A 130536-nucleotide genomic window follows, 5' to 3' on the forward strand; every position below is an offset into this window, starting at 1 on the left:
CACCAAAAAGTTTAGAAAACTTTCCTCCAAATTCTTCGCATAGGCTAAAACCTCCTGCCTGACTGCTAGATCAGTTTACAGCACAAAGACAGTCCTAGCGAGACAGTCTCCAGAAAAGCCGCTAAGCACCAGAAGAAAAGGGACAGTGGTCAGCTGAAACCTGGGAGGAGATAGAGCTGGCTTGATAAGATCCCAGTGAGGAAGGTAAATCACAAGGAGGCAGAAAGCTGGGACAGTAGATGAGAATGTTTTCCCTTGTGTCATTAACCGAGGGAGATATAAATTTATCTGTGGCCAAATAGTTTCCAGGTCTGCTTTAGCTTATAATCTTAGGTTTTGCCTCAGGCTACTGGGATTTTGGCCACATCCACAAGCCAAATCTCTATCCTCTGCATAGCAAAGTGGTATTTAGCATCCCGCTTTACCACAGTAACCTTGAGCTGTGTCACAAGGTCTCAATGACTCCCAAAAAGATTTAGTCTGAGTTGGTGAAAACTCCTAAAAAGAAGTTCTCCCTTTGTTGCCATCACCCCAAACTGACATCCTAATGCTAGCAGTAGCAACCATAGGAAGCAAAAATACAATTTCTACTTAGCAGTTTTTCTTTCCCATGACCTTATCCATTTTAATTATTATTTCATTATCTGATATTTAGGTTAGGTGAAAAAAAAATGATTTTGAAAATAAGCTTGTGACTTTTCCATCTCTCATTGACCAATTCACATTCACTTCAGCAGCAGCATGTTACTATCATTATCATTAGCACTGAGCTTGTTCCAAGAAGGCATTCACCATGTTACCTTCTGGGCAAACGCTGTCTTTCTTTGTATGAGTCTCTGCTGTTAGGATTAGGGTATATCCTAAGACCTGCACAGAGTTTCAGAGCACCACGTCACAGAGGAGGACTACAAGACGTCAAAGAATGCTGAACTTCTCTTACAGACACGGAAAGAATTTGGCTACCACAGCTGACTCAAAAGAGAGGAGATACAACTGTTTTCTGTAAATATATCAGCAGAATAAACATCAGGAAGGAAGAGCTACTTAATCCAAAGGACAGCACTGGAACACAAGAACAAATGTGTTAAATCTGCTAGGAATAAACATCATCTGGATATTAGAAGGAGGTTTCTGATCATCAGAGAGGTGAGGTTCAGGGACAGCCTTCCCAGGGAACAGCAAGGGTGAGAAATGCAAGGCGTCTGGGATAGGATCTGGAGAAGGAGCTTGACAAGGTTATGAAGGGTTGCTTTTGCCTCAGTTGCCTGGATACTCAGCTCATAAATCTCACCTGCAGAGCATGTATTTTCTTGGTGACCAAGGACATGGCAGCCAACAGCCTCGGGGCTCTGCAGCTGTTTTTGGAGGATTCATGAGAAGGGAATTAATAAAGGGAAAGGGGCAGGACAGATAAGAGACATAGGGCGAGAAAAGGGTTATAGGTACAGAGCAAAGCTGAAATAAAAAGGCCGTAAGAAATGGGAATAAGGGCAACCAGCATGAAGCAGAAAAAGCTCAAGACAAACTAGTTTTCTCCACAGTGGAAGGATGTTTCTGTCAGGATCGGCAGTAGATCTGGATGACTGCTGCTGCAGGCCGATTCCTCTGCTGAAGTGACCAGGTAAAAGAGAGTATCTGCTCTCGGATTGCATGGAGCCATTTCCACCGATCTTGATGAACATGGAAGGCACCAAGGAGCTCATAAGAGATCAGATCCTCTCCAAGCCATCTGCCCTCTTCATCACTGGCTGCACAAAACCCTCAGCACTGTCATACCCTTGAGCAAATTTGGCTGCTCACAGGTCAGATAGTTGTTCTTCACCTACTCCCTCCTCCACTGACACTTCTGTCATGTTTTAGTATGTTTTTCTAGCAGTCTGGCTCCTGGAAAAATTGTTTATATGGTCTCACTACCCATTCTGATAAGTGAAAGACAGATGGACCTGAACCAAGGCACCTCATCTGAATGTCCTCAGGATTTTATAGCCGCAGGGATCTGGACCCAGCAGTGTAATTAAAGTCTGGAGCATGATTTGGCTGCTCTTAAACGATGCATCTAAAGTAAGTCAAATAAGTGCTTATTTTTCCTCCTTGACTCCATAGGGAGCTGAGAGAGAGTAGCTTAGCTCCCTATAGACAGCTGGAGCAATTTACTCTAGAGATATACAAAATGAGCAGGCAAGATGAATCCCATCTAGTTAGTCTAATTTACAAAAGAGAGGAGTACATAACCTTTTTATTTTATTATTTTTACTATTATTATGCAGCAATGAGCTGTAGAGTTGCAACCCCTTAGAACTAGGCCTGTAGTTTCTCCTTGGGGCATCCTTACTTCCTCTTTCCTAAACATGCAAATATATTCTAAGGGAGGGAAGCGGGGGAATAATAATCAGTGTGATCTCTTTTAGTGCATGTGAACCAGAAACAGAAGTGTTAATAGACTTAAGTTTTCTACCCAGGAATTGTGGTTGCTTTGAAAATTTTCCATATGTCCACGCATGCAAAAAGGTTGAAAGCCACTACTTTGCTGCTGTGAAATATGAGTGCCATAGAAAAGTCAAGAAGGAAGGTAATTGTTCTGTTTTCAGATCAGGACTTGAACAGCTTTCAGAAGATTAGCTCGGGGCAACAAGCCAAAGTGTGTCAATAAAACTGAATATTGAATAGCCACTTTCTGAGAGGGACCCATTCACTTTTGGGCACTGAATAGGACAGGAGTTGTTCTGGCCTTACCCAACAGGCAAGTGCATGGTTTGGCAACATCAGTTCTAGTTTAGACATGTACTGTGGTTTGAGTAAGTGATCAATGTTACAGTAACTCCTCCAAAACACAAGGTCCTCACTCAGCAGGGTCCTCCCAACATAGACAGAGCTGGAAACCACCCTGCATCAAAGAGCTTACTTTGACGTAGACCAAGACGACAAGGCAAGTATTATCATCATCACCACAGATCAAGGCACCAGAAGATAAAAGACTTGATTCTTATGTACACAAACATCCCTTTGCACTATTTTGGCATTGTAAAGAGGCCCTAAAGCAATAGTCCAGTACAGGCAGTTACTATGTGCTACATACTAAATCTGCAATGCAGAATGTCCAGTGTCAAAAGGCAAGACAAAAGGAGCATTTTCAAAATCTTCACCCCTTCACAAATAAGGCGGTGAGGTTACATAACTTGCCCAAGTCACAGAGGAAATTTGTAGTGAAACTTAAGGAAGACCAAACAACCAAGTTCTGACTGAAGACCTTCATCATGAAACTATTTTTCAGGGGTTTTTTTAATTATTTTTTCTGTAGAAGTCACTTAAACAAATATGTATTTTATCAAAGACTAGAACTGGTTCAGCTGAAAGTGGATTTTTTAAAAGGCATTTCTATAGGGAAAATAATGGCCCAACTCTCAGCATAAGTGGAGAAAAGAAAGCAAATATCTTCGGGAAATAGTTACAGCAAATTCACCGCTGATAAAGCATTTAATAGTTCAGCTTAGAGATGCCTCATTTGTAGATCTATGTTGATTTCAACAGCTAAAGCAAGAAACAAACAAACAAAAAAATCATGTAGAGATCATGCACTGCTTTCAGCAACCTTAGCAATATCTTGCTTTTCAAAGCAAAATCCACTTCAATTCTGCGTTAGACCAAAAACGAAGCTATGCTGCATGAATTGAAATGATGTTTTGTTCCTTATTCCCTCTCCTTCTATGGTAAATGGAAAAAAGAAGGAGAACAGTTAAGAAGTACTGTTAATTAGCATAAGAATTTGACCAGATCAATCCATACGTTCATTTCAAGCCATTAAGCTTTGGGCTTCTGCACCTGGAACATTCAGGTTGCCTTCCACACTAACAAAACAGTAAACCTGGTTCAACATAAATAGTATTTCATATCACGGACAAATGACGTCCATTTAGGATTTATTTATACAAGGCAGGCTTAGATTAGAAGTTGCAGATGAGAAAGAGAAAGGACAAGGGGGAAGGAAAATAATTGAGGTCAAATCCTCCATTCAGCAAAGATAGTTCTAAGTATATGCTTAAGTCCTTTAGAAAAAAAAAATGTGTGTTAGAATTGAGTATGATCCCTAATTACAGATAAGATTTACATTTATTGCAAAAGCCCCGAAATGATGGTTGCTCTTCATTACGAAAACAATGAAGGATTTTGTTGTTGTTTTAAGTCAACTTCCACATAGTCCAGAAGTGTTTAAACATCCGGGGGAAATGATGCACGCTTACGTGGCATTAACATATGAAAGAAATAGGAACATAATCAAGGACCAGCCACATCTGACTGGCTTAAACACCCATTTCCTCCACTACCCTGCCTCCTACAGTGGTCAGCAGCTGTAGAGCTCCAGCACAGGGCAAACACAGAAAGATATGTCTCAAGAACACCCTCCCGCTCTCCAGTAATCAGTATCCCAAAAGCTTCAGGAACTCTGACACTGCCTGCCAGGATGCCTGAACTAATGGCAGTTTCCACCAAGACTCAACTGCTCCCACAGAGATACCAGCCTGAGCCTATTACAGAGTCACAGAATATTGGTGCTCTCCTCTGTTCTCACCTTGCAACCACACTACTCTTGTAACTTTTGGTCTTCACTATGTGTTCTCACGCATATCACTGCACAGCGGGAGGTGTCTTCTAGCTAGGCAGTAGAAAGGCAGCCTGCAGGGACCAGGCTAGACAGAAGCATTTTACACAGCTAAGATTAGGAGACACAAATCCAAACCAAGGTCATTAAACAGTTTCAGACCTTAGTCAGTAGCTCCCAAGCATGGCGTAAGATTTGGTTTCTACCCAGAGAAGTTACTGACTCCTCATAAATTCAACAACGAATATCAAACAGATTCTCCGGTGCCTTCCGTCACACGCTTTCAATGAGCTCAGATTTATGCCAACAGGACAACAATCTCTTTTTGGCGGAGGAGGACAAACCTCTGTCCTGAATTTCCCCCTTCCTCCATGTATGGAAAGCAGTGATATCACCACATTGATGGGAGCTCTGCATGAGTCAAGACAGCAGAATGCCAGACCATGTACTGTATTTATATGTACCACCTTTCATGCCAGGGTATTCCAATGTCCCTTATGAAGTCATTCAAGGAGGATGTGAAGACAGCATGCAAATTCCACTAAGGAGAAATTGAATTTAAGATGAGATTGGTCCAAAGCACCAGTATTGGCGTAACATATTGGAAAGTGCATCTTACAGCCTGTGTAATTTGGAGCAATAGGAGCTGATCCCTGGAGCCATACAGATGATTAGCACTAGGTTAGCTGCCTGTCAATAAACCCTAAAGATCATTGTGAGACCTCTGAATGTGTGTACCAGGCACATAGGCTGACCAGGGTATCATCTCTACTTCTGTCTCTACGGACAGGTGAAATTAGAGATCAAAAGGAGGAAAACACCATTCAGACAACCCTTCTAGTTCAAAGGCATATGATGCTTATTCGCAGGCCTGGAAAGATACAGGAATAGAAGTAATTTCAGAGGGTCACATCATCCACCCTCCCACCATACTTCCAAGACTACTTATTGAATACACCCTTACCAATTCCAGGAACATCATTTTAGCACTTTTGGCTCCTTTTGCTTCTAACACTTTTAGCATTCTTCTAACTCTTTACCCTACTTACCTAAGGAGGTGCAGCAGGACTAAATTACAAAGAAATTTCTCTTCAGGTACTGTCTGGGCAAACAAATTCAACATGATAAAATATAGAAACAAAATATAGAAACATAGAAATTACCTTATACAAGTCAAAGCAATGAACCATGTAGTGTCTTCCTCTCTAGAAGCATAGCATATGCAAAGGCAAAGCATGAGTATACAAGCACATATTTGTGTGCAGATCTCCAGATACAGCCATATATTCACAGATATACAAAGATGTCACAGCTGAGAAGATGTGAGATAGATGAAACAATATCCAAGCAGCCTGGGATTAGGTAGTGCCCATCTCTTCAACACCTATGGCTAATAAAGATATCTTTGTGCCTCTCTTCACAGGAAAGTAGCTGTGGGTTTGCTGGCCTCACTCTAAGCCCACCACTGCCAGCAGTTTCCTTCCCAGCAAAACTCATAACTAAATAGATGAGATCATTGTGAAACACAGTATTTCTCTTTGAAAGCTCAGATGGAGTGAGGTCCTACCAGGTACAGGTCTGATCTGCACATCGTGCTGGAGCATCAGGGTGTGTCCTGAGGATGATGCTGTGTATTTATGAAATAACTCTTTGACGCATTGGAACAAAATGACATTCCATGGTTAAACATTCTGAAAGAAAAACAAAGTAAAGGAAAGGCTATTAGGTGGTTAATTCCCAGTCTTTTGCCAAGAATCACCTGCAAACCCACTTCTTTCTGGCTATCCCACATGGTTGTCTAGACAACCAACACCTGCTCTTAATTAATGACTAATATCCTAAACCGGAAACAGTGCTCCCTTTTAACACAGACATGACCTCTGATCATCTCCTTCTACCAGCAAATGTTCAAAACAGCTGAAGACAGCCAAGCCCAGTTAATATTGCCCACCTGCTGCTGCAGCTACTGGAGCCTGGACTACTCTGCTGTGCTGAGTTCCTTAGGGTTTTTGTTTTGTTTTTTCTGCTGTGCAGTGTGCAGTGACCTGAATTGGCACAAATCCGGCACGCATACACACTCACGGAGTTGGAAGAAAAGAGAAAAAAAAATATCCAGGGTGTTTGCTGTATGTTTTCTTTCTAGGGAAAGGCGTGTCTCTGGCATTCCAGTAGCACAGCTGACAGCTAGCTTGTCTTCTAATCCCCTTGGATAGATGGGAGCTCCTAATATGCAAAAGTCTGCAACTGAAGAGATCAAGGTCTCCCCTCCAGGGGCAATCTCCAAAAAGCCTGTGCAGTATTTATTTTAAAGTTGACCAGACTGCACCACCAGCCCAACCATCCAGGGGAATCCTAATAGCCAAGCTCTTGGTGAATCCAGCTGTCAGACTGGGACATAAATTACCTCTAGCTTTCTGCCTGATAGCTCTGCTAGACATTGTTGTCCTCTTCTCCTAAATTAAAAGGGAAAATCTCATTTTGTATGGAACAAATGCGCAGAAAGTAGCTAAGGGTGACTTTCCTTCTTCAGAAAATGTGCCAAAAGTAAGAACCTAATGTGAGAGAGCTCCTGATGATATTTTTAACTACTGAATTGCCCATTTTTTCTCAGTCTAAAGCCTTACATCCAAGTCTGCTTAATTCACACTGAATTTTAACAATCCACAACTTTAACTAAGGCATCTACTGTTCATTCAAAGCTTTACCTTTGCTTATTGATATCTCAGACTATACCTACCAGCCAAAAAAAAAAAGAAAGTAGTAAGAACTTTTCTGGATACTGAGACCTGATTGTCCGTGCTGCTCTTCTGTTAATACTGTCCGTGGGACAGTGTTAGCCCAGAACAACTAGCGAACTCACAAATAACTCCAAGGTGCAGTTTAAGAGTTAGCATGGAAAGGGAACGTTTCCAGCAGGTTACTTCTATGTAGCCAAGCAGCTTCAAAGGGAGAGAACCTTTACCAATATTCACAAAGTTTGTTCTACCACAGCTATGCTAGAACACAAAAATAAGTGTAACCTGAAGCATCTACTGGCTCCATCTAAGACAGATTTTGTTGCTTGCTGTGAGGGATCTAAGTTCAAGACAGCAGTGAATCAGACTCACAGTCCAGCACGACCAGTCTCTGGCTGCCCATGCTGCTCCCCTGGGGCAACTAGTATACAGTTAGAATGGTCACTAGCCTCTCTCTTCCAAATTGTTCATCTTTTTTTTGATATTAGTCACCTGGGCCTATTCAAAACAGATCATACTGTGCCTCCTCTGGTGATAGGAGGAAGGAAGGGGCATATAATTATCTGAATAAATGAGAATAAACTCATCAGCTTATATGGACCTACATAACTGCTGATTTCACAGCAGGTGGGGATCTGGCCCAATATTCATTCTAGAGTCTGTCAACAGCAGAACTCTGTTTCTTACTGGAAAAAAATACATAGTGGAAGGAGGTGATCTGGGGTGGAGTTTGAAACACAAAATTAAATTAACTAAAAGCTTGCAGTTTGTTCCCATTCCCAGATAGATTTTCCCCCAAGCCACCTCTTCTACAAAAACATGCAAATCTTGATGTGAAAGAAATGTTTTCATACACACACGCACGCATGCATTTGCACACATGTGTGCACACATACAGCACCTCATTTCTAGCTGCATGCTGTGAATGAGGCTTAAGACGATCGGGCTGTCTAGGCGCCTGGGGAAATGCCATCGTTTTTACCATTGCTGTTTGACTCGGACTGGAGCGGGAGGAGGAAGGGTGCAGGGCAGAAGAGGAGAGGTGAGGTGGGAAGGCAAAAGAAGAAGAGGAATTCGCAGAATTTGTCTGAGTTCACCTACATGTGAGTAAAGGGCAAATGAGGAGTGACAGGGAGGTAACACTGAGCAGGCCTCCACCATTTCGCAAACCGTTGCCTATAATTTCAGGGAGTAGGAACTCCAGCTGACAGATTTTTGGATCCGGTTGGAGTGCTGTCACGGGGGTGGGGAGAGGGAAAAGAGCGGGGGTGACTGGGAGAGGGCAAATCTTACAGAGAGAGAGAGAAGTGAGCAACACTGAGGTCACCAGCGAGGTGTCGGTGGCAAGTCATGTTCCACCATCTCTGGGCCCGGCGGTCACAGGCACAGCGAACGCTGCTGTTCACTTTGGAAGACCTCGGAAAAGGAGCACTTCATAAACTCTGGGCTAAACCACAGCCCAGCCGAGGAAAGGCCAATCGACTCGTCTCTTCCAGGGTGGCTGCTTATACTGCGTTACCTGGCGTTTTCCCCGGCCCAGCTTCACATTACTCAAGTGCCAGAGGTTGCATTAAGGAGGTGTGAACATCATGAGTCTGGATACGAGCCAAAGCTCATGAAGGTCAAGAGAGGATTATTTCCACCACCTTCAGCTGGACTTTTTAATCAATTCCACTTTCAGCCTGAGACTTTCCCTGCATGTAACCCAGAAAATAAGGTGATGATACACAAAGGCATTACATGCCATCGTGGTGAGTTGGACCACACTGGGGTGAGGAGGTTGAGGCCCAAATGGACTTGCTTGGAGCTCCTCTCTCATTGCAAGTTTGCCAAGGTCATTTGGGAACATTTCTCTTTTGGAGTGAATGGAAAATGGATGTCCTAGCAGGTTTTTGCCAGTGTCTTAGGGGTGTAAATTCACGAAGAGAGTCTTACTGGCAGGAAGATGTTAAAAATGTGGAGACAATAGATAAAATGAGGGCTGTGAAGATGACGTGGTGGTTAGAAAAACCTGGGATCAGTTCCCTGGTTTCTCCTAAGTTTTGGGTACACCCTCAACCACTAGAGACACATTGCTTGGACAGCAGGACATCCAAACCTCTTTGAGCTGCTGCTCCTTCATGTACGAATGCAGGACCAGGGTATTTTCTTAACCTGACAAGGGGCATGGTGAGGACAAAGGCACTGAAGATAGTGAGGCAATTTAATGCTGTGACTAAGAAGGAGTTACTCTATTTGTTTGGTAGGTCCTACTCTGGTCTAACTGCCTTTGCAGATCTTGCCTAGCATGCTGAAATGCATCTTCAACTCTGCCATCAGCCTTAAAATAAATTACAACAGAGAGGTGTTTAGAGACTCCATAGTTAGTAACATGTTTTGAGAAAAGCACTAAAGAATGATGAAGAGTTGGTGAAATTTTATGTTACAAATATTTTTACAGCTTTAGCCCTATTTTTAGTTAACAAATCATCTATGGACCAATTATAATTTCCTTCACACATATTAAGTACACACAAGCATTTGCCAAATACACTGGTGCTAACCCCAAACATTCAAAAAACATGAGTCAGCCCTCTCTCTGCCTCCCCTCCCCCCCATCTGAACTATGTTATCGACTTAAAATTCATCACACTTTTACAAAAATAAATCTGGGCTCTTTTCATTTGTCTTCTAGCACTACTTTTTTTTTTTTTTTTTTTTTCATTTTGACCTCTCAAACTTTCTTCTGCACTTCTGGGAACTATTACTTTCCTTTCTTTTTTCCAAAGAAAAATGAGTTTTCCTCGGAATTATTTGTCTCTGGGAGCCGGGGATGCATAAAAAAAACCTCCAGATAAGATGGGACCAAAACTTACACAGTCCTTGGATTTCCACCTTCTGTTTGTACCTATCTGGCCTCAGGGTTTTTTTTATTCATTACATAGAATATGTAGGTTAGCATATGCTGTGATACTGATTCCTCTTGCCAGTTGGGATGGCAATTAGATGGCTGCATAATTAGATCATCAGAAATGTTGAGTTGGAGCCATCTGAAAGCTGCAGCTCTGTCAAATGTCATTCCCCTCGCCCCCTCCAAGCTAGCCTTGATGATTAGGGACCTTTATTTATTTGTCTAAATATAGGCATCAAATGCCATCTGAGATGATATTCTCACTGGTCTCCAGCACTCCAAAGGAGCATCAGTCTTCTGTAAGGGCTGTCTGGTATCTGCAGCCCCATGTGGGTGTCTCAGACTCCCAAGAGTCTCAAATAACACTAGATACTCAGGTTTAGACAACCAAATCAAGCCACCCCTGTGCTTGTTCTTCAGTGCAATCGGGTCCACATAAACCAGCTCTGAAGACGGTTTAAGCAAATTAGTGCTTTGCATTACAAGTGACTTACAGTCACCACAGTTCAGCCAACAGCATGACAACTTACCAGACCATTTGTAATCCTCTGCCCACAGTCCATAGGAAAATGTGGTTGCTGGAATGGTATTTTGGCCAGATAATTAACTCTACTTAAATTTGTGAAACTTGTGAGCAAGGGAGTCTGTGACACAACCTTCTCCCTTCCCCCAGCTATCAAAACAAGGAAGATGTGTTTCTTTTATCTGTGAAAACACTTCCAAGTCCTTTCTGAGAAGTTGAGGGCCCCTTCTTCTGTTGCCAATATAACTTCCACAGAAAATGACTTAAGCCATAAGTTTCTTGGCAGAGGGACTACAACCGGGTATTGTCACATTTTCTGTGTTGCAGGACTCAAGCTTTGATGCTTTTTGGTTTCATTAGCCCCTGGCCCATACAGACTTTTTTTTCTTCTAGGTTAGAGTATTTTCCTGTGTTGTTCGAACCAATGTCTACCAGAAGTTATAGTTTGGCACAAATTTCCCAACTATTAACCATTTTGAAAGTCAGGCTCCATCATCTGGTAAGTTAGACCATCCTTTTTTGATAAATAGAATATATCCCAACTTCTGTTCCTAGAGACCTTTGGAGTAGATGATACCTTTAGCTCACTGGCAAATTTGTTTGAGAAGACTGAAGATGTATCAGTTATTCTTAACCCATTTAGTAGGCATGTGTGTTTTAAATAGTGTAAAATGTCACTGACAATCATGTAAGAAAGCAATCTAAGCAGTAGCTTAGCGAAACATGAATAAAAATAATAGACATGCATGCTTAGATTTGCTTTACTGATGGTAATACAAAATATTAGATAAAATAGTTAAATAAAATAAAATAGAATTTAAATTAAATAAATTAAATAGCTGATCAGAAAAGATATCACTGGTGAAAATATGGAGTATTCTCCTGGCAGAGATCAGAAAGCCAGCTTGATCAAAGCAGCAGACAAATATATTTTGTCTTATATCAAATAAGAGACTGTTACATTAGCAGCAGATAAACATGCTTCCCTTATAAAAATCAGATAAGTTAATAATAGTATTATCCAGACTTTTTGTATTGGTGATGAGACAATGAGAGAAAGTCACTATTCCACCAGTGTTCTTATGGCCCTGGATCTGTTCTTAGGCTGAAATTTCATCTACAGGCTCCCCAAAGTCTTCCTTGTACCTTTCTACTGGCCTAAAATCGAGTAAAATTTTGTATCTCTAAGAAATTGATCAACTCTTACTTTTCTTTAAAGCAATCTTTAATTTTGAATGCCAACATTTACTTTATTATTCATGATTCAGCTTATTTAAAAATATCTAATAGACAAACCTGAACTCTCATGTTTTCGTCTGCTCCTCTACATTACCTCAATTCATATTTTCTCTTTGCCGTTTGAATCTGGGATAGATGCTAAAACACTTCTTATTTCTTAAGCCGAGAGCCTGGTTTCTCTTAGCGAGTATGGTTTCTCTAAGGTAAAATCCTTGGATTCTCAGAGTTTCCGTTCTTTCTCATGGTGTCAAGAAGGAACCAAAGCTCCAGGAGATCCTTGTCACCTCTGCTTGCCCTTGCTCAAGGAGACAGTAGTTTATAGCAGGCCTGTAGCAGGGGAAGAGTCACAGTCTCATCAGCCATCACCAAGAGTTGTGGAACAAGAGCTTTGCCCCCTTCTCTCCCACCAGGATCCCCACTTTCTTTACTGGTGCATCTGAAGCCTTTGACAAGATAGCCAAGAGCAGAGAAGGGGCTAAGTGCTGCTGGAAAACACGCAATAGGACCGTGCACACCTGGATAACTTCCAGACATGTCGCAGGAAGAAAATAGCCTGAGAGGCAAAGGGAGATGGGCTGGGTTTCCTGCCTCCAGATCCAGCAGGGCTGTCCATGTCCCACTGGTTAACTTTGCAAGGGATATGTTCAAGCTTGATGATGATTTTAAGGTCATGACTTAAACATATGCATAACAATCTGTATAGAGTTATGCATGAATCTGCAGTCTAGCTTTCTGCATGGCTGATGCTTCAGAAAAGCATGTTTGGTGCTCTTTGCACATCAGGACTAATTGAACAGGGCCACAGAACTGCTCAGCACATTTAACATCATCTGCAAATAGCTTCTTTTTGGACCAGTATTCATTACCATGCACTATGGCAGACACTGAAATAAATCCCTCTTGGCCTTTGTGGTTTTGTGTGAATCCAGGAAAAAAATTTAAAAAAGCAAAATGCACCAGATCAGCTTTCTAAGCGGTGACTTTCCTTGCACTTTCCTAGAAACCCTGCTCTGCTTTTCCCATCTCCTGCCAAGCTGTATAGAATTGGATGAGCATAATTTTTCTTTTTCTCCTTCTACTCAAGCTAACACCAGTGCAAGTGAGTTTATTATTGTAACTTAACCCTCTCTTGCAAAGTACATTTAAAGCACCTGGCTTTGCTTTTTGAATGAAATCGGAACTACTTCGCTGAAAACTTAGTTGATCTTTATTTAACTTGCAGAGGTTGTAAGTCAGCTGCAATAGGTTGGAGCTAAGAACTTCTCTTGTGAGGAAAACCTGTAAGAGGAGAGAGCAGCTGGAGGTAAAGTGGCCTTACAGTATCCTCGAGATGCCCAGGGATAGTGCTGTCTTGGAGACTTCAAATTCTACCTGTCCTGGTGCAAAGGAGGCTTCATTTGTGTGGATTGTTTTTATGCTGTTGTTATGTTTTCTTTTATTTTTTATTTATTTTTTTAAGGGGGAGGGATATATAGGTATTTAGTGAAATTGATCCTGGAGGCCAGGGAGTGAATGCGTAATCTCGAAGCTCCCTTCACTATAAAGGCAGAATTGAGTGACCAGCACAGACTTAAATAATTTTCAGATATTTGATATTAAGATGAGGAAAATCCCACCCTCACATGGGAACTAACTGGGACTGTGCCCTGTAGACACTTTTAGTGGCTAATGTGGCTCCATGCACCTAACCTTCTAAGAAAACTTCTTGCCAGGATAGTTATTGGTTTTCTGAATCAAATCAAAAGTAGAGGGAAGAAAGAAAAAAAAATGGGGGGGGGTGATTAGGTCAGATGGAAAACAACTGATAGCCTAGCTTTAGAGAAACTCCTAGAGGAGTCATCTGCAAAGTCATCCTGAAGATGTGGTGGCTTTGCTGATCTGGTACAGCCATGTCAGGATGTGGATTTGAGTTAAGGAAGTTAGAAAAATTGCTGAACAGGAGTCACCGCAGACACACGCCACACTAAGACAGTTACACAGTTTACGATCTGAGCTGTTCCTGTAAAGAAACTTTTAATCAAGAGCAGTGAAAAAAAATGCAGGCAACAAAATTTTTTAATTGGAAAATGGGGCTATATCAGCACCTGAAGAGTCCAGGAGTTTAGTATTTCTTTGATGCTGAAATGGGAACTCACAGCAAAACAGGCCATCCAAATCAGATGCAACATTTTGAAATAAAATATTTAGTTCGCTTTGCCTCACTCCTCTTCCACTTAATTTCTAAACCATCAGAATGGTGCTCTGATGAAATCTGGCAGTGATACAGCCCATCCTAAGACATCTTTCTGTGAAGAGTCAGATGACTGGCCCCCTAAATATGCATATCTAGCTTTAACTATTGCAGAAAGAGTAGAATTGACCAACTTACACAAGACATTTAATCTGAGACTGAACTGACTGAAATAAATTCTATTCTTTCCCTATTACCCTAATTCCCACTTGCAAAATGAAAATCCTGGAGTTGCCACATTTCACACAGTGAAGGGGACAAGTCATAAAAAGTAATGAAGTGGCAGTGGACACCTTGAAAATACTTTTTTATAGTAGCCAAGCTTAAACTCTCTGCAATGCTCACTCTTTGATCTTTATCCATTCTGCTTCCTTAAGTCCCTCTTTTTATTTCATCTCTGTAAATGGGAAATGATACCCAGTTCAGGTTAGTCCTTGAAATCAGAGAAACAAGACTGTTCTTTACAAAGCAGGGTTATTTTGAAACGAGTGTTTTTTCTCATGGTTGAAAGAGTCCACTGGCCAGAAGAAGAATGCTGTCAGATCAGTGTCATTCTTTGCCATATAGTTGGGGATGAGAAGCAAAATGTCATCTCCTTTGATTCATGAAAGGCTGTTCTTCATGTCTGCTGTTAAAGAAGGTTCATTGCCCTTTTAAAAGCATAGAGCTCAAGGTGAGAGCTCATTTCATTCAACATATCATTGGCAGCATGTTGTCCTCATTGCTGACCCTGCTTTGAGCAGGCAGTTGGACATGATGATCTGCAGTCCCCTCCAGCCTCAGTTTGCCCGTGCCCCTATCATTCCTATGATCCAGTATGGCTTTCAGAGGAAAGGTTTTCTTGGAAGTGGGAAGGAAAGGGGAGAAGGGGAACAGCACATTTTGACCACCGCAGGAGACAAAAGTCCTACACACATAGTGGTTTGGCAGGAAGCCTGGCTAACCAGGGAAGCTCCCCTGGACAACCAGGCAGAGTTCGGCGTGGTTAGACCGAACACTGAGAGGACAAACCCCGTGCTGATTCCAGCGAGGAGCAGCTGTACGTAGATGAATCACTCCACCCTCTGCACTTGAGTTGTGCTGCTGCGGCCGTCTGATCATATCACTAACTGCCATAGCCTTAGTCCAGCCTCAAAACTTTCCACCTGTGTCTGCACCGTGATTCCCGACCTTTGGGTGGTGAGCCAGATTTTTCTCCTGCTCTATCACATCATATCTGAGATGCAAACCTCAACCACAGCATGCTCACCTGCTTAAAATTTATCAAGAGAACATATGGCAGACCCGCTTTTTTTTTTTTGGCCATCAGCTTAACCTCAAAATTATACAAGCTAACATGAGGCACATCCATTTTCCAAAGACATCTTTCCTGTCCTTCTTCACAGACAGCTATATTTCACCATTTTTTTGCTTTCTTGATCAGTACTTGAGTAATCATGACATTTATGCCATCAGTCTTGTAAGACAAGCAGTCAATGCCTCACTAGTATTTCCCACTGGCTATGAAAATTTATTTGCATATTGTTAATCAAAGGTAATCTATTTACAGGCGCTGTAAAGAGTACTGGCAAGTTTTAATTATTCACGGACCCTTAAAAGCACTGGTCACTTCAGAAAGCTAGAAATGTCCTCTTTTTCCCTCTGTTCATTCATCAATATTTAGAAAGAAAGGAAAAAAATGAGTGGGAGAAGAGAAAAGCATTTGTGACACTTTTACTAGGAAGAGCTCAGCAGAGGAAAAGGCCAAATTCATTCATTTTCTATTTAAAACAATTTTCCTATTTAAAACAATAAAAATTCAAAGCAGCCTCTGTCTAGAAGCAAAATAAGCAGGTATCTATGACAGTAGATTGAAGAGGACTCACAGAAAAGATGACCCGTGGATTAATTTAGCGAAGTAAACTAGAAAACCTGAAAAACTAGGCCAACAGCTTCTGAGAAAGGGGATGAGTCTTGGTGTGCTGAACCCTGAGAAGTAAAGGAAGATTTCTGCACCCCAGGTATGATTGACCTTGCTTAAAGGAGAGATGGAGAATGGTGGCAGATAAAGAGTTTATAAGACACAGCCAAAAGGGAGCCTGGGGCATAATCCTTGGCCATGAGACTACTGCAAAGGAGCAAATATATGGCCACACTCAGAGGGAAAAGGAAGAAAGAAACTTCTCCCAGGGACCTACAGGAGGCTATGTGGAGGTGATCACAAATTAAAAACCCTCTAGAAATTGCTGGACTGAGAACAAGCCAGAGAAGATGACTATCCCTGCAAGGACACAGTGGGAAGGAGAACTCTATATGAACCCCTAAGTGTAAATGTAGAAAAGTCTGCTTTGGTAGACCTGAAAGTCTCCATTCCAGAACTCATTTTTCCAGTTTAAAGCCTAGTAAGCTCTGCAGTTCCAAACTTGTCCAAAGGTTTGTGGGGTCCTCACTGCAAGGAAAAGGGCAAAGCTACTTCTGGTCAGCTCTAAATCTCACCATAGCTAATCATTTTCTCTTCAGGGACTCAGTTCTGCTGTCCACCACCTCCCAGGTGGTGAATCCCACCTCATCAGTATCTCAGTTCTTTAGAGAGGAGACAGAAGAAAAAAAATACCTTCTTAAAACAGTGCTTCTTACTGAATATTCTCTTTATACTCCTATTTTAATTTTTCTAATTCCATTTTACTTTCCCTTATTCATGAAGGCTTCACTTAAAACAACTATTCTCCTTTATCCCCGATGTACTCCCTGCCATATTTGCACCCATTTATCAACCAGATGGGAATGACATCATTTATTTCACCTCTAAATGTCATCTTATTTTAATTTAAAAAATGCCTTAGATAGTCATGTGACTTACCTACAAAATGCAGTGTGCCCCTGCAGACAGTTTCTCTTCCTTACTGTTACGGAATTCTTCTCTGTGTTCAGCATTATGGGTGAGCAGTGAGCTTGCTACACTATGTAAGGGTCCAAAATGCAGGACAAATAGATTTACAGACAGATAGCTAGTTAGACAGATACTTTGTTCACAGAAAGGATCACAGCGATACAAATCTTCTACCAGAATTCGATGAGGCCAATGCATTGCTACGCAAAAACCTACACAATAAGAAGTAAAAATGACCACAAATATGTCCATGTTTTAGATTCTAGATGAGCTGGAGCCACCGGTGGCTGTTGCTTATGGTAGTCTGCCAGCGGGAAGGAGGCAGCCAAATCTCTAGGGTTCCAGCACGACATGCGCATGTCCTCTGCAAGCAGGTGGATTTGTCAGGCAATGCCTTGCAGAAAGCCATCTGCAAATATCTTCATTCTAAAAAGCAGCTTGGAAAAGTTGTACATCTCACATAGAACATAAACTGTTGCTTTGTTTCCCACCACCCAACAAAAGCAGCTCTCCCATGCAGGCTGCTGAACCTCCTATAGCCAATTCTTACCAGCAAAATGAGACTAGAAAGTCACTGCCAGGGGAGCAATTGAAGGAAATCATAACCTATGAAAAGTGACAAAAAGCAGCCAATAGGTTATTTACCACACGGTATTTTTCTAGACCCACTGTCTGCTCATATCTTAAGATACAGGGAGGCAGAATTTGAAATAAAATGCGTCATTTTTCATGTCCATTTAATTCCAAAACTGACAACAAAGACAGCAAACAAGGCAATCCCACACAGAATAAAGGTGTGGGGGTTTTTCGCTTTTTTTTTAATATTGACATTTGTACCTCAAGAATAAATTGTTGTATTCTAGCCCCTGGTTGAAGCACCTAAGACATAAGCATATGAATTCAGGAGAGCAGTTATCTGCTCAGTTAGTTGTCCAGCTTTCCTCAGAATTTAGAGTTGACTCCCAAAAGAAGTGTCAAAGCCCTTGATTATATCTATTCAGAGACATCATGCCTAGAGCTGCTTCTTAGCTGTTGAACGCAAGGTCTTTCTCCAAGGTCTTTAACCCTATAAGAAACACCTACCTTACCAAAATCTGGCTACGGAGCAAGAGGACCAACCGACGCTCCTGCTACAGCATTACTAATTCTAAAACTGGCACCTACAGTAGGTTTGCCAAACTTGGAGAAATACTCTTTCTGTATGGGACACCAAAGAGGTAAGACATGGTAGAACTGGTGAAGTTCAACTTTGGTCTCTATTTCCACCGATCCTGCAACACATGAAGAGACAGCAGGTCTTTGGTGAGCTCACTGGGCATTTAACGTTAGTTCATGCTCATGTACGCCCATGGTGGCTGAGAGTGAAACATCACGGGGGAAAAGGTTGTATATGCCTGTTACTCCACTTGGGAAATGGGTGTTTTTGTCATGACTAATATTTTTGCCTTCTCTGTCTTCCCTCTGCTTCCTGTCTCTTGACCTCAAGATCATCAACCTTTTTATTCACCACTTGCCTGTGAAAAGAGCTGAAAAACCATTTGTGCCAGATAACATACTTCGGATTGTTTGAAACTGCATTGCTGTGTTTCCAATTAGGTTTCCTTGCTTTTATCTTCTTTGTATAATCTATTCAGTCCCTCCCACTAATTAGAACCTTATTTCCCTTTTTTCCCCTTTAAAATAGTGTTTATCCTTCGCATTGTTTCTTGCATCTCTGCTTAACAAGATTGACTTCTGTTATCTTTGTTTTTTAAATATATATTTAGATTTTATTGGCACAGACGCTTGTTAAAGCGATCCAACAATTCATTATAATCCTTACGATTTTCCATAGTAAATTTTCTAGACAATCAACTCTGATCATCATTGTTTTTGTCTCATTCTACATTCTTTCAGAGAGTTCTGTTTTATGAAAAGCCCAATACTTCAGATTATTACCTTTCATACACAACATTCCCTCAGAATCAGTGGATATCTGATGATATTCTGATGGCTAGACCACCAGATGTTTTATTTATCGTACTTGGCTTATTTTCTAGGACCAAGTCCAGAACAATCTCTGATCTCAAGAGTTGCTCAACAAATTCTGCAAGGGGCAGGAGGAAGAAAAGTCTATCCACAAAACATAGTTCTGCAAATCCTAGTGTTGTCTTTATGCGGTTAAAACATATGCTGATCAATAAGGACCTTGCAATGAGATTAATGAGGAATTTTAAAACATATTTTTGGGAGGGTATGGAAACTCTTAAATTTTAAGGCACAAACTGTTTTCTAACTAAAGGAAACCAAGAAGTTTCCAAGTGCAACTTTACATAATTGTTGATTGTGAGGTTCCTGACGGGGGGTTCTGGAACAGACGGCACTTGCTGCTGCTCAGGATTTGGAACAGGTTCTGGATCAGCAGTTTGAGCCAGGATAGTGATCTCCGTTATCAACAAAGAGAAAAAATGGTAAGAGGAACTGAATATATATCATGTTGTAGTACCCTCCTGCTGACGTGGTACCTGGAAGGGCTCAGAACTGAAGAGCAGCTTACAGGAAGGACAGACCACTGAAATCTGAGCTCGGGGGAAATTCTTAGAGGAAAAGTAAACAAAGAGTTAAGTAAAATGAAGACTGAGGGGCCCAAAATTAGACAGAAGAATTGACCCAGTAAGTTTGTAATTAACTATTTCAATCCATTAAATAAGGATACTAAGATATCTTACTTATCGGTAAGCGTACTTCCGTTAACAGAATTGTCTCTGAAATGCAGATCCATTTAGTCCACCCAATTTTTCCCGTAATTCCAGCCTGGTTTTGGTAGCCAGCAAAGATGAGAGAGCTCATAGATTGGGATTTAAACATCTGCAGTTAGGTGGAGGGTCTCGTGTCCAGGAACAACAAGCCTTCCTCTACCAGGCAAAGCAGCCATCCCTACTAATGAACAGCACCACCTGAAGAACATCATGGTTTTATGATCCTGAGCAGACATTGCACCTACAGCATTTGGCAGCACTATCATTCTCTGTTGCTTCTGGGTTGCACCAGATCTCTGCTTTGCTTCATTTCTTATCTTCATCCTGTTCCCCAGAACTAATGCTACCTGCACCACAGAGCAAATCACCCCCAGCCAATGTCTCCTCTTCTGCTGCCCACCACAGTGCCACAAAAGAGTATTTGCAGTTAGTTCAGGGACAGGAGAGATATCTGTGATGGAGGAAGTAAGTTAGTGCTGGGTTACCAGTTATATAGCACCAAGGTAGCAGGAAAAGAAAAATAATAACTCTCATAATTCTTAGTGCCATCTCACTAAAGCCAGCCCTGTGAGAGGTAAGTTCATCTCCCAGGAGACTTCAGATGAGGTCAGAGCAAAGAGAGAGGAAGATAGACTTTTTTTTAAAAAAAAAAATCTAATTTCACACTGCGCTAAACTTCAGCTTTTATGAAATCTCTAGGTTAGCAAAGCAAATAGTTTTGCAGCAATAAGCATTAAATAGTAGAGTGGTAATAATCCTTTGTTTTCTGTTCAATCCTTTTTAACAGAAGAAACAAAGTGAGGTTTCATTTTTCCAGCTTCTAATATAGGCTTTTTATAGATTCAGTTGATTCATTATTTGTCTTATTTATCTGCTCTTATACTCTGTTTCCTTAAGTAATTGATACTTGATGCTGTATTGGAAATCATAAATTTAATGTCACAGGCAAATCTCTTGTCACCTGCGTGTGTGAATCTGCATGCTCCCTCCTTGATTTCCACAGGTCTTCAGCTGAAGTCCTGAAGCATGAAGATACACTGAGCTAAACCGATGATTAAACGTAGTCTAATCTTGTCAAGTTTTTCTGCAATTCCTCTCATCAAGCTTTGCATTTGTGATTTTCTGCAGCTGGGAGAGCCGCATACCAGCAGCGCTTTTGGAAGAGGCAGTAGCAGGACAAATGAGACAGAACCAATCAGAATATTTTAGATTTCAAGAAAAATTTGAATCTTTCTATATTTTTAAGGCTTTTCCCTCACGTATCATAGGAATTTCTTTCTTTTTTTTTGAAATGAAGTTCCAAACTGACAGGCTGAAATTCATAATAATAATAAAAAAAAAGTAGGAAATTTGAGGATTTTCCCACCCCACCCCAATTTCAACAGTTTCCAAACCTTTCTACTACGATGGTCTGCGAGGGCTCTTTATTTTTACAGCTGTTGCATACCTAGTTCTCCTTATTGGAAGACGCACATGCAGTTCCAGTGATTCTAATCTTTTCATTCCAGGAAAGGAACCAGCTGTAAATCCACTGAAGAGGGATCAGGATACAGCACCCGGCCTGTTGTTCTGGTCCCCCGCTGTTTAAGACTTCCCTTGAACTGCTCTCACACTCAGTCATTCTGTCACTGATCCAGAAGCCTCTGTTTTAAGAATCCTTTCTCATCCTAAGATCTCCTAACTCTAACCTCAGCAGTCCTCTAAAGGCAGCAACGTTACGACCTGGTGAGCCACCTCTGCAAAACTGTTGAGGCTCTTTTCTGTGCAGAGGCTCAGTTTCTCCCACCCTCAAAGCACCCAGAGAGTTGCTATTTTTGCATCCACTCCCGATTTCAACAGGAATGGTAGGGATGAGGGTCTCCCCCCAACACTATCCCTGGGTGATGTAAATTCATTCACGTGATGAGGTTGTAGCACCGAATAGCACAGATTTCCTCTCTTTTATTCCAGATAGTGCTGCCACCATCCCCGATTACATCCCAGCAGCTTTCCAAGACACAGTAGGAAGAATGGGAAAAATCTCAGCACCATTTAAAATAACAGACTGATGATTGCAAAGAGTGACGATTTCCCAGCACCAATGGAAAACTGCTCAAGGAGTCACCTAGTGGTGGTGAGAACATCATGTCTAGGACGGGTCTTTCCCAGGTCTTCATGGCAACGTGGCACGGCATGTACACAAACACAATGACTGCTTAGCAACACCTCCTGCCAACCCAGGCAGTGACAGCGGCCGAAAATGCACACCGCTCTCTCCAGCTATTCCTGCAATGAAAATATGTCATCAAGGAACAGTAAAACTCGTGCTGGGATGATGGGGATGAGGTGAAACAGGACCTCCCGTCCCTCTTTCCACAGCACTAACACAAGTCTGACTTTGTTGTCCTAGCCTCAGCAAATCCAGTTTGGGTTCCTGCAAGCCCCTCGTGTCCCCAGTGAAAGGTGGCACACATGATAGTTATACACATGTTGTGTGAAGGGATGGGGGAGGAGGAGGAGGCAGTTCTGCAGCAGGAGCCAGCAGCAATTCCTATAGCCAAAAGGTCAAAACACCTGCAGCAATTTTTCAGATATGTGCTCTCCCCTGTTATCCTGTCTAGACTAGGGATGGCCCGACAAGTAGGAATGTGGCCATTTGGCATGGAAGGTGACTACTGCTCTCTGGGCCAGTGAATGGATAGATCCTGAGACCAAAGCTGCAATACACCCACCTCCAACACAGAGCAACCCTGTGACTTTCTGCAGGATGCTCTTCAGTACTGCTCGGTTTATGCCTGGATGGACAGGTATCTCTGAAGGCAGGCCGTGACCTAGCTCAGACTCTCCCTTGTTGAGGCACTCAGCCAAGGTTTATTTTGGTGGCAATTTTGGTGAGGAGTGTGCCTATGTCACCTAAGAAGGAACAGTCTAAAAGGGCCTGATCTAGCGTGGGGATGAGCTAGTACATTCCTGCAATACAGCCCTTTGCTCCGCAACGGTATTCACACCAGTTTGGCCACTTTGCAGATTGGAGGGGTGCTACTAACCTGGGGCAACCCTGTACATTGCTTGATCTCTCATCCTCACACCATACTGCACTATAAAAAGCTGTGTGTTTCATTTTATAAAAGGCCAAACATGGATTTCCTTGTGGGAGGAGAGTTATAGGACATGTGCATGTGTGTCAATATGAGAAATAATCATAATCTGTCATACTGTGATAGTCCCTATTTTTCACAAGCTTAACTTTAAAGATGACAGCAGGCTGCATATCTGTTCTTTCCCTTGCTTTCTTGAATGCATTAAAATGAGATAAAAATCTAGGATTTTGTACGCAATACTCTACTGAGTGGGTGTAGTTAGTAATTCCTAGTCAAACCTCAAAGACAAGGCACCTCCAGTATCTTACCAAACAAAGAAAACCTTTTAAGTCAGGTTTGAAAAAATCAGATATTTAGAATTTGCAATACATTTTAAACTGCTATTAGGTAGCTCCTCCTACAGACACTTTTCTATTGCTGTTAAGTATGTCAATTTTCTTTCACAGGTAACTTCTCCATTTCCAGAGTGTGACTGTATCAAGCTTGAGAAGAACAGTAGGATCTCAGAAGTTCATCTGCTAAAAGGTGGACACCTCTTGCAAACTCTGCAAGAAGATCCTTTTGTGGGTGCGATTTCTCTCCTCCTACATGGACGCTATATGGTCAGATTTATTTTGTCATAAAAGCAACAGAAGCTACACAGGGAGCCCAGGATGATGAGATTAGATGCAGATATCTAGATTTACTCCATACTGTGTCCCCAGCAGCATTTCAGCCCTGGAATTAATACTCACCTCGTTGATATTGCGTCAAAAACCAAGGGACTTGGACTGCACTATGTGTATTTCCTGGTCTTGCATCCAGTAACCCTTCATCCATACTTCGTATTTCCTGCTCCTGTCTGCACTGTGTTTGTTTCAGTTGTACAAATGTCAGCTGAAGGTGACATCAGCTAGTATACATGTTTCAGAGGCGGTTTCCAAGCACAGCTCATAAATATTCTTTTTTTTAAAAAAAAATACTTTTGGCTATGTTTGGCCTTTCTAGTCATGATATTCTTCCCCACTCTCCACGTATGCAAACATTACAACTCTCTGAAAGCTATGGACCTCCCTACACCTTTGATCCTTTTGTCTGGACTAAAGAAATGCATTGCTGATATATAAAGCATGTGTGATACATCAGCGTGGTAGAAAGCTCCTTCGTGTATTAGCCCTCTTCTGGAGGAGTGAGATTTTTGTGGTATGATGCATAGAGCCAAACGTGCCAACATTCCCTGGAAAGCAGGAATAAGGGGGAAAAAATCTGAGTTTATTATTTGAGATCTGAGGATATTATTTATACATCTTAATTACTAAATAAAACATCCATACAGCTAACTTCCAAGGTGGCAACAGGACCCTGGGAACTGGGTATTGGAATCCAGGAATATTGATCCATTTAGGGTGGATTTGCCAGTGTCCCTGAGAAGGAACATCTGGAGAGAAAGTAGGACACATTCCAGTGCAGTGCAACAGCTGGCTGCCCTGTGTGTTTGCCCTGGCCACAGCTGGCACTGGTGCAGCCCCACAGCCCCATCATCTCAGCGTCCTTCCAGGGCACTGCTTCCACGTGGATTGCTCTCGCATTATCCCCACCCACTCCACGCAAGCGATGTCACTGAGACCATCTACATGTGGTGGTGGCACCACACTGCCATGGCCTCTGGTCCTGAACAGCACAAGGACAAGGGGTGACAGGGAAGCCAGGAGTTGTATCATTTGTATCCCAGAAGTATGAGTTTGGCCATTTCCAAATGCAAAAGTAACTTGCTGTCAAGGGCTGCAGAACCATTCATACCAGGTGTGCATGATTTGTGTGCACTGTCATATAACATTACTAATGCTGATGGGTTCCTTCCCAAGTGGAAGACCACCTCCCTTGAGGCAAAGCCTGGCCGGTATTTAAGCACGTAAAGAATCCCTATAAGCTATCCCTTGTACAAATGACTCTCCCATCCCATGCAAGTCACAGCAGGCTCATCAGCCTCTTGCTGCTGATGCCATTGTAGAAATCTTTTTCCTCCCAGTCTACTGCCGGTGATCAGAGCCAACCCACAAAACCAGCTCCTCCAGAAAAAGTGCAGATGACTTGTGTCTGGAAGAATCTACATCCCACCATCGTGCCAGGGAGCAGGAGGTCAGATATCCGACACGTGAATCAAAAGCCTCCTGTGTTTGCTGCTAAGCCACAAGGCTGATCGAAGATCCAAATATTTTCTTAATTAAAACTAGAAATCAGATCCTCAAAATAGATATGATTCTGCATTGGACCAAGTCCCAGGTTTGATTTTGACCTTCCCCATCAAGCTGTCTCCTTCTCTTCCACTGCAAATTACTGGCTGGAAGCCTTTGGCATCCAGTGCAGGCTTATGATAAAGCTACTAAAGAGCAGATCGGTAATTTTGGAAGCCTGAAATGCTGGGACAGGAGCCACTTAAACTGCTGGCATTTTATTGCTCTTACCCAACTTGCTAGATGTCTTTGTCACCATGAAATGTGGAGAGCTGGTGTACTGCTGCACTGCTAAAGCACTCGGTGTCTTCTGCTACACCATACATGCTGCTAAGGACAGTAAAGCAAAGGTTTTTCCAAACATGGACAACATTGCAAAACAGGGCTGACAGTGCATGCATTTTTTTAAAAAGTTGAGGAAATAGGCTTATCAAAAGGGAGTGGTGTCAGTTTGAGAGGCTTCAAAACCCTTCAGTGCAGAGCCATAGTCACTAAATCCTTCAGCTTCATTATAAGCCAAACAATCAAATGTATGAGAAAGGAGAGAATAGTACTAATATTTCCTTTTCTAGTTCCACCATCAGAACAGTCCCTGGGAAAGTCTGCGTCAAAGAAAGGATGCTCTCAGTCTCTGCCTTCGCAAGGCAGTAGGCTGAGGAGCGTAGAGCCCTCTAAGAGAAATGTAATGCAGACATTACATCTAAGACATTAAGAGTTAAGGCTTGTGGTTGCCCTAATAACTCAACACAAACACAGACGCATGAGCAGCCTAAGCATTTCAGCTGTTAACTGCATCACCTATCCAAAGAACCAGGGGCTAAAATCTAATCTCCGTTGCCCTAGGTGTAAATCCAGAGCAATTCTCTAAGAGAAGAGGGGGAAAGGTACCTATGCACAGATGTAGGCATAAGCATTGTCTCTCAAGCCCCCTAAAAGCCTTTCAGGAGACACACCTGAGGAGCTGCGCTCACGTAGGGATCCTAGCCGTGGCATCGCCATCCACCTTTGTGGCCTCTGAAGTCACTAGAGAATTGATTGTTCACTTTACTGAGTTTCATGTAAGACTTGAAGTACTGAACATGCGCAAGGGTACATCACACCAGCAAGCTGAGGACTAGCAGGCAAGCAGAGATTCACGTTCTTCTCCTTCTGCAGGAACTTGCTGCAGCAAAGGAGTAGTGGCTGCCTTGTCTTATCATGATCTTGATTCACTTTCTTCTTAGGGAGATTTTTTTGTCTTTTAAGTGATTTTTTTCCTTATAGAATCATAGAACCAGTAAGGTTGGAAGGGACCTCTGGAGATCATCTAGTCCAACCCCCCTGCTCAGCAGGGTCACCTACAGCATGGTAGACAGGGTGGCATCCAGGCAGGCCTCGAAGATCTCCAGAGAAGGAGACTCCACAACCTCTCTGGGCAACCTGTTCCAGTGCTCCGTCACTCTCACAGTGAAGAAATTCCCCCTCATGTTCAGGCGGAACTTCTTGTGCTCCAATTTCTGCCCATTGCCTCTTGTCCTGTCACATGGGACAACTGAAAAGAGTTTGTCCCCATCCCCTTGACACCCTCCCTTCAGGTACTTCACTTTATAGCTACTCTTCACATTGTTTTATTTTGTTTAGTTTGGTTTGGTTTTCCAAGAGGTTCAGAAATGGAGTTGGCTTTATCCACAAACCCACACTTAATCAGAGTCAGAGCATCTTGCCTCTTCCTGCTCCCCAACCACTGCATCTTCCTTTGCAAAGACCGTTGATTAGCCCCCTACACAGAGCAGGGCTGGCTTCTCTGCTGAATGCCCTGACAATTAGTGACGGTTGTTAAGGATGACACAGCCCGTCTGTCTGCTAAGAAATGGGCTGAGACCACAAATTCATTTCATATCAGTCACCACTAGCACGCTAGAGCCTTTGACCCCCCTGGCCAAAACAGGCAGCTCTCAAATCAGCCCATGGCCACCTAGAGGACAGAGGAGGGGGGTATTTTACATTACCTAGTCCATAGGACAAGTGGATCCAGCTTCTTTGGTGGTAGGGGTTGGATGTCAATTTGGGGACCTTTCCTCAGAAATGGAAAGTTGGAATAACAACAAATCCTGACTTTTACCATCTGGCCATGTACAAGCCAGGCAAATGACAGGACTTATGTGGCTGCTGGACTTCATGCATTGCCTTTATAGCCACTTACCACCACAGCAAATGCCACAAGTTAGATGGTGTCGTCCTGTAAACCAGATCCCATGAATCCTCAGCTGAGCCCAGCATGAGAAATATAGTAAAGCAGCAAAGGATAAATCAAAAAGAAAGATTCAGACTAGGCTTAGAGCTGGTTCTTGTAAATTAGCTGTTAAATTCCATGTTTTACAAGGACCATGGGACCAAACAAGATGAGGGGCAGAGGTTTCACCTCATTCTTTCTGTTAGACACAATGGCACGGCCGGGCCTGTGGTACTCTATGTAAAGTGATCAGAGATCACTGTAAATTATTGACTTTCATTTCTTCACCTTGCAAGCTGATATATTCGCCTGCTTTGGGGAACTGCAGTAATAGCAAGGATATATGGAGTTGGGAGTTGATCTCAAGGAACAGAAGAGACCCTTGACAGTGGCTGCTAAGCAATTTCTGCTCACATTTTTGATCATTTCATTTTTGTCCCTCCTTTCTCTCTCAATTCAGGATCTTTCCATGCCCTTTCTCTTCACCTACAGTCTTTTCCATGCCTAAAAGCATCTCCATCAAATATATCCATCATCACCTGGACCTGCTGCACAGAGTTTCACTGTCCTAAGCTCTCCTGGTTCTGGTAACTTCCTAACACATGCAACACACCCCCCATCTCCTGTACACTCTTTTGGAATTCCTTTATGCTCCAGTTTTATCTGAATCAGTTCCAGATTCACAAAAGACCCCCTCAAATGCATGAGCATTGTCTGAAAAGTTGAAGAAAATCACTGCAAAACCTATTTCAGAGGAGACAAAACACAACATCTTCAGTTTTCTTTCCCTTTTTTTATATAAATGTTTCCTGACTGGAAGAATAGCACCAGCAAAGAGATCACCTGCCTTATTAGACTCACGCTGAGCAAAAGAAGAGCAGAGAAGAGTGAATCAGGGCACAGGACTGTCAATACCCTACCAAGTCTCCTTATCCTGAAAAGTCACTCAAGGGCTTGCCTTGGTCCTTCACAGCTGGAAGTATTTTTATATATCTTTGGTAGGCCTTATCAAATGACCTAGTAAACTCCAAAGGAAAAAAAAAATAAAATAAAATAAATTACACATACCTGTCAAATCTAAAGCCTGGAGGGATAACATATATGGGATAAAATTCTGTTCCTCATCAGCAGCCCTGTTACTAATCCTGACAGGATTTTACTCATGCTCTTGCTAGAGAATCCCAGCAGCTGGGCACTGGCAGAAGAAAGTAAGAATGATAAAACCTTTCTTTTGCCCACAGTTGTGGCCCCTTGCAGCTGGACCAAATCACCTATAGTAAGGGAGGACGGAGAAGATGTCTTTTGCTGTTACTATGGCGTGTTAGTCCTGTGGCTAACCAGAGCATTTAAGGTCTCCAGGCCATCAGTCCAGGACTACAATCTCACATTACAAATAGCATCAAACTCACGAATGCACAGTGTACACAAAATGCATGGAAACAAGTAATTCCTCCAGCCAAGTTAACTATTCCATCATTCCTTTGGGTCTTGATATGCCATGGCCTCAGGCTCAGGCTATTTCGTGTACATTTTGCTTCTTTGTGGCCCTGTGTGAGGTCTTTCTAGAGTTTAAGCTGGAGGACAGCCAAGGTGTTAAAGGGACACCTTTCCTCTGAGCTGTTGAGTGGAATGTCCAAAGTTTATGAACACTGGAGTAATTCTAGGTATATGGCCCTCATGAGCACCATCAATCAAGGATTTTCATTTCAAACTCTCCCTACTTTTTATGGCACTTCCCACAGCTGCGTAAGAGAAATGCTGTCACTCCCACCAGCTCACTTCAGCTTACTGAAGTTGCTGAGCTGGGTGCTAAGTTCTTTTTAGTACCCTGGGGGGAGACTCTACCAGATTCCTGATAAGGATTGTGGAAATCTGAGAATGAAAAACCTCTCAAATAATTCAAGTTTATGTTAAAACTAACTGACCCAGGACCTGACGGGACAGAACATGGATAACTAAATGTGACTGTTGACCCATTTGTCAAGGAACATTTATTTATACGCTGCAAAAACTCAAGGCACTGATAGAACAGGGTCCTGGGAGTTTGTCTGACATGGCGCTAATATCTGAGGTGCTTATGGGTATATAGATTTGTCTCTCACTTATAAAGCACTATAAATCAGTTCTGAAGCTACTAATTATCTCAGGGAACATTCTCCAAGAATGTGACCACGAAAAGAGACAAACAAAAAGTCTGAAATACCTGTTAAGGGTTTTTTCAAACACCTACAAATACTCAGTCTCAAAATTCACTGGATAAATTATGATAGATGTGGATCATTTATACCCATCTTTCAGAGAATATTATAGGAATAACCAAACAGACACAACGGCTATCTGGTCCAGAGCAGGAGTAAGGACCCTTCTCATTTTATGAAGGTACTGATGAAATAATCAGAGCAGAGTGAGTTATTAATATATATTGGAGATATTATTACCATCTTCTGCATAAAAAGGGGTTTTCTCCTTAAAAATTTTCCCAATTAACATGGCAGAATCAAAACTTCCCAGTAGATCATGTAAATCCTGCTGAAACTTAGTAGCAATTAACAAGGCATGTAGACTACCCGTAAATGTTTTCTCCTCTCTGCAATTAAGGTAGGGCTGGTTGGAAATTTGATGGTGGAACATATCTTGTTACACCATCAGAGGCCTACTTGATTGTTTTTAATGGGAAAATGTCATTTCACTGAAGAAAAACTCCTTGATTTCCAAATAGCTACTGCCTAAGAGTCTCTCAGGTATGGGGCAGAATATTCCATCAAAGTCTAGAAGAGCTTTCAAGGGAGTTTACAGTATATTGGTGCTTTGGAAAACAGATTGGATGAGAAAATCAGAATCTGTGATGAATCTCTGATATTCTTCATGAAGCAGAATTGCTCTTCTACAGCCATATCTTCTTCCTGTCTTCTGGGCTGTACAGCTCTTTGGCTTCCTTCAGGGTTCAGCTGATTAGCTCCTCAGACAGATAAATATATAATTTCTTGGTTTTATAAGAAGGGCCACAAAGCACACAGGAAGAATCTAAGTCACAACTATGGGCTTTGAGGAAAAGTCTCAACTCAGACCTGTATTTCCTATAGTTCAGATGGACATGCTAAGTTCAAAATCAATCTTACATGATTTTAACTTTCGGATCAGATAGGTGTGTGAGGAATGCTGCTTTCCAAAGAGCATGTGCAACTCTAGCCTCTAGCCCTAAGAGAGAGTGCCTTTACTGAGATACCTCTCCTGTGTGCTCTGGAGGGCCTAACCATTCCCAAACCCCCCATAAAGAAAGAAAAAAAAATATGTCTCACCAGCTTAGACTCACATTCACATGCCAAGATCCAGCCCGGCCTATCCAGAGCCTTCCAGCACAAAGTCCCCAAGGTCTCCCAGGCATGTAAAGTGGCTTGAATAGCTTTGCACTTTGGGCTTTTCCACCTTCCTCTTCTCCCCAAAGATGACCTCCTTTCTCCTCTGCCTTCTGCTTAAGCCTGCCTTGAACTGTGGCCAATGCGTTGTTGTTTGGGTAACATGTAAAAGCTTAGTGTCCCCCAACGTGGAGGAGGCCAGTGAAGGGCTGAGGAGTGGATAGAAATTTTCCCCAGGCAGAGTCACTTCTCCTCCAGCCTTTCCTGGCAGCCGAAGGCCAAGAGGCCTCCACCTCTCAAAGTTCCCAAAGCCCAGGGAGCCAACAACGTTGTCAGGTTCCTCTGCCGCCTTGAGGGAAACAAGGAGGGTATTTTCTTTGCTTGTCCCTTAATGCAGTCAGCAAACACTCCCCACACAAAAAGCCCAGGCTGGGAAGAATTGATCTATGCACCATCTTGCATTTGCCAAATGGATAATTGCTAGTCTCTCAAATGCCTCAGATGCCCTCAAATGACTCCTGTGTATGGCAAGACAGGGCTTGGTTTTCATTTAATGTATTTATCATTATTATTTCCCTCCCCTTTTCTCACCCTTGACAAGACCCTGACCTGTTTCCTAAATCCTTATTTGGGGGCGAAGGGGAGGTAAGAGGGGGAGTCTTTCATTAGCGAAACTGTGAGCCTAAAAGTGACTTTGAGAGGCAGGATATTAACCTTTAAGTCTCCTAATGCCACATTACAACGTCTAATCCTGCATTCCAGGGCAGGCTGAAAAATGAGAAAAGGATGGGTAGGAGGGAAAAGATTACCCATTGTGCAAAACGCACTCACGCTAAAGGAAACAGAGGTCACCGCAAGGGAGCTAAAGAAACAGAGGCCCCAAAAAATAAAAAAGAATAGAAAATTAAATAAAAAGAGAGAGAGAACAGGTTTGAGTAAATTTCTCTTGGGAAGTATGCACATTTCCAAGGAGCGGAGGGGCTCTGAAATGGTTTATTGAAATGATAATTTCATCCAGTTGCTTTGAAAGGGCTCTCAGCAGCCCTCCCCTCTGCACCATGTTTAGCGTGACGAAGATTATTTCTGCCTATCATCTGGGGGATAGCTGACAGTGCTGCAAGCCAGGTAAAGCTCTCCTTCTGCCCCTGCTGCCTTGCCAGCGGCCTCTACCCACCCCGTCCATCTCAAAGGGTGACAGTGGTTATTGCAGCCCTAGGACGAGCCAACTCGGTCCCTGAAATCTCACTACTCAAAAATTTCACTCCTTGCCTATTGGTATGGACGTCAGTGTCTGACTTCATGTGACAAGGCACGTTTGCATCACAAGGTCATCAGAAAACACAATCTCACTTCCAGGCATTGCTGTGCGTGGGCACAATGAACAGCGAAGGTGAGGGATTTAGGCAGAAGAGAGAAACAGAGATCCCTGAGCAATCAATAAACCATTTGCAGCTAAGGAAAGAAGGAAGAGAAGAAGGAAAAATACTTAAAAAGGAACAGTGCTCAAACGTTGATAAGATCTAGACAATGACTTACCTTCTGAGAAATATTATGCTGGAATAATCTTTCTTTTATGAAAATAAGGCTGAAACAGCACAAAGAATAAATTTATTTTGATGTCATCTTGCTTGGGAAAAAAAATAATGCTTTAAGATGAAAATTTGCTTTTCCAACATATGTAGGATGGAATGATTCATGCCATTTGCAATATTTGGGGACTGGGAGGGGGAAGGGGATTAGTTGCTTTGGATAGTTTACAATTTTTGTTAAATTATATAATTTTCTGCAGAAACCATGTCAGATATCATACATTCTCTGTGCCTTCCAATCTGCTTCCCTGTAGACGAATGCACAGATGCATACCCATCCATAAATTCAGACATCCAATTAATAATTATGTATGCCTCTCATCACTGTAGTCTCAACAAATCTGCTAGTATCTCACTTAGAGTCCTGATTCCCTATCAGTTCTCATGCTAAGTGGTTTGAATGTCCTGACTTGAGTTTTGAGAGTCAGATACAATCAAATACAGCGTGGTCATTGCTGACTGCTGTAAAATAACTCTGTATTCACAGTCCTTGATCATATTCTTGCTTCTGTGCTCAGACACCCCAATTTTAACGTGTTTTTCTCCTGATTTACACTCATATGAATTAAACAAAGTAAAACAAAGCAAACTTACTCCTACTAGCTTTGGGGTTGCTCTCTTTCTGCAAGAGGCATACCGGGGCTTTGCTTACTGGTCAGTCAAAACCAAAGGACAATTCAATTCCAGGTTCCCTTTTAAACTAAACTTTTCCACCCAGGTGGTGGGTTCTGTTCCAAACCAGACAGAGAATCCACCAAAGGGCAAATAAAAGTGTTCGGCTTCATGGCACTCAGTTGCCCAGTTTTTCAGCCTGTGTAAGTCACCATCACCTTGTGGACAAACCTGATGAACTCCCCTGTTCGGGGTCTGAACATACTGCCTTTTTGCCTTGCTCTTCAAACAGGGGAAACATGTTTGTTATTCCTGAGGATGGCTTTTTTCCCCCCTATATTCACAACAGCTAGCAAGGACAGAAGGGTTTTGGAGGAGCTCGTTGCCTTGCTAATGTGTGGTTTGCAACAAGAGCTGCGGAAAGGTTTCTTGAAGAAAAACCAAACTGGTTGGCTTCGGGAATGAGCCAAACCCAAGTGTTTGGGAGTGATCCATAGTTAGATGATGAAGGATGGGGAGGAGGAGAGGTAAAGGAGGGTAATAAGAGCTGTGTGTGGTACTTCCACACAGAAGAAAGCCTTGAGAAATGAGTTTGAGATTCCTCCCTTTGGAAACAGTTGAAAAAGGAGCAGAAGCCTGCAGTTAAGAAGAGGTTAGAAATACTTTAAATCCAAATAGGTCAAAAGAAAAAAAAAAAGAAAGAAAAAAAAGTCCTTGAGGCTTCCTCTCCCATCAGCACTCACTTTCCAGGAGAGCACACTGGGTAAGCCTACGTGACCAATGAATACAACCTGACCTCAAACGAACCACAAGCATAATAGATCTTATATCATGCTTTCCTTTGGTAGATCTCAGCAAAGTTGTGTTTTCCACAAAAATGTTTTCCAACAGGAATTGGAATGAAGAAAAAGAACTTTTTAAAAATTTCCATCTGAAAATATAAAATCTAAAGGGAAATATCATTTAGGAAAAAAAAAAGTTTTGTCTAAAAGCAAAACATTTCACTTCTGAAAGGAAAGCCAAGTCATGAGGAGGTTAAACTGACTTGTCTAGAAACCCGCTCCTGACCTGCACCTAGGTTTCTTAAGCCACTAGGCAGGCTGCCTTCACTTAAATTGTAATATCAACAGAGATTTCAGGCAAACATTGAAGAAGAGTATAGTATTAACCATGAAGTCACTGGGTTATAAACCAGCCTCTTTAGAGATCTTCATACCCATCCATGTACTATTCATCACTAGTATAGAACGGAAAAGCAAGGCAGACCGTTCCCAGAGAGACCATTTACCCATGTTATCCCCCTGTAATAACCAACCGATTAAAAGTGCACATGGCATTCTTTGCACAATCTGCTCATCTGCTGTAAATAAAATCACACATAATCTGTATGTGAGGTCAAGCTAAACAGGCACAATTCATTCCCAAGCTCTAAAATTCCTCCATGCTCCAACTGGGCAACTTCCGTGTAGTGAATTCCCCCAAATGACACTGAACTGCAGGCTGCAAGACCTAAGGATTTTCTCCTAGGCAAACAACATGTTAATCCCACATGCAGTTTTTACAAAGCACACGGATCATGTCATGTATGGAGACTCTCAAGATGTCATCTGCCACTTAAGAGGTACTAAGAGAGCCAAAAATAGCAGAAACCCAGAGCAGCGCATACCCTTGGGTGCTCTACAGCTGTGCTTGAATCTGGAAGACATGTAATTTTCACACCATTTCTCACCAACCTACGTTCAGTCAACTCCATTTTCCCAGCTCTGTGGTCTAAACACAAATCTCCAATTTTCACTTTGTTTTCTCATTCAAACGATCTGGCAGTGCCCTTAGGCATAACACTTTCAATCCACTGCGTTTCTGCACTCTGATTTACATTGGCTTCTGAAATTGGCTCCCCTATTTAAGAACGTATTTTTTAATAACTTATTTCACTAAGTAGAGTGAGGGAATAGAAAACCCTACCTGGATGCACTGATCAACAGATTTATTGATGGATTTAGTGTAAAGAAGATGGGAGTGAAAGTGAAGTGGGAGATCAAGTGCTGGGATGAAAGGTATCATGACATGATGGAGGAGCAAATGCAGCCTTCTGCCCTAGCTTCATCTATCTCTCCAGGCCAACCATACACAGTCTTCTGATTAATAGAGCTAGACAGACATTTCGAGGAGGTCGTTCATCCCATTCAAACTAGGAGGAATTCATTATTTGGGAGGTATGTATGTAAATTGGCTATTTGCAGTCACTAGCCTCCAGTGACAACACTGATTTTGACAGCAAAACTTTGGTGACACATGCACGGTAACTAGTGTAATGGGTTCTTTTCTCAGCTCCATCTAGCAGCATAACATTAACACTCTCTCCATAAATGTTGAAAACCTGTTCCAGATAAATGAGAGGATATTTATGAGCACCTATTACTAAAAACAGCTTTGGGTGTAGGCAATCTAACCCGTCACCGCTCCTGACAGTAGAGAATACATGGAAGCACCTTACAAGATGGATTTTTTTCCCTGTCTCTGTGAGAATTGGAATAAAAATGTCAGCTCTATAATAAGACCCAGACTCAAACCCAAGAGCTGGTCTCTATGGAGTATGTTTTTGAGTTGGGCTGAGGGAGTGTTGCAAAGCGATATGCTTCTGTAGAGCTTTGTGACCTTGCCAGCTCGATCCAATCTCCTGGGCTTTCAAACCAAACTGAGCTTAAATATTTACACTTGAGTTTATTCTTGGGGCCTAAGAGAGATAGACACTTCACTTTAACTGAATTCTTCTTCTACACTTCTGTGGGTCTTTAGAAATCATAGCTCTCCAACTGGCTAAAGTGCAGCTCCACAGACAGCACTGAAACATAGCCTGACAACAAAACAGTTAGCACAATACCTGTGGCATGCTTTGAACATCCAAAGACATTAATATTTGGACTCCTGCATGATTTACTGGCAGACACAATACTTGGAGAAATGCCATTCTCTCTCAGTCCCAATAGCCAATAATGCATTACACTCAAATCAGGTATAAGAATTTAATTGATTAGATTCCTGGTGGTATTATCTGATTTTTTAAGGGATTGACCTACCATATTAACCTTAAAAGAAACTCCATGTGAGCAAGAAATCTATTAGTAACTGATAGCAAAGGAATAAACTTCAGAGGAATCCTTGACAGTCACTGCATCTGTCAGGCATGCCTTCTCCAAGCACCAGATGATCAGAGTCAAGATAACCTATCTCCCATATGATAAGTCTGGCCCACAACAGAGAGGCTCATCTATATTCTCCTCTGGCTAAAGGCCTCTATGAGAGCATAAGAGATGAAGAATAGTTCCAACAGCCCAATATCAGAAAAAAAATATATATGTTTTGGATGTAAGTCACCTGGACAGCCAAGATGTTTATTACTGCTGCAGCCTCTGTGTAGATTTGAGGCAGTGATCTGCTGAACATCTGTTGTCTTCTGCCTTTCTCCTCCTTCTTCTGAGGCAGAAGAGCTAAGAGGTGACTGCACATCACAGCTTGTGCCCAGCTCAGCAGGAGACTTCACAAAAGGGCTCTCATCTGCCAGGCTGAAATCACTGGGAGAGCATCCATCATGCCAATAGATGCTGGATCAAGCCATAAAAGAAATGGTCTTCAGGATCCCATATCTATTCATAAAGCCCTGTTGCAGCTATCAGCTACCAAAAAGATACATGAGGCAGATGTGAAAACATCTTACGAGAAGATGACAATGATTGGAACAAAAATTATATTAATTTAAGTTGCATAAGACTAGCTCCTAGGGTACCAGATAATCAAGGATGAAATCTATTGTAGCCTCCCTCAGGACATGTCATCATGTCAGATCCTATAGTAATGTGTCAAAGGCATAGGAAACAAAAAAAAAAAATCAATTCATCAAGATATAGTTTTCCCTAAACCTTTTTTTAAAAATATCATAGTTTGGCTTGTGTTGAATTGGGTTGAATGTGAAGGCCAAAACCAGTCACTGATTAATGGTATCTGGTTTTCTAGTATTTATGCACCATTAAAAATTAATAAGGGTTTTCTCTGAGCAAATACACATTTAGTTGTAAAGCTGCAGTTTTGGCCTTTGGTTTTTTTTTTTCTGTTAGTCATAGCCTCTCAGTGAGATTCCTTGAAACTTCAAGCTGGTTACTTCCCAGGAACTTGCAATGATTTCTCAAAGCCAACATTTAGTATGAGGAATTGTTGCAATCTCCCTAGCATCAGAGACTGGATGTAAAATGTAACTACTCATGCTGACTCCCAGGCTTCATTTTCTACAGCTCTATACAAGTAGGAAGAACACGCAACAAATATTCAAAAGTTGCATTTATTTTTTGATGCATCCTAATCTAATTTCTTAGATATCAAGACTTAGACACTAAAGTCTCAATCCTTAGCAATAGTAACTATCTATATTGACAATTTTTAAGTCAACATGTTTTCCCCTTTTTTACGTAAGAAGCTCCAAACCTAGGTAACATTTAAGCTGAGCAGTGGAGTATGGTGCAGTATCCTGCACTAATATTGATTTTTAGCTGGTCTGCTCATATAGTGCAGTCCCATGTTATGTGGCGATATCAGTCAAGTCCTTGAAGCAACACAGTGCAGAATTGTGGTATTATATATTGCTCCTCATCTGAAAATCTCTGTCTTCCAGTAAGTTTAGCTAGTGCAGGTATCTTACAGATGTGCTCATGCTGAGACAACTTTTGAACTACACTGGCTTGGTGTGATATTCGTCACTAGCTCAGATAAATGTCCAAAGTCCTTTTCAGCATGACAAAACTGGAAGATAGCAAAGGTCCCTGGACTTCTCATTCCATTTTTAAGCCCCAGACCTCACCAGTTCCCAGCTTCTACTCATTTAAACCTGCCTGTCAGGACTGGGACTCCCTGCCCTACCCTGCCAGCTGTGCTAACTTAGAGTGTTCAACAGCTAGAAAACCACAGGAGTGTCTATAATCAGAGTAGGGACATTGCCCACACAGACCGCAGAGCCATGGACGTGATAGGGAAGGGCCACTTGGAGAGTGTATGGCAGATTTAGAGCACAAACACATTTTGCTTGGGCCTCACCAAAGTCTCAGATATCTGATACTTCCTGCCTTCCTGGTGGAGTTCCCATACTCCTTATCAGCCTCTTAGTCTCTCAAGAGGCAACTCTATTGCACACCACCATCCCCACCCACAAAAGTGATGTACAGCAACCTGGGTGGCCTGGCAGAACCGCAGCTCATGCATTGCTGTCTGCCTGAGCAGACCCAGTCGAAAATCAGCAGATCTCAGGGAAACAACCAGTGGACATAGGGGAAAAAAATAAATCCAGGAGCTCACTTTTAGGCCTTCATGAGAAAGAACAGCACTGACATCACACCCTTGCATAGCAACTGAGAGCCTCCAGTTTAAAATCCTGGGCCAAATCTTCAGCTGGAGCAAATCAGGATAGCTTTTGACCTTAAAGGAGCTCTTCTAATTGACATCAGCTGAGAAACCGGCCCTCCTTCTCTTTCTCTCTTTACCATTTTCCTAGAATTTGTGACTTGAGCTCTTCCTCTTAATGAATTCACTTCCTACAAGAGCATAGCATCAGAGAAGGAGACCTGTATGGGCATTTCTAGGCAGCAAAGTCTTGTCTGAGACCTGTGGAGAGCTGCAGGTGTTTGGCTTTGGATGAAAGGAGGAACTAACAATGCTGTTTTATTCCTGACATTAGTCCTGATATTTTGCTGAAGTATTTTAGTGATGTCAGAGCCAAGCCTTAGGAAAAAAAAATATATATGTAGTACACAGTGTTGGGACTAGTGGATGAATTAAAAGGACATGATTATTTTGATTACCTTGATTTAGAGTGCCAGCAGTGCTGAATCATGTTCAGCCAAAGAAATATCATGGATACAAAATTCAAATACATACAGAAAGGCAAGAGAGAACAAAGACAGGGGGAGACAGGAAAGAAAAATTACTCTGAATCAAAAGATCAAAATATATACCCATGCAAAATTTTATTCTTTTAATGGTTCTCTTTCTTAAGAAAGCAACCACGAAACACAGAGATGTTTAATCCATTAAAGTGCAGTCTCCCAGGCAGAAAAGTCTGAATTTTGTCAACCCACCAGCTTGCTTCTCACTGGGTGGGCTCTGACTGGAGAGGGGATAGGCTTTCATTTGATTCCCTCAGAATAGGTCAATGTGCCACAGGCTTTGTGGTGGTATCTAATAACCTCTACTGGCAGATTGTCAACATGAGTGCTATGGGAAAATAGATTTTCATCTGAGAGTAGCATAGCTCTGACTGTCATCTGGTACCAGGATGGTAAGGGGTGACTTTGGTGAGAGCATGTATCGGGGGAAGAATGAAATCTTGGTTCTATAAGGAAGGTTTCGTCTGTGAACTGAACCTCAGTCAGTCACTCAGCTCTTCCCATTTTTCTCAGAAGTTGGAAAGAAAGGAAGATCTCCACTTTTTGCAGACATACTGCTGGCTGAAGAGAACTTTTGAAAGTCTGGCTTGAGGCAGAGCAGTGTAAAGCATCTCATGAGTATGAGTGAGGACACCCCAAAATGCATGATGGGCTGTTCTTCAGCACAGGGAAGTCTACTGTCATGCAGCACTTCAGAAACGACCATGAGCATCTTCTTTGATTTACTGCAGGAGGACCTGAAAGACTCTGAGATGGACCTGGACATCAGGAGCCACACCTTTTCTTGGACATGGGAGGTCTAAATTCAAGTTTCTGCATATCTTTAATGAGTCTTAAAGTATCAGGTCTTTGGCTATTCTGGCATGCATTTCCATGTCTTATTTTATGACAAATAGACACAGCACAGACAGCTCAGTTTTGTCTTGATGCGGAGTGATAAAATTTGTGGAAGCTCAGAAATCCAGCAGCGTATCTGAAAGCTATTTGAAGAAAAAAAGGTTTCTTGCTCATATTTATAATCACTCTGCTTTTACTTACTCACAGGCATGCACATACATGTAGGTCAGCCTTGAGGACACAAAGATGAAAGAAAGGTTGTGCCTATGGTCCCGTTTCTGCTGAGTTTTCTGCGCAGAGCTTGGTTCGTACCAGGTTATTTCTACACCAGAAAGTTGAGCTACTGTAATATCACTGAAGGAGCACAAGCACACCTAGTTTTGATGAAACAACATGTATAAGTGTCCTCCTTCTTAAACTTCTATCTACTTGTTTTAATGAAAAGAAAAGGGGATATGGGGGCATGGGGACAAATACATACATTCTCCTTTATATTCTTTCAACTAAAAAAACTGTTGGGACTATATCTTCACAAAGGCAAAACAGAATGTTTTGTCCGTCTTTTCTCTGGCAACGAAAGAAAATATATTTTTTATCTTTTCAGTTAAAGTTTCAGTCAAAGGTGACTTCTGTATCACAAAATATTTCATTCTGGTCAAAAGGATAATTTATATTAAAAAGAAAAAAGAAAATAGCAGCAGTAGTACTTATCCACAGCAAGCCTTCAATACAGCAGGTGGATGAGATGGAGGGAAAAACAGCAGTACAACATCTGCAGCTCCCAGAGCGGTCACCAGACTGGACCCTCTCCGGGCACCCTGTGTCTCTGGAGTGATAGGACACCCAGCAAACCCTTCCCCATAGCATGCCAGCTCTAGCAGGGCAGCTGCAATAAGGGAAAGTGAAAGGATCACCCAACAGGGATGGAGGGCTGCAGTTCCCCTCAAGGACACTCAAGGAGAGTCCCTAGCTCGAGGTGCTCTCTGGCATCTGGCTGTAGGTCCTTCCTCACCACAGCCATCCTCACCCAATGTCCTCCGTTTTTACCTGCCTTTGGGCAAACAGCGTGGAGAAACCAGGCTCATCCCAACCTGGAACAAGCACAGAAACACAGCCAGCTCCTCCCTCTTTCAAGGGACGTTCAAAGTCCAGCATGCCCCCTTAGCTGAGCTGCAATACTGCCTCAAATGACTGAGGCAATACTGGACTCAAATGACTGAGTCCTTACTGGACTCAGTAAGCTATTACTGGTGGGTAAAATATACCCAGGCTTAGGAAAACCATTTACAGGCCCAAACTTTGCTGGCTAGTATCAAAGCTAGAGCTGAACATGGGGCTCTTTGAGGACAGAGCATAGCTGGTAGCACCCATTGGGAAAGATAGATACCTCCACTGAGGATTTTCCCAGAGAGCTTACAACTACCCTAAAGGCCCCATGCGTTACCTGACACTAAACCAAGATGATATGGAGTTAACTGCTCATTTCCCAGAACCCTCAGGAAGTTTGTGACAAACTAACAGAGAGAATAATGGAGCATAGGGGAAAATGATGATTAGGCTTACAAAGCATAGCCCAGCCTTCTTGTTTTGTTTAAAATGTCAGTTATACCAAAGGAGGAGTATTTTGTGGTTCTACAATTTCCTGAGTAAAATTGAGAGGAAATCATAAAATGCAAAAAAACACCCACAAATGAACAGTCCTTATCTTGACATGAAAATATTATTCAGAATCTCTACAGATTGTTTTGCTAATTTCCAAGATGGATGATCAAATACTGACTGATCCTTCTTTGACTGCCAATATTTTTAATAGGCATCTTAGTCAATGTTAGTACAGCTGTCCTTTCAAATCAACTCTTCTGATGACTCACACTTGGATTCAGAGATTTCCCGAGGTTTTATCTGCTCTCCTAATGCTCTTGGTGAACTCGTCCTTGAATGTCATCACATGAGAGAGAAGAAGGTGCCTCCTCATCCAAAACACACAACCCATTCGGCAATGAAAAGGACGCGCACAATTGAAAGAGTTAGAAAAGGAGGGGGAAGAATTAAAAAAAAATAAAAAAGACAAGCAGGGACATTTCATGCTCCAGCAGATCTGCATTTCTGCATTTATATATAAAGCTCTTGGAACACTGTCCCTCTGCAGCCACCTCCAGCCTTACTCATGGCGAATTCACATCACCTGTTTCCCCTTTGAGTTGACATTTCCAAGGACTTTGGCTTTCTGACATGCAGTTGGAAAATTAAAGGCAAGAAAGCCTTCACATTCTGAAGAAAACAGGACTGCTTGCAAAGCCCCAGGGAAATGTCTACAGCCAACGGAAACGAAGAAGAGGAAGGCATGAGACACTATGCCTACTGTAGAAAACAACCAATGAATTAATATTCATTTGAGGAATTTTATTTCTCCCTTATTAATTGTTACCCATATCAGCCTGACCAAAGATTGGAGGGAATTCAGTAATGGGATGGTGGAGAAGGGGAAGTATTCCCTTACAAAAGATCATTCCTCAGATGGAAAAAGAGTTTTGTGGCCCAAAGTCAAAGAATAACAGAATAAAGGTTTTGTGTAGATACCTGCAGTTTTGTTACTACACAGATAGATAGCCCTTGGCCCTCTTGAAAAGAAAGAAAAAAAAAGAGAAAGAGAGAAGTCTTTGGGCTGAATAGTTTAATTCTGAAGCCTTCAGTAGCTTGAAATTTCTCCAAACCTATTAAACTCTGAAACCAAAATAAACATTTTGTCCTCCCTTCATGGAAGCATAAAGAATGTCTTAAGTCAACTAGTCCACTTGCCTGCCAATACCAAATTGCCCTCAAGAACATATTCTCCAGAGCTTTGTCAAATCAGGTTTAAAATTCCTCAAGCAATGAGGGGGTTGCACCATGTTCCTGGAAAGTCTATGCCACAATCTACTCCCGTATCCTTTTCAAAAAGCACCAGAAAGTGCATATTACCTGCATACACCACAACTGGAGAGGAACTGGACTTTCCATCCTGTGGTAAATCCTGTGCCTTCAAATATCTTTCCATTCTGAACCTAAAGAAAAGCAAAATATTTTCCAAATTTCCTACTAAAGATAATTTTGGAGAAAAAAACACTTGAGGTTGATCAACATGTTTCATCTCAATAAAGATAAATTTTCAGATTGAGTTTGAGGTTTATTGCTTGCATATACTAGATTCTGTAACATCTAAAATAAAAAATTTGAAATGAAAAGATATTTTGAGACTGAAAAATGAAGCCTTTTCTTAAATGAAAGATCATTAATATTAAGATTTTCATACTATTTCCAATTTATCAAATTGGCTTTTCCAATAGGAAAACGTTCCTTCAGAAAATTTTTCATTAGCTCTCAGAAGGGTCAATATCAAAGTCAGAAACAGTTCTCTTGGTTTCTATTCTCCAAGGATTTAAGCTGCCTAGTTATTGCTTTTCCAGAAGATGCATTTCACGGAAGATAACTACAGTGCAATTGAAGGATTCCTTCAAAATAATTGAATTTATACATTTTAAACAGTGCGTTCTGGACCTGTTTAGGACCTAATACTGAATTCAAACAGCTCCCAGATAGGGCCAATTCTCTTTATTTTTTCAGCATTTTAATTCTAGTACCTCTGCTTTCTAAATATGCTTATCCAGCTTTGAAGCTAAATGTTCCTTTAATTTAAGGAAGTGTACCTACACAGCTTGAGCTACTCTGGAATTTAAGTCTTGACTTGATATGAATTGGTGAATGTAGGACAAAAGATAATCATCAAAAGATGTGAATACTGGCACAACTGGGATCAGATCCTGAATTAGATGGGCAGCAGTGTAGGGATGGTGAGGCTTACATCCCTCGGCTCTTGGGAACACGTGAGCACACCTGACCTATGCACATTTCCCCCTCTACCAGAGCTCAGTGCATGTAACCTCTTTTTCTTATTCGTATCTTAAAGGCTCATTGCACACCCTTCGTCACTTCAGCCCCCCAGCACTGACTAATATATTGCTTGTACAGGGAAGCTGTTTGCACACTCAGCTGTTTAGTATTGATTAAGAAGCACTCTGCAAGGAAAGACTGGGTGGCTCCAGCTCTGGAAAGTGCCAATGAAAATAAAGCTCATATTATTGGTCCTCAGCTTCTTTACTGGGCTAAGAAAAAAGGTGGTATTGTGGGCTAGGAGACTGCTCACCAAGATGTAAGTCTTTGCTCATTACCTAACAACAATAACAAGCACTGGGTAAATAGGTGGGATACTCACGAGCGGAACCGAGCAGGAGAATTACAAATCAGTGCAAGAAGAAGAAGGTGGAAAAAAAAAGGCGGTGTTAGACTTTCCAACGGTCTGAGAGAACAAGGTTTTATCCACAGTCGGGGGAAAAACAGATTTACTAAACACAGTGACCTCACTTGTTTGCACAGCATTCGGTAACGTGTATTTTATTACCTATGCTACCTCCATGGTAGCTTGCAAAGCCTTTCCAGTGGCCTTGTGAAGGACGTCGAGCACATGGAAAAGAAATAAACCAGTCTCAGGAAGTAATGGCACAGCTGGGCGAAACAAAAAAATACAGGCTAGAAACCCACTCATTGGGTGTAACTAAAATTAGCTGGTTGGGTATAACTAAAATTAGGCAGATGAGGACAAGGGGAGAAAAATGTGTCTCTCCTCTGCCCAGTGTCGGATCCCCAGTGAGGGTCACTCACAGTGGTGATGAAGAGATGCGTACCACGATGAGAAGAGGCCTCTCACTTCTCCTCCCTTGTGATGCCTGCACCAGAGCCAAGCTCGACAATGACAAATGGAGAAGATGTATTCAAACACTTAAAGGGAAGGAGTTTGGGACCAGGCTACAGGTAGATGTTGCTTTTGGAGAGGTTCTTCTGAGCGCAGCCTCCCTCTGCTCTCTTTGGACTCCTGGCTGTGGCCACAAGGTTTGACCATGATGTGTGAATCAGAGGAACACTGGTGATCCGAAGCCCAGAGGCAGACAGCAAAGCCTGTAGCCTCCTCAAAAGCAGTTTCCTAGGGCCCAGTTCTATCCAAGAAGTCTATTTTTCCAAGACTTTGCACTAAAAGCATCTGTGAGCTGAAAGGAAGCAAAGGAGAGCCTGTGAATTGAACCTTAGAGTTCAATAGCACTAAAAATATAACAACTGGAAAGCAAATCCATCTGGAATAAAAATTAAAATAAAAAGAAAGGGAGGGGGCTGTCTAATGTGAGGTGAAGGCAAGTGTGCTCAGGATCAATCCAACTTAAAAAAATAAAAATAAGACATCAAGGAACTGATCTATTCCATTTATTACAAATGAATGGGTCCTGACCTGCAGACACACATGGCATTTGACCAGGGTAGGGAATCACCACGCTGGCTTTGTTCTTTGGTCCCAGCCTTATGTAATGTATTTTCTGACCTTTGGCCTGTCCTGGGATCACATTTTTTCTTTGCCTTTCCCTTTGCTGTCTGCTTCTGTCTTTTCCCAATGCTAACCCTAACATGTGAACTGGCTTCCTGCCCCAAACCTCAGATTGGCTTCACCCTTGCTACTCCCACTCCTGACCATGAATAGCCTTGACCATAACACCACATACTTGGCTCCAAGCAGCTGTCCAACCTGGCAGTAATGCTGAGCTGCTTGCCCTCATCTATCTGATGAACCCCTCAGGAGCACATCAGAGCAGCAGGCACACTCCAACCTGCTGCAGGTGAATCTGCTCCTTTCTGGAGCTCAGATGGTCATATCACAGCAGATCTGACTCTAACCTCACAAGCCCTGTTCAGGCGCAGTAGATATTAGTAGATATACAGCATTAGGTCCACCTGGTCAAATGGCTTTCATTTTGCAGCTCATTACCATCTGACCTCTGCAGCATGTTGCTTACTTCATTGGTGGAGGCCCAATTAATGCAACTCTCATTAGGTTCCTCAACATCAGGGTGAAAGGCACAACTTGGCAATTTACAACACTAAATGAAGCAAATAGAGAACAGCTGCATCCAAATTTACTCACATAGAAGTGTACCAGCATGACCATCAGTCTGCTGGAAGGGTACACCTCCCAGCACTGGCAGGGAGCAAAATTTAAAGCATAAAGAAAGAAGAGGCAGTGCAAGGGACTTTGTTTAGTCTGCCACTGTTTCCCAGAGTAGCTACTGAGAGAAATGGGGAGTCATGAAACAGAGGCAAGCAACTCACTGCGCAAGACCAGTGTGAGACGGGCCGTGCCTCCCGTGAGTCTCAGCAGGGCGTCTCACACTGCGAGGTGATCCTGGACCAACGTGACCCACCAGCCTAGCAGCTGCACATGGAATAAACAGCAACAACACTGTTGCATTAGCTGTTCCTCCTGGTCAACAGGCACCCACTGAAAGATTTGTTTGCAATGGCCGGATTATTTACATCTCAGCAGGAGGTTATTCTTTGAAAACAAAACTGCACCCTATTCCTCCTTCTTTGATTTTCAGGAGGATAAAAAGGACATTAATTTCTTGGGCTGTGAGGAAAAAAAAAAAAGAAAGAAAGAAAGAAAAACAATCAACCAACCCCCAAAAATCTTTTTAGTTAGCCACAGGGATTGTGCAATCATCCCAGGGTGTTGTCAGCTGGCCCTTCCCAAGGAGCTCTCTCCCAGCTCCACCTGGTGGCAAAAAGGACATTCAGACTCATGCTGTGGGCATCAGACTGGGATTCCAGGGACAGGGGTTTCTGTTTCCACTTCTGCCATTTTGCATTTGTGCCCCCTGTTTGGCGTGATGTTAGCTTTCCTCCTCTCATCAGGAGACCAGCCTTTCTCTTGCAGGGTAGGCTCTGTCTCCGCTTGTCTTTGTGGCACTCTGGGGAGAATTACAGCTATGAGGAAGGCATCTATTAAGAAAGCAAAGAAAGCCATGGGCTGGCAGCCAGACCCAGCAGATAGCTGTTTGTACTATTTGTCTTGGGGCTGAGCCACTTCTGACAGTCAAAGACCGTGAGGCAGTGAAGAGTCTCTCAGAGATGGTCAAAGCAGCGACATCTAGCTTAGCACTTAGGAGGTCTAAGGCTGACTCTGTTGCCTAGACATATGCATCTAATACCCTTTGAGGTGACCTAAAGTGTCTCACCTGGCATATCTTTCTTTTCACATGGGGTGGAAGTTGCACTCCCTCTTATGAAGATACCTTCAGCTTCAGCCAAATGTCTGTTTGACATGAGCATAACGGCATATGGTAGTAGAAAGAGAGGGTACTGATTTAAGGAACCCCAGACGGCAAGATAGGAGGCCATGACGCTTCAAATCGTGGTCCTTTGAATGAGTCAGACATCAAATCTGGATCAAGATAGCTTCAGGTTTCTGTCATCTTCTGGTCTGAAATACAGTGTTCAGGCTTGTCTACAAAGAAAGGAAAAAAATAAAGAAAAAGAAAGGAAAGGAAGGAAGGAAGGAAGAAAGAAAGGAAGGAAGGAAGGAATGTATTTCCCCCCAAAAGCAGGAAGAAAAAAATTTGGAACATCTCAATTTTTTTCTGCATATCAAAAATCATCAACTGTCAAAAAGTCCTAGGACTGGTTAATAGCTAATAAGTAATTAAGATGCAACAAACCCAAGTATATAACACTTCCATTTTAAACATAAAGTTGATTACAAATACTATTACACTATAGTCACTGGAAACACTCTTGAGAAGGCTGCTTGTATCCAGTGGGGATCTTTCCCTAGCTTACAAGTAACAGGCCTGGCTAATACATGCCAGGAGTTGAGGTCACTGGCACAAGAAATATCAGGGCGTGATGAGCAAACCCTTTGTATGAAGTTATGGAAGCTATAGAAGGCTAAAGCCTGGTTCAGAAACACTCTGACGGAGCTGTAGAGAGAAAATACAGCTTAAGGAAAGGAGAAAAGAAAAAGGGGGAGGCTAAGCTGTGCTGCTAACTCTTCCCAGAAGACTTCATCCCATGTGGAATCCCACTTATTCCGTAAACCGCCCAAGTATATATTAAGTTAAAGACACAGAGATCAGCAGAGCAGATGTTGCCCTAATCTAACCTCCACCCACCAGGAACTCGCTGCAGTTCAGTGTCCTCCACCCTCCTGGATAGATCCTTGGGGACTGGCATGGTGCCCATGGGATCATCAGTGTGGCTGGAGGAACACAACACAAATGCCACGTTTGGTGCTGCCGTGGGGCAGAGGTCAGCAGAGAGGGCACTTACAACCAGAAAAGCAGTGTTAGATCCATGTCATCTCCCCTAGCTGCAGGAACAATCAGTATGCTTAGGAATAACCAAGTCAGTAATCGCTCATTAATTCCAAAGCATCATTGACTGTGGTCGTCATAACTCCTAAAAGCTCCAGCTGAATTACAGATCAGGTAGCAATTCAGGGGAATTCAGGGAGTAATTCAGGGGAATCTATGAAGTTCAAGGGAAGTGCGAAGTCTTTCACCTAGAGAGAAATAACCCCATGCACCAGTACAGGCTAGGGGCTGATCTGCTGGAAAGCAGCTCTGTGGAGGGGCTGGAAGTCCTGCTGGACACCAAGTTGACCATGAGCCAGCAATGTGCCCTTGTTGCCAAGAAGGCCAATGATATCCTGGGGGCATTAGGTAAAGCAGTGCCTGTAGCTCAAGGGAGGTGATTTTTCCCCTCTATTCAGCGCTGGTGAGGCCACATCTGGAGTACTGTGTCCAATTATGGGCTTCCCAGTACAAGGGTGACATGGACCTACTACAGAGAGTCCAGCAAAGGGCTGCTAAGATGATTAGAGGGACTGGAACGTCTTTCCTACAAGGAAAGGTTGAAACAGATGGGACTGTTCAGCTTGCAGAAGAGAGGACTGGGTGTGTGGGGGATCTTATCAATGTGTGTATATATCTGAAGGGATGCTTTAAACAGAAGGATACCAGGCTCATCTCAGAGGTGCCCAGCAATAGGACCAGAGGCAATGGGCACAAATTGAAACAGAGGAAGCTCTGTGAGAACATGAGGAAAAACTTATTCACTGTGAGGGTGACAGAGCACTGGAACAAGTTGCCCAGAGAGGTTGTGAAGTCTCCTTCTCTGGAGATATTCAAAAGTTGTCTGGACATGATCCTGTCTAACATGCTGTAGATGACCCTGCTTGAGCATGGGGGTTGGACCAGATGATTTCCAGGGGTCCCTTCCAACCTCAACTACTCTGTGATTCTGTGAAATTGGCTTTATGATAGAACCAGGGGACAACACTTATAGAATTGAGAAGAGGGGAGAGTTTGGGGGGCATTTGACAAAAAGTTTGCACTGTTACTGTCTCAGTTTTTATGCTTTTCATGAGGATAGTATTTTTTTCAGAAGTGATTAGGATTGACAGTATATCACAGCACCAACTTCCTTCCTATTAGTTATTCCTGAAACAACTATACCAAACAATACTCTTAAATAGTGAAGTACCAGGTCTATGAAAATAAAGAACGTTCCAAAATGCTTATTTGGGAATAAATGAACCAGAAAAAATAGTATCATTTGTTAAGCCAATGAAGTATCTGATTAAAAAGAAATAATTCCCCAAATAAGGAACATATCATTTTCAGTTATAGATTCTTGAATACTGAACTTAGAAAGTCTTTCACACCACTGTTTGTTTCATATTATAAGTATGAATAAAGTTTGATATAATGGGACCTGGTTTTCTTTCAGGGATCTTCTGTAAAGAATACCAAAATAAAACTGAAATATGGAAGGTAAACAACCTTCACTTTGAAGTCTGACAGTGCTCTAGCACATCCCATATGTCAGGTGATGTCAGGTGAGGATTAGACATAAAATGAGGTGATACGTGTAAGGTTGCTTTTGTGTTGACCTTGGCAGCAGGAGCCAAGAGATGGCATCAGGAGACTTCAGCGTATTAATGGTCTTCTCTGAGGTTCCTCTTAGTCAGATACTCATGAGTAAAAGTTTCCTATAATTATTTGCTTTCAGTGGAGAATTTTGGTTTCAATTCACTTACATATTTCTCAAAACGTGCTCTGATCTCTGCAGAAAATATTACTGTTTTCATTCAAGTTTCCTCCCGACCATCCCTTCTCCTCTACTCCCCCCCCCCTTTTTTTTCCACATGTTACTCTATGAGAGTTATATCTCGAATGCCTCCAGTCACCACTCTGACATGGGACTGAGCTCCTTAGCCAATTTGTCCCCTGTGGTGCTCCTGTGGGGGACAGGCTGTACATCAGGGCAGTGTGGTACGACCAGGAGGCCTATCTACAGGTGAGAACAGCAGAAGCCATTGAACTATAATTTCTGTAAGGCATCACAGTTATATTTTTCTAATTAAAATTTGTCTATTATCAACTTTCCAACAAAAATTTGCTTTTTTCAAAGAAAAATAAGAAACAAAACATTGTCCAGTCAGCTGATGTTGCCAGCATGAGTGGTCTGCTTATTATGTATGATGAAATAACCCATTCCAGCTCATTTTCTGTCACCAAACCTTGCCTAAACTTCAGAAAAAATTCACATATGCCTTTTGTTTCCCTCCTTTGTAGCTTCAAGCCATGAATGATAGTGGAAACCTTCCCCTCCACCGGGTGATGCACAACTTGCTTGGTACTGCCAGCCTCTCTCCAGCAAAGTCCTCGCACTGCGTCTCACTCCACCTGAGTCATTCAGACACAGCGAAGGAAAAGCTGTGTTTTTATTGAGAAGGTTTCCTGGCCTCGGGTGAGGACAGACATATGAGAACAGGAGATGTAGCTCATGAAAGACACCACAGCAGACCAGTGTTAAGGCTGGAGATATTTTGCAAGCCTGTAAAATTACCCAAGACATCAAATCAGGTAAAGACCACCCAGTAGAGCCTTAAATGTCTTCCTTATGCTTTTCTTTTGGAAGCTGCATCCAATACTGCAATTTAAGTGCTCCCTTTTTAGAAGAAACTAAGCTGTTTTTTTTTTTTCTTTAATCTTTAAACCTTGCCAGAAACAGTGAAAGCTCAGAAACTCAGGGTCCTCTGTGCTTCTGGGTGAATCACCAAAGCAGGATCAGTCGATAGGTTTTTCCCAAGAGATGCTGGGTGATTCCCTAAGGTTGAAGCTCCTGCAGGTTTATGTCTCATTGCTGAACCACCTCTGTTTTCTTTCTGTTCTCTCAGCCCTGTCAGTGAGCTGCCATTCTGCTCCTGGGATGTTGCTCATGGAGAGCCTGGTCCTGTTTTAATGAGCATAATCCCTTGAGGGATCCTTCAGTGCAAGTGAGGGGGAGAAATGAGTGATAATTTATGATAACTGCCTTTGCAATTTACACCTTGGAAAATAACACTGCCTAGGGGAAGCTGAGAAGGCCATAAACGAAAGCATTGCCAGGGCAGACGTGTCATTCTGATGTGAAACCTAAAGTCTTTCCAAAGTCAGTGGGAGCTGGGGGTGGTGGAAGACAGGATTAGCATAGCCTAGAGGTGTGGGCAAGGCCCTAAGCAACCAGAACACCACAACACTTTCCCCTCAGTTTTAGCTGATGTGATAACAAGCTCTGTAAGGCAGTAACTATCGGATAATGTGTGTGCATAGTACATTTAGCACACCTTTCAGGGCTACTATAGGGACTTTGCACCAGGAAGTTTTCATCAAAGGAGAGAAGGATGACGGGAGAACGGGCTGAAACACTATTGACTCCAGAAGGTTTTGTATCAGAGTTTGGGATTCTCACAGTGAATGTTGCCAGAAATGAAATTTAGAGGAGATAGCAATACAAATGTATGTGTGTGAGCACAGACATGCACAGATATCCCAAGGCATGAACAGTGAATGGAGGAAAAGTATGCCAGGTACCACTTAGCCTCGCTGATATTCCATGATACTCTCTCTATTAGCTACAGATGGAGGGTGAAATATCTACAGTCCTCATATAGCTATCTCAGTTGAATAATTAAAGGAAAGCAGGACAATTCCAGACCTAAACCTGTGGCTGTTTGGTCCTTGAGCATGTGAAATGGAGCAGCAGGAAGCTACAAGAGAGCAATAAACAAGGATAAGCAACAGAGGTGAATCATCCCCACTTTAATAGACTTTTGGCATGGGTACTGTTTCAAGGTCTGGCTTGTCTTCTCTGAGAACTGATGAGTTTTTCAAAGCCTTGTTATGGTCAATCACCATCACAAAAAAACAGCACAAGGGTACCTGAAGGCTGATCAGTAAATATTCCAGCCACAGTGTGTGAGTATTATTTGTAGAGCTTTTGGATTTCTGCATCTATCTGAGAAGATTTAAAGACTAACAGGAAATATTTCTGTGCACTGGCACTTGGTTGATGTATTGTTAAAATATTAGAAAATCCCTGGTGTGCTTTTGGCTCATGTAAAAGCATACTCCTGAGAAATTCCTCGGCCTGGTTTAAGTGTTAAATCTGGGCCAAGAACCATTCTCTGGAGGTGGTTTGCATATATGCACTCTGTTCTGGTGGGCAAGGGAATGGACCGGGTTGGATATGGGCTGTTTCATGCCAGGTGGTGTCAGCATCAAAGCTATGTTTAATTAACCAGTAGAGATGTAACCGGAAAGTTCAATCCACCACATACCCTGACACTATCTGACTCTTAGATCTAGAAGCAAAGATGGGAGAGGATGAAGAAAATGAAATGTCTCTTCCTCTTTTCTAGGCAACCAGCAGCATGTCCTCTCACCATCTCTATAGGAAAAGTCCTGAGGGAAATGGTCCGTTTTTGTATTTTTGATACCCTTCATTAGCTTGGCTGCAGCACAACAATACTGTAGCCAACCACGCATGAAGAATTCGTATGTTTAGCATCATCTCTAGTCAGCTTCAAATTTACCCCTGCAAGACTGGCAATTGCAGGGGTGGAGGAGACCGCTTCCAGCATAAGCCTGGTGGGCCAGGCTTGAAGTGAATCCATAGGAAAACACATGAACCATGCTGCCATTCCCTGCCTCCTTCCCACTGCAGAAAGGTGGAATACAAACCCCAAAGTATGACCTCATTTGTGTTCTTGTTCTGGCCACTGGTGCTATCCCCATGTCTAAAACAGTGTTAACAGCGCTTACCACTGTTCAATACTTAAAACGACCAGGACGTGAGTTTGGTAGAGTCACATCTCCTCTCTAGCCCTCTTTCATCTTTCTGATTTTGTGTCTGTAGTCCTGTTTGGACTGAAAGCAAGTAAGCACAGTGACTGTCTCCAAACTCAGTGGAACCTCTATGATGAGATATCCAAAAGCACTTGCAATTATATTAATAATGATAATGAGTAATAGCTGGAACCTGACTGCCATCTCCAGCGCATCCTTCAATTTTTTTTTCTTTTTTTTTCCCTTTTTTTTGGTGGGGGGGGCAAAGAATAGTCAGATTTTCAGCTTTCATGACAGCTTAAGAGGAAGCAGAGCTCTTTATAGTATTGGTCTCCTCATTAACTTCTATCTCTTCCCCAATTCTGTTTTTTTTTTTGCTCAGAGACACATACCCTTCTCCATTTGTTTGTGCTTAGCACATCCCTTCGTTTGCGCTTGGATCACACAGACACACAATTACACTTCTCTGCACCATCCCTCAGATGAGCAGCTAGAATCTTGTAAGTGATTCAGGCCAGGTCTTTATGTCCTTCTAAGCAAAAGACACCTCTATTATGTATTGGATTGTGCTTAGTTCTTATGTCCCCCCATGCTGTCCCCACTGCTTAGCGCATCTACAGATGCCAGCTTAAATCATGTTCTTGTGAAAACCCAGAAGTGGCCTTAAGAAGAGCGGTGGGAGAGACAGGGGAAGGAGCCAGGTTTTATTTTTCTAGAGGTGGTCTCTCATTCGATACTTTTTTTTTTAATACCAAATTTTTATAATATGCATTCTAGCTTCACCCACTTCCTCTGTGGGAACAGCTGTCAAAACGCTGTTACATCCTAGGCTATTGCGACTCACATTAGCAGCTCTTTAGGGGTCTGGCAGAGGCTGGCTATGAGGTTTCAAGCTTGTGACTTCTCATTACTCAACTGGCAGGAAGTGTAAAGCAAGGTCAGATGGGAAGTAGAAGGCAGGGAGGTATGTTGCACGGTTTGGTGGGAGATACACCAGTGGTAACTCCTTGGCTCTCCCATCTCCAATCCCATCTCTTCCAGTGACCCACATTTCTTGCTCAAAATGACCTGAGCCAAACATCATCTGAAAGATCTGCCTGGTTCCTCAACACTTGGTGTTGATCTCATCACAGCAAGGGCCATGCATAACTCAGAGTTTATGATGTATTCTGTTCCCCATATCACCGTAGAAAATGTGAAATGTTTTTGGATGTTGGTGCTTAGGCAGTAGTGCAAAACACCAGGATTTCACAGCCTCATATGCTCAACAAGGGGGGCATTACACTTCCTACAGGGCTTGGTTATTACACACTCTGCTGTGCTGAAAGCTTTCAAATGAGACTTTTTTCTAAAAAAAAAAAAAAAAAAAAAAAAAAGAAAAGAAAAGAAAATGAAAAAGCAAAGTAGAACAAAACACGGAAGACCAAGACCCCTTGGTTTGCACAGTTCTAACTAATTTGATAAACCTTCATTTTTGGGGTGGATGTAGATAATAAGCTGTGAAAGTGTGCATAGGAAACTAATACTGGAATGATCCAGGACCTTTAAAGGTTCCGTGACACTTGTTCGAGGATGGACAAAGGTGATTCTGTGGGAGGTACTGAAGTGCCATCTCTTGGAAAGCTTTTTGAAAACCTGGATGTGATTCCACCACAGTGGAAAATAAGACTAGGAGGTAACATAAATAAATACAAGAATTTGTGCATGCATAGAAAGACGGAGGGCACCAGATAACCAGTTCTGATTTTGTGAAGTACCTTAGGAAAAACAAGCTGAAGTTTTCAAGCCCTCCCAGCAATGAAAAATGCAGTAGATATTTTTTAATAGTCTCACCCAGGACAGAAGTTATATTGAAAGGATAGCTGCGGCTAAAGCTCTTTCCAAGCTTAGTTTTTTCTGTCACACGCTCAGAAAGTCTGCCAAGCTCCTTTGGTTGGTGAGTTTTGCTTGTATGGACCATACTTTGCTGCCTCACCAGAGTGCCAAACCTTTGAGAACAAGAGGGATAGGACACAAGCATGAAGGGCAGCAAGTTTCTGCAGCATAGGAAGTTACCAGTGTTCACCTGAACTTCCATAGCTGGTTATGAGTTTTTTTCTTACCCCACCCCATGAAGCTGCTTTATACTAACTTGATTAACTGGCCACTGAAGGAAATGACAAGATGAGGCAGGGACCTCAACAGGCAGTAGCCTAGCAGGCTAGAGGAACTTAGCTGCAGCCCCTCATCAAGGCCAAGTATTGATACATGACCTTTGAATCACAGTTTTTCCTCAATTAAATTTCCTACTAGTTGCAACCCCTCTGGTCTCACCACCTCTTTTTTTTGATGGTTATCAGGAAGGACAGAGAAGAGCTCTGCTAGGTGCCACCACTGTGGCATTGTTCCATTTGGTGGCATGGTTCCATTTCTGGAACAACATGGGCTTTGTGCACCATCTATTTCAAACTTAATGGAAAAGAAGTCCCATGCTGGAGTCTGGCTTCTCCCTGACATATCAGAGCTCTCACAATAGAGGCAAGCACATGAGGTCAGCAGCCATAATGTGGTTTATGGTAACACAATCATCTTCTCAATGAACATCTACAGAGCAGACCCTTTTGTGCAGACAGTGACTTCAGAGATTTAAACACAGGATTTCAGCAGCTGACCAAAGGCAAACTGAACAAATCTTGCATGGCCAGGGTCACAACTGTTCGAACTATATCCCAAAAAGCTTTTTCTGAATTGGCTTCTCTCTCAGGATTTTATCCCCAGGGCGTATTCAGGAGATTAAAATACCAGGCCCTAGGAGTGTGGTAGACCTTCTCCAAATACAGCAACTGGAGCTATGGAGAATTCCCAAGCACCAGATGATGTTTCATTGCTCACAACCGAACTCCTCTAACCTCCCTCCACACAAAAGTTCTCTCAGTTGACAGTGGCATTACTGAACAGTCTAAGAAATCATCCAGCAGGTACCAGGAAACCTCTTTAGTAGGGCATGTAGCCCACCACCTGCTGAGCTAATCAATATCTTCTCTACCATAAGTTCTGTCTGCTGTAGGGGTTGGGGTTTTTTCCCTTTTTTTTCTTTTTTGTTGTCTTGACCAATGTGACTTCAAGTCGCTGCTGGTTGATTCCTCAGCTTTCTCCTTACCCACATGGAAAAGCAGCAGCTGTGAACCACCACGTGGCTGGGGACCAGGAAGGCAACATCTCATTGAATGCATGCATGTATGAGGAGGAAATTGTTTCTCAGAGGCTTTGCAAACCTAAATTATCCATGTTCAAGTCATTAGTTACCAGATGAACAGCAACAGGCTCCGGATATTTAAAGCTCAGCTGAAATGAATTTTAGATACCAAATAACTCCAGAAGGCCTTTGTGAGGAGAAAGACATTTGAGCAGGCAAGACAATTCACAGCCTAAGATAATGACAATGGTTGTCATTCAGCCAGTCTAAATTTGGCCACATCCTCCTTGTTCTGAGCTCCTGCCAGATACTCTATCAGAGTAACTTCGCAATCACTTCATGACAACGACATTTGGCCAAGGTATCATGACTTCTTCAGCTAAACATGATGACTAATACGATCCCATTAAAAGCTGACAGAGTCCTTCAATCTCCTGAGTTTTTTTAACCTTCTACTGCTCTAAACACTGACCTGACCCAGAGCAGCCTGTAGCAATCCTGGATCAGATTATGCTTATGTTGTTTCACCAGAAAAGCAAAAGACTTTGAAAGGGTGGTTAGAAAGCTGGAGGTTTGGCCCTGCTGTGCCACAGATGCATTACTTGGCTGGAGGAAGGTGACCCCACCATTGTGCCTCAGCCAGAAAATTCAGATAGAGATGTTTCTTTAGCCTGTAGTCATGTTATGAGACCAGCTACATTTTAGTTTGGAATGCATTAAGTTATCGTGATCAGAAGGCCAGCTCAAGAACCAAAGATGGACAGGATAAGATTTATCTCCGAGTTTACTTGGCAAGGGTTAATTGTCCCCAAAGCTGGGCTTGTTAAAGAGCTGTTTCTTGAGCTGTTGACTCTGTTTTTTTTGTAGGGAGAACAACACTTGACTGTCTCCTTTCAGAGTTGTAAGCATCTTTTTTCCTAAAACCCTGGGGGCTTTCAAGAAGGGAAGCCACCAAGGCACTCAGACAGATAAGGATCTCCACTACCCAGGAAATCAACAGGGATCTTCAGAGGTTTCCAAAATACACTGGGGTCTCACACTGGAAATACACCATTCTTCTCATCTACAGCAACAGTCCACCTACTTGATACCCTACTAGACTTTACAGCCTTTGAACAGTTACAGTAGCCATGGGTACAGAATGGCTCCATGCCCAGATGTCAAGGCAGTGCTGAGGGAGGCAGAAAGCTCCTATAACTACTGACACTGTAAACCTTTTTCAACAGAAGTGAAGAAAGAGGAGCACGCTTCAAGTATAATTTAAAATACATTTATTGTTTCATTTGTTCTGGCTTTCTTGTTATACAAAGATGTTAAATAACTTAAATACATTCTCAACAGTCACTCAGAATCAGATTTATACCTACAAGCTGTACATATGAGGTAGAGAAAAATAACTTAGGCTCCCATAAGACATTGGAAAAAAAACCAAAAAAAAAAAAAAAATACAAAAGAAAAATACTAATCCTTCATGTTAGTATTCAGTCCCCACCTCCCTTTAAAAGGAAATGCCATCCCAAGTGTGCAAAACAAATCCTAGACTTCACATTCAAGCTTCAAAGGGCATTGTTAAGAGACTGTGGTGAGGTGGGAAAAGGGAAAATTCCTATGCGAGGTTGGTGATCCCTCTTTCAGATGGGCTTATACCAAAAGAGAGTTGGCAGGGCTGCCAGATACCTGCATATAATCTTAGTCCTCAAATCAGCCTTATCTCTCTCAACTGGGAGGTCTATGTCTTAACCCCCTTCTAGAGGTGCCTAACACTGACTGAAGATGGAGATGGGGCAAATGAGGTTTGACTGGAGCTCTTTAGTGAAGGGGGATGTCTCCTGGCCTATTGCAAATGCCCCACTACACCAAACAAGCCAGTACCTCAGCCCTGCACAGCCTGACTTTCCTGAGCAACCCTGCAAAAAATGAAGGACCAGGTGGGGAAGGGGAATCTCCTGTCCCTTTGGGTCACCATGCCAAAAACAGCTTAGAAGGGCTTTGCCCATTTCTGAGAACATACAGCAACAATTGAGAAAAACGTCACGTTCAGGTGTGTCCTCAGCATGCTGAATTTTCATGTACCCAAATCATTTATGGTCTACACTTACATTCTCCCCACCCTCTCTCCTTGAAGAAAAATACTTATAGGTAGCCTACTACGGTGTTAAAAAGCTAACGGAGTTAAAACGTGCTAGCAAAATCCATTTTCTTCTCCTCACCTTTCAAAAATACTAGAGATTTCTCATTTTTGTTCAGAAATACTGTGACTTTGGAACCTGTAAATAGGTTGGTCATATCCAACCCTCCTCAGTGGTATCTGGATTAAAAAAAAAAAAACAAAAAAAACTATTCAATGTTCATATCCATGGACGTAAGCTTGACTGCTTCAGCACAGGCCAGATCTCTACAGGCATGATCCGGTGTCATACTGAGACTCATTCATGTTACATGGACTACAATGGTCATAAAAGGCACTATTCATCTTGTAGGAAAATGTTGCTTTCAAAAAATCATCACCTAGTTAGCATCCAATGAAAGCCAAGGTGAACTGATTGTGTAAGCCAGGCTCATGCTAACAAATGTGCACATAGCACCAAAAAAGCAGGGAACACAGCTTTGCTGCACCTTTTTAGAGTACAAAATAGATCTAACCTTACTTTAAGGAAGCCTTTTAAAGAATTTTAAGGAAGGCAGATGAATAAAGGCTGGCTGACCATGAAAAATCTTCAGAAATTTTTTAGGCCCTATCCAGGTCTCCAAATCAGCAACCCCCAAAGCTCTCCTGAAAAGACATAGCTTACAACTCATCCTGTCCTTCTAAAGGAGAACGAGAAGCTTCCTGGATTCCAGCGGACCAAGTTCCAGGGCTACAACTTTACACTACCTCATTCAAGTCGAAAAGAACAGCTTGTGCTAGATCAAGCCTAGAATTTGGTCCTCTTCATTTCAACTTCCCATGCATTCAGATTTTCTTTTCTTTTTTTTTTTTTTCCTTCAACAGCTTTCACAAGAGCCAGTCTTCCCACCTTACTGAGATCAAGGGTAAAAATCTAGTTATTGAAAACTGTTTCAGGCTTTCCTTCCTCCAGAGCCATCCCAAGACCAGGAATCAAAATTAAAGAAGCTTGAGGTTTCTGGGTAGGTTTTTGTATTTCAATTACAAGCTACTGATTCTGTCACTCTTCGTAAGAAATTTTTAGTGTCAACCATCAGAAAAAAAAAAACTCTGTGGACTAAACACTGCTGGTTTCACCAACTAAAGTCTTTCGAGAGCTGGAAGACAATGGAAATGTAATGTTTAGGACTTGTTTTGCACATCTCCACATCCAGTATATATGAGTCAGTCACACAGAATAGAAGCTTGTTAAAAAACAGATGACGGGTGCAACAATTATTTGTGTGGGTTTTTATTTCTTTTAATAGAAAATTCTAATATAAAACAGCAAACATTTTCAGTTTGCCTTGTTTACAAAAATATTATATATATTTTTTATATTTCTGACATAACTAAATGCACTATTCAATAAAAATATTCTTCCATCAGCTAACTTCTCTTTTAAAAAAATTAATAAAAAAGTTATATAAATAATGGTTGCACCCCCTCCCACCCCAATACTGATCTTGCAAATCTTGCTGGATCAGCTTAGGAGAACCCACACTTTGACACTTTTGGGGAGAAAAAAGGGTGAAAGAGGATCAGATACAGACTTCCCCTACACCCATCCATCCTTCTCCAGTTATATCTGCTGCAAAAATCTGTTTCTATAGAGCAGAAGAAAAAGGGGAAAAGTTGCTTTACACTTTCATTATGAAGTGCCATCATGAAAAATTCAGGGCCCGAATCTACTCTTGTAGTAGTTTTACAAGAATGAACAATTCTACTGGGTTGCGTTGGAGATCATACGATGTGACAGTAGAATTGGCCTCCCTGGAAAAATCCAAATTCATATAGCTGGAATCAAAAGCGTTTTGCAAGACATTACTCGATGTTTTATAGAGGACTTCAAGGCCTCCTGACCTAGGATTTTCTAAACTTGCACATGGAGGAGCACAAGCAGAAGTCCTTGCTCAGTCCTGCAGTTTAATTCAACCCCACACACAACCCTTCCCAGCAGAAAACCCAACTCAGGTACTTGAGAGACATTTGAGAGAGTCTAAAAACATTTCTACCAGCTGCTACTTGTTTCATCCTAATCAAGCTCCATTGGATTTTTCCAAAAAAAGGCTCTACCCCCCATTCTTTCTTCAAAGATAAGGCAAGCATCAGAAAAACCTGGAACTTAACACAACCTCCCCAAAACACACACAAAAAGTTTGGAGATGGGGAGAAGAAAATAACCCACATATGTTTTACCACCCTAGGTCAAAAGGCCAAGAAGACAAGTTCTCCTGATTTCAGAGTGTTAGTATATTTTATACATTGCCTATACATTTAACACATGTGCCTCGCTACTATTTAGTTATTTATATTTTTTTTTAACCACAGGAGAATAAACCTTGCTATTTACAAATATATAACAGGCAAGTAATATATCCACATTAACATAAATACAATTTGTTTTTGTGTCTTTTTTTTTTTTCTTTTTTTTAAATACTTACAGAAAGCATCCAGGCTTCAGTGCGTGAATTAATACACAGAAGAGCTCTTTCACTCAGTAGTTCATTCACTCTTTGCCTCTTTCTTCTATTCAGACTCTTGACAGTCTGCCTTATTTGCCCACCCATCTCTCCCCCCTCTACGGCCAAACGCCACCAGGCTATCTATCCTACCCCATCTGTCGCAGGCATTTTCGCTATAATGATATCAATGCCAACATTGCCCTCTCTTCTGCATCTAGGGACTCATTCTCCTCTCACACCAGTGCAATATGGAGTTACTCCAGCGAGGTCAATGGAGACAGAGACACCAGTGAAGAGAAGGAAAATGAGGCCCATGGTTTAAATATAACAATAATAATAATAATAATTAATAATAATAATGCACATAAATTGTGGCCCATTCTTTCATTAAGAACAAATATTTTAAAAAAAAGAATGGGCCTAAAACTAGTAATTCAGACCCCAAAACCCTCATGTTTTGAGCAGGTTTGGATCCAGCCTTACTTTGGAGGGGCAAGAACTATTCTAACACACATACAAAAACGTAACAGTGAGTTTGCACATATGTGTGAGACGGGGGCGGGGGGGGCGGAGAAGAGAATTTAACATAATACCACATTGAAACCAAAAGAAGGTCCTTCTGAAGGGCTTTACAATAAATAAATGTTCGTTCAATATTTATATACATATATATTTATGTGTCTGCATGCGTGTATACATATACACGCATGCATACACTGAATAATAGGTTTCTATTCAGTTCATTTTTTTAAACCATTAGATAAACTGCTCGTGTGTGACTTTCAAAATGGTGCATCCCACAGAAGCTGCGAGACCCTCCTGCAAATTCTCTGCGTTGAACGCCCCACTGAGCCCTTGCCATGGTGGATGCAACAAACGCTGTGTGTGGATTCCTCCTTCTCCAGCACTACTCTATCTCCAGAATCGTACAGCAAATCAAAAAAGAAAAAAAGAAATCAAAAAAAGAGCCATTATGTTTCACTTTGCAGGACCACAGCGCTATTAACGGTAACATCCTGTCCCTCCCCAGTCCCCTACCTTAAAATTTGAAGACAACAGAGCCAGACTGGGCTGCAGTTGTTTGTTACCAGGAAAAACAATCTTTTCTCCTCCCAGTAGATGCACATGAAAAGCTTAAATATTAGTGGCTACTATTTGGGGAAAGAAAAAAAAATGAAAGAAAAACAACACCTTGAAAAATAATGGTCCATCTTGGAAAACTCTGTTCTTTTTGCTTGGCAAACATCTACCACTTCTTGAAAAATTCCAGTCAGTTTTCCTCTTTTGAAAATCAGACTAATGCTTTATAAAGCTATCTGAAATTGTTGCTACTGGACAATCAAAAATCGCTACCAAAAAAAATGCCCTCCGCTCTCCAGTGTTTCCTTAGAAAGCTTCGTTGAGGCATTTACAGGTTGCTTCCAGTCCAGAAGCATTTTTATATGACTGAAGAATATTGCCACATCAAGTGCTGGATTATAACTATCTTCTTCAAAGGGAAAAAAAAAAGCTGAAGGTTGTCATCTGTTTCACTGCGTCAGAGCTCTCTACCACCGCAGTTGATTTCTGGCTTCTCTGCCCACTCAACAGGTTGTCTCGGTGTCAATTGGCTGTTTAGAATCCGATAGTTGGTTACCATTTAGAGTTGTATTTTCGAAATACAGTTCTCAATCTAGTGGTTAAAAAAAAAATCCTAAGGTCATAGGGTTGTGTCATGTACCACTGCCATGGTTTAGAGTAAATGGAATGATGACCTAATAAAAGAAAAGTCAACTCCTCCAAAGGTCCGATCCAGTCCAAAACGGCTGCTATACAATGCAAGATGGCACTGTGTTCCAAGATGCATGGGAATTTCTCTTGTCCTACTCAGAAATGCACATCCAAATTCAGCTGACGTAAGAGGAAAAAGTTCCAGTTTTGATTTCCGAAGCAGTCTCCACAGGGTGAATTAAATCAGCAAGAGGTGGGAAGAAGAGAAACATACATCATGTACAAAGTGAAAATAAAACAAAAGTAGTGGTTTCTTTAAAAAATAAAAATTAAGACAGTGATAGTGCTAAAGAAACTGCATCTGAAGAAAATACTTTTTTAAAAAAAGCAATTGGACTGAAGGGGACAGGCACGTCTGGTTTCATACTGTCTTCCCAACCTCTTTCTTGGATAAATTTCCATCTCAACAACATGATGGACCCAACATTTTTGGAGCTACTTTGGTGATCAGAGCACGTGGATACAGAGCTGTCATTAAAAAGCTTACCCTCCAGGTGGGTCTCTTTCAGAGCCTTGTTTGCTGGATGTGCAGAAATTCCGCTAGAGGAACAATCAGAGCCGATTCCGCTTACCCCCCACACACATCTCCAGTTTCAGAAGGAAAAAATGACCACTTCCTCTACCACCACATTTAAAGCAGAAAGGTCTGTCTTTCTTATCTGCTCAGCTCTCTAGGCAGTCAGGTAAGCTTCAGGAATAAAGTAGTACAGGTCACACAGTTGTTTATTCCAAAGAGAATATATTAGCCCAGGAGTCCATGGAGGATTGGTGAAATGATCAAGATTTTCCACGGATAAATGATCCGTCAAAACTGTGTGGATGACTAAAGGTGAAGGTCAACTGGTGTCTTACCCCAGTGTGACAGGCACTTACTTCCACATGGTTGGACCTCATTAAAATTCAGTCTACAGGAAAAAAAACAAAAACAAAAAACAGCAACACAGCTGGGTCACCTGTACCCTACAAAGTGCTTATGTCTCAACATAGCTTTCAGATCCCAGAAGGTCAGTCAAACCCTGTTTGGTTTTCATACGTAGTTCTCATAGACCGCGATTGCCCATCACTGAGGGTAGCCATTAGGTAGAAGACACGTTAGTCCTTGCAGGTATAAACCTCTTCTCTCTGGGTGCATTGCTTGCATTCCACGTAGCAACACCAGCGAACCTGGCACTGGCACGGACGGGTGACCACCCGGCTCTGCGTATTGTGCCCTCGCCCACAGCAGATGCTGTCACAGTTCTTGTCCTTGTAACATTTCCTTCCCGAAGTCCCAGGCGAGTATCTACTCATCAGACAGAAGCTCGGGGAATCGTCAATGTAGACGAGATCCGTAGTCCTTGGGATTTGATCACTGTGACCAGGGATGGACTTCTTGGGTGGGGAGATGTCTCCTTCCCCCGTGGCCTCATTGGTAGTGCTGCCCACTTTGAGCGATGTCTCGTATTTCTGCTTCAGCTGCTTCCCTATTTCGTGGAATGGAGAGAGCTGCCTCCAGCATGTTCGGACAGTGCAGGATCCAGATACGCCATGGCATTTACAGGTCGTCTCCACTCCAGCTTTGATGACCTGTGAACACATACAGTCCCAAAAGAAAATCAATTATGGAAGAAGAAATTAGAGCATGGAACAAAAAGCCTGTCTCCTAGAAGATAATCCTGGAATCCAGAGTCGATGACAACATAAATCTACCTGTTGGAAGAGGCTAGCAAGCACACACTAGAGGAAGTGCTTGTTTTAGAAGAGTCTTAGTTTCCAGAATATGACACTTTGCATTACTTGGCTAGTTAATGATATTAAGTACAGTGTTCAAAGGCTGTCTGGTACTGGCCTGCAAGGCTGGCACTCATCTAGTCAGTTTTGAATCTGTGATGCAGCTAAGAGATTAAATAATATAAATTTTAATACCTATTCATATTTTAATAAGAGTAAGGAGATAAGATAAAACAAAAGTGGAAGGAATACAGGCCTACCTCGCTTAACTATATCACCAATATTAACCCATCACCTTAAACTCCACCTTCGAGAGGAAGAGGTACTTACGCCTTTACCAGGGCAGACAGGATGTGATCTTTTGTTATAGGATTTCAATTTGTACCTCCAGCTGGTACACAGCTAAAGTTCTTGGACAATTAAGTTTTCTTTTCCTAATGCCTTTTCCCACATACCACCAGCAGTCTGCAAAACACTCGCTCATCTCCATGGGTGGGTTAGCCAGGGTCCAGCAATTCTCTTGCTTTACAAACTATTTCCTTGTGTGCTGGTGGTATACTTAAAACTCTGCCAACCCCTAACACACCACGCAGATGATGAAAACACAACTGCTATGTTCCAAAACACTGGTTTAATGGAGAGAAGCAAGAAAGCACTACTGAACACACGCAAGCACACCGGTGGCGATATATCCTTCAGAACACGAACACGGACCACAGGAACATTTTCCACACCACGCAGGAGTCTACCTTAAACGCGCATAGCTCCCAATTAACAGCACAGGCTCAGTGGAAACGTGGTTAAGATGTGCTGCTTCCAAGCACTGAGATTAGGCATAAGCATCCTACCCTGTTCACTCTGTGGCTGAGGAGAAATCTTCACGTAGCTGAAATACATAGAGCCCTCGAGAGCAACGGCACATACCTGGATCATCACCACCAAAATCAACAACTCCAAAAACATCCAGGTAGCTTCCATATCCCCAAACCTTGCTCAGGATCCTGTTCTGGAATGTGGCACAATGTCCAAAAGGAGCTGCTGTTTCTTTTCTGACAGCAATGAAGAAGGCTGTATGTGCTCTTAAAAACACAGAGTGCCATTTCTCACTGGCCAAAAGCATGTTTAGTGAAGCACATTTTCGTGTATTCTGAAACCCAAAGCTTTCTCAGTCTCTTCTGTGCCTTCCCTTTCTCTGAAAAATTAAGATATGAAGAAACGGAAAACAGACCTTTGTGTGAAGGATTCAGTAATTCCAGGTGCTTTAATGCAGCCCCTAGGATTTACTCTGCCTGTGGCACCAGCTGTAGGCAGCTTGTACGGGAATCTGGCTTCTCACACAGAGTTTTGAGAGAAAAGCTTGAAAACCAGGCTGGCATTACTGTGAGAAGAATCCATCTCACAGAGTTCTTTCTTTGCAGCCTGCCAGGCAGCAACCCCTGGGGGCTATGGCAGGGCTGATGGATGTGGGGAGGACTGGGGGAAGCCAGTCTTCAGTCTTCATACAAAGTTAGGATAATAGGGCTGTCACCCTGCAGAAAAATAAAGGGCAATTTAAATTCCCAGTTCTGGCCATAAGATGAGACCCACTGTGCTGAAAAGGGTCTATCCCACCATCTATCCCATCATGAGCAAACAGGAGATGCTCCATGTTGGGATGAAGAAACTCAACTTCTGCCTTGATGCTTCAGTAGTGCCTGATGGCAAGCTCATCTTGCCCACCCAAAGGCAAGATCTGACCAGAGAGCAAGGCCACAGGTCATCTACACAGAGCAGGACCCACTAGACAGAAGAGCCACTTAGGTAAATGCTGTACAGAGCTTCTGGGGAAACGATGAAGGGGAACAGCATCACTTAGGCATGTGGGGGGGTTGCTGCACCCAAATGTTGTCTACACAAGCCACTATCCATGAAGGAACAAGCTGCAGGGTTTGAATCCCAGTCTAGCTAACTTCTATATTTGTAGATCTTCTACAATATATTCTCAATTAGGATGGAAACATTTGATTCTCTCCTTTGCCTTTCCATAAAAAAGCTGAGCACTTATGACAAGGTCTTCAAACTCAAGATGGGGAACATAGGGAAGGCATTCAAACTTTTGGAAACTGAAGTGGATTCTGACCCCTCCAGGCCAGGACTTTGATGTTTCACACTATCCCTACCTATACCTGTTCACTACAACTTTCAAGAGTAAGGCTTGCTTTAAAATCCTTTTCTAATTCTTTTTCAAATTTTAAAATTCGAACGCTCTTGAAGTGAGTACTGTTACTAGAAATAAGGCCCAGCTCGCTGATCCCCAAAGGAAGGATCTTGTTCATGGTATATATATATGTATAAAAAAAAAAAAAAAAAAAAAAAAAAAAAAAGTGTGATTTATTCCCAAAGCATAAGCTCCCCCAATATAGGGAGATTTACAGACTATGGTGCCCCTTCCATGGAGATAGCTCCCTCCTGACCACGCATCAGGATAAAGCCAAAATGCAGAAGGAAGAGTAGAGCCAGTAGAATACTGTGTTCACATAGGAAATGGAGGGAACAGAAAGAGAACGTTACCTTCAACAGCAATATCAAAAAGAGAAGAGAATAAAACAGAGTTTTTCATCTTGGTGACAAGGATGGTACCAGTTCTCCAGATGCTATAAAGGACCCCATGTTCAAAAACTGAGTGATGCTAGTAAAGGATCCCATCTTTTTCAAATCCAGCTGCAATAACAATGCTTCTCAACACAAAAGCACATCCATCTCTTTATAAAAGGCATCTGAACGTTCTCCCCCATCTCCAGAGAGAGATTTACTCCTAGGACTCCTCTGTGGGCAACATGAGAGCAGACACATTATATGGATGGTCACAGATAACCTGCATTTTGCCCAAAGATTACAAACAGATATTTATATTTCCAGTTCTCCCTTCTCCCCCTTCTCCCAAAATAGTTTACATTTTGACTTTAAATGAGTACCTACAACCAGTCCTTAAAATAGGAAGTCAGAACAGAGTCTGTTTTATAGAGCTGCCTCCTGTCAAGGTAACATTAAGGAGTGCCCTTCCTGTGGACATCTACAATATCTAAAAAAGAAAAAAAATCTCCTCTTCTCTGCTCATTATGGCATCTGCCTATGTTATGGTCTCATGACAGCAGAGGACTGGCTGCAGTCTGTTTCCTGATCATCCAGTTCTTCATTATTTGGCGGCCTAAGTCCCACTGAGCAACATGTGCAAATGTGCAATAGGTCATGGACTCGGAATTGGGGTCTGGCCCAATCCTGACATTACAGAGACATTTTTAGAAAGACACTATGCATAATACAGCCTTCAGCAAAACCTGGCCAATGGTCACACTTCATTCCTGTGACAGCCAAGACCTTTCCAAATGCAATCCAATAATACACAGTAGCATTGAAACAAGTGATGGGTTACAGAGAGAGATGTGTTACTGCTTATTGTACTCAGCTGGGCCAGCTTGGTTAGGGGCTGTCACGCTTTGCATGCCAAAGCGTCTAGCCAACTCTGCAAGAAATCCCACAATGTTAGACAGGAGCGTACAGAACACATTTCAACACCAGGAGGAAAAAGGAAAAAAAAATCACCCTTACTCTCTCATGTAAAGTCACATTACACTGGTTTGAGAGCTAGGTTTGTGTGAAACAAAGCTCCTATACCTTATTTCATGCTCAGACCATCAGCAAACTGGGCAAAATTGTTGAGATACTGGCCGAAGGGCAATACACTACAGTCATTCATCAGTTCAGGCTTTTCTCAACACTTCCACCTCCCCTAATCCATTTGCATCTGCTCCACCCAAAGAAGGAGACAACCACCAATTGTACAGGAGACAGGAAAGCAAATAACCACAGAGAATAGACTCAGCTGGTACACATCCTCCTGCGCGCAGGCTTGACTGGATTTAGAGTCAGCTGAACAAGGCACAGTCATGAAATGGGGAAAGGAAACCTGAACACATGGCTGTTCCTTGTCAGGAGCCACCTCTCTGGACCTCAGTGTGAAAGTTGACATTGCAGGTCCAGCATATCCCACGCATCCACATGGGGCTGGTACATATGACACAGTAAGTGTTGGAAACCCAGGTCCTTCTGGATTGGCAGCTTGTACATGTCAGGAGACCTTCAAGTAGCAACAGATATGTAGGTGCATCATACCCTCCAGTCAGGGCTGAGCTCACCAACTCAGACATGTGAACGCAGGTGCCTACATCTGAGAAACGCTTCTAAACCCCTGTTTGACTCAGTAGAGCCAAGATTGTCAAGGGATCCTGCAGAGATTCTGCTCACACTGAAGCAGACACCTGCACTTGCTCAGCTAAGCAGCTCTCCAGGATCCACCAATGTGCTGACTCCATCTCCACAAACTAACAGGAGCTTAGGGACCCTACTTATATGGATGCACCTAAGTTTAGCTGTCTTAACCTGTGGGCAGGTATCTTACCCTCAGGGCAGGATTCAGGTGTCTAAATGTCATCATCCAGCATTATTTTTAGGTACTGTAAGATATTACACCATGCTTCTAGCTGCCTCTCCAGGAGCATAAAGGTCTCTCCTATATGCTGTGTCCTAACTGCCAGGGCATCTCAAATGATACCAGATGCCTACATTTAGGTAAATGAATCCCGTTCTCCTTGTCTGAGCTTAAAAAGCAATGAGCAAAGCCCCTAATGAGTCCTAGATTTTTTTAAACCTGTTCTGCTTCTACCTCCACATTGACTAGCAGCTATGGCAGCTATAAGAGCTCAGATGTCACATAGTGGTGGGCCAAGGCACAAAGAGTTTCTATTGTCCCAAGTTTCATGAACACACCATTTCATGAAATGCAGACTGTGGATTTTCACATGGCCTCTGTGCAAGTACGGTGCATCCCAGCTGATCTTCTTTGAAGAGCCAGGGTAAACTCAGGAATACTACAAAGCAGCTCTAGTAAAAATCCTAGAGAAATTTCTCCCCCCAACAGCCTTCCCTTGCTGTCACAGGGCAGTTGCTAAAGCAAATGTGTGATGGAAAATTGCTGCCTATTGGCTCTGACGTGCCCTGAAGCCAAAACCAATCCCTGCAAAACCCTTCTGTTTCCCATAGCTTTCCCCACCCTCCATGAAGAGCTTCCTCCTCTTGTTGCAGGGTCCTGTCAAAGACTCTTCATCCATCTTCTTCCAAAAAGCACAGCAAGACTTAGCCCAGTGAAAAGTCATTACGTTTCTTGAAGCAGTGTTGCAAAAACCTCTTCTGGTCAGGTCCCAGGACAAATGGGCAAATAACTGTCACACTTCCAACACTGGAAGGACTTCCAAGCTAGAATAGCTTAGCCCTTATTGCCAAAAAAGCTCTAGCGCATACAGGGCAAGAAAGGACTTTAACACAACTGTATCATTTCAAGCAACATAGGTAACTCGTGTTTTGTTTTTGAGGCATGTCATAGTTCAGAGCCTGATCTGCCTGTATCCCACATGGACTTCAGTCTCTTGCACGCACACAGCATCACTGCATATTACTAAGCATACTTCATCTGTGCCATGGTAAATGGTCACATGCATGCTTTTATCTTGTTATAGACATGAAGGAAAATATCTTAGCTTAGATCTAAAGCACAGCATGTTTGCTGCTGTGGTCTAACCACCACCGCCAGCAGCCACAGCTAGTGCAACTCAGCTGATGTGTGATAACCCAAAAAGGAGCAACAACTGCGCATTTGAATCCTTATTATGTTATTTGCTGCAGAGAACTTCACCATGAAACTAAAGTTGAACAAAGCTAACCAATGGGAGATGCATAAGACCACACGCTGAAATTTTATCTTCCCACTCTTACCTGAGCATCCTAGCTAGTCTAGCCCTCTTACAAATAGGACAGCAGTCCGGGAGGAAAACAACACTATGAACAAATTAGTTCTGTCTCACAAATAAAAATCCCCATTGATCTTGTCTTGAGAATACCAAATTCCGACAAAAGCACAATGAGGAAAACAATTACGATACAGCAACACTGAACCTTCTTTACTGCCGGCTGCGCAGAGGAAATTAGATAGTACTGCGGGACCGCCTGCCCAAATAGCTTTGTAAGAGCCATAGGGAAAAGGGATCACAGCAGAGCATTGCTATGCAACATGTAATCCTTCCTCACAACAATAGTTTGCTACGAAGCTCAGACTAAGTGCCCCCGTAATGATCAGTCTCAGACATGCTGCAACACACAATTTCTCAGTGTTTTAGCTGAAACGCTGAGGACAGATTGCCATTCATTCCCAGCTGGGTCACGGGGCTCTGGCGGTGGTTTTCAGACAACTCTTGTCTGGGCAGCAGCAGTCTGAAGCAGCCACGCAGCCATGGGAATTCCTCGGTTATCGTTTTCGCTGTCGTCATGGCTGGTCTGCGGCTCCAAAGCTTCAAACCATTTGCCATGGTTTGGGGGAGAACAGGGAGCAGATGAACGTCTTAGAGTTAGCTCATCCAGGAAAAAGCGTGCTCTTGCCTAGCATTACTTCAGACAGGACTTTGAGATGTTTCTTTTTAAAATCAAAATCCTTCCATCCTCTATATGCATATAACTCCTTTAATTTAAACACACTTGGTTATTCTCTCAGCTCAAATATTAATGTTTGTTTGGACAAGAGCCGCAGTCCCAATTTTTAAGTACCCAAACCACAGCAAGGTCAGATTTGTCCCTTAACACTGGCCGTTACCATTGGTTTAAGTATGAGAATTTCACAGACTGTCAGGATTTTTCTTTTCTCTTTATTTTTAAAAAGTCCTTTTTTTTTTGAGCTTGTTCTCAAACTTATTTTCCAGAGCTTCTCCTTTCCTTTATCCTTCCTTTTACAAGATTTCAGTGAAAAATGAGTTAAAAATTGAGCAGTGAAGAAGCACAGAATAACATAACCCTACTTTAACTTGAGAACTTTAAACATAATTCATTCTTCCTTCAGTATTTCTAACATTTTTCACATTCTGAAAAAGCTCTACATAAACAACTAAGTCCAATTCCTTATGGGATACAAACCAAAAAAAAAAAGTTTGGATTTCCAGGCTTTAGACTTTGGCTGAGCCAATCTCAATCTAAAGGAAGGAAGATTTCCACAGAGTATGCTTCTGTATTCCTACCTGTCACAACCTGGAGCAGTTAATACCAGTAGTCGCCCTGCAAGCTGACCTCTATACGCAGAGTCAGGAGCTAGCCTTATCGAGGCCAATATTTGTTAGGTTTGATTTGCTTCTCAATAAAAGTATGATGCTAAATTTCATGCAACAAATGCATCCCTAAGGATACGGGGTACATTTTGTCACCTGCTTCTTTTCAAGCACCAACTATATTATCAGGCTAATATGGATTTGTCTTATGAAAAAGGGCAATTTTTCAAACACTCTTTTTGAAGGTGTTAAGAAAAAAAAGAGAGAGAGAGAGATTAGCACTTACAAAGCCTGTTCAACAAGCTCTGGAGCCTGTAATCATGTCTGCTAGTGGGAGCGGTGGAAGACAGGATGGGCAATGCTTGGAAACACTGTCTCTACAAGAGGAGTCCAGAGAGCAGGTCTCTGCTTTGCTAGACTTGTGTGACCTTTAGGAAGTCACTTAATCTTTCTAGGTCTCAATTTCCATCTGCAAAATGGAGCAATGAAGAGGGTGCTGTGCTCTGAAAGCATGTTACATGATACCTCATGAGTTCCTCAGACAGATGATAGCTGGACAAACATCTACCTGATATGGAGAGTCTGCCTCCACAGTGGGAGGCATGCTCAACCCTTGCTATCCCTGCCAACGCTGCCTAAGGGAAGAGTCATTCTTCATGCAGACTTCCAAAACAAGTCAACAGTAAGGAAGACGCTACACACTTTCTGCTAACCTCTTCAGAGCATCCCCTATGGTTTCAGGGACATGTGTATAATATGTCTCATGGCAGGTCTAGATTTGAACCCTACAGCAACAAGTGTGAGGTGGATCCTTTGGAAACATCTGTATAGTCCACATAGACCAAAATGCTTGGATTGATATCATGTGAAAACAATTCAGAAAATCCCAAAGAGGGAAAGAGTTTCAAAGGGGGATATTGCCTAAAGACAGACTTTTCAGTGGAAATTCTTTGGTTCTTTATTTCTATCCTCCCATTGTTTTCTACTAAGCACCCTTGGCTCTCAAAGAGACTGTCATTTACAACCTTGACGTGAGGGTCCTGAAGGCAAAGGTTTGTGTCCCTCAGTCTGCAAGGACAAAGGAAAAAGGGGAATAACATGATTTTTTTTTTCCCTTGGGTAATAGCAGCCCCCTTTAATAGTGCCCCTTGGATCTGTAAGACATGCTTGACCAGACATACCTCTGGAAGAGGTCAGCACTCCTGGGATTAAGAAACTTAGCAACGCTGCAGAGAGGGAGTTGGAAAGTCATGTTTAATGATACTTTGCTGAGAAACTGGGCAAATTTAATTAAAACATCACTTACTCAAGCCCAGTGGAACTAATTGAGTGCTCTAATATTCCAACTTTTCATTAATGGGTTACAAAAGAGGGCTGTACTTGTGTGTACACGGAGGGGAGAAAAGGGGGAGGACATAGAGAAGAGAGCCTTAGCAAGGCTGCCTGTGCTTCATTTAATACAACCAAGAAACTTCATTGCTGGCAACTGAGCTCTAATACAGTTGACTTCTCTCACCACTGCCACCCCCAATCCCCTTGACACATACACAGCTCCCCCAACACACACACTCTCCACCCAAACCTCCGCTGAAAGAATAGCTGAATGAGCTAGAGTAGATTTGGCAAAGGAAGGGAAATTGCTTTTTTAATAAGTGGCCTATTCAGAGCTCCTACTTTTCAATAAAGAGAAGGCTGGAGAAGTCCTGGTCTAATTACCTCATCCTCACGCTAGACAAGCTCACTCTTTCATTAGCGATTGAGGTCATATCATATAACTTTGTGAGCCATCATGGGCACAACATGTTCGGTGATTATTTTGTTGGTTGTAGCAAAATTACAGTTGACCCATCAAGGTTGTAAAAAAACAGAAGCATTAATTAATTAAACAAGAACGTCTACCAAGAGACACTAAAACTAGGCGGGATAGGATAATGTCACTTTCAGAAATACGCAGATTGTTTGCTGGTGTGACACCATGGAGAAACTGCCGTGTTGACCAGAAGGCAATAGTCGGTCGCCAAATCAGTCAGTTAAGCACAGGTTCTTTTTTTGCTGGATCAAGGGTCTCTTTATACATTTTGCTATGTTTAGGAGTAATTAGATGGGAAGGATTATCTGTTGCTAAGAATCAGAGAGAGACCACCAAGCTTGTGCTATGTCTTTAATAGATATTCCTCTACCCCCCAAACACACATATGTCCATACATACCCAGTACCTACATCAGTGTAGGCAAAGGCCACAACGAGCTCGTGTAGCAAAGACCTGGAATGGAAAGTCTTCTTGTCCATTCCTAGCCCAGTCCAAAGCAGCCTATAGTGCAAAGGTCTTGGGGCCAGCCAGCATGGCTTAGCTAATGATTTAAATCTGTGTTTGGTTAGAGGAAATACATAGTATGTGATAAACAGGAATTCAGAAGAACTGGCTTTAGTTTCCAGCTCCATCATAGGCTTGCTGCATAACCTTGGGAAAACTGTCTCATCTTCTGCTCAAAATAGCAGCAACCATCCTTTTGTAGTTCACAGGAATGTTTAACACCTTAGAGGCCATAAGAACATCATAACTCTTCAAGAAATGCTCCATTTCAAAATTGCACAATTCCAAAGTGGCACAAATCAACGTTACCTATGCTCCTTCCATAACCACTTTGAGTTGCATTAAATCCAGCACAAACTAGTTATAAACAAACTAGGTTAGTCCGAAGTGGTTTTAGCCCTTCATAACCACTAGCTTAGTTTTTTTGATACTCAGTGGATAAGGCAGCAGGTAGCAGATGGGCAGGTTTTTGAAGAAAGGAGGAGATACATGTCAAGAGTTTAACATTTAACCCACTGCCTTCATCAAGGAAAATACCAGTAGGCTCAGCTGAGGAATCTAAATACTGCCTGTCAGACAACTCACCCTCCACCAAGGCTACACTGGAATTGTGTGTAGAGAGCGGGGCAAGAAGGAAGCAAACAGTTTAAACCAGACCTCAATCTACACCCAAATATACGTAATACCAAAAACTATCCACCAACCAGACTTAAGAAATCTAATGCTCAGGCTTTAAATTACCCTATTTGCATACTTGAAGCAAGCGTTGCACATTTTGAGCTTGCCATCACAAAGCTAGTCTGGGGATAATAGTAAGGGCTCTAATCCTCATCTCTTGGCCCAATCATCGCTATGTCATCATATTGTGGCAACTGTTTAGATCCACGTAACCCAACTACATAGACTTATGTTCTCCTGATCACTATCATCTGATTGCACCATCTTCCTAAAAACTTCCTTCTTAAGATGAAGATTTCTTGTTGTCCACCTGATTTCACAGCACTGCTGTGAATCTGTTAAGCTCTTTGCTTTGCCTTTGGACCATGCTGAACTGCAATCATTTTAGGAGCATAAGCAGAAAAATCATTCCAACTGCTCCTGAAAATGGGGCAAGGAAAAGCTGTCAGACAGCAATACAAACTCAGACACAGCGTGGGTGGACAAAAATAGGAACACCAGATCACTGACCTGCAGCAAAGGCCTTTGACTTGGATTGCCATGAGGGCCTCAGTGTCTGGACAACTGTCACAACTGTTACTCAGCTGTTTAGCTGCAGATATTACATTAGTGCTTAGAAACCACTGCCAATGGCCAGGGACCGACTGTGCCAATTGAAGTGGAAGCAGAAGATGCAAGAGAGTCTAACCTAGTCTCCCCTTCCCCCAGCAACCCTCAGCTGGATCAGGACAGGCAGAAGGGGAGATGTATTCCCTCCAGCTCCTTCCTGAAGTTTGTTTAGCTCAAAGTCACATAGATAGTGCAGATCAGGGCTGATAAATGAGCACCTCTAAACAAAATCCAAAGTTGGTTTCAGTGACACAACCATCCCACCTGCAACTTCTGGGGTGGAGAGCACTGAGAATTAGGCTAACTTCCTTGGGCATGAAAATTGGAGGAGAGGGGAAGATATTCCTTTAGAGTCACAAGAACATGCCAATGGCATCCAGAACAACTGCCTTATAGCTTTTGACAAGGCTGTATTATTTGACTCTGGAAAGGAAGAAGAGACAAGGACATGTCACAGTTCTCTCCAGCATGCAACCATAGCCTCTACAGGCTACCTTCACCATTTTTAGTTCCACTTGTGACATGACCAACTCCAGAGAGCTAGGATAGGCCCTCAAGAACAACCAACCACAAGGATAAAGAAAGCATTTCATCACCCTGCAGAGCCCATTTCACATACAAGCATTGCCAAAGTGCTGCAAGAGGGTTCACAGGTGCTGAGCCTTTTAATCCAGAGGCAGGAAAGCTGTCAGCCAAAGTCAGACACCAGCTAAATCCAGGATATTTCTAATCCTGATCTCAGCACTGTCTAGGAGCATCTGGTGGTGGGGAGAGGGGAGAGTTTGCTGGCCAACACTCACTGGTAGCATTCTCCAATGCCCTAGCTCTACCGCAAGGAATGGCATTTTATGCATACACACATGAACAACTGAGCTGGGGTGGCGATTCCTAGAATGCACAACTGGCTGGGCAGCATTCGCCTGGGAAACTGGAGACCCAGGTTCCCATCCCAGCCCCAACCCTCTATCCAATCACACGGACAATAACAAGGCTTAAGGGCTATTTATAGCCTTACAGTATGTCCCCCTTTGACAGTGGTGCAATGAAATACTGATCCTAGGCACCTGTGCTGGCCAATCTGAGGGATTTTTGTGTTCAAGCAACTCTAGACTAGGTACAAGCCAAGCAAATTATGGGGAAAAATGGCAAGCCCCTTCCCTTCCTCCACCTCCCCTACCCTTGCTACGATGGCCCAGCAATTGCAAACACTTTGCCCTTTATATCAGTCCTGGGGAAGGCCCCCAAACAGGACAGTAAAGCCTCATGGGGAGAAACCTACCCCAAGTAATGTCAGCTGCAAACCCAACTCTAGGGAGGTGGGAGAGCACAGTCACAGCATAAAAGAAATAGGCTGAAGGGACTTCGGGCCTGAGAGGAATAGCTCTGTCCAGACTCCCTGCCAGATGTTCGGCCAGTCACTTTTAAAGAAACCCAGCTATAGATGCTCTATGCTCCTTACCCTAACTGAAATACTGCTAGAAATGCATCCTTTACCATCATCCCTTCCTCCTTGCCCTAGCTCACGCAGGCCCAGACAACCTGTCTTTCCTTCCCTTTGCACTGTAAGGTAGTTATTCTGTTCCCCTTCTCCTCTACTTGGAAAGGTGGTAAACTTTGCTACCAAGGTCATATTTTCTAGACTCAGACATATGCTTATGTCTCTCCCTCCAGTCTCTTTCCCATGGCTTTGCATATTTTTTGAAGTATATTGACCACAACGGGGCAGTCACCTAGCTGAGACTTCACCTGTGCACCAGAAGGATCATTCCATGCATTTTGCATCCAACACTTCCATTTCTGCACCCAAGCACACAAAACCTACAACAGCGTGAAGTCCCCCAAAAAGATTCGTGGCTCCCTTCTCTGCAGACCAGCCTGTGACTCACCTTCATGCCCACGAGGTTATTGTGAAAGTCCACCCTGGCTCGCAGGTCCTTGTTGGGCTTCCTCCCCAGAAACTCCTTGACAAACTTGTTGCTGTATTTCAAGTTGTCGCCGCACCCGCCCCACTGCCAGGCCTCACGGTTCTCCAGGTCAGGGGCCTCGTCGCAGGTGCAGCGCTCCATGCGCCCCGCGCTGCATGCCTTGGCCATGGCATGAGTCAGCCCTGCTGAGGAAATGGCATACAGGAAGGCTGTCTCCTTAAAACCTGGGGGAGAGAGAAGGAGATGCCTTTATCTGCAGCCAAAGTAAGAGTTAAGAGAAAAAAGTGCAGAAATTGAGGCAAATCTCATAATGAGAAGGGTGGGGAAACATCAAAGCATGCCAAGCCCTATGCACATCACTGATGGCAGAAAGGACACAGTGGAGAGGACAATGTTGGGAAAGTCCTTCCTTGGTAGGGAATAGCCAATAGTAGGAGAGAGATGGCACAAGCAAAAATTCAAAAACACAAGCCAAACCTGGTCAGCCCCATGGCTGTTGCCCTACAGACCGTCTCTGCCTGAAAATAGAGGTGAGCAAGAGCTGGACAGGTCACAGAGATATCATCATGATATAGTCATACCAAGGGGACATCAGTGATAGTAACAAGCCAGCCCAGACTTCCAGTCACAGGGTCAGGATAGAAACAGCGAGGGCTTCTTGTTCCTTTCTCTCCTCAGAAAAGTCACCAGGTCCTGTTCTAGTTCAACAAAATTGTTAACAAAAGCCACAGCAGCCATGCTGTCACCCAATGCCTCAAATAACAGTTTATGCCAACAATCTTTTACACCTCAAGTCTTATATATATATATATAACCCTTTTATTACATCTCCATGCTCACCTGCAGGATCATGATAGTATCTACCTCCCTGCAATAGGTGAACTAAGGCCAGAGATACCACGATTTTAGTCCAAATTATAAAAGCCCAAAATAAAAAGCAAACATGAGAGCATTTATAGCTCCTCATTCTCCAGCTATGGAAGCCATAAATGATTGCATATTTGAGATGGAATTCCAGAACAGCTTTGGATCTGGCTCAAGAAATCCCCCACTCCAAAATAACACAAGTGGATGGTGACAGTAGTGGATTTATCTGCAAGCTGGTGTGTCAACCAAGGACATGGAGAGACACTGCCAGGTCATTTTTGGAACTGTTCCTTAGGAGGTTCATGGTACTCCAAGCGAGCTCATTGGGCGCTACCCTGGCTTGTCCCCAGAGCATGCCTTCCCAAAGCACTCCCAGACACACGATGCTATGTTTCAGCAGACTGAGGACAAAAACTCAGTCTATTAGACTAATAGACTAAGGCTTGGTCCTCCCAATGCAGCTGACTCAAACCAGGTCATGGTAGGAATTGTCCAATCATTCTACTGCTCACCTGAAAAAGAATAGCAAGAACCCTTCCCTCTCTGGAAGGAAGGCTAAAATAAAACAAGGTCCACCTCCACACTCCCTGGGGACAGTGAAAGTAGTCAGAGTTGAGAAAATTGATTTGTTTGTTTTCTGTTCATTTTCCCCCTGAAGTTAGACTATGTGCTCTGGCATTTCAGAAACACCCTCACTGTTGCAAGGTCTCAGTGGGTGGTAGGAAATTAATTAATTCACACACACACACAAAAAAAAAAAAACTCATGGATATGAGAACCAAAGATCTGTCTAGAAAACACCTTTAACAGCTTTCACCTTTTGTAGGCTGATTCAGTTTGTCTAGGTTATGCCCCGAGTCGGACTGCTGACCTGCCCATCAGAGGAATGCCTTTGCCGAAGAGACGCTCCCATACCTCTCACGCTCCCAGGCTGGAGATCTGGCCTTTCTTCACTGCTACTATTTGTGCCATGAAACAGAGATATCAGCATGCCAGCAGAAATCCCCTGATGTAATAGGGTGTGCAAACCTGTGTTCAAGATGCTGCAATTTGCAGCAAACATCTGGGCCTCAACCCAGTTTAGTAGGTATCACAAACCTACAACCTGCGTGGAAGCCTCCTTTTTTTGAAGCCCTGAATCCAGAGAGGTTGAGAAACTTCCAAGAAAAGACAGTGCCCAGCAGCCACAACACATGCCTGGTTTGACACAAAGCCAGGAGGACCACAATTCATTTGCCAGGCTCTCCTCTCTCAACCGTCCCATCGGCTTCATATATACTTCCCATTCTCCATCATTCAAAGCCTCACAAATTCCCAGTGCCCATCAGCACAGGTATCATCTCACCCTCAGGCAGCTCAGGCAGCTTCCAAGAAAGTCTATGTGACATTTGGCTCTGGCCAGACTCAAAGCCATCTCCGTAGCACACTATTTGATTGCTCCAAGATATTTTGTAACAAGATAATGAGCTTTAAATCAATGCAGGCATTCTAACCTCCAGTGCATCGACAGCCTGCCATCCACAGCTATCCGGTTTCAGCCATTTCCAAAATTGTTCACGAGTATCCAAAGAGGATAACAAGTCCCTTAAACAATCCTCCGTTATTTTAAGAAACGGGCCACATCCGCCCAAGTTACAAACCAGCAGCCAGGCAGTTCTGGTGACCACGTATAACAACAGAAGCAGCAGCATTTTGTCTAAAAAGAGGATTCTTTGGTCTCCTTAAAACAGTGCAAAGGCCTCAGAGGACAGAAAGCAAGCCCACGCTGACATATTTGAATAGCTGTGTTTCAGCAGGTTATACATGTACGCCTTTGCCCTAGGGTATCACTTGCTGCAATGCTGAACCAGGAACCAGCAGCTCCCAGAGTGAAGGCGAAAGATTTACAGGGCAGTGTGTTATGCTGCAGAAACAACATCTGAAGGATTTACAGCATCAGTGGAGAGGAGAGATGTTGCAGGGGTATAAAACATGGAAGAATGAGACAGCAGACAGTCTTGCAACCCTCAGAGCTACCATTTATTAGACAGGGTCTTGACAAGGGCGGGGTTTCTCACTGGTATTTTAAGGCAGCTTAACTTCAGGCTGCTTCAAAACACCCCTGTCACTTGCTGAAAGCTGCCCATGGGGGAGCAGGCATGTCTGAAGGAACAAGCTGTGGCCTCCAGGTGTCAGCATGAGAAAGTGCTTGGTTTCCCAAGGCGCCACTAATCCAGGGACTCCTCTGGCATGCAGAGATATTTTTAAACGTCTTGCAGCTCAGGCCGGACCTCTTGGGTTTCATAAGGACTTTCCCTGTGTCCACTGCAGGCAGTGACAGTGCATTAGTTAAGCCTCAACACTTCTGAATGACTCATTCTCACTTATTAGCAAGGGAGGAAGCGCTGCAAACCTCCGCTCTTATCTCTGGGCAAGTCAGACCCTAGTTTCTAGGCTCAGCTCCATCACTGACTGCAGGGCATTCTGGAAGTCCCCGAAGCCCTCAAGGTCCAGGCAATCTATCTGTGAAATGGGCATCCAGCGTCATTATCATCAGTGTAGAAGTAGGAACCAGATCTTGTTGGGAAGATGTAGGAAATTCAACTATACAAGCCTGCACACAGAAAGACAACAAAAAGCACTGCGTGTTCCTCAAATATGCCCTTTCAGCTTCTAGTCATCGCTATCCAAGCTGCAAGGAGGGGGTGTGGAAGTTATCCATCCGTGGAGTTTCTCCCCAGGTTGAGCAGTAACAGACCACAAGGAAACATCTGCAGTTTTCACTCTGCATTATGGGAGGACTCCTCATGGCACTATTAACAGGCCAGCACAGAACAGCCCGTTTTGTCTCAATTCCCTTAACAAAGTATTTTTCCCATTCTTTCCTGAAAGATCAACATACTCTGCCTGTAGACCGTTTAAGGAAAAAGGAGAAGTCCACCCTTCACCTCCAACAACTTGAGTCCCAGCAGAAGTGAGGATCCACTGTAGCTACCAGCAGTAGACACACAACCAACCACCTCCAGCCTCCAAGGCTGTGGCCAGCAACATAAAGCAGAAAGCAGTTGCCTCACCAGTATGAGCACGTAAATTACAGCTATGTAGAGACTTTGTGGCCATGGCAGCAACTGCTTTCCACTCACAGATGAGCTGACTCTAGCTTTGTCTTCATCTCTGCACCACTCTCTACAATCTCTTTTCAGACCTCTAGGGAGATGATGACCCACCACTGGCAAAGGATGCATCAGGACCACTGCTTTATCTGAAAAACCCTGGAGAAGCCCACAGGTGTTGGAGGCACCAGCAACCCTGAGAAGGACCCCAGGATGCCCAGGGAGCTGCAATGGGCACAGGCGCAGCCCCCCCCCATCCCGCTCACCTCTCTTCAGCAGGCTGGCCCGGTAGCGGCCCTCCAAGGTGCAATTCCAGCGCTCAAAGCGAAACTGGTACTGGCACTCCAGTGCGCTCATGCTGATTGCCTCCATGAGGGTCTCAGCCACGCCAGGGTCCCGCCGGCACATCCTACGCTGCTTCTTCTCCAGCTTCAGGCGGTCACAGACTTTGTAATGGGCTTTGACAGCAGCTTCCTCCATTTCTGAAGTTAGAGGGAGGATGGTCAGGGGTTCGTTCCCAGTCAGCCTGTAGGAGGAACAGAAGGGCACAGACATGAGGAGAGAGAAAAGCAGGCAAAAAGGGGGGTCATGGCAGGGCTGGTCTCCCCCAGTTAAGCTATGTGGATTTACTGATGTCTGGGGAAGGATGGAGGTTACAGAAAGGTTTTCTCTGCAGTGTTGGAGGAAGAGTAAAAAGTAGTATTTGGGTTTATTCTATCAGCTCCCACAGAGCTCATTCAAATACTAAAAATTTGAAATTCTGTTGCCAGAATTGACTAAAATATCAAATTCTGTTGCCACCAGATAGGCCATTTAATATAGAAATACGGAAGAACTAGCAGAAGATATCTAAATTGCATAAATTCTGGAAGCCCGCAAAAAGACAACGGCACTACAATTGCTCTCTTGTGCACAGAAAAAAACAGTTTAGCACAGCAAGCACAGCCAGAACAGGATTGGGAAGGGAGAGAGGGTGACCCATCCCACCAAAAAACACATGCTGCCACTCTGCCCTCAGGAGAAGAGCCAGAGATCCTTACATAAAACCCAGCAAGCCATAACATCAGGCTTGCAAGCAGGATACACTTTGAGAAACAGTACTGCTAAAAGCTTTCAACACAGAGCAACAAGCTTGAAAATGAAAAAGGCCTTGAAGAAATACGTGTCCTGTTGCCTTCTCCCCTCCCTTGTCTCCTCCAAGCACAAGGTCCTTGATTCGTACAATGTGCAACAAAAGAGGCCAGCGTACTGTTCCCGGTGTCAAGTGACGAGCTGCTGGAAGGGGACCAGGCTGGCATCGGCCCCGGCGAGCAGAGACGCTGCAGGAACATCTGCTGGACTCATGAGCAGTTTGTTGGCCGAGCTGCCCGCACCCCGCTCTCCTGGCTCTGCCCTCTTCCGGCCAGGTGCCAGTCCACGCAGTCAATGGGAATCACTATGTAGGGTTTTGAGGGACCTGAAGACGCCTTTCCCCAGCCAAAAAGGAAGAATTGCTAAAGCCAGAATTTGAAACATGCTGGAACATTGCAACCCTGCACAGACGGACACAAACAGCGAGCACGGAGCCAGGCTCAGCCTTCACCGTCATTGCGGGAGGAGACGCAGGGTAGTGGGCACAAGAGGGGAGCACACGCTCACGCCCTTGGCTAAGCGCAGGATGATCCTGGAAAGCCTTAAAAGTTCCACCTGCCCTGCAGGAACAGAGGTTACTGTTTATTTTTAAATGAGGATTTCTCTCTAACTCAATGGGATGCATCCTGCCAGGTGCACAGTCCCCCCAGGCAAGCAGCTAGTGTGCTTCAGCTCCCAAGCCTCTTTGCACAACAGGCACCAAATCCTGGCCTGAGTCACAGCCAGCAACATCTAGTACAGATGACAATCATTAGTAATGATTTAATGAGGTAATTTAACATCTAATGTTTAAAGGGGGGAGGAATGGCTAGTGTTCTTTTGTTTTAGGAGAACAGGCAGATGGGCAGGGAAGTGTTAATTTCAAAAGTATCAGAATTAAAAAAAAAACTGCAATGGGAGTGATTTGTGAGAAAATTTGGATTGGAATATGAGTGAAAACTCAGACTTGACTATTCCCAAAGGAGACAGGGTGTCACCTGGCCCTTGGTGGCCTAGGAGCTCTGAGTAGACTTGCTTATGAGAAAAATGGCCTGGTCCAAGCTTCACAGTAGCAAAAGACCTGTAACAAAACCTCCAGGACAGTCATTCTTGGCCTTCATCAATACCTTTGTCCTGAAGGTTCATTCCTGCAAACTTCCACCATAGAGATCCTCAGTTAGCAAAGAGGGAGGTATAAAAGCATTTACTCCCACTCTCCCAATTTACTTTTCTGATCAAGCTTGTACTGTTCAGCTTAATGAGAAAGAAACACACGCTCCAAATATCATGCAGCAGATGGTTATTAGAGCAAGGAGGGATACAAAAATTGATCCTACAGCTAAGACTTTTGCAGAGAAATCTGCAGTTTTGAATCCCTTCTTCACCCTCCCACTTTCCGTGCTTGGCTTTGACACACCTCTAAGAGACAGTTTCCCACACCATAGCCTTATAAAACTTGCTGGTAGTACAGTCCAATGCCACACATCCCCAACCTGGAGCCCAAGGAGACTTGTTTCTTAAGAAGTAAAAGCAAAATAAAGGGCTTGGTGTAAGGAAAACGTAGGAAGTGGGATTCCCAATGCTCCACCAAGCTAGAGGACACAGGCCTCCAGCAGTTGCTTAGGATTAGCAGCTAGAAAATCCTGAGAAACGACAGAAAATTGAAGCATCAAATAGACTAATTGTCAACGTCCATTTCAACTGCTCTTTGCAAAAGTTTGAGAGATCTACCAATGCGAACATGCAGGTAATAGCCAAAATGAACCATGACTGCTGGGCCAGTGCAACTCTCAGCTTACCCCCTTCCTGAGAAAATGGTGCAAAGAAAAGACACCAACACAATACCTTAGAGGAGAGGCCAAAACCCACCTTTTCCATCTCCTCTTAGCCGGTTTCCTGGCCAAGCTCTATGCTAAGGAGCTCACTCTCCCCCGTCCTCATCCATCCCAGAAGACAGACTGGAAATCCAAGCTGGCGAGAAACAGGCCATGCAAGACAATGAACAGAGACTTGTCCATCACTGCATGGCTTATTGTTCGGACTGATTTCACCGGCTTCCAAGCTGGTCTGAATCAGACTGGAGCAAATTAATTATAAAAGCATCTCCAGAATAGAACAAGAAGGAATAAATTTAGAGAAGGGTGTAAAGGGGCTTTTCCCAGCCACCGAGCAACACAGCTCTTCCAGGCAAAGTGCTCCACGACTGCAAGGCGCAGCACGTATGCATCGTCCCTCCCAGTCCCCCCCCCACTGGATCTGTGCCCATTTCAGCAGGAGAGGGCCCACCCAGCAGCCTCAGGCCTTGCACACACATTCCAGCAGTCCCGGCAAACTGGCAATAAGCAAGCACACGCAGAGCCAGGGAGTGCCTGTGCCCCCACCTGAAACGCTGCCGTGGAGCTGCCACTGCATGGCACCTTTATAATCCCATAAAGCCCTTTTATGCAACCTTTGCCGAGCGAGGTCCCGTAAGGCAACGGTGTCAGAGTCGGATGCTTTCTCAGCTCCTCACAAAGACTGAGCTGTTCCTTCCAGGAATCTGGAAATCTTTCGGAATGGGGGGGGGCAGGAAGCTGGTTATTTTAACGTATATATTTATTACGTTCACCCAATTCACGACTGTTACGATTAAAGTGCCAGCCAGCGTCCTGTGTAATTGTGTTTTGGATCGAGAGGGCTGACTGTGGGACGAAGGTGTGTTTGTCTAGGAACCTGGAGAGAAACCAAACAGCTCATTTAACACAACCCAGGAAGCTTTAACTCTGTGGAAATTAACTCTGGCTTCTGTGAGAGCAATCTGACAACATCAAGAGACCATTTTTTGCTCTTGGTTTCTACTTCAAACTCTGTCCTAATCTTCCTCTGTGTACCTCTCTTGACTTCTGCTCTGAGGGGTGTGTTTGCACTGTCCAGATTTCAGGAAGGTCTTGGTAGCTCAGTGCCTTACCACCTAGCTCACACAAACCCTTGCCTGGATTGGGACCTCCAGGCATTTAGATAGCATCAATCATCAGTAGCAGCCACCAAACTGGCTACATTTCATCTTGAGTAAGTGTTCCCAAGTCTTCTTCCTTTGGAGGATGTTATTGTCACAGGAGAGGTTTCCAACATCAGTTGCATTCTTCTGTCCAAATTTCCTTCCAGTTCAATCCCTTACCAGTCAGAAGCCAAGGAACCAGAAGGTTTAGGTCTCACTGTTTACAACTGGTGATATCATCTGGTTTGCCCAAGCACTACTGATGACATTCAGCTGGCTTGAACATGAACTTCTCATCCTACCTTGCTAACTGATTTGCTCTTGAGATTCAGACTTCATCCAGGCATGATGGCCTTCCTCTAGGCCCTACCACTGCAGAGCTTGCACCAATAGCTGCAAAACCAAATTGGACTTGTACTAACATAGATTTATTGCCCTTCCAGAGAGGCAGTTTCAGATAGGTCCTGTTTTCAGCTGACCTGGGAGGTCAGGAGTTTTTATTCCCTCATCAGCTCATTCTTCCACATCTGTCCCCATATTTTCTCTTCTTTAACTGGAGATTTTCCTGATGAGAATTTGAGGGGGATGAGACAGAAGTAAGGCACCTGCACAGACCTGCGAGCACCTTTGCATTTTTGACATGCTTAGGAGTTTCCTTTGCAAGTGCCTTCAGAAACACAAGCCAAGGTGAACTGCTTTCCTGCAAGGGTGTGCCTCTGCTATACCTGCCTGGAATGACAGACCTGCTGAAATATTGGATTCCTACCCCAGTGCTTCCTTCTCTTCTGGGAGATTTATCTTTGGTAAGTCAAAACTCCAATTGATTGCATTTTTTTATTACATTTTTATTACATTTTATTTTTATTACATTTTATTACACTTTTTACATTAATGTTCTCTGCAATACAGCTACCTCTTTCAATCCTTTTCTTCTCTTTCCACCATTTCTTTTCTTCTAATGAAGAAGAAAGGTTTTTGAAAAGAGTTGAGAAGTTGCACACTAACCCTCCTCACTGCCCTACCTGAACTAATGACCAATTCAAGGAGCCAGACTGATTTATACTGCACACCAGACCTATACTTGTTGTTTCTTGCATCCAGCTTCAACTGATCTCTCCCCCTTACCGTCATATACACACTGCCAAGGAGCTTTAACTTGATTTAACATACTCCCGCCATACCCAATGCACAAGAGCTAATTGCTACTTGAGATAGCGAGTCAGAAGTCCTGGAAAGCTCCTAGAATTTCATGGCAAGCAATCAGGACTCACTACTTGGAGCAAGAGTTGGCCACTGAAGACTCAGTTGTTGCATTTTTGTTTTTAAGTGTTTGTGGATACAGATGCCACTGATGTGCCCCTAAGGTATCCAAAAGTCCTCTGAAGGAAACTATTTGAAGAGTGTCCACCAATTTTAGTTCTGCTCTTCCCAGAGCTGGCTGAAGCACTGTTGAACTCAAACATTTTAAGTGAGAAGGAGTTTTTTTCCCTTCTGCCACTAAAAGCTTAGTTCTCTAGTTGTTTTTCTATACCTCAAAGTCAGAACTAGGCATTTTTTCCTCCAATAAACAGCGCTTACCCCTGTATTCAGACATTCACATTTGTTGCCACCTTGCTTAGACCACAAAATCCAAAGCAATATGTGCGAGTTGCAAAATCCCCTGCCATTCTGTGAGCTACACAACCAAAGATTTACCACTTCAACATATGTGCACGTAAAAAAAATCCCCTTGAATTCTTACCAACTATCAAGATAATCTCCAAACCTCATCCAGGATTTCCGAGCTTCCATAATACCCTGACATCTCAGCAAGAATTTAAATTTCTTCTTCTCTTGCGACACATTCCCTTCTAGCTCAGCTCTTCCTCAGTATAATTTTCCCATTGATCTTCCCTGGCACTGCACTGTTATATTGGGTGGGAAGTCATAGAAGATGACAAGAGGAGAAGTCTCTCCCAGGCTAGGGAAACCTGGAGCTTTACAGGACTGAGCTGAACAGCCTACACCCCACCTGCAAATGAGAAAGGAGCAAGGCACTGAATACTCATGCCAACTTCTCTGACAGCGTTTAGCCAGCAATGTGCCCTTGTGGCCAGGAAGGCCAACGGTCTCCTGGGGTGCATTAGGAAGAGTGTTGACAGCAGGTCGAGGGAGGTGATCCTGCCCCTCTCCTCAGCCCTGGGGAGGCCTCATCTCGAGTCCTGTGTCCAGTTCTGGGCTGCCCAGGACAAGAGAGACATGGAGCTACTGGAGAGAGTGCAACGCAGGGCTACAAAGATGATCCGAGGGCTGGAGCATCTGCCCTACGAGGAACGGCTGCGAGAGCTGGGCCTCTTCAGCCTGGGGAAGAGAAGACTGAGGGGGGATCTTGCCAATGTGTACAAGTACCTGAAGGGAGGGTGTCAAGGGGACGGGGACAAACTCTTTCCAGTTGTCCCGTGTGACAGGACAAGAGGCAGTGGGCCGAAATTGAAGCACAAGCAGTTCTGCCTGACCGTGAGGGGGAATTTCTTCCCTGTGAGAGTGATGGGGCACTGGCACAGGTTGCCCAGAGAGGTTGTGGAGTCTCCTTCTCTGGAGATATTCAAGGCTCACCTGGATGCAACCCTGTCAACCTGTCTATATATATATACATCTGCCTAGGTGACCCCGCTGAGCAGGGAGGTTGGACTAGATGATCTCCAGAGGTCCCTTCCAACTTTACTGGTTCTATGATTTAACCACCTGTGTTGAGCCAGCTGATTCTCAGGGCTCCCCTTTCTCCTGTGACACCCTGGTTTTGCACTTCTGTTCACTCTCAAGGTTATTCTTGTAATATCCGCTCTTGCAGCCTGTCCCAAGCTGCACTCATCTTCCTTCCCGGCTGATTTGGGCCAACCTTTCATATGACTGTCTCAGTTTACTTCCGCTTCTGGACTGTCTCCTCCATCTCTTATCTAGAGCTGGTGGGTGGTTGACCAGCCACAGGCAGCTTTGCTACAACTAAGTCCACTCTGGCACTTCGTAAAGCTGATTCGCCTTGACATCGTTCCCAGACCACAGCCCTTTTTGAACGTGCTAGTCCATTTCTTTTAAGGCTGTCCAGCTTGCTGCATTATGCTCACTTCTCCATGCTCCCCAAGTCATTCTCTGCAAACAATGGTGCCTCGCTGTTGGAGGCCACTAAACAAAGCAAACATTCAGAAACTCAAGTTACGAATACAGCTATTCTCATGACAAGAATTTCCCAATTGCAATTTTGATCCTTATCTTCCTCTCAATAGCATGGTACACACACCCAGAGCTTTTCTCTACATGTCAACTCATTCAAAAGCGGGCCATCTCCTTGCTCGATATTGCCCAAGCCTCAGTTTCAGCTTCTGCTTACAAAGGAACAAGTAACAGGACCCCGTCACCAAGTCCATTCCAACACCACACGCAGCCAGCCACAAAAGGCATGGGCAACAGGACCTTACAACCTTGCTCTGTGCAGCTGGAAAACAGCCAGTCTACACCCTATACAAGATCCTTGCAAATACAGCAAACTTAGATATTTGCCTCTGTGAAACACAAGCTCCATGCACCCTCGGTTCTGCTTCCGAACAGCATCTGTCCTCTCTGGTCTAAGAATTAGGAGAACAGAGAAGAGCAAAACCAGTGTGGAGGGAACTTCAAACCAAAAAGAATCCCAACAGAGCACGCGCAGGAAAACATGTATTTTTTTGTTGTTATGGTGTTTTTATCTTCTTTTTTAAAAGAGATTAAAAGGTGGAAGTGTTGTTAAATTCTTGAATCACTCCTTCTCTAATTGGGCATATGTACACAGTGGTTTCCTCTGGACTCTTCTCCTTTGAGTAGCTTCTCTTGGACAAGGTGGTAGAGGAGTGGGCATGTAGCTTGCTACGCATACCTGCCATACTCTCAGGCCCTATTGAGGCTCACTTGCAGCATTCAGGGGAAACAGAAACAACAGCTTTCTGGGAGCAGAAATCCACTGCTGCAAATCCTTAGCTCTTCCTGACTAACAGCACTCTGAATATTTCTAACATTCATATCAGCCACTGCACTCTTTGATCCTAAATCATTAAGCTCTTTTCATGCCCAGGTGTTATCACAGAGATAACTTATTCTCAAGTTACTCATTTTAGCCTTAGCTGAAGTTGACAGAAGTCAGGATTGCTGAATGCAGTCCCAGCAAGTGAAATCCCACCAGGCCAGCTGTGATATTCAAAAAGAGGTGGATCTCAACAGCTTTACAAAGGAATTAGGTCACATCAGTTCAGAAGTAATTATTCTGTGAATGGTGAAAGCTCTCAAATACAGAATGGCTGCCCCATATATAAACGAGCTTTCATGCAATTAAACTTGCACCCCAAAACAAGGCCAAATCATGCCATCAGCTTCTTCTGCACAGATCACCAAAAAAGAAAAAAAAAAGGCAATGGTTTGGCACACGGTAATGGAGGGTCAAATTTAGCTACCAAAGGAAAAATACTTCAATGAATGAGCAGCGAATACGTGACACAGTTCAGATGTGGAGGACTAGAGATGTTCTCATTATGGTGCATTCCTGCATAGGACCTATGGGACCAAGGTGCCATGAGGAACAGCTATTTTTGCATTGTGGCAACCAGAAGCACCACAAGCAAATACTTGAAGCTGCTGTAACATTTCCCACCTTTCAAGAGAGCTTTACAGGTTATGAATTACAGTTAATAGCGCTCCCTTGAAGTAAAGGAAGTGTTGCCTTCCCATCCACCCCCCTTCCCTGGTGAGGGGGGCACAAGCACTCCAGCAACAGAGGAAGGAATCAAACTTAGGCTTCTCAGCCCTTGGTGGTGTCTGAACCACAAGGCTAAACTACGTCTCCCTTTTCCCCCCCACCCCTCCAAACAAACTTTATACAATAAGTTTCCAGCCCCCTATAGCAAGAGTCATTTTTATTTTAGACAAGTATCTTGACAGAGTGGCAGAGTTAAGGTTCACCAGTGCAGAGGTAATACGAAGACAGCACGGATACCAGCTCCGTGGGCCTTTGCAATATTCCTTTGCAATTCAGTGCAGCTCACATGAGGGGACAGAGCAGTACCCGTCTCCATGTCACATTTGGAAACAACTCTGGATTTAAATTTAGAGTTTTTAATTCAATGACTATTAGCTGCCCTCAGTCGGGAGCTTCCCAGCAGCTTTGAAAAAAGCTGCCAGCAACCTGCTTCCACTGGAACGAAGCATTTTGTCTGTAAGCAAGCAGAGGAGAAGAGAGGAGGGAGGAGGGCAAGGCTGTTTCCTCTCCCCTTCATCCTCTCAAGAATGAAGCAGCAATCGGCTAGATTTACGAAGGATTTCTAACTCAACTTAACGCCAGCCGGTGAACCGCGGTGCCAGGGGAATGCATGGGCCAGGCAGCAACAGGAGCTTTCGCTCACAGTTTAAGACGGCATTAAGCTTCGCCCTTCACGGCAGGTGCCAGGACTTATCCCCCCGGCCCGCATCCGCCCCGGCTGGACAGCTCCACGGCTCCCACTCCGCACTCCTTCCCAGCTCTGTCCTGTTCCTTATGCTAGCACTGGCTTTTGTTTTTTTCCTTCCCTTTCCTCCCATACACCCCTGCTTAACATCATTTCTTTTGGCACATGTCCCGCTAAACCATAGGCAATGCATTAGTTTTGAGTTTTGGTATGGGGAAGTATAAGCAGGGGGGCAATGCAAATGGAAGAGGAGGAAGAAACAAGCCTGGAGAAGAAAATGCTTCTTTTAACTCCTTTAGTGCCACATGAGCAAGTAGGGGCTGGAGAGAGAGGTTCCAGAATAAGAGGTCATTATTTTCCCTGAAAGGATGAAATGGTGAGAGATGCACACACATACTAGAGCCCAAGCACCCGTGGCTTACAGCAGCACCAAAATCCGCCTCCTTGAAGCAGGGAGGTAGGAGACATACAATTTTAATTTATTTAACACTCTAGCAGAAAATCCTCCCCTACCAGGATCTCAGATTCCAGCTGCAGTAAAAACAGCTCAGTTCCATTCATGACAGTGGGGCTGAAGTAGTTTATTTTAATCTAGAATTGGGCCAAACAGCACTCCAATGACAGAGAAAACAAGGGACATCTCAATGATGTTTATGGAAACCATACACAACTGTTCCTCCACACACACACTTTTGAAGAGTCTGGTGGGATACAGGGCCAGGAGAAGACCACATACCTGACAGATCGCACAAGGGTAAGCCCCTTCCAGAGGACCACATAGTGACCAGATTGCTGACTCAGAAAGTCCCAACACAGGTTGGGCATGTGAAGCTAAATAGCCTCCTCCAGGCTCCCGAATTAAATGAGGCAGCAACATGAAAAATAAATAGCAAATGCAAGACATTCAGAGAGAACAGAGCTTTCCCCTCTGCCCCCACCCCCCTTCCTTCAAAAAGCGCATCAAACTTCAAGGCTCATTGCCACCGGATGTTGTGAAGGCCCAGAAATATAAATAGATTCAAAAAGGGATTAGACAAATTCAGGAAAGGGAGGCACACCAAGGTAGATGATTAAACATGCGGGTTTGACTGCAGCCGCTGGCTCAGGAAGTCTCCAAACCACTGACTGCCAGAAGCTGGCAGGATGAGCCAGGAGACACATCACTATACTTGTCCCATTTCTCACTGGCCTCCCTAGATGTCCATAGTTGGCAAAATACTCCGAGTAAACTTCAGTTCAACCCAGTACAGTGGCAGTATGTTCTCAGCACTGAGACAGGAGTCTTGGGCTTTCAGGTGGTTACAGATGCACCATGGGACCTTGCCTCAGCTGCGGCATTTAACCTATCTGCACTCCCAAACCTTCTAGATACAAGCAAGAAGTGACCCAGTGCTGTCAAGCACACACCACTCTCCAATGCTCGAGAATGCTGGGTTGACTGCTATGGTGAGAGCAGCCAGCTCTCCTTCCTGGACATGCCACCACTGCCACACTCGTGTACGGAAGCCCCACCACCTACGCAGTCCCAGTACCACGTAAAACTCAGTGCTGTCACAGCAGTGGCTCTGCTCCATCTCCAGCCAGGATCTCGGAACCACGGCAGCCCTCGGCGCTCCGGGAAGCGGGCATGCCTCGCAGGGCTCCCGCGATACGCTCTGCACCATGTGTTAGTGTCAGTCTCTCCCGTATCCATCCCTGCCAGGGAACGCATCTGACTTTGTAATGAATCACCCGTTTGTCTCCCTAACACCTCAGCCAGCCTTTTGTTAAGCCTTGTCTCCCAAATTTAACAGCTCCGCAATACACATCATGTACCAGCACCAGCCTCTTCCTCTCCCCCTCCCCGGCCCGTCTGTCATATAAATCTTGCTGTCCCTCCCAAACACTGCCCGATCTGTTCTCGGCAGATGCCGCAGTTATATAGCTGCCCTCGCTCAGACCGCAGAGATTGGCAGTGAGGGGAGAAACTCCTGGTAGCCAACGCAGCAGCTTTCCTCACTGCCTGGAGATACCCCTCCAGACACACGCGCTCGAGCAGCACAACACTTACAGAGAAAATAAAGGCTACTTCCCAGACAACACAAATCTCAGAAGTTGGGTGGTCGGAAGGCTGAAATTGAGCCTTTGAGGGAAGCGTAGTGCAGGCAAAGAGCTCCTCAAGTCTGCCAGGCCAGAAAAAACAACTGTAGAAGGAGCTTTTCTCCTCCTTCCCCAGCCCCAGCCTTTATATGCAGGACCCAGAGGTCCCAGTCAGAAGCAAAGAAACCATTGAGCCAGTCTCTATCAACTTACAGACAAATGACAACTTCTAGAAACAAGTGTGCGGATTCAGGTGGAAGGGGGCTTTAACCTCCCCCTCCCCCAAAATATTTCACCCAGACCCTATTTTATATCCCATGGAGGTCAGCTCGTGGAGTACTCAGATGGTTGGGCGGTTTGACACATCATCTGATCTATTTTGGGAGCAGTTTACGGCTCTGCAATTCCTCCCCTGCACAGCAGCGATAGCTTTTCCACTCTAATGTCATATTATCCTCATGGCAGGTTTAAAAACTAAACAGGTGAAAAAACAAACTTTCTGGGCATTGGAGAGAGCAGGATGCATGAGACACAGATTATGCTGATGGGATGGTACAAGTTTATCCCTATTCTGAGCCCCAGCAGAGGCAGTGGGAATGGATCACGAATACAGAGCTGGTTCCTTGAAAAGAAAAAAGAAAAAAAGAAAGAAAAAGAAGAAAAAAGAAAGAAAAAAAAGAGAAAGAGAGAGGAGAATACACAAAGGTCTTATATAAAGTTCATTCCTGACAAAAAGTGTCTCAAAGGTCTTTCTGAAGGAGCTTTGCAGCCTTGAGGTTTTACAAGGTTCAAATGAAATTTCAAGAGTCAAATCTCCAGCTAAACAAACTAGCTATGGCCAATGTTTTAAGTTATTAAGGATAAATCACCTGTGCAAGAGACTGTTCTCATTGAAGTATCCCAGAGTGCAAAACAGGTTCCTATAAAGCCAACCAACATCATAAACCCTACTGCCTTCTGCTCCAGGTGCAAGGGCATCTCACAGGCCCTCACTGCCATCTGTTGAATACCAATGCTGTCTTTTTCCCTTGATCTTCCCCAGCACTGAAAACACCATTCCTCCATGCATCGATTTATCCCACTGAAAGGAAGAGGGAAAGAACTAACAATATGAGCATCTGCCATCAATCTCCTGATGTCCATTCCCCATCACCACAAAAGGCCTAGGCCACACAGCATTGTGAGAAACACTTAACTCTTCCTCTGCCTGCAGTTTTGTGGAAGACAAGCAGATGATTTAACAGTGGTTAAGCACAGGAGTGATTTATAAGAAGATATTGATAATCAGCGTCTTTAGGCCTCTGTCTTCAGATTGACTCTTGAACACTCATATCAAAGTGCTCTGAGTTCTTACAATATTCTTCTATTATTCTGGACTCAGGTAGCACCTGAAGCTCAGCAGCTCTTGAGAAGGGGATATTTGGCATGAGGAAGCCACTTCTTTGACCAGCAGCATGATTTGCAAGACAGTTTAAAGCAATGAGCTCTCACCTGTGCAGTTTTGCGAGAGCCTCACCTTCCTTTCAAAGGGACAACAGACCATCTGCATGAACCCCAGTCAGATCTACCTTCGACATCCCTCCGTATAAACGGCCTCACAGTACTTGGTGGCTTCAGCACTTACAACTCTGTATCACAGGGCTCATAGAAACAGAGCGTATTAACCAAAGTACCACAGGCCAAGAAGACCCAAAGTTTTATTCAGTGAGTGCTACTTAACTAATGGGACTTCAGATTACTGGCTGCATATCATCCATCTTCAGAGCAAAGTATTTGTGCTCAGTAATTAAAAAAATTCTTTATGCACTGTATTAAGGATGCATGTAAGCCGCTATCAAACACCAGTATTAAGAAAAGTATTTCCTTCCTGTATTGATCACGCAAACTAAGTTACATTAAAAAGGAAGCAGGGGAGGAAAACAAGCTAGATGTTATACATAGCAAATTCTGATTAGATTATGAAACTTTAAGAAGATCTTAACAAGTGGAGAGTGTACATTTTACATAATTAGCTTGTTACTTATAAATGCCTTCCATAGTGCCAGTGGCAGATTTTCACTACCTAAAATAGCCCAAAGCTGTTGGATTCAAGAACTGCTGCCATCCCAATTTAGATCTATCCAAATACAGAAACCACGAGGTGGTTTCGTTACACCAAGATTAAGAATTGAATCAGCTCTGTATGCTTGGATGTTGGAAGGGGTAAAAGATTATGGAGGGCAAAAACCTATTATGTCATGCTGCATGTTCACCACTCAAATCCTTACCAAATGCAAAAATTGTTTTTCCACAGCATTTTGAGAGATTTCAAGCTATTGGGGGTGGGGAATAGAGCCTCATTTTAAGACTGGACATGAAGATGGAGCATTGTGGGATGCCACAGCTGTATCCATATTCCTTTAGCACATTTTGCAGAGAACCGTTCCTCAGCTCCATAAAATACACACTTCATGAAGCTGGGATTGCTGCACTTCAAGAAGGTCAGAGCAGGCCTCTAGTTAAAGCCACAGTCTGTAAAATATGTCCTATGGGTAACAAATCAGGTGAGGAAACATGAAAGTCCCAACAGATGCAGAACTACACTTATTTCTATCCCCCTCTTTCCCCATACCTACAGATTTCAAAGGGAGAAACATTTTCAATCTTAACATAAAAAGCACAAGAAAAGCATGCTGGAAAGCATCTCAAGGAAAAAAGGTCTCATGGGAAGAGGACTCATTTGCCTGGAGTGAGCTTCAGAGTGTCACAACCAGTAAGCGAGTCCCAGGAATGTCAGTGGGGCTGAACAGTCTGGTGCACCACATTCTTGGCACAAGTCAGAACATCCTCTTTTCTAAAAGGGTGGGTTTTTTAGAAAAGCTAATATACCTTGACCATGTTGAATGAAGAGATTAGACTAGGGGTATGCAGATCTATGAACATGAACTTCTACCGTTGGAACAAATGCGCTAAAAAAAAAAAAAAAGAAAGAAAGAAAAATGGTGCCAAGTAGCATCAGACAGTGGAAGGGACACAAAAATTATTGATGATGTTTTAGCCTGGTGAAATCCCAGCATGCAGATATCACTCAAGACACCTTCAACCAGTCTGTGCAAGCTCTTACTTTTTAAATCACACACCAACAGCTAGAAAAACAAGCAGAAAGGCATCTCTTACACCATCACATCCACAAACGCCTTAGAGGTAAGCTGTGAGCTCTGCAGGTACATACTAGTGTGATCCCCTATTTTTACCTACTGAATAGCATTAAGACATAAAAGTTTCATGATAGAACATTAAATACACAATTTCAACATGTCATATAATGGCAGCTTCCAAGGCTTGAAGGGTAGCACCACCACCATGTATCTAATGCAGCATATGATCCTACAGAGCTTGAGGAAAAAGGAATTAAATCATTTTCCTTTTGTCTAATAGTTTTGTTAGTTTTACTACTTACATTTAAATTTGTGGGTCTAATTTCTTCAACAGATCTGCACTGTAGAATTTGAATTTTTCCTTTAGAAAGATTATCAAGTTCCAGTCAAATCAATAGCATGAAGTTTAAGTGGTGGAAAAACTACAGTGAGGTCAGAAGCTCCTACTGCAAGATGTTCCATAAGTCTATACCTCCGGAGATGACCAACAGAGAAGAACAAAATTCACCCAAGACACATTGTGCGCTCAACTTTACTACAATGACCTAGGCAGATACTTTGCATTACAGAATAAATTGCTTTGTGGTCTGCAGACAGATAACACATCTCCCAGCCCAAGACTAGATGATCACTTTTTCCCAGATTCACCAAAGCATGTAGCTGACGTCTCATTTGAAATAGCAGTGATACATTCTGAATTCAAAAGTTTTAGGAGTAGGTATTATTCCATCTGTGAAACAGATGAAGTAGAAATTTGGAAGTTTTGCATCTAAATTGTTCCTTGTGAACTCTTTTGAGAGCCAGAAGAGGAAGATGGGAAAAGAACACAAAATTGTTATACAGAAATTGCTCACAATTCAATCATTTAAGGGTCAGGAAACATCAGCATAACTGAGTATGCGTTAGGAAACCAATTTTATCTACCAAGGGTACGCAAACATGTTATGCAAAGGAGCACTGCTTCATTCCATGCATGAGATAATATGGAAATCTGTGAGGGAATATCTGTCTTCATCTCCTGAGGAGGACTAGATGGAAAGGAGGAAGGGGACCATGGGAAGAGCAAACTGTGGTCTTATGAGTGTTACAGTGGAGAATTATAATCCATTCCAGCCATGATGTGATATAAGGGAAAGTCAGTCAAACAGCTTTCACAGCCATTCACAAGTCATTAGCACATTGCATTTTCCAGGTAGGAGCCTTCAGGTTTCCCTGGTGACAACAGCTAAACATGAGATGGCCTATCATAATTCTAAGTATTTAGAAGTAATTAAAAGAAAATTGATTTTCAGCATCAGCATGGATGCTCTAGATTAGAGGATTCTTGGTCATGCTCCTCTTAAGCTCTGTCTCAGATGGCATCTTTAAAACATCAAAGAGGAAACAAGTGTGTTTTCAACTGAGTACAGAATCTCCATAATGTGGTCTAATTAAGCCTTGAGGACACACAGTTCATGAGAATAGTAAAGAGAAATATTCAGTAATTGCCCATTCACTGAAAAAGGCAAGAATTTGGCAGAATAAAAGTAGCATGCAGTCCTGAAACAAAATGCTATTGCAGCATGCGTGCACAAAGGAGATTTAATTACATACGTGGCTTATCTCTGAAGTTTTCCCAATTTAACTCTACAGCCTAACATTAGCAGTAATTCTGTATTAAAAACATCTCCAGATGCTTGAAGCAATAGCATTAAATCACACTGTTTCTGGATTCATTTACAGATATATTTTGGTAGCAACATTCAGTTGTCACATACATTGGTCAGAGATCTTCTACAGCCCTACAAGGGCTGTGCAAGTTCTAGGGACTCCAGCCCACACAGGCTAGGGAGATCCCATGGCACACAAACAACAAAATAAAGCAGTTTGTGATGATGTTCCAGTGTGGGTGGAGTTTGTCTCTGACACAGAAATATTACAAATAGGCAAAAAATACATATATATGTTGGGCATATTCCCTAAGCAAGATATCTTTATCATAGGTCTTCATGAACACACCTGTAGCTTTTTTAGTTTAGTTCATGTCCTAAACAATTCATTAGAGTGAATATTGAGAACCACCACCTAGACTATTCCATCAACAAATGCTCATTAGAGCTATTCACAACTAGAACAGCTCCAGCCTGAAATGGAGCTTCCATCTGTCTTTAAAACACATGTAGGCTTGTTTTACAATTCCCACATCCCACCTCTTTCAGTTGGTCTGGAGACTGAGTCATCATCCCCAAGATGATACAGGGCATAACTACAAGGAACCTATCCAAATTAGAACAGTCAAACTGAAATAATCAAATTAGTAGAATCTAATTTGGTTTCCAATGTAACTATACAGTGAAATCAAAAAAAAACAGAGACAGTGATACTGGAGCAGGATTAACACTGATGTTTCTAAGAAAAGAAAATCTTGCCTATGAAGAAGTTTCCCTAGCAGGTTCTCTCTTAGTTTTGGGGAGGCAGGACCTGAGCTACCTGCTCTGAGCCCAAATCCTAGACAATACACAGAAGACGAAGTTAAGGCAACAGAAATTCAAAGCCGTGGAACCAACAACCATGCTTAGTGTGAATTTTGTTTTTCCTTAAATCCTGTGGCAATGAGTCAGTTACGAATACAACTTAACAGGAAATAATTAGGAAATTCAAGGAGGTTTAAACTTAAGAAGATACAGAAATATACACTGAGATCTCTGCAGCCTTCTCCTACAAACCTAAAGCAGAAGTCCCAGAGCTTTAAGCAAATTGCTGGAAAACAGCACTGCTATTTAATTCCAAGCTGAAATTCCATAGTGCTGTGACAAAACTTGGTTACGGCCTTCTCTCAGAGTGTATGGCCTTCCCTGGTGGATGGTATCAGATGACTTACCCCTTCTTCATCAGCACTTGAGACTCTCCAGTTGGCCTGGTGTCAAGAAAACTGTCCCACCCCAGCCTTTTTTCTTCATCCTTGCAATAGCTTACGCCTTTTGCCAAGACTCCCATCAACTTCCCGGCTCCCTCCAACACTCCTTGAGGTTACCGAGACATCCAGCATTCCTTGATCTGTTCCCTGAAGGATACTAATCTGCAGGTCTCACCCCTCACTTCCTTGAAGCATGGCGAACGTTGGTTTCACCTGCGATTCTGCAGGCTGAACTACAGGAACAAGAGCGGCAGAGCCTTGCCCACTTCGCCAGCTTTCCCTCCACCACGATCCCCAGAGCGGCGTTCGTTTCTTCAGCGGTGGAGAAACAAATCCCTCTAGTTTACCTCTCTCCAGCCCCAAAATAGCCGTGGTTGAAAGTGCCCGAACAGCGTAAATTGTAAATTGCCTATGCAGCTAGAGCAAGAGGCAATACTGAAGCTAAAGTCATGGAAAGACATTTTATAGCAATGGAACAACTTACAAGGCATTCTTTTTTTTTTTTTTTTTTTTTTTTTTTTTTTTTTTTGTTACAGGCTGACCAATAGATCTCAAACCACAGAGAAAAGAAGAGAGGAGAAAGAATAAACCTCTATCGCCCAAATCTATTGCTCTTAGCTATTATTAAAAACACCACTAGTGTAAGTATATCCACTTTCTGCCAGAGAGGTAAGCAAGCACTCAAATTTGGTTCCTGCACTCATGATTTCCCAGCTTTTCACTGAAGGATATCCATGTTGATAGCCTTGACATTTCAGTAAAATTCTGTTCTACTCTAGAGCTGGTGAGAAGTAAAATCAGCTTTAACAAATGGCAACTTCAAAGAGAAAATTTAGGCCCAAATAATGCAGAAATGAGGACACCTTTCTACTAGAGCTCTGTAACATAATTTGTGTGAATGAAAAGCAGGCCTCACGCTAGAATTTTCCTCCAAGTCAAAGAAAGTTTGCAACTAGTTATAAGGCCTCCAAGTTTCCAAAGTATTTCAAGTGATAAAACCAAAGTTACAGCTTGAAAATAAATCATAACAGTAATTTGCACACACTTGAGAAAAAAAAAAGATATAAACCAACACTGGAAAAATCTTACACTTAGTGCAGCCAAAATGCCAGTTGATACATGTCACATTTGGGCACCCTAGGCAACATTATCACAATAGCTAATACAGGCAGGCAGAGCTCCAAGATGAATGTCCAAAGCCTAAGAGGACACACAGATGCTCCCTGAAGCCTTAGAGAACAGCAATGGCATCTCAGACCTTTTGCTGAAGCTTTCACACACATTTAGTATCTTGAAGATCAGAGCAAGCAGAATCAAGGCTACGACCTTTCAGATGCTGTTACTGGCTGATCCTTCTTGAAGGAGGGCCTTGGAAAACATCTGACTGAAATAGCTGCGAAACTAAAGCGTTTAGCTACCTTGTATTTTGCACATTTATGATTTCAATGTCTCCTGGCTGCAAGAATTCTGGAAAACCGTGGGCCAAGAAGAAAAGCAATTCAGGCAAAGGGAAAGGATAGCAACACTAATGAATGCTTCACATGTTTGGTAGAAACCTGTCATCAGTCTGTAAATAAGAGTAAAACAGGATCAGGGGAAATTTTTCCCCAGGTAGAAATACCCTGTGCAGCTGTGAGTTGACAGATCTATTGGGCATAATGAGAGCTAAAAGCATAACATGAGGTATCCCCACAAAGACTTTCCAGGTGTTTTTATCTGGCATCAGCCAGGAGAAGGGCCACGAACCCCTCGAGATTACCCCAGCCTGTCAACAGCTCACAGTCGTTTCAGTGTAAATGCTAGGGAAGAGGTCAAACACTTTTTGCAGTGGCTGGAAATACTGTGCTAGCAGCAGCATTTCGAGAAGAGCATCTTCCCTTCTCCCACCCTGAACAGGATGGGACTTCAGCACCACAGTCCCCACAGGGAAGCCTTGTGGAGGCAGTCACATCCCTGGAGGCAAACATTAACCTCCTCCAAAGGGGATGGAGAAAAACAGTGTCTAGTGCAGCGTTGGCCACATACGACAAAAACATGGCAAGACAGGATGCTTTATGTGACTGCAAAGTGGAGAAGAGCTTGGGTAATACAATAGGGTAGAGGGCCGATGCATAGCAGTAACGCAAGAAGGATCCCCTGAACATATGTAGACATGTGTGTTGGGGGGAAGAACAAAAGTTCATGGCAAGAAGCCTTTCCAATTCAGTAAGCTTGATAACTTCGCCCTAAAGTAATCAACATTTGCACAGTGCATGTAGCAGTTTCCAAAATCCACGTTTAGGATGCTCATACCAGATCTCTGATCACAGATGAGACCATCACATTGCTCCACCACAGCAGAACCTCACCAAGCTCCAAAGTCACACCTTCAAGTAGGAGGACACTGCATGGCAGAACATGCCTGGGGGTAGAGGAAGAGTTAGCAGTGTTCCTGTGAACCTCCTGGGCTAAATGCCTGTTGTGGCTTGCTCAGGATGCTGAGCAGCTAGTCTTAGGATGAGGATGGATCCTGACAGCTTTACATTCCTGCAAAAATTTGGTTGCAAATGGGCAAGTGGATTAATGGGTAAAGAGAATTTGGGGACACCAATGGACACCCCACAGGCAAGGCTTTACAGCTTCCCCCAAATAGTCCTCATTGGTTTCACATTGAAGGCCCTAGAGCTTTTGAGGCAAGTTTAATTTTAGAGCACACTCATCGGATTTGTTACATAAAAAGCTTTCCAAATTGAGAAAATTATTTTCCTTAGTGAGAAAAGCTGTTCAAATTTCTCACGTTATGCAGGGGGCTGCTTGCCCATAAGAATCTTAAAATACATTGGCAGCAAGTTTCCTTTCAAAATTCACATATCACAATTAGGGTAATATGGAATTAGAGCTGCTTTAAAAATGAGGTAAGAAAGAAACAATTAAAACCAGCAAATCCTTCCCATATTATATGGGTATCTAAATGCAATGGCCTGCAGAGTATTCACAGGCTGTTGAAAACAAGGTGGCAAGAAATCAGGAAATGTTCCAATCTGAACACATTAAGCAGGATGTATAAAGATCCCATCATAGAGAATAGCAATTTTTAGTGTTGTGAGTTTAAGAGAAGTACATATATAAGCACTTGAGAGGATGTTGGGTCTCATTCTCTAATGGGATGAGAGCTTAATCTGCAAAGAAATCTGTTTTAGGTAGCCCATAAATCAGTCCTTGGAGCCACAGACAGAACTGGGCAGCAGCCTTGGTGCTACATTAGGTTTAGTTCAGTTCAACTCATTTGTATTGTTATCCTCCTCTTACTCCTTCCTTGACTGCAGCAAGAAGTCAACTTTGGAAGTTTGTACTCACCTATCTGAAATCAAAAAAAGCCATAAACCATTTGTACCGGTAACTCATCTGATCCATTATTCCCAGTCTTGACTCTTAGTTCATTTGTGAGGACCAATTTTAAGAGCCTCTTCTAGCAGCTCTCACTCCTTTGCCATTCTGCCCAATGGTTTTAGCAAGGCACGATGAAAGGAGTCAAATCTTAAGCAGAATTGTTTAGCTCTGGTCCAAAATCTAGGATGAAGTGAACCATATCATCTGAAGCTGTCTTGGCCAGTCCTTCACATCACATACTAACACAGCAACAGACACCAAAACAAGTTGCTAACAAGAAGCACAGGACCAAGATTCCATACTCTGACACTGTCTCTCAGATAACTATGGGCAAATCCTTTCACTGCTCCACGTCTTAGTTTCCCAAGCAAAACAGGATCATGATATTGACCATCTTTGTAAAGTGCTCTGAGGACAAGCAAATACTAACACCAATAAGAGTCTCACTTGATTGTTCTGTCACTAGATTTTAGAGTACTTAACATTAAAAAAAAACAAGAATTGCTCTATATCTTTTCCAAAAGCTATTTCAGGAGCCAGCTCAGATTCCCCAGGACTACCAGGCAGCACAGGGGACACACTATGAGAAGTCAAAGGTTTTGAGAGTCCAGTTCACCCAAAATGCTGGTGCTACATAGCTCAAAGAGCTCTACTACAGAAAAGGTTTGAGTGTGAGGCAGTGCCCTGATCTATCTCATGCAAGAACAGGCTCTCTGGCCTTCCAACCTTCTCACATTGCACTCTTGCACCCTGGAGCCACTGCAGTTAGGACTTACAAGTCCTCTCTAGGGATGCATTGGCCATCTGACTCATAAGAGGACCACATCAGAGAGCAGTCTCCAACCAACTACTGCTAAAAATAGATTGACCAGTAGTAGAGAGAATTTAGGGGGAATGAATTAAAAAAAAAAAAAAAAAAAAAAAAAAGTTGAGGAGCTAAGCAGCCCAACAGACTAGGAAGCTTCTCCCCCATGTTTTGGTTATCTCCAGGAAGAGTAGGCCTACTTCAGCTCCACCAGGCTTAAGCAAAAGCTATGAGAACTTTCCACATCATCCTCATTTATCTCTGTTCAAGCACTGACCAAAGATACAGCAGTGTCCTGAAACACCTAATCCCCCATCTCTCCTGTACAAACATGATTACATCAGTGTACACTCCTCTGGTGTGCAATATGTACATTCAGGAAACAAATTATTCTTTCAGTCTGTTCTGCATGGACACACACATACTTTACAGTAAGATCCTATTAAAACAGGCTGCAATCCCCTATAAAACTTCAAGCCACATCTCAAAAATGACTCAACTTCATGTAAACTTAAACACCTACCGCTCATGGCAGCGGACACGCCGTTTTATAGAAGGCTGCTAAAGAAGGCGAGGCAGCTTGGGAAGCTGACAACAGGTGAGGACACTCATAGCCCATGCCAGGATTAGCCAGCAAACAAGGGATGCATGAAGATGCTACCAGGCAAGACAAGAGAATTTTGGCAAAACACAAGGAAGGAACTGGTCATCTAGACCTCACGCTCCTGGATCAGCTTGCTTTTCATTGGAGAGAGAAGGGCTAGCTGGTTTGCTTGTACCTTAGGTTCCTTGTGCCCCTTTTATTTGTACTCTTTAAGACTATCAGGAAAATTATCTCCATATTTGAAGACCCTTAGACAACAAAGGCACCAACTGTCCACAGGTCTAAGCAGGTCTTGCGTTTAGGTTTCCAGCACTCCTAACTACTTACACCAGGAGCCCCAGAGCTCTCTGCCACCACCCTGGGAGGCCCTGAAGGAAGGAAAGCCATAGTATGGACTGAGCTTTGATATGAGCAATTCCCACTTCAAAGACAGGTCATTAACCTACCCCCCTTTAACTGATGGTTACAAATTCAAACACTGAAGTCTCAGGCCTTTTGGCTAAAGGCTTTGAATAGGAATACGGGTGATGCCCTCAGACAGAGGCAAGTAATTAGTTAGCCAGTGCAGAGCCTCACCTCCAGATCCTTGCAGGGAGGGATGGCAATTCCTCAGGGGAGTCAGCCTCTCATTCCTAGCAGGATAACATTTCCCTCAGCATCTACAACTGCACTTGCTGTCCTCTGCTGAAAAGCTGCTTCTCACAAGCATGCCTCTCATCAAGAGTCCTTCAAAGAATGACCCCAAAAGGATGTCCCAGGTTTGTCCAGACACTCCTAGGACAGGCAGAGGCTTTGCAGATGGTACAGTTTGACAGGTTGCATTAATGTCTCTTAGAACATGAAGTGAGAAGACAGCATCACCCTCAAACAAAAATTCCACGTAGGTGGAACATCCTCTAAGCAAGGCCTTATCTTCTCAGAAATTAGAAGTTCACTGTTTATGCAAAGTGGTGTGTGTGTCTAACAGGCATGCTCTTTTCAGTACTACCCAGAGCAACCACCTCCAGCAGATCTTGAGAGAAGACACTAAAAATGAGGTTAAAGGTCTTGTGTTTTAAAGGAGGAAACCAGGACTGTATTGAGATGGCAAAACAGAACACTCATGTCTGAAACTTGGCCACTCCACCAACACCTTGTGCTGCTGAATTCATTAGAGCTTGCCATCAAAACTGGTGAGGCAGAAATCTTGGCCCAAGTAATTAAAAACTTAAAAGCCAAAGAATTGAGGTTGTTTATAGGAGTGATTCCCCCTTCCTCAAACTAGCAGAGAAGGAGAGTATTCTTTTTTTTGAGCAAGAGAACAAAAAAATCTCCCAGACCCTGGCCCCACTGCACTAATTTACATCAGTGCTCAGGAAGTTTAGCCAGAGAAAATAAAGTTTATATACAAGTACATCAAACATCTATCTCATCAGTATTGCTGCCTATGTCAAGATCAACCATGAAGATGGCAGACGACTAAAGAGCAACACAGTGACCACCTTCAACCGCACACATATTGCTACAGAGAAAGGAAAAAGAATTCCTCGTATCTGCTGGCATGAGGATAAGAAATTGGCTTAGGGGTCAGCCAAAGAAGTTTCCATCATCCATTAGAGCAAAACTTCACTGCCAGGAAACAAGGCACTGGTGCAAACAGTCCAACTTCAAGTGGAATAGCCTTCATCAAGCCTTTGAAAGGTTGTGCAAAGGGTGGGAAAGTGTCTGCCAGGAATTGTTCAAGTACATGTAAATAGGGGCCTTTCCAGATCCATTTTATAATTCAGTTAAAAGTGGACCATTGTGTCCTTCCACCTCTGCTCCCCAGATAAAACTCAGACCCAGAGCGTCTCTGCACCCCTGATTAAAATGGGTGCAATCCCAATTTTCAGGAGTGTCTCCTTCCAGCTTCCTCAGTGCCCCCAAGGGAATCATGGGCTTCGCACGGCTGCACAGCAGATCCTCCATGGGAGCTCAGAGACACAGGTTCACACCATGCCAAGCCACCTCACCGATCCAGCATGGGGAGCCAGCAGTGTCTTCCCTTGTGTACAATGGTTGGTCCCTTCTCCACAGCATGCCAGGAGATTCTTCAGGTGAGCCACAAAAAACCCAGAGCTAAAGAAACTGAAAGATGTCAGCACCTGTCTGAGTCACAGGGCTTAACTCTTTATCCCTTTGCCATCTTCAACGTGGCAGAGCAAAGCCGTGCCAAGTAACCACCTCCTCCCTAGCCTCTCAGGGGCAGATACATTTGAGCCTAGAACAGTAAATCAGCAGTTTCAGCTGCAGCCCAAGGATGGGGATAGTATTAAATCAGTTAACAAACTGCAGCAACAGAGGGTCTCAGCTCACTTTCCACTGGCAAGTCAAATCGCTGGAATAAGAGGATACACATGCTATTAGTGAAGTGTTCCCATTTGACTCCAGGGGCTAAGGACAGCAGAGAAAAACTGATGTGTGACTCACTACCTTGCATTTTTAAGTGAAAAAGCAAGCAGCTTAGTTTAAAGAATTTTTAAAAAGATCTGAAAAAAAACCTGCAGAGTGAAAGAGCTGGATAAAGGAGAGCATGCACCTCCAAAACAATCCAGCTGGACAACTTTAAGCATTGAATCAGCAGATGCAGGAGCTGGCTCACACATCAGCATAGGTAATTTGTTTGCAGCTTTATATCTGAGAGCTGACTATATTAGCCATCTGTAAGGGGACACTTAAGCAACGCTAACAGGAATGAACTGAGCACAGGAATGCAAAGTGGGTTGGTTAAACCACATTAATTTTGAAGGAGTGCCTCCATGCAGGGCTCTAAAGTGTTCTTAATTCAGTTTAGGTTGATTTGCTCTGAAATCAAGTATGTTAAAGTGAATCAAGGCTCTTCAATCCTGAAGGAGAGCGTTTCCACTGGGGCTAGTTAAGAGTAATTGAACTAATCCACTTTAAAAGTCAGTTCAGATTAGTTGTGCTAAGTGGCTGGGCAGATGAGGCCCAGGAGTACAAGGACCGTCTCTAGCATGCAACAGTCACATCAATCTGCCTCGAGGGCTGCTTTGGGAGGACAGCAAGAGCAGGGCTATTTTGCTATGCCACGGCTGGGAGTGGTTCAAAACATTAAAATAATATCATAATATAAATGTCTACTTGTGCTTGACAGGTGCCATCTGGTTGCAACCAAAGGCATTTTCCAAATATGTTTTCCCTGGACTGTACGCTGGCTATGGCCAAAGGGAAGCTGTTTTTACGTGCAGCTCCAAGGCCAGGGTTGCCCCAGGTGCTGGTGCAAACATAGGCATCACCTCTCAACCAGGCCATGCTTGAAGCTTACCACCTCTCACTCTAGTAAGGTCATAAAAGCTCCCAGTTCTTCACCCCAACATAGGCATCAGGGCATATTTCATAGGTTCAGCTGAGGATTGAACAGGCCACTTAGCACCAAATAGTATAGTGATATGTGGTGTATCACTTCTACTTCAGAAAGTTCCCAGGGTGTTGTGCTTGGCTGGTCACCGTCATTCCCACTGGTTTCCATCCCAGCTTTTCCGCTTTGCTCCTGGCTGAAGCAAAACCAGAATTTCCCCCCAAAATAGAGAAAGAGAGCTAAGAAGGGACACAAGATGCACTTAGATGGTTAACAACTCCCCTAAATCCTATCTCTCCCCAACTGCTACTAATTTCTACTGCTGGGATTCTCCTCTTTTGCACCCCCCTCCCAGACCCAGGCAGTAGCACAGAGCAGTCTCCACATGGGTTTTGCCTTTCTAGGAAAGCACCAAGCCCCTCAGCATTTGATCCAAGCTGATTCTTCCCCAGCTAAGAAAAAATCCACCCAGCTGCTCGTTGATTTACACATTTCCATGGACGCACAGTGTTTTTTATCGGTTAGATATACGGTGGGGGGGGAAGGGGGGAGGGAGTAAGTCTGCGTGTGTTCGTTCCAGTTAATGTTTCCTGTGCGGTTCAGGCCGTTATGCTTACAGGTATGTTTATTTCACTACTTTAGCAAACCAGCAGACTTTTTAATGGAACTGTTGATGTTTTTCCTGGCTGATCTTCTTGGATGGGCAAGGCAGTGTACAAATGAAGTTCATTCCTAGCTCCAGCCTGAAACTACTATTCTCCTCCTGGGACTGCAGGGAATTGAAGGTTTCCATTGCACTGGTCAGATTTCTTCCTTTGCCAGCCTTCAAATTTTAGTTAGATACATAAACAGAGGATTTGAGGCAGCTGACAGTAGCAAGAGCAATGCTTGCCTGAGGCTTTATGCAAGGGCACCGACCACTGAAAATGCAGCCATGCACCTCCCAGCAAGGCTCTGGAGAAGTATTAGTGGATACAACACTGAACCCCTGAAATGCAGCCTTGCTATTCAGGGAAGGGAAGCTTTCCTGCTTTGCTAGTATTTCAGAGATCACTAAGCAATCAACAGATTGCACATTTTAAGCACCCTGACATTACTGCAATAGGTAACTCCTGTATGATCAGAGCACTCTGTTCTATCACCCCAAGAAGGGGCACCATTGCAGATTTGCCTGATTAACAGAGCAGCTTCCCTGGCAGCAGCTCACAGGCCTTGTACCACATTCCCACACCACTTCAGCCAGCCCCTAGGCAGATTAGCGTCCACCATCTACCTCTTCATCCTGAGGTTCTTCCCTGCCTACAGCAAAGGGGAAAGTCTTATCCCCCATCAGCTGCTATGGGTCACCAGCATTTCACTAGGGCCACCAAGCCTGGCACAGTCCTCAACTTAGTGAGTCAGATAACCAGAGCTTGAAGGTTTGGCTTTCCTGCTTTCAATGAACCTCACTGCAGCTCCAGTGAATGCCTCAGCAGGATGCAGCAGTGAAGGAGGATCTCCCTTATTCTAGTGTATCCTCAAAGTAACATCTGAGATAGCCCACAGGGGAACTAAGTCCATGCCCTGGCTACAGACAGAGCTCCTCAAAGACAAAATGTAGTAGAAGGCATCTCTACTACATCAAGTGAAATTTGTTCCTGCTCAGCTGGAGGTTGCTCGTCTTGATCAAGAGGCAGATGTAAGATGTGGGCTAGCCCCTCTCCCTTTCAAATGCCAGCTCTTTGAGCCAGTGTCTGTCCTGCACCAGACAGGTCTGTCTATAAAACATTTTCATCAGCTAGTAATACAAAATTCAGCAAGGATACTCTAACTTCAAAGACAGACAGGATAGTCATAACTGTGGCAGCAGGGATTGTTCACAGCCTTGTTTAGTCCCATTTTCACTTTCCCAAGAAAAGCTCTTCGGTTTGTCCTCTCTTGCTCATGCTAGAAGCTCATGCTAAGCCTCTAGATTTCCAGAGTCAACATGAGACAAGCCAGAAGATAGAAATAGTCACCAGAGATGCAACACAGCTGAACTAATGAGCCAAAGGAAGCATTGCATCTTTGGTTAGACCTGTAATTCAGCTCAAGTGGCTGTTTCACCTCTGGCCTGTCAGATCAGCTTGCTAACCACAGACTGGGAAATAACTCCCTGCTAGCTCCCAGCAAGAGATTTATCTTTGGCAGGGGCTTAAAACACCCCTGCCCCCCCACCTTTGATTACAGAGAGGCCCAGGGATGTAGAAAGAGCTGTGCTATTAGCTTGCCAGGTATTTGGAGCTCTCACCTTTCACTAGAAGAGGATTAGTGCTAGGAAAGAATTTTGTCAAGATTAAGCAAAACAAGTCAAGTCTTCTAACTAAAGTATCAGTTCTTGTGGACCGTCCCCTGAGGGGTTCTGAGCTCGTGGATAGGGTTTCTTCTCAGACACAGGCAGCCCAGGAAAGCTGTGGCACAGTGATGCTTGCAGCAGAGCAGCAAGTGAACTGCGCAGCTGCACCACATGGCTGGGCAAGGCTGCTCCCCACATGGAACTCAGCTGAACCTGCTGATTGCTCTGGCAGGGCTCTCTTTAGTCAACTCAGATGAAGCTAGTCCAGGATTTGGATCCTCATCCTAAACCCAGTTACCCCTGTGTTTTCCAAGCATTCAATTCCATTAGCTGCCTGAGCTCCCAGGTAAATTCTGCACTCAGAGCTGAACTTGGCTTCCAGATACTTAGATGCACACTCATCTCAGCTCACATCTAAGCCAGATGAAAGCTGGTCCCACAAATGAGGAGAAGCCTAGCTCTGCAGGCAGTGCTGTTGCAAGAAGCAAGGGACATGGTGCTGTGACATCGTACACATCAGTGGTGAAGATGCTCTCATACCTGAGGAAGGAAACCAGCTTTATCACCTTCAGGGTGACACAAAGGAGGTCAGGCCTCCTTTTCAGGCAGGCTGGGATACTTTTGCTTAAGACTAGATAGCAGTAGACTATAAGGAAGCTGAGAAACACCAAGACACGTTGGCCCTCAACTCAAATACAAGCTAGACCAAACTCAGGTGAGTGAGTATGCTCACTTGAGCATCTTGCAGTATTTTTTGCTCCGTCTCCTCCCAAACTCCCCAATGCTGAAAGGCACTACTTCAAAGGACCAGCACCCAGAAGAGATCTGACTAATGCTTCCCATTTTTTTCATGACAGATGGGGCTTTCTAACATTATCGTCTAGGATTGCTAGCCACAAACACCTTGTCATCTGAAGTTGCCAAGTTGAGGCAACTTCAGATAGTCTTTTGGGTGTTGAAACAGTATTATTCAGCTATGTCTGAGCTTACACCACATTTTACCATGATTTTACCATACACCTACCTCATTTTGGATCACTTAAGACTTGTTGCAGCTTACTGTGGGCAAGGCATGTTTTGGGTGTCTGCTCTTCCTAGCCCTAACAGTGAAGCTCTCCACTTTGCCTGAAGGAAGGGCAAGTATCTTCTGGCCTGCAGAAAGTGTGTCAAACCACTTCTCAGATTTCAGAGCAAGTCTAACTCAATTTAAACATCCAAAGGACAAGACTATTTGACAGGGCTTTTTAACATTAAGCTCAGATATTCATACGTGCATGTCGTAACTTCATCCTAGGTGATCACACATTGTTCCACAACAGAAGAAACATGTGCAGTGGGAGGTAGTTAAGTGACCAATAATGTAACTTCAGCCTCTGGAGTACCCGGGACACTTACCCTAAAACAAGCAAACCATAGCAGCAAATGTGACACTTGTCCATCCAGTAAGATGGAGAACCCGTTGAAAGGTAAAACTCAAGCAGTTGTGATGTGCCACAGTCTAGCTGGAGGCCTGCAGCTCGCAGTGTCCCCTAGAGGTCAATACTGGGTCCAGTCTTGTTCAACTCATTCATCAACCACCAGGATGAAGGGACAGAGTGCCTCCTCAGCAAGTTTGCTGAGGACACCAAACTGGGAGGAGTGGCTAATACACCAGAAGGCAGTGCGGCCATTCAGAAAAGACAGGCTGGGGGTAGGCAGAGAGAAACCTCATGAAGTTCAACAAGAGCAAAAGCAGGGCCCTGCACAGAGAGGAATAACACCATGCACCAGTATGGGTTGGGGGCTGACCTGCTGGAAAGCAGCTTTGTGGAGAAGGACCTAGGTGTTTCAGTGGACAAGTTGACCATGAGCCAGCAATGCGCCCTTGTTGCCAAAGAGGCCAATGGTTTCCTGGGGTGCATTAGGAAGAGTGTTACCAGCAGGTTGAGGGAGGTGATCCTGCCCCTCTCCTCAACCATGGTGAGGCCACTTCTGGAGTACTGTGGTCTAATTCTGGGCTCCCCAGTACAAGAGACATGGATCTACTAGAGCAAGTCCAGCAGAAGGCTATTAAGATGATTAAGGGACTGCAGCATCCCTGCTACAAGGAAAGGCAGGGAGAGCTGGGACTGTTTAGCCTGGAAAAGAGAAGGCTGGGATGTGATGTGTGTATATATATATATATATATATATATATATATATATATATCTGAATAGAATGTGTCAAGAGGATCAGGCCAGATTTCAGTGGGTCCCAGTGATAAAACAAGAGGCAACAGGCACAAACTGAAACACAGGAAGTTCCACCTAAATATGAGAAAAACCTTATTTACTGTGAGTGACAGAGCACTGCAACAGGTTGCCCAGAGGGGTTGTGGAGTCTCCTTCTCTGGAGATAGTCAAAACCCACCTGGACACAATCCTGTAGGTGACCCTGCATGAACAAGAAGGTTGGACTAAATCTCCAGAGGTAATTTGGTATTTTTCCTAAACTTCATAAGCATCTGGCTCTGATTAACTGCTACTTCTAATGACCTAGGTCAAATGGATCCACTCAAAATTCATGCTCAGTGCTTGACATCCCATTGACATGAACTGCATGCATCATGCTATCTTCCAAGCCAGCAGACTCAAAGCATTGATGTCAGATACTGTGAGCTTGCATGTTCTACAGCAGATGTACAGAACAGCTATGTTCTTATGTTGCTTGCAACAGACAAGTTCAGGATTAGCCTGTTATTTCCCATTCCCCCAAAAGAAATCTCCACCAACAACTGAATCTGCTAAAGTTCCCAAATCCCAGAATTTAATACCACAAGCAGACACAGACCACAATACGTACAGAAGCTGTTTAATTCATTTCATAGCTCTTTGCAACAGGTAAAGGAAAAAAAAAAATCAGAATAGGTTTTCTATCAGTTAAAGCAAATCCCTGAAGTTTAACTGCTGTGTTTATCCACTTAGCCACAAAATACTCTGTTCCACTTAGCACAGGGCAAACATGCATTACAATGAAGTTTATCAACTTGGTAAGCTTTACACTTTATAAGTGTATTTTATGACAATATCTTGAGATAAGACTCATTAGCACTTACAGCCACAATTTGAGGAAACCTTGAAAAGCAGTTAAAAACATGGAGGGGGGGTAATTTGAGACTAGATCTCAAAAAGCAGCTTCTAAAGAATTAACCCTTTCCTTCCAGCATCACAACAATTTCCTGCTACTCACCTTTGAGCTGGTTCCAGTAAGTCAGGAGAAAGCATCATACCTGGGCTGCCTGTGTTGATCCAAGACTTGCAGCACTAGTCTCCCTGCAGCCACATCCTGCTCAAGGGACAGTAGCCCTCCATCCATGTTTTCACAGTATTACTAACAAGCAGACAGCTGGTCCCTTTGCTTATTAGAGCTTCTCAGACTGAGAAACCAATTGCATTAACATGCTACAAGCCACTAGAGAGTTTGTCTGGCTGCACAGAGAGAGGCTGCTTAGTTATGGAGAAAAGCCAGAGGCTCAGCATGGCTGCAGCCAGCAAAGTCAGGCACACAAGACTTCTTGGATTGCTTCAGAAAAAAAACATATGCCCTCAAAGGAGCATTGGGAACCTAGTAGGACACTCAAAATTGGAGGTGAAGGAGTGTATAGCATAAAAGGTACACTAGATGGGTGGCATGCCACTCGAGTGCCATCTCCAGAAAGTAACTGTACTGTCTATGGTTAAGCACAAAGTGGCCAAGGGAGCCTTCATATCTAGACAGTTTTAATGCATTGGGCTCCCTCCTCTCTAGTTTCTCAAAGATCAGGATAGGACTTGTCCCATTTGTATTCTATAGACCTCAATAATCAGAGATTTGACCCAATTCTTGAAGGTGTTACCCTGAAGCTTGCAGCTTCCACAGGGATATTTCAATCTACAGTCTCCTCAGCAAACTCTGGAATGCTTCAAAATCCCCACCCAGTCTAAGTTACTCTGCTTAATTAACAGCTAGGCAGAGGGATGCAAGCAGGAGACAGAGGAAGTAAGTCTGGCTTGCACCTCTTCTGAGCTGAACTTTCTAGGTCCCATTACCTCTGTACAGCAGACCCTGTGGCTGCTCAGTCATTCAGCACTGGAATTGCTAGTGATGCTCATTAGGTCAATACCTCCTCCTTTAAGTATCAGCACTTCACCAGGGAAAAGTGAAGCTTCACTCCATCTTCTCCAAGCAGCAAATGCACCAAAGTCTACCAGCACAGTGGATTAAGCAGACAGGAAAAACCAATACTGACAAAACCCAGTCTAGTTAGAAAGATTTAAACTAAGGAGCATCAAGGGGGCTTCATTTGGTCCTTTCAGATTTATTCAACCATCCTCCTTCCCAGTCTTACAGTCTAATTCAATTAGCTACCACTGAATAAGCCTTAAGGCAATTCATTATCCTGTGATAAAGCACAAGGCCTTTAATTATTAAGCACTCATGGGCTTTCTGTGTTGGGGTTGTGGGGCTGGACTCCCTTTTACTGTTGTTAGCAACTTCCAGAAAGCAAGTTAATCATTGACCAGGCCTTTCACCAGGAAACCAGAGTCCTATAGATTTCTGGCTTGTAGTTCTGCATCACCAGTTGCACTACAGAAAGCATCTTGCCTCCTCCTTTTCCCTGGATATGCAATTAATATTTTTATAACCAATTATCTTCTCCAAGAATCACCTGTACCATAGGTGCTCCCATCAAGAAACCCAGGCACATTTGGACACAGAGGGCTGCACAATACACACAATTGACAAGTTCTGCGTTGGGAGAGAAGGATGTCATGGTCATTTCCAGATAAGTGAAATGAGGCATGTGGCAGTTGTGACAACAAGCCAGGACATGAATCCAAGCCATACTAATCCCTGTCTGAATAAAGTGTGACACTGTTCCTTGAGCACACTGCAGGCAGAGGAAGCTTTTGGGTACTGCCCAGGCCAATTTGGGACAGTTCCAGATCCCCAGGGCTGATGACACAGCTGTGTTAGACCTTTGCTGTGTGCACAGAGCTAGTTGTTTTTTCAAGTGCTCCTGGGGTTCTTCACCACCTTTGTGGCACTTCATCCATCACTTCCAGCACTGCCTCCAAGTATCTACAAAGTAAATGCTTCTGCACATGAGGTTTCCTTCACAAAGGAAGGAAGGTTTAAAAACCTGCTTTGAATTCACCTAGAGAGGCCAACAGTGGCAGAGAAGCCAGTCAGGACTCAAACTGATCGGTCTATGTGACAGTTCACCCAGTTTGGAAAGAGCAGAGAAACAGCCCAACCTTTATATTCAAAAAAAAAAAAAAAAAAGTACCTTAAATGACTATCAGACTCCTGAGAAGTAGACAAGCCTCACGCACAAGGGTGGGATGTCCAAGCTGCCCTTCCAGCCCTGGAAGCTGCCTCCTGCCTCTGCTCCAGCTGCACTCGCCTGCACACAGCATTCTTCCCTCACCACCCAAGCCCAGGTTTTGTTTTTTGGTCACGCCGAAAACCAGCTGCTCTATCTCAGCGCATGCCAGGGGCAGCCAGTGTTTGGAAAGCTAACACGCTGTGGCCTGGCATCACAACAGCTCCCGAGAAGTTCACACGCAGCGCGCCTGAAGCTGGAGCTCAAGTGTGTGGCCCCACACTACCATCAAGTGACAGGTAGAGAAATGCTTGATAGGCAACAGCCATGCTCACATCTAGCATTTCCAGACTGCTGCAACTGGAAAAACAAGGCATGCCAGCACCAGCAGGCTTGCTTTTATTGGAGTCTGCATTCAAGTCAATGCCACACACTTGTAGCAACAGTTTGGGACCTCTTGCTAACTCTAAGCCTACTAAAGGAGTTGTGGGCATGAGGGTGGTCACTCGACCACAACCCTTGAATATCTACTAGTCTCATTCACAGGTCTTTTCAGAGTGATTTTAGCAGAATCAAGCCCTAAACTAGCATGCATGCAGCATTTCTGTCCTAGCAGCACCTAAAAGATAGCTGGGGTACTTACTCTGCACCTGCCGTTGGGAATAAAAACATATTACACTTCCCACACCAAAAAAACTCACTGTGCAGTAGCAGCCCTGCTCTCTGTAGCCGTGTTGGTAAATTTGGGCAAGCTATGCTTCCCCTCCCTCCCTCTCCCCCACACAAGCATTTAAGGGTTCCTGCTGCCTGCGTGCAGGGTGCAGATCAGTTACATTTATGAAGAACATTGCAATCTGTCAACATAAACACTATGTAAGCATGAGCTGCTTGTAACATTACTACTGGGGCTTGACAAGTGTTTGTGGAGGGGGCAGATCTGCTTGAGCTCCTTCTGCTGCGGGAAGGAGGGAGAATAAACTGCAAGCTGCAGGAACTCACTTCTTCCAACCAAAAAAACGTGGGGGAACCGCATCAAAATAGAGTCAATCTGTAAATCAGAACACCCAGAAAGAAATAAGTTGAGGGGTTTTGATCTGCGGCCTGGACAAGTTACAGCTTCTGAGGGAGACCAGGAAAGCAGCAAGCTGCTATAGGTCAGCTCTCCTTCCTGCTCACACCAGGGCATGCACAGCAGGACTGAAGTTAACCAGCCTGTCACCCCCAACATGGCTAATCTTGTCATCTGCCACATCTGAAGCCCAGCAGCGCAAGGCCCAGCACAATTCCCAGACACTGTTATAGTATTTCCACCAGCCACAGTTATAAAAGGAAAGGGAGGGAGGGAGAGGAACCCACACCCAAAGCTTGCAGGTCACCAGAGCAGCAGAAAAGGGGAGGAAATTGCAATGCAGTGCTTTCTCCAGGATCCCAGCAGGCTGGGGTTGCTCCAAGCTATCCCCATTCACCAGTTGTAATATGGTGGAAATTAGTTTCAAGACAGGCCAGCTGCAAAGGAGATGCCTGAACATAAAAGCAGACTGACTCTTGGAGTGCAAGTGCATCTCAGCTAGCCAGGCTCAGCTGACTCTTATCTCAAGGCAATGCTTCCCCTTCTGGTATTGATTCAACCAGCACCAGTTTCACAAATACTCCTGCCCTAAAGCATTCCCTCATCCCTCAGGCATCCCCTGGGAAGCTGGTGGATGACCTGGACCCTGCAGCAGCCCATTAAGTCCTGCTCCAGTTTTGCCAGCCTACCATCTCCTCTATAAAACAGTCTTATATCAGGTAAGGCTTAGGAGATGCTATATCACATCCCAAGTCAGCCTCTTCCAGGTGCTTTCCATCAACCAAGGTAACAGTCCCCTTCTGAGCAGGGGTCTGGGGACTCAGCTCTGCTCACCACTTGTCTGGTTAAGCATCACTTCAGGTGCTGCCTTTACTATGCACCAGCTCCAGGTCCAGCCAGCAAGCACTTGCTTCTCTAGGGAAACAGGAGAGGTGAGAAATACCCAGGGACCAGCCCTGAGCCTGCCAAAGGTAGCTAGTTCATCTCCAGGTCAGGGACCAAGCCTAGCCCTTCCTCTGCCCCAGGAGAGTGGGACATCACCTTTGCTCTAAATCAGGCAGCCCAGAGCACACATTTTTGGCTGCTTACAAATCCCTTTGAGACACCACCAGAGCTGAAAAACCCCCATCAAGGGCCTTCCCTCCCCAGCACCCACCTAGGCCCTGCTCCAGCTTCCTCTCCTGCTGCCCCAGAGGGGCAGCCCCAGACATAACTACATGCTGACACAATCTCATTATCATGTAACCATGCCCCGTTTCTGTCCCCATACACTAATTCCCAGGCAGGCCACACATTTGGAAACACCAAATTCTTTCCCCGAAATAAGACATAGAGGGAGAGGAGGGGGAAGGGATTGCCCACAGCTGTCCCTATCCCCCAGCAGAGCAGGGCAGCAAAGCAGGAGCTGCAGCATGACATCTGCTTACCACAGCCACCCGCTGAGCTCCACTTCCCCCACCCCACCAGGGACAGGAGCCCGCAGAGCGGAGGGTCTCACATGCCAAAGGGTATCACGACACTGGTGCCTCAGACTAGGAAGGAGCATCCTTTCTCCCTGCCTGTCAGGGACATCTCATCAGCTGAGCCAGCTTCAGCACAGCCCCAGAGCTAAGGGTGATGCATCCAGGCTCCTTCCCCCCCCCCCCCCCCCCAATTACAGGGGAGCCAAAATCCCCAATTCCCCTTCAAAATTAGGGATGATGGTTATATTAGAATAAACTGAGGCCACTCCTCACCTGGAGGAATTCCCTCCCATGCATCACCCCATGCATGCTGCTACACCCATATGGGACTCAGTATAATGAGAGGGACTAACACCAGCCACCACAGGGCATCTGGAGAGGAATTAAGAGCCCTGCAGGAACACAGACTTGAAGGAAGAACCTACCACTTCCCTCATCAGTGAGGCAGAAGCCTGCCATGAGGAGCAGCTCACCTCTTCCACACACACGCTTGTCAGATTACATCTCATTGAGAATTAACAAGGACCCTGGACCTCAGACCTGAATATTCTCCAGTGTCCAGAGACTTCCCCAGCAGCTCAGCAAGTGCTATCACTGATTTAAGGCCTCTTAGGGCAATGAGATGAGCAGCAGATGAGTCTTCACTGGAGCTCAACCCAAACAGAAAGATGCTTAACACAAACTTACTGCTCCACAGGGCTGGGATATACATCTGGCAGGATTTCCTCCCCTTCTTAGAGATGCCTCAAATCAGGATGACAGGAGCAGCAGCTGCCCCAAGAGTGTCTTGAGATAGGGAATAACCCCAAAACAGTCACAACTTCAGACCTGATAGCACCCTTCCCTTGACTCAAGGCATTCACTCTGAAGTTGCTAAAATCTACATCAGCCACAAGAGGCCAGAACAGAAATCCCCCAAAGGGGTAACTGAAATGAGTTACCTGCAGCATTACAGCTGCTATCATCACCACAGAATTAAACTTAACTGTTCACAAGCCCCATCAGTACAAAGGCACAGCACAAGCACCCAGTGCCTGTGGTCTCCAGCTGGCCCACAGGCAGGTGGCTTAGCCCCATGCTCTCAATGCGCTGCAGTGGGAGACAAGGGGGGGGTTTCCCTAAAACCTTTCTCTCACAGGGCTCATGCTGTTCCCTCACAAAACCAGCCAAGAGAGCAGGAAGCTAAACAAGTCTCAGGTTGGAAACAGAAGATGCAAGTAGCACTGTTTGGAAAGCTTTGCCAGACCACAGTAAATGAACAAACCTCAATACCAGCTTTTTTTTTTTTTTTAAAACAGTGGAAAGAAGGGAGTGGAGGGAACCTCAAGTCTGGTAAAGCCTTCCCTGAAGCAGGTCCAGTGGCTCCTACCAGTGGTCACAACATAACATCCTAAACAGGACACAGTTATCACCAGTCCAGTAAACTTGCTGAGAAGCAAGATCAGGTGCTTGCATCCTCCCTGCCTCACCCCATAAGCTGCTCTCATTCCAGGCAGGTCCTTTAGAAAGAACCAGCCAAAGCATCACTTAGAGACACCAAAGCAGGGTGCACAGGTTGAGCCTGGCATTGCAGCCCGAGCTCCTGCAAGCCGCTCACCTTGGTGCAGGAAAGGGGGCTGGTTTGGGAAAAAAGGAGGGAGGGGAAAGAACATGCACAGAAGGAAAGAGGATTTATGAAGGAGAACGGGCTCAGGATGGAAGAAGGGGTTTTAGTCAATGAAGTATGGAGGGAGGGGGGAGAAATAAGCGCGGCGGGCGGGCGGGCCGGGGAGGGGGCGCGGGCGGCCCGTCCACCTGCGCGGCGGCCCGGGCTGGCGGCGCCCCCTGCCGGCCGCGCCGCGACACCGCGGCCGCCCCGCGCAGGTGAGCGGCGGCGCGGACGGGACGGGACGCGACGGCGATGCCGCGGCCGCCGGGGGCCGGAGCGCCCCGCCGCGAGCAGCTTCCCCCGGGAGCCGGGACTGCGGGATAGGGGTCACTGTGCCAGCAAAGTTTCACCCTTTTTACCATTAAAAAAAAAATTCCTCGCGTTTGGGACCGCTTGCAAGCACCTGGTTTGGGAAGGTGAGAAAGCAGGAGGATGACAAGCAGCTAGATCATCACGGGGAGAAGGTGACTTTTTTTCCCCCCGTTCACGCTGATTAGGGGTGTTCAGCACAAGTGCACCTGGAGTCAAGCTCCCACACTGCCACCAGTGGAGAAGGGGGCTTGGAGGGAACAGGCTGCAAAACTCTCCCTAAGGGCAATTGCCCGTGCAGGCAGCGATCCGGCAGCTCGCAGGCGGCCAGTGAGCGGTGACAGCCCGGCAGCGCCTGGCCAGGGCAGGCAGCGCTCCCCGGGGACGGATTTGAGTTGCACGACTGCGGGCAGCGAGCGAGCACCACGGAGCCGGGGCTGCCCGCTCGTCTCACCGCTGCCGGCGACCAGCGCTCCGGCTGGTCCAGCCTCGTCCTGTGCCTAAACTCACCCCGCATCGCCTCACCGGCGCGGGGGAGAAGGAGGAGGGGGAAAAAAGCGCCGCGCACCCCGCGGTGCGGGTGCAATAAAGTAAAATAAAGCCGCGCGGTGGTGCAAACGCGAGCCCGGGCGCTTGCTGCAGGGAGCCGGGGTGGGAACCTACCCGAAGTAGGCGGCGGAGGGCCGCGGGGCGCAGGCGAGCAGCCCTAGGAGCGCGCAGGAGGAGAGCCATCCCAGCAGGACGTGTCCATCCAGCATCTTGCAGCGGCGCCGGCGCTGCTCATCTCGTTCCCCCGCCGCGCCCGCTGCGGCCCCGCCGCCCGCGCCGCCTCTTATAGCGCGGCCGGCGGCGAGCGCCCGGCCGGCGGGGGCGGGGCCGAGCCCTGCAGGGGCGGGGCCGAGGCCTGGAGGGGCGGGGCCGAGCCCCGAGGGGGCGGGGCCGAGCCCGGGGCCGGCGGCGGGGCGGCGAGGCCACGCCCACCCCCCGGGGAGGCCGCTGCGCGGTGCGGGGGGAGCGGGGCGGGAGCGGTGCTGGGGCAGCGTGCAAGGGCTGGGCGTGCAAGCGCCGGGCGTGCCGGGACAGGCAGCCTTGCAAGGGACGGGCACGACCTGCAAGGCCTGGGCAGCCGTGCAAGGGCCAGGCCACCGTGCAAGGGCTGGATGTTCCGAGGGAGAGGGATGAGTGGCAGGTGTGCAAGGGTCGGGTGGCCGTGCGAGGGCTGGATGTGCAAGGGATCGACCTGCACGGGCTGGGCAGCCATGCAAGGGCTGGACGTGCCGGAGCAGCGGCGGGGTGAGGGGGTGGCCATGTAAGGGCTGCATGTGCAAGGGCTCAACCTTCAAGGGCTGGGCAATTGTGCAAGGTCCCAGCAGCTATGCAAGGGCAGTACATGCAAGGCTGGAAGCGCTGGTGTGGATAGTCATGCAAGGGTTGGATGTACCGAGGGGGCAACTGTGCAATAGCGGGGTGAGCAAGGGCTGGATGTGCAAGGGACTGACATGACTGGATGTTCAGAAAGACTGAACATCCATACAGGGGCTGGGTGTGCAAGGGTTGGGCAGTCATGCCAGGGCCAAGCAGCTATTTAAGAGCTGGACAGTTGTACAGGGCCTGGGGGTGCCAGGGGTGGGCATCCATGGAAGGGCTGGACATCTGTGCAAAGGCTGAATGTACTAAGGGCAGATATCCGTGCAAGGCCGAGATATCCACACAAGCCCCAGACAGCCATGCAGGATCCGGGCAACTGTGCAAGGCTGAACACTCATGCAAGGACTGGACATGCCGAAGCAGAAAACCATGCAGGGGCTGCATATGCCTGCAGTGAACATCTGTACAAGAGCCAGGCAGCTCTGCAAGGGCTGGATAGTTGTGCAAAGGCTGAATGTGCCAGGGCTGGGCAGTTGTGCAAAGGCTGAGGAAGTGTGCAAGAGCTGGATGGTTGTGCAAAGCCCAGGTAGCCATGCAAAGGCTAGACACGCCGGGACCGGAGAGCCATGCAAGGGCCACACAGCTGTGCAAAGGTCGATCCTCTGTGCAAGGGCTAAGTAGTGGTGCAAGTGCCAGACAGCTGTGCAGGATTTAGGCACGCAAAGACTAGATAGCAATGCAAGAGGTGCACAGCTGTGCAAGGGCTAAGCATGGAAGAGCTAGACAGTTGTGCAAGGGCTAGACAGAAGTGCAAGGGCAAAGTATGCAAAGGCTACACATGTAAAGGATGGACAGTGCTACAAGGACCAGAAGTGCAAAGGCTGATCAGGCACCCAAGGGCTGGATGGTTGTGCCAACATCAGACACACAAGGACTGGTCAGCCATGCAAAGGTTAAACACTTATGCAAGGACTCGATGTGCAAGGGCTGATCACTTGTGTGAGGGTGAGGTGTGCAAAGGCCAGACAGTCATGCAAGAGTGACACGTGCAAGTGCTGATCTGTCGTGCAAAGACTAGAGAGTCTTGCAAAGACTGGACAGTTGTGCAGAGGTCAGACATGCAGATGAGGCCCAGGAAGGCACAGAGACTTGACGCATGGACAGGAGGATGTGTTCCCAGGCTGGGATCAGGCCATGCAGCCCTTGGAGTGCGGAGAGCCCGAAGTGGGGTGAATAAACCTGCAGGAGGATGCAGTGTCTGCAGCAGGGACATGGTGCATGCTAACCCCAACGAGCACTGGGATAACCGGGGCAGGCTTTGGCTACATTCTTGTCTCCAGTCGTTTGAAAGCAGGATGCCCACACATGGGGTTAGTGGGGAAAAAGGATTTGGGGATCTTTTGTCCTGGAATGGCGTTTGAGGGCCGTGGGGAACTCAGTGAGTTTATTCTCGTCAAGCATTCAGGCATTTCCAGCCCTTCCAATGCTACGCAAGCTGTTTGGGTTCTGCTTATTTTCAGGATGGGAGGGGGGAAGGAAAAGGCTGTTTTAAGTTCCAGGCTAGTATAAAAGATCCCAGCTGAGCCGCTGCAGACTGAACCTTGGCAAAACGGCCTCATGGAAAAGCAGCCGGGTTCACACCATGCGACGCTTCGCGCGCGAGCTGTGGGAGCTCCTGCTGCAGCTCTGCTTTGCAAACCTCGGCTCCCCGCAGCTCTGCCCCATCATGGAGCGCTCAATTCCAGCAGAATTAAACCACGGCTGGAAGATTCATATCCAAACTGCTTCATCAAATCGTCCTGGTTAACCAAGGGCCTTGGAGTATTTGCGGCCCCCCTTATCTCGCCAGCTGGGGCTAGGTGGACGGGTTTAGAGTCATCCTTCATGTACGTCCCCGAGGAGCCGAGGTGCCCAGTGCAGGGAAGAGGGAAGGGAACTCCGGTTACGCCAGATAACTGCCACGTAGGGAAGGAAGGTTCCCGGAAAAGCAGCACGGCCCTTGCATTTAGTCATTTCCCCTCTGCAGGAGCAAGGTGCCGATGCCGAGGCGGCGCGCCGCGGCGGCCACAGTTCTTTCCGACGTGGCACAGCACATGCCGCTGACCGAAAATAGAGCCGATGCTTCCGCTTTTGGCCGGGCGGGGAGGGGGGAAGGGAAGGGAAGCACACGGGAGACCCTGTCCGGAGCTACGTCACTGCAAATGGAGAGCCCTGGCAAGCAGCACCGGCTGGCACAGACACAGGCCATGGCGCCTTGCTCCGCTGGAGGGCCGGGAGCAGCGTGCACGGTGCTTTGTCCAAGCTGGGAAATCCAGTGTTATTCCAAAGACATGGCTCATCCCAGCTGAAGTAGCCCAGCTGCTTGATCCAAGCCGGAGTTGACTCCTCTCTGACTTCACCCTCGGCTGTGGATGCACAACGGGACCATGCGCAGGTCCCAGGCACAGCATCCTCCTGGAGCAGCTTTGCAGCTGTCCAGGGTGTTATTTTATCCAGCGGTTGCCAGGAGGCCGCAAAACCCAGGTTTTTCTGCTCGGCGGCGGTGCCCTTGGCCAGCGTCCCCAGGGCCGAGCTGCTGACAGCAGAGGGCAGTGCCACATCGAAGCAGCGCCGCGGGTCCCGGGGCGAGCGCAGACCTGCTGCTTGCTGCGCGCTTGGCTTTTTAAGCTGTCATTTTTCACTAGGGCGTTTTAGTCCCAGGATGGCAAGGGACACGCTGTAGCGACCAAGTAGCTTAATGAGTTTGGCGTTTCAAGAAGTGATGGTTTCAAAGGCCCTTTGGGGCTTATCTGAATCAGGAAACGGTGCTGCTATCAGTGTGATAAAGTCTTCTCTACCACTGAAATAAGACGCCGGTGCATGAGACTAATGCTGAGTGAGAAGCTCCTTTAGGCAACCTCAGGACAGGCATTGCTAAACCCACCTCACTGTGTGCTTCGGCATCAGTAGAGAACCTGCCTGTATCGTTCCCCTAACCCCAGCCCTGCCATCTCACTTCTGCAAGGCGCTTCTGGCTACTGGGCAAATTGGTGAGCACCCAGTGAGATCCCAAGAGATGGAGCTGATCCTGGCCTGGCACCTGCCCCTGCAGAGGGGACATCCTCAGGCAGCAAAAGTGACCGCTGCTGTTCCACCAGGCTCCTCCCAGGCCCGTTAGACCATAGGGAAATCTGGAAGGTGACTTCAAGTGTTCCTTCTCCGTGACTCAGCTCTCAAGCTGCTCCCCAAGGTTCAGCTTGTGCACCAGAGCCACCAAGGCTTCCCTACCCCAGCGGAGCCCTTGCCTTTCTCACTCGGGCTTTTTTCTTTTTGCAAAAGAACTTGGCTCCTCTCCTGGGTTCTCCTGCCCTTCCTATCACCCTGTTCCCTGTGCTTTCCTCTGAGGGCAGCCCCCGTTCGAAAGCCAGGTGCCAGCAGCTTCGGCTCTGACGAGCAAGGGCTCACTGAGGTCTTGCAGCGTGAACCAAACCTCTCCAATTCGGTGACTCCAGCTCAGCGGGGCTGTTGAGTCATAGAGTCCAAGAGGGAAGGAAAATACCCATGAGGTCATCTGGTTCATCCCTGGCTGCCGGTTCTGCATGGGTTCCCCATCAGATATTTGGCACTCGCTCCCAGACTAGAGGAACTCAAGCGAGGAGGCGGGAGATGGGGACCTCCCAAGGCTTGGTCTGCTCTGGGTAGCTGAGGCTGTGCCCAGGACAGCTGAGAAGCCTTCGTCCGCCTTTCCTCCAGGCAGATCACCTCGGAGACGAGCCACTCACATTTCCCTTCCTCGGTTTCCTTAATTAGAAGTGGGCACGGCGTTTCTCTGCCCTCCGGATACAGCCTGAAATAACAGGCAAGGCGTGGGAGCACTGCCCGCCTGTGGATAGTCGTTTCTTCCACCGGCTCAGGGATCACACCGTTCAAGTTCCCCCTACCTCCTCTCCCTGCATTTCCATTTGCTCTTTTTTCACTGTCATGTGGACTCCCAGGGTGTTTCCTCCGTCCTAGTAATCATACGTGGGCTCAAAGCCAGGTTCTCACTTCTTTTCCATCAGGCCAGGATGCAGCAAGAGTCACCCCGAGGACAGCTCTAAACTTCAGTCAGCTTCCTCAAGTCAGGGCTCAGGATGGGGCAAATAACTGCACACGAGGAGCAGCGTGTACCTGACTGTCCTGTTCATGCTCCTGCCCTGTGTCTGCGTGGCCTCTCTCCTTCACACGGCTTCACAAAAAGGTCGTCCCCTGCCCCTAGTTACAGAAGATGGGGGACCATCAGCTTTGTCTCCCGAGGTCTATCTGCCCTGGGGTCCATACCAGACTCATGGAGTTATCCCTGTTGAGTTTTTGCGTGTTCTTCTCCGAGCCTACCCCCAAAATGAGTCATTCTGGTGGAATCAGGCCGGTGACAAAGCTGCCATGGGACAGACCCCAAGCAGGGCCTCTCACACCGAACCTCGACAAGCAAGATGTTCCCTTAACCCTCATTCCTGTCAGAGATCCCCTCTCTTAACTGATTATAGGACCCATATTAAAATATCTTGAAAGAGACTTAACCAACAGGTCCCAATAGGCATCTGTTACACGGCAGCTAAATCTTATTAAGCATTAGCAAGCACCTTACTCCTGGACTATGGTAACAGGCTCATGCAGATCCTTTCTGAACATTGCCAGCTCTCGGTATAATCAGGCAATCTCATAAAATATGTTTACAAGGGGCCCCAGGAGGTCACCTGTTCCAGCCCCCACTCCATGGCAGGAACTGTTCCTTTATGTTTATTTAATTTCTTCAGAGCAATTGCTGGGCATCCTGCTCTCCTGTTGCGCCACAAAGAGAAAGGAGATAGGAAACTTTTCAGCTTTCCTGAGGCCCCCCTAGAATTGCATGCAAGAAGAGCACGAGGTGGTCTTTAAAAGCATTCCTCTCTCTTTTCTGCTCCACATTCCCCATATTCTACCATCCCCTTATTTAAGAAGGTACCACTTGGGAGTTAGTTGAAGGAAGGACTGAGCTCATGACCTTTTTGTCTGAAGTGAACTCAGGGTGGCTGCACACACTTCCCCCAAGAGGCATACCACTACCGGCGTGTAGGCACAGTGGTGCTCGCGGCTGATTAGCGCCGGTGTGTCCTTTGCAAGGACAATCAGCCCCCAGGCCTTCTGCAGGGTGCTCCCAGGCTCCAAGCCACTGGCAAGTAGGTTGACCAATGCACCTGCACCTCAAAACAATCTTTATAAACCTTGACCCACTGGGTCTGCCAGTGCCCTGACACCTTTGCCTTTGGTCTCTTGGGTGGGGGGCAGGGGGACCTGCAATGGCATTGATCAACTCAGCAGCCATGCAGGCTCCCAAGAAAATCCAAGTTAGGGCATCCAACCAAAAGGAGCTCAACAGGCTCCCATTTGCCTTATCCAAATCTCTGCTTCTCAGAAATCTCTCCTTCCTGGAGACCTTTTGGCCTTTATAGGGATCAGCTGCTTGACAGCCTATCTCTGTGCATGCCCCACAAGCAGCATGGGCCCAACCTTCTCCCAACAAGGCTCATTTCCAGAGCAGGGTGAGCCTGACTCTGGGCTGCTTGGCTCTTAAAGAGACGGATCAGTCTCTTACACTGCTGTGTCAAGACTTCTCAAAGGCCTCTTCTCATGCCATCATGTAACGGAGGGACATACCCATGGCAGGCTCGGCATGAGGCGGGATCATGATGGGCTCAGTCATGCAAAATGCTGTTATTATGTGTGTGTGTGTGAAGCAAACTGTTTTCAAATGTTTTGCTTTTTAACTGCCCTCTATCATTAAGAAAACATAATCATAAATTATTTCACACTCTTTGAAAGCCCAGTAAATTCTTCCCTTAAGATCCAATCATTCCTCTTTGATAGCAAAGGGGACCTCTCTTTGCTAATGTTCCCAAGATCTGAGGAAGTGATTAAAAAACATCAAAAATGGGAATTTTGCCTCCCATTTCTGTGCCTGTCTTTACTGGCTGTACTCTGCTCTTGCAAGGGTTTTTCTTCTTATAGCTAAGTACATGAGTACTATCAAAATTGCCCTTCTGAGGAAATCCAAACAAATTGTCCTTATTGTGGGCACTTTCCTCCTGGTGATTTCACAGGGAATCAGGGACTTCATAATCTGGGCAGGGTGATTTTTAATGTAATTAGTCGCACTGCAAAATAAGGTCTTTATTGTCTTTATGACAATCAGGCATGCTAGGAGTGAATGTGTTTTTGTTATATAGAGCTGCAGGAGGTATCTTGAGGTCTGAAGGAGCATTGCCAAGCAAGCAGGGACTTTTTTCACTTTCTGCCATAGCCCGTGTTGTAAATCATAGCGATTTACCGGCCATTATTGAAGGTGTTTAGTGACAGTTTGGTTCCTTAGGAAAATCAGCAACCACATAAAAGAGGGAGATGTAAATTCACGCGTGTTGATGGAGAGCTCCCCGTGGAAGCTCTACAGCTCTTTTTAGCACCATTTACGTGGTGCCAGCCCTGAACCAGCCCTTGGCCATACTGCTTTCAAACTGGAGGTGGTAAGGAGAGTGACGAGAGGAGGGTAAATTGGGAAACTGAAGTAGTGCATGTGTAGGAGGCCTTAGGGGACCTGTGGGTGAAGCAAGGGTTACAGCAGTGGGCAGATGTCAGGATGCCGGCTGCAGATCCATAGGAAATCAGCCCTCATTAGCTCTGCTCTCATGGGACCTCTTGTTTACCTCATCCTTAGGGTGACAGGTGCCCAGGATAACCTGTTCCTCTATCTTTAAGGTCACACACCTTGCCTGTATATCTTAGGGACTGACAGCAATGACCAGGCATATGACCAAGTCAGGGGTCTTTGGCCTTGAACATATATTAAACCAGTTAACCGAAGGACAAGTGAGAGACCCTGAGAGCAAAAAGAGGAGATAGAATAGTGTGGGAAATAAAAGGAAAAGAGCCAAGAAAACAAAGAAAGAAAAAGGGACAGGATTGCAGAGGTTGGATTCCTGGAGCCCAGCTGGGCCCTGTTATTGTGTCCCTGGGTGGGATCACTGCTGTCACCTTGGAGAGGGGTTCAGAGAACCATAATGGAGCAAATTGTCCCAACAGGAAATTCTTCCAAATCTCCAGAAAATATTTTTCAGTCAGTGTCTTATAACATGCACTGAATCCACTTTTCTAGCCATCTTTGTCCATCTGTGAATATTTCCACCTACAGCATCCTCATTAAATTCTTCTGAGCTCTTTTCAGTTACAATTTTGTTGTGATGAAAAGTTCCCCTGATTAACCATTACTCTTAAAAAAGACAAAATCTTATCTTTCCTAGTTTCTTGTCTCCATTGCATCTGGGGTCTCTCCTTGCTGGTAAAGGACAGGTCATAAGGTCTGCTTTTCCTAAACTCCGTTTGTGTATATGGGTTGCAGCATGGAGCCAGATGTGACTTAGACTGGGTGGTGTGTATTAAATGTCAGTGCATACACATGGGAAGCGAGGGAGGAAGCTGTTGGATGAAGCTGTAGATCCTGATCTTGGATCCAGTTCCCTCCACTGGCCCCACTGAGGAGGGATAGGAGATGTTGGATCAGTTTTTAATGTGGGAGAGAACACGGACATATAATAGTAGTGGATGAGTAACAGATCTGGGTAATGTCTTTTTGGTTTTTGTTTTTGTTTTTTAATGAATAGTGAATTTTCTGGAAACGGGTATTTGGGAGGGACAAAAGGTATTCACCAATTTGTGTTGAAATTGCTTGGGCATTTCCTTCCAACATTCTCCATGCAGGTCCAAAATGCTGACAGATTTCCTTGGACATTTCCAAATCTGACCTTTTTGTTTGAAAATGACATACTGTGTTTAAAACAAAACATCCCTATGTGGAAAGCAAAGGCAGTGAAGGAAGGAGTGAAATGGCCTCAGAAAGGAACAACACCCGTAACTGAACTCAAATGGACTTTTATGAGCTGAGCCAAAAGGACATTTTCTGTTCTCCAATTTCATTTTTATTAAAAGCCTGAAGAAAAGCCTTTGGTCTTTCCAATCTACCTGGACTTACTTCTGTCACCACTTTCCAGCCCCCATTTCTGGGATCAGGCTCCCTCTGGCTGTCACTCATGAAAGCTACCTGCCTTCACCCCATGCTGGGACCATTCTGATTTGCACAGAGGGGCCAAAAATATTACTCCAAGCCACTCAACAGCAGTGCTGAGATGGTAAACACCTCCCCAGAAACCAGTCCTCTTATGCTGCTCCATCCTGGAGGCAGATGCATTTATTTAAACAAAGTAGGAAAGTGCTGCTCCTTGGTCCCACCATGCCCCGTTGGAAACGCTGAAGCAGGAAGGAGTTGCTGGTTGTTTTTAAGCAGCTCTGGGCAGTTTTTCTGAAACTGTTCACAGTCGCAGTGGCTCAGAATGGTAGAATATTTCTAGGGGAATTGCTGGAGGATCATTTCCCGAGTCCTACGCCACTGCCGTCTGTTCAAGTTGTATGTGCTAGCTAACAAGTCCATCCTATTGAATGCTGAAGTAGAAGGGATCCAGCCAAGAGATCTGGCAACCTGTCAGCTGCAAAACAGCCAGAAACAAACGGAGCAAAAATATTTTTGTAGTCACAATATCAAGCCCACCCATCGAACGTGTGTCGGGTATTTTCCAGGACTGCTGAAAACTCTCTCTTTGCTTTTATTTTTAGATGAAAGGTGATTTTGGTCATGTTATTTCTCTTTTTGGCCATTTCATGCTAATAAAAGGATTTTATTTCAGTGTTTAGCTTTCTTTTACAGCAGGGGGAAACAGGCTTATGATTTATTGCTGTAACTGAAATGCCATTGTCTTGAAGGTTGCCATCTGTCTGGTCTTCAGCCAGAGAGTTCAGGAATGGGGTATTTTTTACCTGTGTTAGTAGTTAGTTAGGCTGCCAGATTTTGACTCATGAACCACAGCTGAAGGGAGTTTTCCATGAGTCCCTGCTCCCATGAGCAAACTGAGAATTTTGAAAAAAACTTCAGGCCCACTCAAGCTCAAGAAGATCATGATCACTGAGCTGGTCAGCTGTGTTGCTTTCAGATGGGTATTTGACAAAACAAAAAAACTACTAGTGGGATACAGCACATGGACCCAAACCCCTCCATTTAGAGGTCTCCCATGAATGTGTCCCATGTCAGCTGGGCACCTGAGCCCCTATTACAGTGTGAACACAGGTGTCTGGTGCCACTGAGCTGACCTCAAGACATCCATATGGGACTGGTAGACGCAACACAGGAGCCAAGGGACACCTGTGTTTTCTGGAGCAGCAGCTGAAGGTCAGCAGGACGCCTTAGAACATTCCAAATGTCACCTGATGACCATGCTTGGATGAATGAATCCCACCTCATTAACTGCTTGGAGTATCTCCATTGACTGTAAAGGGAGCTCAGACACACAGGTTGCCTGTAAGCATGTACATGTTCCTGGGGTAAGGATTGCCAAGTGAGGGAGTACAGGATCATGCCTGCTATGCTACCTTTCAGCTGCCAGTCCTGGTTTCTGTCCATTTGCTCAACGTTTAATGCCACCCTATATAGCTGGAGTAATGAAATAATCATTTTGCAATGTGCCAGCTACTACTGAGGCTCTCACAAACCTTACATGGACAGAGTAGGTAGTTGGCAAGCAAAACACTGAAAAGCAGGGGCCATCCACGCTGATAAGTTGTGATTTAAGTGTGTATAGGGCAGATACTTACCTGGACATACTAATAGAGTCATTCCAGAGCTGGCCCTGAATCAAGCAGCTGGCATATAATGTTTGATTAACCTATCTTCCATCCAATCCTAAAGTGAAATTCACTGGATTACATGTAGATGTCTGCAGTGTAGATATCTCCATCTGAGCTAGACTCTCATTGCAGGCTCCCTCTATGGTTATTGGAGATCTAGCCAATATGTGCAGTGGGATCTACAGGGCAATTTTTCTCCCCTTAGACATCTCAGCTTTCATCTTTTTCAATGGAGACCTAATCAGTACGATCCATATGTGGGAATCAGCTGTCTTAACAGAGGCATCTTGTGCCACTTGAGAGGACCTAGAGTATCCAAGGTATCAACATGTGACTGGCAGATATGACCCAGGTCCTACTGGATCGACAGCTGTAGTCCACACAGGACTGACTGAGATAACACCTCCAGAGCCAGAGTCCTGAAGGCCAGAGCTTGAGAGCCAAAATTCACTTAGTTTCTTACAGAGTAACTTTGGCAGAATATTGGCAAGGAGGCCCAGGAACACAATAGAAAACACAGTAACCCAAACCCTGCCTGGCATAGAGATGTTGAGCACTCTAGAGACTTAAAGTATCTTGCAAAATACTCCTTCAGCATCTGAAGCTGCAATACTGTGTAAATACAGAGTATCCACTGTCTGAGCTTGAGCTGAATGTGCATTTAACTCTAGCTGGCTTTGTCTTTGAAGGGCAAACGTGTCAGGTTGACCTAGAGCCAGGATAAATTTCTTGTCAAAAAGAAAGGGATTGGGGGGAATTGCTGGAAATGTTCCAGCCAATCTGCAATTTGGGGGGGGGGGGAAATATAGATGAAGTTCAATACATAGAAATGTTTAGCCTCATTTACTTCCAATAAATGTTTTATTAAGTTTCAATTCAGATGTTGAACTTTCATAGTTTTGTCACTCTCCTCCTTCCCAGGCTCAAAACAGATCTGTTGTTTTCTGTTTTCATCTTTAGAATACTAAATATCTCTGGCAAACTGCCTTTTTCAGCATCCCAGA

The 130536-nt window shown here is 44.5% G+C and overlaps 1 protein-coding gene across 1 annotated transcript; it reads right to left on the reverse strand.

The window, feature by feature from the left end:
* Window positions 1–62849: 62849 nt before the first annotated feature.
* On the reverse strand, window positions 62850–119221 carry WNT9A (Wnt family member 9A). The gene is made up of 4 exons (XM_062567635.1): window positions 119105–119221; window positions 80820–81079; window positions 76556–76818; window positions 62850–63800 (listed from the first exon to the last, which is right to left on the reverse strand). The coding sequence occupies exons 1-4, from the start codon at window positions 119197–119199 to the stop codon at window positions 63327–63329; spliced, it is 1092 nt and encodes a 363-aa protein (XP_062423619.1). The 5' UTR covers window positions 119200–119221; the 3' UTR covers window positions 62850–63326.
* Window positions 119222–130536: the final 11315 nt, after the last annotated feature.

The sequence above is a fragment of the Rhea pennata genome, chromosome 2 (assembly GCF_028389875.1).
Source record: "Rhea pennata isolate bPtePen1 chromosome 2, bPtePen1.pri, whole genome shotgun sequence".
NCBI lineage: Eukaryota > Metazoa > Chordata > Aves > Rheiformes > Rheidae > Rhea > Rhea pennata.

Excerpts from the sequence above, each read along its gene's own strand:
- WNT9A (XM_062567635.1), bottom strand. The coding sequence starts at position 119,199 with ATGCTGGATGGACACGTCCTGCTGGGATGGCTCTCCTCCTGCGCGCTC. Across the intron at positions 81,080-119,104 it reads CCCTCCGCCGCCTACTTCGG|GCTGACTGGGAACGAACCCC; the intron begins GTAGGTTCCCAC and ends TTCCTCCTACAG. Across the intron at positions 63,801-76,555 it reads ATAACCTCGTGGGCATGAAG|GTCATCAAAGCTGGAGTGGA; the intron begins GTGAGTCACAGG and ends ATGTGTTCACAG.